This window comes from Odocoileus virginianus, chromosome 4 (genome assembly GCF_023699985.2).
Source record: "Odocoileus virginianus isolate 20LAN1187 ecotype Illinois chromosome 4, Ovbor_1.2, whole genome shotgun sequence".
NCBI lineage: Eukaryota > Metazoa > Chordata > Mammalia > Artiodactyla > Cervidae > Odocoileus > Odocoileus virginianus.
Genome location: NC_069677.1, coordinates 8582785 through 8726963, shown reverse-complemented (window position 1 = coordinate 8726963; position 144179 = coordinate 8582785). Strand labels below are relative to the sequence as shown.

Below are 144179 nucleotides of genomic sequence, written 5' to 3'. Positions count from 1 at the left end.
GAGAAACCTGTATGCAGGTCAGGATGAATGGAACAACAGACTGGCTCCAAATAGGAAAAGGAGTACATCAAGGCTGTATATCGTAACACTGCTTATTTAACTTATATGCAGAGTACATCATGAGAACTGCTGGGCTGGATGAAGCACAAGCTGGAATCAAGATTGCTGGGAAAAAACATCTATAACCTCAGATATGCAGATGACACCACCCTTATGGCAGAAAGTGAAAAGGAACTAAAGAGCCTCTTGATGAAAGTGAAAGAGGAGAGTGAAAAAGTTGGCTTAGAGCTCAGCATTCAGAAAACTAAGATCATGGCATCTGGTCTCATCATTTCATGGCAAATATATGGGGAAACAGTGGAAATAGTGTCTGACTTTATTTTGGGGGGCTCCAAAATCACTGCAGATGGTAATTGCAGCCATGAAATCAAAAGATGCTTGCCCCTCAGAAGGAAAGTTATGACCAACCTAGGTAGCATATTTAAAAGCTGAGACATTACTTTGCCAACAAAGGTCCATCTAGGCAAGGCTATGGTTTTTCCAGTAGTCATGTATGGATGTGAAAGTTGGACTATAAAGAAAGTTGAGGGCCGAAGAATTGATGGTTTTCAACTGTGGTGTTGGAGAAGACTCTTGAGAGTCCCTTGGACTGCAAGGAGATCCAACCAGTCCATCCTAAAGGAGATCAGTCCTGGCTGTTCATTGGAAGGACTGATGCTGAAGCTGAAACTCCAGTACTCTGGCCACCTGATGCAAAGAGCATTGGAAAGACACTGGGAAAGACTGAGGGCAGGAGGAGAAGGGGACAACAGAGGATGAGATGGTTGGATGGCATCACCAACTCAATGGACATGAGTTTGGGTAAACTCTGGGAGTTGGTGATGGACAGTGAGGCCTGGGGTGCTGCAGACCATGGGGTCATAAAGAGTTGGACACGATTGAGCAACTGAACTGAACAGTGAACAATATTGTAACAAAAATTTGGGGGCTCAGCAGACTCAAAGGTTGTAGTTGTCTATTGACAGTCTTGTGATAAATGATTGCAGAGTTTTGCTAGAGAAGACCCTAAATGAGAGTCTGTCTGGATGACAGTATTTCTCTAATGTGAATTCTGTTGTGCCTCTGGAGTTCCAATTGCAGTGATACTATGCATTATCTCTGTAACCCAGTCACTTTGCTCCCAAACCTCAGTTTTCCTCATCTTTTAAACTAGATGATAATAAAGCCAACATGTATTAATACAGTGTGCCCAGCTCAATACTATCACACAGTCAGTTCAGTCAGTTCAGTTGCTCAGTCGTGTCCGACTCTTTGCGACCCCATGAATCTCAGCATGCCAGGCCTCCCTGTCCATCACTAACTCCTGGAGTTAACTCACGCCCATCGAGTTGGTGATGCCATCCAGCCATCTCATCCTCTGTTGTCCCCTTCTCCTTCTGCCCCCAGTCCCTCCCAGCATCAGGGTCTTTTCCAATGGGCCAACTCTTCGCATGAGGTGGCCAAAGTATTGGAGTTTCAGCTTCAGCATCAGTCCTTCCAATGAACAGCCAGGACTGATCTCCTTTAGGATGGACTGGTTGGATCTCCTTGCAGTCCAAGGGACTCTCAAGAGTCTTCTCCAACACCACAGTTCAAAAGCATCAATTTTTTGGCACTCAGCTTTCCTCACAGTCCGACTTTCACATCCATACATGACCACGGGAAAAACCATAGCCTTGCCTAGATGGACCTTTGTTGGCAAAGTAATGTCTCTGCTTTTTAATATGCTATCTAGGTTGGTCATAACTTTCCTTCCAAGGAGTAAGCGTCTTTTAATTTCATGGCTGCAATCACCATCTGCAGTGATTTTGTAGCCCAAAAAAATAAAGTCTGACACTGTTTCCACTGTCTCCCCATCTATGTCACATGAGGTAATGGGACCAGATGCCATGATGTTAGTTTTCTGAATGTTAAGCTTTAAGCCAACTTTTTCATTCTCCTCTTTCACTTTCATCAAGACACGCACACAGTAGGGACTGAAGAAATGAAGTGTTACTACTACTACTGTTTTCCGGAGGGAATTTCCAGGCTGAATAGTAAGATGCTATTTAAATGAGGGTTCAAAGCACATCTCCAGTGATCAGACAGACCTTTACTGTTGATTCCGGTAGATTGAGTTTTAAAGCAAGTTCTCTCTGGAGGTTTTTATCTGGAAACATGTTGCAGCTAAACAGAGCCTCCAACTCCTTATACTGTGTGTGTGTGAATGAGGTGCGCTCATGACTCTTCTTCCATTTTGCTGTGGAGTAAGAGATAGAGAGGAGGTGGTCACACAACACAATTGCCTTCTAACTCAAATCCCCCGGAACACCACCGCTGTAAATTTCCTATGACTTCTCTCCCCCTCAACCAGGCTTGGAATCCAGATTAAGTAAGTTCCCGGGTCTTGATTCTAGGAGGCTGAGTCCTGTGAAATTTAGTTTGTTCCTGTTGGAAAATGTTACCTCTTTAATTTTCTGTGTACTCAGTTCTGCCTATCCTGCCTAACCTCAGGGCAGTGAACAGTGATCTCCCTTGCCTTCTTTCCCACACTTTGATTCTTTTAGAAACTGAGAAGGAACCTCATGTTCCCTGCCCCTGAATATATAACACATTCTTCAAAGTGGTTTCCTCTTTTTATTTATCTAGCAGAAACCCAATCTATCTCATCTGGAAAATGGGATTTTTCTTCTCCAGGCTTTATGAAGCTCTATTCACTCCTCTGGGAAGAGGTTCATAGAAATGAGACATAACTAAAGATGTGGAGACAATTGAAAAACTATATAATATTTTTTTAAATGGCAATGGAGAGAAGGAAATTTTCTAAGAAACCAGGATTTAAAAAAATTTGCTGAAAAAGAGAAAAAGTGTTGCAGACACTGAATAGACTAATAACAACCGCCCCGAAACATAGGTAAGTTATAGAATTCAAGCCAATGCTGTGCTAATTTTCCTGTTATATGCCTGTTTCAGTACAAGGAGGAAACCTTCACTTGGGTCTCACTTCTGTATTTGAAGTTCCTAACATCAATACTAAAATCAGACAAGAATAAACACTATCAATAAAACTATAAAACTAATACCACTTATGAACATACATGGAAATACCTTTTATAAACATATATTTAATATAATCACATATTTGTTGTTTTGTTGTTTAGTCACTAAGTCGTGTCTGACTCTTCTGTGATCCCATGGATTGTAGCCCACCAGGCTCCTCTGTCCATGGGATTTCCCAGGCAAGAATATTGGAGGGGGTTGCCATTTCCTTTCCCAGGGGATCTTCAATCTTTCTGACCCAGAGTCTCCTGCATTGGCAGGCAGATTTTTTACCATTGAGCCACCAAGGAAGCACAATCACATATATAAATGTACATATGCCTAAACTTACAGTATCTAATTTAATTTTAAAGTTCATATACAAGTATTTTAAATCAAATATATAAAATATTGGGCTTCCTAGTTGACACTAGTAGTAAAGAGTCCACCTTCCAATGCAGGAGATGCAGGAGAACTGGGTTTGGTCCCTGGGGTGGAAAGATTATCTGGAATGGGAAATGGCAACCCTCTCCAGTATTCTCTTGGAAAATTCCATAGACAGAGGAGCCTGGCAGGCCACAGTCCATGGACCTGCAAAGAGTCAAACATGACTGAGCATAGCACATCACAGCATATAAAATATTTATAAATATTTATTTTTCTACTCACAATTTACAAAACTATTCAAACTGTTTGCATTTACCTTAAATAGCCATATCTTCATTGACACTCTGATCCTATTAATTAAAATAGTGTAGTTTTACCAGGCACATAGTCTTTACTTTGAAATAAATTTTTTGTGATACAGCACTTTTGTAATGTGTTTATGAAATGCTATTACTAGAAATTTCATTTTAAGTTACAAGAAACTTATATTAAAAGAACTGTTTTGCCCCCACATTCATCCGGTAGGGTATATCTGACCTCTACAACTTACTAGTTACCATATTCTTTAAAACAAGAAAATGTTTTGTTCATGTATTTGGGTAAGTCATGTATGGAAATAGTACAAGATTGAAACCATCTTTGTTCCCCAGCCACTTAATTACTCTCTAGAGCTGTTCTGTATACTGCTGTAGCCACCACTCAACACAGCTATCAAACACATAAACGTACCTAGCTCAACCAAGGTACTGAATTTTTAATTTTATTGAATTTTAGTTTAACTTTATTTTTTTTTCTTTTGAATTTTAGTTTAACTTTAAATGCTGATATTTAATCCAGTTATTGGGAAACATTGTAGTATGCTTAGAACAGCTTGCATATATGAATATACTCTTTCAACTGTGAATTTTATGAACTCAATGCAGAGTAAGTATTTCTGATGAAAATATAGTGTTTAGATTGTGATATGCCAGTAAGTACAAATTATTCCCTGGATTTCAAAGTTTTGATATGAACAAAAGAATGTAACTATCTCATTGGACTACATTTTGTCCATTTAGCAAAAAGATGTTATGGGTTAAGATGTGACATCTTATATATATAATATCAGAGTTTTAATTATGTATTAAAAATAAAAGTAAAGGCTTTAAATTTATTATCTCTTTGTATATTAAACACATATAAAAGTAAATTAAAAGCTCAGGTGATAAAATGGAAAAGATTAACCTTTGTGTATATGTTTAACTTTTTACATACTCTTAAATTATTATCAGCTTGCTCTGTGTTTTTTGTAATGTTATCCCTTTCAGTAAGGCTATAACATTTTTTTTGCCTGAAAGATTTATGCCTATATCTTGGTGTAATAATCAAATTCTTCTGAAAACTCCTTTCTGGTATTTATCAAATGGATCTTGGAGCTGTTGATTGTGGCTTCCCAATTATCTGTGCACAAAGATTCAGAAGGAAGATAGCAGGTAATTATCAGGGCTTAAGACAAGGAAGAAACCACCACCCCCTCCCCAAACATAAATAAGGATACACTGTAAAGTTCAGCAGAACATTCTGAGAAAAGCCACCTGGGAAAAAATGCTTTTAGACCTACAAAAGTTGAAATAACCCATGACCAGCCAATCTGTACTATAGGATATATTATAGGTCATCCTTCAGACAGAAGGAAAATGTCATCAATCTGAAAGGACTTGTATCTGGAATATACATCTCAAAATAAGACAACAAATATTCCGATTAAAAATCCTATTATTCTAGTTAATAGATTTGAATAAGCTTTTCAGTGAAGAAGATGTATAAATGGACATGCGGAAGAATGTAGAGAAATTGGAATGTTTGTACAACGGAAACTGCAGGTTGGACTGTGAAATGATAGAGTCACTTTGAAAAACTGTCTGGTAATTTCTTCCTAGGAATCTATCCAAGGGAATAAGAACATTTATCTATGCAAAGATGTATACCCAACTCTTCATAGCAGCATTGTTCATAACTGCCATGTTGGTAACAATCCAAATCTCCTTACTGAATGAATACACTACACAAACTGTGTATTAATCCAATGGAATGCCATTCAGCAATAAAAGTAATGGATCACTGATGCATTTTACAATTTGAATGAACCTCAAAATCACTAGGCTAAAGAGATACATATTTGCTGAGACTGAATGATAGACTCACGAAATTATACTATTCTGTCCTTATTTTATTTTTTTGGCCACACTACACAACTTGTAGGCTCTTGGTTCCCCAACCAGGGATTGAAACCAGGCCGCAGCAGTGAAAGCACCAAAACCTAACCCCTAGACCACCAGGGAACTCCTCTCTGCTTTTGTTTACATTCAAAATTTTCTATTTAGTAAAATGTTAAATAAATAAGCAAAAAGTAATATTCAGTGATTATTTTTTCCAAAAGGAAATGGATTCATCCTGAGATGGAACCATTATGAGCAGGAACTATGCTTGTTAAGGTAAGTGCTGCAAGTGAAGTGGAGTTTGTTGTTCATTCGCTCAGTTGTGTTCAACTCTTTGTGACCCCATGCACAGCAGTACACCAGTCCCTGTCCTTCTGTCCTTCACTATCTCCTGGAGTTTGTGCAAACTCATGTCGATTGATTTGGTGATGCCATCCAACCATCTTATCCTCTGTCGCCCCCTTCTCCTCCTGCCCTCAATCTTTCCCCAGTGTCAGGGTCTTCTCCAATGAGTCAGCTCTTCGCATCATGTGGCCAAAGTATTGGAGCTTCAGCTTCAGCATCAGTCCTTTCAATGAATATTCAGGGATGATTTCCTTTAGGATTGACTGGCTTGATCTCCTTGCAGTTCAAGGGACTTTCAAACATCTTCTCCACATCACAGTTTGAAAGTATTGATTCTTTGGTGTTCAGCCTTTCTTATGGTCCAGCTCTCATATCCATACATGACCACTGGAAAAACTATAGCTTTGACTATATAGACCTTTGTCAGCAAAGCAGTGTCTCTGCTTTTTAATATGCTGGTTAGGTTTGTCATAGCTTTTCTTCCAAGGAGCAAGCATCTTTTAATTTCATGGCTGCAATCACCATCCACACTGATTTTGGAGCCCAAGAAAATAAAGTCTGTCACTGTTTCCATTTTTTATCCATCTATTTGCCATGAAGTGATGGGACCAAATGCCATGATCTTAATTTTCTGAATGTTAAGTTTTAAGCCAGCTTTTAAACTCTCCTCTCACTTTCATCAAGAGGCTCTTTAGTTCCTCTTCACTTTCTGCCATAAGGGTGGTGTCATCTGCATATCTGAGGTTGTTGATATTTCTCCTGGCAATCTTGATCCCAGCTTGTGCTTCACCCAGCCCTGCATTTCACATGATGTACTCTGTGTAGAAGTTAAATAAGCAGGGTGACAATATACAGCTTTGATGCACTCCTTTCCCAATTTGGAACCAGTCCATTGTTCCATGTTCGGTTCTAACTGTTGCTTCTTGACCTGCATACAGATTTCTCAGAAGGCAGGGAAGGTGATCTGGTCTTCCCATCTCTTGAAGAATTTTCCAGTTTGTTGTGATCTACACAATCAAAGGCTTTAGCATAGACAATAAAGCAGAAGTAGATGTTTTTCTGGAGCTCTCTTGCTTTTTCTATGATCCAACAGATATTGGAAATTTTATCTCTGGTTCTTCTGCCTTTTCTAAATCCAGCTTTTACATCTGTAAGTTCTTGGTTCACATACTGTTGAAGCCTAACTTGAAGGATTTTGAGCATTACCTTGCTGGCATGTAAAATGGGAGCAACTGTGTGGTAGTTTGAACATTCTTTGGCATTGCCCTTCTTTGGGATTGAAATGAAAATGGACCTTTTCCAGTTTGTGGCCACTGTCCTTTTCCGAATTTGCTGTTACATTGAGTACAGTACTTTAATAGTAGACATTTTGTTACAAAGTGTAGTTTTCTAGGAATGTGATCACAGACTAGTTCAACTCTTCACCTTAGTTTCATCAATAAATGGAATGCGCTGAATGTCTATTTATAATAAGAATTGTAATGTATTATATGAATGTATTAATTTAAGTCATTACTACACATGAAACAATAATCCATACCACATCACGTGTACCACAGTAATGTTTTATTAATTTTGTTATTGTAGAATATTTGTCAGTAAAAATGACGTCTTTGCTTGAAGTTCAAACTACATTTAACATGGACTATGTAACTTCATCACATTTCTGATAATTAGTTCATTGCCCATGACTCTACTGATCTTTTATAACAATCAACCTACTCAGCATATCAAGCATAAATTAGGGAAGTATTGCCAGTTAATTAGCTAAATGATTTTATAGAAAACAATTCTTCTATAAGATTTACTGCATGTGGCATGAGTGCACACACAAACACACACACACTGATATATATAAGACAGATGACTGATAGAGACCTACTGTACAGCACAGGGAACCCTATCATATATTCTTTGATAACCTATATGAGAAAAGACTCTAAAAAAGAATGAATATATGTATAACTAAATCATTTTTCTGTACACCTGAAACTAATCCAATAAAATTAAAATATTTTAAAAAATCTAATATGTTGAGGGAAAAGGGTTGCATATCAAGTTTCTTTCTTCAAACAAATATTTGGTGGATTCCCACATGTCTACTGAAATAAAAACTAATTAATACTAAAAACAAAACCAAAAAACCGTATTGCTCACTCCTATTTCCCAATATAATATGAAGAGGAGGTATACTTTCTCTAAAACTAACAAATTTATACCTTTCACTTTTGAGGGCCCGGGTTTGATCCCTGGTCGGGGAGTTAAGATTCCACACGTCGTAGGCCGTGATGAAAAAAGTCCTATGTACAATAACAAAAAATACATGTTATAAAATGCCTAAGAATACATTTTAATGAAATGTGTAAGGACTAGATGAAATAAGCTATAAAATTGTTTCAAAGAGCATAAATGATTTGAATAGTGACTAAACATTAAAAATGTCAACTTCCCCTTCCAAATAACCATATAATTTCATTTTAATCTTAATCAACATCTCAGCAGAAATTTTTACTGAGCTTGACAAGCTGATCCTGAAATTGAGAAGAGAGGGCAAACCTTGCCCAGAGTCAGGCTTCTAAACAAACCAGCCCTGGCAGCTGCAGCAACAGGTCAGACTTGGTGGCAGAAGCCTCGACGCAGAGGGAGCTCAAGGCTCTTGGTTGCAGGGCCCCGGGGACGCTGTGTGAGGTACTAGCTCTTACAAGTTTGCACTATGTGTGAGTATAAACAAGCAGTTCTTGGTTCAGGAGACATCGGAAAATTGACTCTCACTGTACACTTTATTCAAGGAATTTTTGTTGAAAATGTAATCCTGCAATAGAAAATTATTATAAAAAGCAAGATACAGTAGATGCAAAACAGTATACACTTGAAATCTTGGATAATATAGAAATAAGCCCTTTACAGTAATGATAGATTTGTTCATGAAACATGGACAAGGCTTTGCTTTATTTTATTCCTATACAGCATAGTTCACATTTAATGATACTTAAGATCTGAGAGAACAGATTCTTTAAGTTAAAGACACTGATGATGTTCCAAAACTCTTGTTGGTAATAAGTATGACTTGGAAGATGCTGGAGTTGTAAGAAAGGAACAAATTGAAGTCTAGCAAGAAAATGGAACAACTGTGTGTTGTTAGACTCCTCTGCAAAATAGAAAATAACTGTTAATGAGATATTTTATAACCTAGTGTGGCAAATTAGCAGGAAAACTCCACTGTCTGGGAAGGCCTGCAAAAAGTCTCCATGTTGTCAGCTTTAATATGCTAAATGCATTGTAACTCTGAGCCAACTTGGAAGAAATGTTGTTCAATACAACAGTGCTACCAGTTATAGACTTCTTTGAGTGGTATTGACATTTTTAAAAATATTGTCTTCCAGTCAAGCACACAGAATGTCTTTCTGTGTATTTCTGTACTCTTTATTCTCTAACCTGGGAAAATATCAAGATTCAAAACTGAAGTATGGTTTCTACTGAATGCATATTGCTTTTCACCATCATAAAACATTAAAGTAGAAAAATCATCAGTAGAACCATTATAAGTCAGGGACTGTCTGTACATATTTCAGAATTTATCAAGATACAACTTTGACTAGGAAAACTTTAAAGTTGTTTACTTTGCTGCCTGAATAAAATGAGAGTTCTGTTACTAAGATACAATTTATAAAATCTGTGTATGTACACAACTACTCTCTCTCTGTAAAATGATTTTTCCCACTTACCCACAATATTGGACCACAATATTCTTGTGTGATATTGTGATGGATAACACTATATATTTTAGTCTTTGTCCATGACTCCTGGCTCACAACTCCCCAAGTTCTTAGAATTTCCTAATCCATAAGAGCAATGGGAGCATCTTTTGTTATAATACTTTTGTCTTTTTTCCCCAGTTTTTGAAATTTCCCCAGAGCCATAAAGGTGAAATGGGTGTCTTGATATTTACATTAAGCTCCTTTCAACCACAACTGGCTTCATGTTAATGAAGTGGCCTTAACTGATTTTGTTAATGAGGTGACTTTTGGAAATCTTCTAAAGATGGGGGACTAGTTGCCCAGGGAACCAACCCTGATTAGAGGACTGGAACTTTCAACCCTATTGATTTTTAGGGAGGGGAGAGGGGCTGGAGTTTGAATCAATTACCAATGGGCAGTGATTCAATCAGTTAAGATTATGTGAGGAAGCTTCCATTAAAAAACCAAAGAGGATGGGGAGGGTTCAGAGAGCCTCTAGGTTGATGAATTAGATCACATTCATAGGCTGCCTAGCCATATCTAAACTCGTGAGCACAGAAGCTCTTTTGTTTGAGTCCTATGTATGTCTTCATCCAGCTGTTGATTCCTATTCTTTAATATCCTTTGTAATAAAATGGTACTCAGGTAAGTAAACAGATTTCCTGAGTTCTCTGAGCCACTTTCAAATTAATGAAACCCAAGGAAGGTGTCATGGGAACCTCTGATTTATAGCCAGTTGGTTAGAAGCACAGACAACCTAGTCTTGTGACTGAAGTAAGGGTAGTCTTATGGGACTAATCTCTTCACCTATGGAATCTAATGCTTTCTCTGGGTAGATAGTGTCAGAGTTGAGTTGAATTGTAGGATACCCAGCTGGTGTCAGGAGAAACGTGAGAGAAAAAAACCTCTATAACACATTATCAGGAGTGTCAGGATTGTATTCTGCCTTGGAAAAGAAGCTTTCTGTATTTTTATTTCTCTTTGCTTCAGTCTTTCTCTTCTAGAAAAACATTCTCATTTGCTCTATATCTTGTGTTCTCAGTTTATCTATCATAATTTGATTAGACATGGGCCAAAGGCACTTGATCTTGATGTGAAGTTTATAACTTCCCCCTTTATGATGGGGAATAGTTTTTGAATATATTTTTGAAAAGATATATAAGAGATATAACAGGGAATTCCCTGGCTTCCCAGTGCTTAGGACTCTGCACTTCCACTGCAGGGTTCCCGGTTGGGGCCAAACAAACAAATGAACAAAACCCCAAAACCAAGAACACCAAAATCACAATTAGTTGTTGAACAACCATAGACAGAAAGACACTGGAACCCACCAAGAAAAGATACCCCACATCCAAGGACAATGGGGAAACTCCAACAAGATGGTAAAAAGGGCACAATCACGATAAAATCAAATCCTATACTTGTCAGGTGACCCACAAACTGGAGAACAATAATACCAAAGAAGTTCTTGCACTGTTGTGAAGGTTCTAAGCCACACATCAGACTCCCCAGCTTGGGGATTAGCAAAAGTACTGAGAATTCCTAGGGAATCTGACTTTGAAGGCCAGTGAAATTTGATTACAGGACCTCCATAGGACTGGGGGAAACAAAGACTCCACTCTTGGGAGGCGCAAACAAACCTTGTGTGCACCAGGACCCAGAGGAAAGGAACAGTGACCCCATAGAACAGTGAGTCAGACCTACCTGTGAGTGTCTGAGGATTGCTGTGGGTCAGCAATTGCCCACCATGTGGACAGGGGCTCTGGCAGCAGCAGTCAGGTGTAAATCCTCTTGGAGGTTGCCAATAGCCATACCACAGAGCCTGTAGACTCCAGGACTGGGTTACCTCAGGCAAAACAACTAACAGGCAGGGAGTGCAACCCACCCATCAGCAGACAATTGACTTAAAATTTTACTGAGCATGACCCTGGCCACCAGAGTAAGACCCAGTTATCCCCACAACCAGTCCCTCCCATCAGGAGGCTTGCACAAGCCTTTTATCCTCATCCACCAGAGGGCACAAGGACTACAGTCCCATAGCTTCCAGACCTAGTACCACAATCACAGAAAGCTAACCAAAATAAGAAATAGGATTATGTCCCAGATGAAGGAACAAGATAAATCCTGGGTAAATGGAATGGATAGATGATCTGGAAGGTGAAATGGTGGAAATCACTGTTGTAAAACAGAATATAGAAGAATGAAAAGAAAGAAAGACAGCCTAAGAGAACTCTGAGACAACATTAGATGCGCCAATATTCCCATTATAGATGTCTCAGAAGAGAGAGAGAACAACCCTGAAAAAATATTTGAAGAGATAATAGCTGAAAACTTCCCCAACATGGGAAATGAAATAGTCAGCCAAGTCCAGGAAGCTCAGAGGGACCAGGCAGGCTAAACCCAAGGAGGAACACACCAAGACACATACTAATCAAACTGACAAAAATTAAAGATAAGATGTTAAAAGCAACAAGGGAAAAAAGACAAATAACATACAAGGGAAATGCCATAATGTTATCAACTGATTTCTCAACAGAAACTCTACAAACCAGAAGGGAATGGCACGATATATTCCAAGTGATGAAAGGGAAGACCCTACAACCAAGAGTACTTTCCCCAGCAAGACTCTCCTTCAGATCTGATGGCAAAATCAAAAACTTTCCAGACAAAGTTAAGAGAATTCAGCACCACTAAACCAGTTTTACAACAAATGCTAAAGGAACTTCTCCAGGCAGGAAACACAAGAGGAGGAAAAGATCTACAAAAAAATAAACCCCATACAATTAACAAAATGATAATAGGATCACACATATAGATAATTACCTTAAATGTAACTGGATTAAAGGGTTTCCCTGGTGGCTCAGCTGGTAAAGAATCTGCCAGCAGTGCAGGGAAACCTGGGATCGATCCCTAGATTGGGAAGATCCCCTGAAGAAGGGAATGGCTACCCACTGCAGTATTCTGGCTTAGAGATTCCATGGACTATAGAGACTATGGGGTCGCAAAGGGCTGGACATGACTGAATGACTCTCACTTTCACTTTCTTTCAAGTGGATTAAATGCACCAATCAAAAGACATAGACTGGCTGGGAGGATACAAAAACAATACGTATACATATGTTGTCCATGAGAGACACACCTCAGACCTACAGACACTTACAGACTGAAAGGGGATGGGAGGAGGTATTTCATGCAAGTGGAAATCATAATAAAGCTGGCATAGCAATACTCATATGAGACAAAATAGAATTTAAAATGAAGACTGTTATAAGAAACAAAGATACTACATAATCATGAAGGGTTCAATCCAAGAAGAAGATATGACAATTACATATATATATATATTCAACATAGGGGCACCTCAATATGTAAGGCAAATGCTAACAAACATAAAGGGAGAAATTGACAGTAACACAACAATAGTAGGGGACTTTAATATCCCACTTTCATCAATGAACAGATCAGACAGAAAATCAATAAGGAAACATAGACCTTAAGGAGAAATATCATATGAAATTCTTTATATTTGGAATCTAAAAAGAAATGATACAAATGAACTGACAAAACAGAACGAGACTCACAGACTTAGAAAACAAACTTACATTGCCAGGGAGTGGAAGGAATAGTTAGGGCCCTACTTTCACGTCACTTGGGAAGATCACGTGGAAAAAAAGAAGTGAAAATTGCTAAGTTGTGTCCTACTCTTTGCGACCCCATGGACTATACAGTCCATGGAATTTTCCAGGTCAGAATACTGGAGGGGGTAGCTGTTCCCTTCTCCAGGAGATCTCCCCAACCCGGATCTCCTGCACTGCAGATTCTTTACCAGCTGAGCCATAAGGAAAGCCCAAGAATACTGGAGTGGGTAGCCTATCCCTTTTCCAGAGGATCTTCCTGACCCAAGAATTGAACTGGGATCTCTGGCATTGTGGGTGGATTCTTTACAAACTGAGCTATCAGGGAAGCCCTATTGGGAAGATCAGGTACACACTGTAATGGATACATGTATGGCTGAGTCCCTTTGCTGTTCACCTGAAACTACCATAACATTGTTAATCGGCTATACCTCAATGTAAAATAAAGAGTTGAAAGTGAAAAACAAAAATAAGAAAAGATAAATAGCTATTTTAAAACAAATCCAAAATACAATTAGAGGGTCCCATGTAAAGAGGGCAACAGTGTAGGAGAGTTACACTCACTGGCACCAGCTGGTATTTGTGAATCACCCTGGAAGTTCATGCTAGAATCATCCATGTAGACAAAAGGGTCTGGCTGGGGATTCTCTTGGACTATTTTGCTCATCAGGGGTGCTGACATCTGGCAAGGGAAGTCTTTATGAGAAAGAAGACACTGATGAAGTCATTCATTCACTATAAAGCAATGTTTTCAAGAGGACTAGGTTTGCTATAGCAATCTCAGACAAATAAGGTTAACCCCTGGGGTCTCCACCTCTGATATAAATGATTCACATTTTATACCATAGAAAAATACTCCAGATGTATTAATCAAAAATGAAACTTTGGAAGTATTAAAAGAAAATGTGTGCCAAACCCTCAGAATGGGAGAAAATAATAGTAAATGAAACAACTGACAAAGGATTAATCTTCAAAATAAACAAGTAGCTCATTCAACTCAATACCAGAAAAATGAACAACCCAATCAAAAAGTGGTCAGAATACCTAAATGGACATTTCTCTAAAGACATACAGATAGCTAATCAACACATGAAAAGACTCTCAACACCACTCATTATTAGAGAAATTCAAATCAAAACTACAATGAGGTATCACCTCACACCAGTCAGAATGGCCATCATCAAACAATAAATGCTGGAGAGGGTGTGCACAAAAGGAAACTTTCTTGCATTGTTGGTGGGAATGCAAATTGATACAACCACTACAGAAAACAGAATGGAGAATCCTTAAAAAACTAGGAGTAAAACTACCTAACATATGACCGAAAAGTCCCACCACTGGGCATATACCCTGAGGAAACCATAACTGAGAAAGACAGATGCACCCCAATGTTCATTGCAGCACTATTTATAATAGCTAGGACAAGGAAGCAACCTAGATGTCGATCGATAGATGAATAGATAAAGAAGTTGTGGTACATATATACACTGGAATATTACTTAGCTGTAAAAGGGAATGCATTTGAGTCAGTTCAATGAGGTAGATGAACCAAGAGCCTATTTATACAGAGTGAAGTAAGTCAGAAAAAGACAAATAACATATATTAATGCATATATATGAAATCTAGAAAGATGGTACTGATGAACCTATCTGCAGGGCAGCAGTGGAGATGCGGACATAGAGAATAGACTTGTGGACTCATGGTCGGGGAAGGAGAGGGTGGGACGAACACTGAAACATATGCATTACCATATGTAAAATTATATAGCCAGTGGAAATTTACTGTATGATGCAGGAAGCTCAAATTCAGTGCTCTGTGATATCCTGGAGGGGTAGGATGGAGTGGGAGATAGGACAGAGGTTCAAGAAGGAGGAGACATACGTATACCTATGGCTGATTCATGTTGATATATGGCAGAAACCAACACAATATTATAAAACAATTATCCTCCAATTAAAAATAAACTTAGAAGACAGACAGTAGAACAGAATCTCTAAAGTACTGAGGTAAAAGAATTGCCAACTCATAATTGTATATCCAGAAAAATATCTTCCAGTGAAGGACTTTCCTGGCAGTCGAGTGGTTAAGACTTAGCCTTCCAATGCACAGGGTGCAGGTTTGATCCCTGGTAGGGTAGCTAAGATTCCACGTGACTCATAGCCAAAGAACCAAAGTGTAAAACAGAAACAATATTGTAACAAATTCAATAAAGACAAAAAAAAATGAAGGTGCAATGATGACATTCTCAGATTAAGAGAAACTGTCAGGTCTGCGGCAGTTAGTCCTGATCTTTAGAAACATTAAAGCAAGTTCTTCAGGCTAAAGGGAAAATTAGAACTTTAGGAGTGAAGAGCCACAGAAATAGTAAATATCTGATTAATATAATAATATTTGGAGATGTTTTCCATGTCACACATTTAAATGCTTCATATACGTGATTCATTTAAACTCAACAAACACATGGGGAGAAGTACAGTTGTTAGTATCCTCTTATAAATGAAGGAAAATTAAGATCTTAAAGTCTGTGCAGCTAGACAAACTGGAAAAGAAGGTTTTATTAATTCCTGTGTGTAGAATATAAATGCCCACACACTTCCCCAGGAAGAGCATCTTGAGAGTCTACACCTTGCGCATTCTAAGTTGCCTCAGTCATGTCTGACTCTTTGCAACCCCATGGACGGTTGCTTTCCAGACTCCTCTGTCCATGGGATTCTCTAGGTAAGAATACTGGGGTGGGTTGCCATTTCCTTCTCCAAGGGATGGTCCTGACTCAGGGATCGAACCCACATCTCTTGAGTCTCCTGCATTGGCAAGCGGGTTCTTTACTACTAGCGCCACATGGGAAGCCCAAGTCTACAGCTTAAACTGGCATATTAAACAAAGAAGCATAGGTTTCATCAGGGCTTCCCCTGGTGGCTCAGTGATAAAGAATCTGCCTGCCAATGAGGGAGATATGGGTTTGATTCTTGGGTCGGGAAGATCCCCTGGAGAAGAAAATGGCAACACACTCCAGTATTCTTGCCTGAACAAGGACATGGACAGCACTTACTCAGCAAATATTTATTGCCTGCCTTCTACAGCCTGTTCTTATCAGACTGGTAATTCTGCAGTGAACAAAACATACAAAAACTGCTTCTATGATGGAGCTTCTTATGATGAACAGTCTAATGAGGACTTTTCAAAGTCCAAGCTAGCACAAACTGGGAAAGTATGCGAGCCCTGTGAAGCAGACACCAACCTTCATAACAAGGAGTCTCACATTTACTCCCTGAGTTTCAGAAAGCAATCAGATTACCTGATCTTCCCTCTGTCCTCAATTTACAATGCTCTATCAGTCTCCTCTAATGGGGATGGAGCTGAGTGATTTGCATCTTTTTTTAAAAAATAATTTTATTTTTATTTTTGGCTGCACTGGTCTTCATTGCTGCCCGCAGGCTTTCTCTAGTTGCGGTGAGTGGGAGCTACTGTCTAGCTCCAATGCTTGGGCTTCTCATTGCTGTGGCTTTAGGCACAGGCTTTAGGCACGTGGGCTTCAGTAGTTATGGTTCCCTGGACTCTAGAGCGAGGGTTCAGCACTTGTGGTGCTTGGGTTTTGCTGCTCCACTGTATGTGAGACTGAACCCGAATTCCTTGCACTGGAAGGCCAATTCCCATCCACTGTGCTACCAGGGAAGTTCCCGATTTGCATCGTTAATTTTGCTCCTTTGGTCTTTTAAATCCTTTTTGACCACTTAAACCCCACATTTTGTAGCCCTCCCCTCCACCCCTTCCCGTGCTCACCTGTCATGAATTCCCTTGGAGTGCCCATTTTCAAGCTGATTTATGTGCCTCTTTATGCAGCTCCTTAAGTGTGTCCTTAGGTGAAATACCCTGTATTTAAATATAACCTGATACCATCAGACCCTTGCACCACCCAGACACATCCCTATTGTCCCACCCTTCGTTCATTCAATCATTTATTTATTCAATAAAAGTCTGCTTAGAGACTAACTAACTGTTGCTGTAAATAGTCATTATTCTCTTTATACTCAGACACCCTACCTTTGACTAACCCTTTAAGCTGGCTCCTGTGTCCTTTGATACCACCATTTCCTTACTTTTACACTTGCATTATTTAACGTTAAGGTCTGTCTCTTTAAAACAGCAATTCAACTGGAGACTTTTAACTTGGATTAAGTCCATTAATGTTTGATAGGATAATGACTAGTAATGTATGTGGACAGGTTTCTACTTCCTTATCTTTGTTGTTTTTTGTTTTCTTTCTATTTTTTTTTTTTTTTACTTTTCCTGCCTTCTATTGGATTGGTTACATGTATTCCCCAACCCCTTCCACAATGGTGTATAAGTTATATACAGGGCTTAAAATTATCATTCATTTTTTCACATAAATATTTAAAATATTTTGACTTAAAAATTCAAACACTAATCTGTTTCTATATATTTCTTCCAAACAATAAAATGTTCTTTGAATTTTTAACAGTGAATTCCCCATCTTCAGTCTTTTGTATTATTTTTGTCTACTATTTTACCTCCTTTTAAAAAATTTTGTTGAAATATAGTTGATTTACATTGTTGCATTAATTTCTTCTGTACAGCAAAGTGACCAAGTTACCAAACTTGCTTTTATACCCTTAAAAGTCATCATTATTATTTTTGTCATAAATATTTAACCATAGATTTAACCATAGATTTATCAGGTTCTTTGGTCATTATCATTTTTTTCATCCTCCTTTTTCCTCTTGGGCACAGTTTTATTCTTTCTGGAGTAGCATCTGGAAAGCATCTGGAGTAGCATCTGGAGTAGCATCTGGAAAGCATCTGGAGTAGCTTTTTTGTGATGGTCTATTAATTGTAAACATTTTAAAACTTCCTTTGCCTGAAAATATATTTACTACATTGCCAATCTTGCATAATAAGTTAGGTGACTATATAACTCTGCTGAGATGTCTGCTTGAGATGTCTGCTGAAAGGCAAACTTTTATTCTTTTATAGGTATTTTTTCTCTACTCTCTAGTTGCTTTTAAAAGAATTACGCTTTGTCCATAGTTCATATTTTTTACCTCACAGTGTCTAGGTTGGATTTATATTTATCCTGTCCATATCTCATTACGTCTTCAATCTAAACAGTCTTGAGTTTCGTCAATTATGGAAATTTCCGAGTGATTAATTCTTTGAATATTAGCTTTTTTCTGTTATCTCTACTAGCTTCTTCTGGGATTGCCATTAAATTTATACTAGACCTTCTTTTCTTAATATTTTTTAACTGCTGAGCTCTAGTTTAGCCATAATGCTTTATATTTTATCACTCTGGCTGATGCTTGCTGTTGACCTTTAATTTTGATTTCTCTGTGGTGCTTTGCCACCCACCCCTGCCACCATTTTCCTCAAAATGATTGAAGGCGTACTCGTTCTTTCATTAGTTTTTTCATTCATCCACTCGTCACTTATTTTTCTCTCAAATTTATTAATTTATAATTGACATAATAACATATTAGTTTCAGGTATAGACATAATGATTCAGTATTCGTAAATATTTTGAAATGACCACCACAAATCTAGTTAATATCCTTCACCACACATAGTTACAAAACTTTTTTTTCTTGGGATGAGAATTTTTAGATTTACTCCCTTGAAAAATGAAAGTGAAATTTAGTCACTCAGTCGTGTCTGACTCTTTGTGACCCCATGGACTCTGTGACCCCACCAGGCTCTTCAGTCCGTGGAATTCTCCAGGCAAGAATGCTGGAGTGGGTTGCCATTTCCTTCTCCAGGGGATCTTCCTGACCCAGGGATTGAACCCAGTTCTCCCACATTGCAGGCAGACTCTACCGACTGAGCCACCAATAGCTTAGCAAGTTGTAATAATGAATAATGTATATTCTGTACATTATTCATCACTTGTTATAGAATGCCTACTAGGTGACAGACACTATTCTGGCATTGGGTGGGGGAAGTTACCTAGGATTCTAATAGACTCGACTTCTACTTCAAATCATAGTGGCAATCACTGGTTTGTTAGTCTATGCTTCTTTAGACTGGGGAGGAATTCTGACCATGGCCCTTCCCACTCCTCCCATCAACTAGCCCAGAAGGCATAGGTTTTAGATTAAGCCACTGATCTAGAAACAAAAGACTAGATTCATATCTTGCATTGTGCCAGAAATAGAAGACAAGAAATTCACCATGTGACAAAAGAAATGTACCCAATGTAAAGCAAGACAAAATAGGAAAGAAAAGATTTAGACATTAAAGAGACAACCCAGGAAATGGGATAAAAGTTGACAGGTGCTCCAGAAAGAGAATATAGTACAGAGAAATCTCACAATTTATGCCAGCATCTTCCTCAAAATCTCTTATACCCTCTCAGTACCTCATTCTTACTTTCAGTATCTCTCAGTTATCTATATTTACCAATTTCTGTTTTTCTTCTCATTCTCTTGTACTCCTTACCTTATATCCATTCAGTACCTAAGAACTGAGCTCAACTACAATTTGCTTAACATTTATTTCTGTACATTATTTATCATGCTCCATGTTATGTGCAGTGTGCTGAGTGACAAGCAAGAATTAAAATGTTTCTGCCCAGAAAGAATTTGTTATCTGGTGATTTGATTGGCTAATAAGAATATAAAAAAATAATTAAAAGGAAATGCCATTTAATACAGGAATTAAACTTTTTCCTTTTCCTCCCCCCATTCTGTTATAATATGAATAAAACTCAGGAGTCACAGTGCAAGGTTAAGCACTAGCACTTTCATTAACTTGTAGAGAATGTTAATTTCTTTAATCTTTTGGAAACTATTATAGGTTACTGTCATTAAAATTATAAATATTTTAAAATATTTATATGACATACAAAATGTCATATAAGCTTTTAACCCGTTTTTTATATTTGAGTTTATAAAAATATGTAAAAGATGTTGTGAAAAAGAGAATATACAACGATACTTATTATGTTTTACTGTCAAAATTTTAGAGTGAATCTGTTAGTAGAATAGATAAATTGTGATACATTTACTATATGTATCACAGCAATAAAAAGTGAATTTGGAAAACCTACCTTAAAGTATAAGAAATTAACATATCTAAGTTTCTTTACCTCCTTCAAGTGAATGCAACCTTTTTTTCCTTTCTTTCATGCTTGTGGGATCTTAGGTCTCCGACCAGGAATTGAACCCATGCCCCCTGCATTGGAAGCACACCACTGGTCAGCCAGGGACGGCCCTGCAAGCCTCTTGTATGTAGTATTTTGTTTACTGCTATATCCCCAGAGTCAAGCCCTTGATTTGGAACAAAGTTAAAAAAACAGTTGTTTAATGAGTGAATACATGGATGGATGATAGATGGATGGCTTAATAGGTACTGATTGGGAAGATTCTATCAGAGCTTTTATTTTTAACATTATACTTAAGCAAATTGTTAATAGGGATTATTTTAAAAGAATGGGATTGAACATTCACTTTCCTCAAGTGGATCCAGAGCAGAGCCTATCCCAGCCGTCCCTCAGGCAGCTCCTCCCTCCTTTTCTCCACCCGTCTTCTTGGCTGGATGAGAAATGCAGATGCCTCCTTTGCAGACAGAAGCCTGTCTATGAAGAGGCAAGGCTGCAACTGAGAGAAAAAGAATGTGCTGGGTGATGATGCCATCCAGGACATTAACAAGGATTTCTAGCCTCAGAAGTGAGCAAGGAGAAAATTGTTGGCAGGGATAGAAACACATGGCATGTGCTGAAAGGGTGGAAAATGGTCTGGAAGGAGCAGTGTTGCTTGTTCTCCACTCTCATCCTGGAAAGAACCTGTGCAAGTTCTGTGGCATTGTTGTTTTCAGTCACTAAGTTGCATCCAACTCTTTGCAACCCCATGGACTGCAGTGCACCAGGCTCCCCTCTTTTCCACTGTCTCCCAGAGTTTACTCAGTTTCATGTCCACTGGGTCTGTGATGCTATCTAACCATCTCATCCTCTGCTGTCCCCTTCTCCTTTTGCCTTCCATTTTTCCCAGCTTCTGGGTTTTTCCCAATGAGTAGGTTCTTTGCATCAGGTGGCCAAAGTATTGGAGCTTCAGCTTCAGCATCAGTCCTTCCAATGAATATTCAGGGTTGATTTTGTTTGGGATTGACTGGTTTGATCTCCCTGCAGTCCAAGGAACTCTCAAGAGTCTTTTCCAGCACCAGAATTGAAAAGCATCAATTCTTAGGGCCTAGCCTTCTCTATGGTCCAACCCTTACATCTGTACGTGACTACTAGAAAAACCATAACTTTAACTATGGGACCTTTGTTGACAATGGTCTCTGTTTGTGTGGCATGGTTGTTGAGGACCTTATGCCTTCATTCCACTTAATCCATTTGTTTATTCTAGGTGGCTGGTTCTCCAGGGACACACCCTTATCCTCTGGGCAAGTCCTGTTTTTGAAGGTCTGTTTGGCTCATTCTTCCTCTTTAATCCCAGGGTGGCTCTCTTCCATCTTTCTTCTTAGCTGGGCAGGAGTCTAAGACTCCTCCTAAATGTTGCCTGTTGTTGCTGTTGCTAAGTCAAGTCCAAATCTTTCGGGAACTCACTGACTGTATGCAACCCTCCAGACTCCTCTCTGACGGGGTCCTGTTTCAAATATGAGAAAAGAGAAGGCAAAGATATAACACAGGAACTCAGTCACGTCTGACTCTTTACAACCCCATGAAGCCTGCCAGACTCCTCTGTCCATTGGATTTCCCAGGCAAGAATACTGGAGTGGGTTGCCATACCCTTCTCCAGGGAATCTTCCTGACCCAGGGATCAAACCCAGATCTCCTGCATTGCAGATTCTTTACCATCTGAGCCACCAGGGAAGCCCATATATCTCTGACCTTGGGCAAGTTACAAGGTCTCAGGGTGGTTATGATGTTAAAGCAATTCATATCACTAAAACAACTAAATGATTGTTTTTATTGTTTATTTATTGCTGCATTCTCCCTTGGTGAATGAAATCCTCTTTATCTTTAAAGTTCTTATTGCTATTCCTGCTCTCATCCCAGGAGGAAGAAAAAAATCAGTCTGAGGAGATCAGGGCCCGAATATGAAACTCTAGGAGATTTAAAGTTCAGGAACCCTTCTCAAATGCTCACAGTTGATGTCCCTGGTATAAGGAGTTAATATTTGCATCTCAGAGAACATAGTACACTCAATAAAGACTTCCTTAGACTAGTTTCCAGACCAAATAGCAAAACTGAAAAATTTCAGAAAAGGAGGACAATTGGGTTGAAATTCAGATACACAGGAGAGGATAGGTGTTTCTTTCCTTCATCATTGTGTTCCTGGCCCCAACAAAATGCCTGATGCATAGTTATTTTACCCATCTCACAAATATTTGAGTGTCTGCTATGTGTCACACATTGTACTAAGTTCTGAAGATAAAACAAGAAAATACACCTGCCCTCATGGATTTACATTCTGATGAGAAAGTCAGTCTATAAACATATGAACAAATAATACATTTCAGAAAGTTATAAGTATTATGAAGGAAATAGAGCCAAGGAAGGGAAAAGAGAGTGCTGAGCTGGTGGATGATATTTAGAAAGAAAAATTTCTCGGAGCAGGTCACTGTTAAAGCAGATTTGTTCAATAATTGTATGGATTGATACAATCTTTTGATTCCCTTTCATTTAATGAAAGAGATGGGTGAGCCTCTATCAACCAGATTTTGGGGATGACAAAATATTTTAGGAAAACCCTAAATCAGTGTTTAAAGATGATCTTACATAACTGAATGAGTCAAAAAAATTCCAAGTTCAAACAGTTCCCTGAAGATCTGTCTTAAAAGAAACAAGTTAGTCTACGGGAAGAGGAAATTTCAAAATCTTTTGGTGCCATCTCAGCTGCTGGGCTTTTTCCAGTGAGGGATGGAGGGAAGGACTAAGAGACAGGGATAATAGAGTGGGAAAGTCTAACATACTTCTAACCAAAGATCTGGAAGAGAGAGACAGACAGAATATAGTTGAGCAATATTTTAAATATACATACATACATATACATATATATATATATATGTATATATATATATATATGAATTTTCCAGAGTGGATTAATCCAATATTTAGATTCTAGGAGACTGTTTAATCTCAAAAGATTAATAAAAAATCCTCATCTAGGCACACCATGAACACTAAAATGCTCACAAATTTGAATTCAAGGAAGGAAAAGAAATATAAGCTGTATGGAAGATTAAAAATGGCTACTTTTTTTTTTTTTTGCTACTTTTTCAACTGAGAGGAGGAGACAATGAGATGAGAGCAGTTTCTCATTTGTAGTTGTGGACTCCCAATTTGTTTTGGCAGGTTCCAGTTTGTTCTGATGCTTCCCTGTTTCACATCCCGGCTTTCTTCCCAAACACTGGCCCTGCTGACTTGTCGGGACTGCTGATCTTGGCCTCCAGAAGCAGAAGTAAAGCAGTTTTAACCACATCTCAGTTTTTAAAGGTATAATCTCTGCAATAAGTCTCTTATTCTATATCATTCATACAGTTAAGCCTTCCTGATCAAACCCTCACAGATATTCCATGTTTTGGATGATCATTGGCCCAGGTAAAATTTTGGTTTTCTGTTATTATGCTAGAAGATGTGAACAGTTGCTACTCGGGGTCAACTATTGGTGGGTTTTGCCACATACAATGTCCAAGGAAGAAAACGATAGAGAGTTTTTCACAGTCCCCATTCATTTCACTTTACTCATTTGTGTTACTTTTTTTTGGCCTCTGTGGGCATGGAAATGTTTAAATGTAAAGAAATTAATGTAAAATGCTAACAGCTATGGAGACATGGTAAGACTGAAATGCTACGGTCAGCTGAATTACGCCAAAGGGGCTTTTTTTGGTCGTCCCTGATCTCTCTTTCCTTTGCACCCTACGTTGACTCCATAAGCAATCTACTTTCAGTATAAATGCACAATCTGATAATTTTCACCATTTCCACTGTTACTAAAAAGGCACCAATATTTATTTAATGGAGAAGCGCACCAGTCTTATAATTCATTTCCTTCGTTCCGCTTTTGCTCCTGTACATTTTTCTTCTTTTCTCTTTTTATCTTTTTCATGTAAGACCCATGTCATCTTTTAACATAAATTGTTGTTGTTCAATCTTTAAGTCCTGTCTGACTGTGCAAATTCCATTGACTGCACTACACCAGGCTCCCCTGTCCTCCACAATCTCCCAGAGTTTGCTCACATTCAGGCCTATTGAGTTGGTGATGCCATCTAGCCATCTCATTCTCTGCTGCCTGCTTCTCCTTTTGCCTTCAATCTTTCCCAGCATCAAGGTCTTTCCCAGTGAATCTGCTCTTTGCATTAGGTGGCCAAAATATTGGAGCTTCAGTTTCAGTATCAATCCTTCCAATGAATATTAAGGGTTAATTTCCTTTAGGATTGACTGGTTTGATTTCCTTGCAGTCCAAGGGATTCTCAAGAGTCGTCTTTAGCACCACAGTTTGAAAGTAGCAATTCAGCTAAGCAATTCAGCGCTTAGCCTTCTTTGTGGTCCAGGTCTCACATACATGGTTACTGGAAAAATCATAGTTTTGACTGTACAGACCTTTATCAGCAAAGTGATGCCTCTGCTTTTTAATACACTGTCTAGGTTTGTCATAGCTTTTCTTTCAAGGAACAAGTGTCTTTTAATTTCATGGCTGCAGCCACCATCCACAGTGACTTTTGAACCCCCCAAAATAAAGTCTGTCACTGTTTTCATTTTTTATCCATCTATTTGCCATGAAGTGATGGGACTGTATGCCATGATTTTAGTTTTCTTAATGCTGAGTTTTAAGCCAGCTTTTTCACTCTCCACTCTCACACTCATCAAAACACCCTTTAGTTCCTCTTTGCTTTCTGCCATAAGGGTGGTGTCATCTGAGTATCTGAGGTTATTGATATTTCTCCCAGCAATCTTGATTCCAGCTTGGCCTCATCCTGCCTGGCATTTTACAAGATGTACTCTGCGTGTAAGTTAAATAAGCAAGGTGACATATACAGCCTTGACATACTCTTTTCTCAATTTTGAACTAGTCATTTTTCCATGTCCGGTTCTAACTGTTGCTTCTTGACCTGCATACAGGTTTCTCAGGAGGCAGGGAAGGTGGTCTGGTATTCCCAACTGTTGAAGAATTTTCTAGTTTATTGTGATCTACATAATCAAAGGCTTCTATGATCCAATAAATTGATGCATGTTTTTTCCTAGTTCTTCAATTGTATATATGTGTGTATTTTTCTCAGCTTGCAGGATCTTAGTTCCCTAACCAGGGAATGAACCCCTGACTCCTGCAGTGGAAACACTGAGTCCTAACCACTGGACCACCAGGGAATTCCCTTTTAAAATTTTTATTTCTTTGAATTAAAAAAAAATTAAAATATATGAATTTTTTGGAAGGGGAAATTTTTTTTTTTTAATTTTCCATTTCTTGCACTGCAGCCAGAGAATGAGATCAGTATATATTTACTTTGGTGTTTGTTGACCTTCCTCCTTGGCTTAATTTATAGTTAATTTTTATAAATATTACATTGTTACATGCATGTTTGAAATGAGAGTGTTTTGTTATTTGGGTACAGAATTACGTATAAAAGCTACATATATATGGCTCATTCACTCACTGTATTACTCAAAATTTTATATCATAATTATTTTGCCTGCTTGCTCTATCAGTTTCTTAGTTGTATTAAACTCTATTATGTTGGTAGATGTTTTTCTTTCTCCTTTTAATCCTATTTTTGTTTTATATATTTTGAGTCTTTGTTTAAAGCTTATACTTTTCTAGAAATTAATAAAAATAGCTCTCAGCCTCCCTCTCTTTCCAAGTCTTCCAGGCTGCCTGTGTGTCAAGATATTCCACAAGAGAGATTTTCATTATTTCACTGCATGTGCTGCTCAATCCTCTCTCCAGTTTCTAATTCATACCTGGTCTGAGAATGTGCTCTTGCCTAAGAATATCTGAGCATTTTTCCATAGGAGACCAGGACAGAGGCAGAGACTCTGATGCAAAAGGAACCCCAAGAAAGGTGGCCAAGAAAGGTGAAGGAGAGACACAAAGATGGTAGTAGAAAGTAGTGAGATGCACTCTGAACTGAGACAGACCAAGAGCAGAGGAGTGAGACAAGATGAAAGGGCTTGAGGGACCAATGGAGGGTTGGCAATTCTTGGCTGTGCTAGGAATAGTATTTGGACAGAGAAAGTAATATATAATTTTAAAAACCTGAAACATAAAATAGAGGTGGAGGATAGGTAACACACAAGATCCTGGGACAACTGAATTATAGATTAAAAAAAAAAAACAACTTGCTCCTATTGATTGCTTCTCATTACGTTTTAAACCCTGTGCCAGTGTGTATATGTGCATATTTTTATGGAACCCCTCTGCTAATTATGTGAGATTATCCCCACTTTGCTGATTATTCACTGAATCTCAAAGAACTGAAGTGAGTTGAGACTAGCTCTCTTTTCTTTGACATTACAGAAACAAATTTAGAGAAATGGAAGGGTAAGATGGAAAGCAGGGAATTAAGTCATAAGTCCCACTCCAGTGTTCTTGCCTGGAGAATCCCAGGGACGGCGGAGCCTGGTGGGCTGCCGTCTATGGGGTTGCACAGAGTCAGACATGACTAAAGTGACTTAGCAGCAGCAGCAGCATAAGTTCCAATACCTTGCGCACCTGATGAGAAAAGCCAATTCACTGGAAAAGATCCTGATACTGGGAAAGATTGAGGATGGGAGGAGAAGGGGAGGACAGAGGATAAGATGGTTAGATAGCATCACCAGCTCAATGAACTTGAGTTTGAACAAACTCTGGGAGATAGTGAAGGACAGGGAAACCTGGTATGCTACAGTCCAAGAGGTCACAAAGAATCAGACTTAGTGACTGAACAACAACAACACCATGAAAAGATTATCACAATAAGTTTAGTAAACATCCATCATCTCATGTAAATGCAAACTTAAAGAAATAGAAAAAGTTGTATCTTCTTGTAATGAGAACTCTTAAGATTTACTCATGTAACAACTTTTGGGTATAATATACAGTGATATTCATTAGATTTATTATGTTGTATGCTACATCCCTGAGAAGCACAGAATTTATTCAGTCTAGAAGATTCTGTTTTAGTTAATTCACCAGTTTGTGTAAATTTCATTATTTTTCACATAAACATGGCAATTTCAATAGATAAATTACTCATCATTATTTGTGCAAACTTGTTAAAATAATCAGATGACATCTTTAAAAATATACCAATTATTATCGAGTTTCCCTTATTTCTGTGTTTAGCAGTATCAGTCCAAACCACTGTAGGACAGCATAGTTTCCTTAAAATTCTGGATATTTTTATAAAATATAAAAAAACATCTTTTAAAATTAGAGACTAAACTAGTAAAATCAGAGAATTCCTTATCAGACAGAAATATCAAATAATCAAAGAACTAAGTAGAGAAGTAAGTGAAGCATTAGAATCAAAACTTTCCATAGTGATGTCTGCTGACCCCTGGTGGTCTGGAGTGTGGATTTCAACAGATTATGTGTTCTGGGAGATAGGAATCTGGGGTTCCTAGCAGGTCCTGGGGTAAGATCTAAAATCCCCCATGTAGAGCCAAACCCCAAAAAGGATAGCCCCCTCAGAAAGGAGAGCTGAGAAATATCTGTCCTGAAGACTGAGATGGTGAGTGTGGAAGCTGTGCAAATTTGGCTCTGGATGTCAAACATTATGCTAATGCTAGTGCTTAGTTGATCACTTATGTCCTACTCTTTGTGAATTTTTGGACTGTAGCCCACCAGGCTCCTCTGTCCATGGAATCTTCAAGGGATCTTCCCTACCCAGGGGATTAAACCATTGTCTCCTGTCCTGTACAAAACATAGTGAAAGTGAGGTCACTCAGTCATGTCCAACTCTTCGTGGCCCCATGGACTGTAGCCTACCAGGCTCCTCTGTCCATGGGATTTTCCAGGCAATAATACTGGAGTGGATTGCCATTTCCTTCTCCAGGGGATCTTCTCAACCCAGGGATTGAACCCAGGTCTCCAGCATTATAGACAGGCGCTTTACCATCTGAGCTACCAGGGAAGTCAAAACATAATAAAGGTTCAAAGATTAAGGTCTTCCCTCAGGCAAGGTTGAAGACTTTCCTCTCTGGTATTTGGAATTTAGGCCGCAGTTCTTGTTTTTGGATGGATCACTGGATGTGTGACACAGTCCAATTTTTAAACCAGATTCGAACAGGAGAATGGCCACTTGGCTCAGGTAGAAGTAGATGAAGTGTTTGGTTTCACGTGTCACATGACTTCCACCATGTGGTGCCAGCTGGGATTGTCAAACTCCTTCTTGATATGGACTGCAACGTATTTCTCTATATTTAAAATGGGCTGTAACTGTTTATAATAGCCAGGACATGGAAGCAACCTAGATGCCCATCAGCAGACGAATGGATAAGGAAGCTGTGGTACATATACACCATGGAATATTACTCAGCCATTAAAAAGAATTCATTTGAATCAGTTCTAATGAGATGGATGAAACTGGAGCCCATTATACAGAGTGAAGTAAGCCAGAAAGATAAAGACCATTACAATATACTAACACATATATATGGAATTTAGTAAGATGGTAATGATAACCCTATATGCAAAACAGAAAAATAGACACAGATGTACAGAACAGAATTTTGGACTCTGTGGGAGAAGGCGAGGGTGGGATGTTCCGAGAGAACAGCACCGAAACATGTCTATTATCTAAGGTGAAACAGATCACCAGCCCAGGTTGGATGCATGAGACAAGTGCTCGGGCCTGGTGCACTGGGAAGACCCAGAGGGACTGGGTGGAGAGGGAGGTGGGAGGGGGGGATCAGGATGGGGAATACATGTAAATCCATGGCTGATTCATGTCAATGTATGACAAAAACCACTACAATATTGTAAAGTAATTAGCCTCCAACTAATAAAAATAAATGAAAAATAAAATAAAATAAAATAAAATGGGCTGTAATCGATATGTCTCCTAGGTATCTGGCAGAAATACATGCAAAAAACTTTTCAAGTGCTTTAATGCAGACCTTGAAGATTTACCACAGATAAAATTCAAGGAATCCAAGCTCAGATACAGTTAAAAGACAGGGGGGAAATACTTCAGGTCTATTAATTAGCATTAATTATTATGGTAACAGCACACAAAATATTTAACATTTTTGAGAAGTAAACTTCTCTTTTCTAATTTCTAAGAGCTTTAAAAATATTTACTTTTAATTGATTGATGATTGCTTTACAATATTGGTTTGATTTCTGTCATACAACATGAATTAACCATAGGTGTACATATGTCCCCTCTGTTTTGAATTTTCTAAGAGTTTTTTAAATTAGAAATTTATGTTGAATGTTTGAAATAAACTATAAACTTTAAAATATTCTCTAGGCTTTTCAGAAAGATGACACAAATCATGCCTTTCAATTTCTTCCAAGTTATTTTTCTCAGTTGATCACAGTTCACCTAATAAGAATAGAATAACTTTATGGCAGATTTCTTTTGTTTATTCTTTTTACATCAAGGTGCTGGATTTATATTAGGAGCAATATTAGAACATTTATATAGCATTTTCTCTGAACAGTACTTGTATGTGGTGAGGACTATTCTAAGCACTTTATACCTATTAACTTCAGTTCAGTTCAGTTCAGTCGCTCAGTCGTGTCCAACTCTTTGCGACCCCATGAATCGCAGCATGCCAGGCCTCCCTGTCCATCACCAACTCCCAGAATTTACTCAAACTCATGTCCATCGAGTTGGTGATGCCATTCAGCCATCTCATCCTCTGTCTTCCCCTTCTCCTCCTGCCCCCAATCCCTCCTAGCATCAGGGTCTTTTCCAATGAGTCAATTCTTCGCATGAGGTGGCCAAAGTATAGGAGTTTCAGCTTCAGCATCATTCCTTCCAATGAACACCCAGGACTGATTTCCTTTAGGATGGACTGGTTGGATCTCCTTGCAGTCCAAGGGACTCTCAAGAGTCTTCTCCAACACCACAGTTCAAAAGCATCAATTTTTTGGCGCTCAGCTTTCCTCACAGTCCAACTCTCACATCCATACATGACCACGGGAAAAACCATAGCCTTGCCAGATAGACCTTTGTTGGCAAAGTAGTCCGTCTGCTTTTTAATATGCTATCTAGGTTGGTTATAACTTTCCTTCCAAGGAGTAAGTGCCTTTTAATTTCATGGCTGCATTCACCATCTGCAGTGATTTTGGAGCCCAAAAAAATAAAGTCTGACACTGTTTCCACTGTCTCCTCATCTATTTCCCATGAAGTGATGGGACCAGATGCCATGATGTTAGTTTTCTGAATGTTGAGCTTTAAGCCAAATTTTTCACTCTCCTCTTTCACTTTCATCAAGAGGCTTTTTAGTTCATCTTTACTTTCTGCCGTAAGACCTATTAACTTAGTGCTCATAATGTCTGCTTTCTAATATGCTATCTAGGTTGGTCATAACTTTCCTTCCAAGGAGTAAGTGTCTTTTAATTTCATGGCTGCAATCACCATCTGCAGTGAATTTGGAGCCCCCCAAAATAAAGTCTGACACTGTTTCCACTGTTTCCCCATCTATTTCCCATGAAATGGGACCAGATGCCATGATCTTAGTTTTCTGAATGTTGAGCTTTAAGCCACTTTTTCACTCTCCTCTTTCACTTTCATCAAGAGGCTTTTTAGTTAATCTTTACTTTCTGCCATAAGACCTATTAACTTAGTGCTCATAATAACCAAATATTAATAGTTATTCTCATTATCTCCATCATAAAGAAAGAAGGTGAAGAAAGAAGTCTCTCAGTCGTGTCCGACTCTTTGTGACCCCACAGACTGTAGCCTACCAGGCTCCTCTATCCATGGGATTTTCCAGGCAAGAGTACTAGGATGGGTTGCCATTCCCTTCTCCAGGGGATCTTCCTGACCCAGGGATCAAACCTGGGTCTCCCACACTGCAGGCAGATGCTTTACCTTCTGAGCCACCAGGGAAGCCCCATCTTCATCATATAGAGGAGGAAAAGGAAGCTCAAGGAGTTAAGCAAGGATCACACAGCTACTAAGTTTTCAAACACAGACTGACTGACTTCAGAGTTACACTCTGCACCCCTATGCTACACTGCATCTCAGAAAGATCTTCCATGACTACATCTAAATTCAGTTCAGTTCAGTCGCTCAGTTCTGTCCAACTTTTTGTGACCCCATGGACTGCAGTACACCAGGCTTCCCTGTCCATCACCAACTCCCGGAGCTTATTCAAACTCATGTCCATCAAGTCGGTGATGCCATCCAACCATCTCATCCTCTGTTGTCCCCTTCTCCTCCCACTTTCAATCTTTCACAGCAGAATTACATCTAAATTAGGATCCTTTTTATTTGATAGTACTCTTTTTTTTCCTCCTGAGTGTTAGTACAATTTAAAGTTATCAATTAATTTTTCAATTAGTTTTTTTTATCCCAATTATTTTTATTAGTTGGAGGCTAATTACTTTACAATATTGTAGTGGTTTTTGCCATACATTGACATGAATCAGCCATGGATTTACATGTGTTCCCTATCCTGAACCCCCCTCACACCTCCCTCCCCATCCCATCCCTCTGGGTCATCCCAGTGCACCAGCCCTGAGCACTTGTCTCATGCATCCAACCTGGACTGGCGATCTATTAGTTTAATATCTGTCTCCTTTAGTCTCTTTCTCTTTGAGAGCAGGAACCATTTATTGCCATTTCCCTGTATATACCCAGTGCCTAGCACAGTAGACTCAATAGTAGATGCTCAATAACTAGTTGAGTAAATGAATGAAAGCATAAAAGGTAACTAAGAAAAATGTTTCCTTCATGGAGTAATGACTCCATCGTGTGGAATTTTAGAATATTGTCTAAAAAAATTTTTTTTAACAAGATAGGTTTCATAGAACTGATTCTCCTATTTCCCAGGCTTGTATTAGAGGCTTTGCTGTTGTTTAACTGGTCCTTTTGGGATTTTTAGAGCTATAGGAAAGCATCGTCTCTTCAGGGCAGGCCTAACTAGATTTGCTTGGTGAAACGAATTGTGCAATTAGGTGAATAGCAGGTATCAGCTTAAGTCCAGAACTCACTTGATTCTACTTTACCAAAAGGTAAAGCATCGATCCACTAATAAGCTCTTGGTTCCGAATGATCACTCTGGCACATCCAGAGCCCCTTCCATGCAGCGTTCTACTATCTAAGAAGCCTACCCGTGGCAGTACCGAACTCGCCATCATATATTCCTTACAGTGTATAATGACTAAAGTAGAAATTGTGTACAGAAATAGCCTCTGCCCTACAATCATACACCAGGAGAGAGTAAATTGCACTCCATTCTAAATCCTAAAATTTACTGGTATAATGTTTTGCACATATTGTTGTTCAGTGGCCAAATCGTGTCCCACTCCTTGCCACCCCATGAACTACAGCATGCCAGGCTTCCCTGTCCTTCACTATCCCCTGGAGTTTGCTCAAATTAGTCGATGATGCCATCTAATCATCTCATCTTTTGTTGACTCCTTATCCTGCATCAGGGTGTTTTCCAATGAGTCAGCCCTTCGCACATACAACCTGTAATAATTATTTTTAAAATACCAATATGTTAAATAGAACTACGTCTCTAATCTACCTATTATGGGCAGTTCATTTTATGAAGTTAGCGTAACCTTGCTATTTAAACTAGAAATGGACAAAAAGAAAAGTAAAAATTTTAAGCCAGTATGATTATAGTTGGAGATTATATATACTGAGCCTGTTTTTTTCCCGGTTTAATCTAGGTCCAACTCTGTTTCTATTACACGAACCATTAACAAGAGAGACGCAGGAGGTCTAAACCTAGCGAGAGCCGCTCCTTCCCCAAGAGTTTATGGTCTTCGGGTTACTCTCGCCACTGGAAACTCTATGGTCCCGGGGCGGGCTGGGAGGCGTGCGTTTTAAAAACGTGGCGGGAAGATGGCGGCCGCATTTGTCGCCAGGGTCAGTTTTTCCCGAGCGGGAGGACGCTGGGACTCTGCGTTTCCCTGAATGGTGGAGACGATTTCGCGATGAATATAACGCGCTGGAGTGGGAAACAGCGACGTTCAGCATCAGGCTTAGACTCCTCTTCGGGAAGCGGCGTTGACGGCAGTGACAGCCCCTTGCTCCTTTCCGGGCCGGTGCTGAGTCCACCTCCGGGCCTGGGACGCTGCTTGAAGGACCGCGGGCGCCGGCCGGCCGGAGCTACAGGTACTCCCAGACACTCCGTGGGCAGCTCAGCCGGGCTGCTAGTCGCGAGGTGTCCTTTCGGCGCGGAGCTCGCTCGTTTGCAGGGCCCGCTCGGCTCCCACTCCCTTTCTCAGTTTGTGACCCTGGCCCTGAGCGGCATGTCACTTTCTGTTGACTAGAAGAGCTGTTAGTCCGTGTTCAGAGACCTGGTATTAGTCTTCAAGCGGTTTCTGGGTTTTTATTCTTTCGACATGTATTTAGAGAAACAACTAGTTGGCCAAATCTCATCACCTGTAAGGGATTCACGCCTAATAGTGCCCCTACTCCTTACAGATACTTACATTGGATGTGTTTTATGGCAGGCTATATATAACACATAAGGAATTCCAAAACTCAGTGGAAGGCTAATTACTGAAGTCTTGCGTTAAAACTAACTACGTCCTTCCCCCCTTTTTTTCTTTTTGTTTGTTTTTTGTTGTTTTCCGCAAAAGGGGAATGCAAGCAGACGTTACCTGATGATCAAATAGACAAGCTGCTGTTGGCAAATTGGGGACTTCCTACAGCGGTTCTGGAGAAATATCACAGTTTTGGTGTAAAAAAGATGTTTGAATGGCAGGCAGAGTGCCTTTTGCTTGGACAAGTCCTGGAAGGAAAGAATTTAGTGTATTCAGGTATTCAAGTTTGTGCAAATTAATTTCTGTACCATTTTTAAGACATTATGAATGTAAAGAATGCTCTACTGAGGTAAGGCAGATGAAATTTATAAGTAGAGAAAGTCTTAAAATACATGAGAAGCAGAGTTTCATCATATACATACCTAAGTTATGAAAATCCCATTATATGGTGGGGTGGGGAAAGGCAAAACCCCTGCAGTTTAAAGAGAGTTATCTGCTTGCCTTTCCTCTCAACAAACATTCATCCCAGTGTGAGCATGCAGTTTGAGATGTAAGTGTGTTCTTCCCACAGTTGATCTCAGTTGCCTTTCAGTGTGTGAACATTTTATGATACATATCTGTTTATAAGTTGACCTGCTCATACTGGAGTATATACATAAAACCCTATGTAATAATATACTTTATGAAAGGTTATGTGGGCTTTCAAGAGTAATTTTGACTTATAAAACTTTTAACCATCTGTCTTTAGAATAGTGACTTTAGAATCTAATCACTTGGTAAGATGTACTTGGTTTGTATCAGTTTTCTCTGAAGTTGTGAGTTGTCCAGGTTTTTCATTATGGCTGCCAAAAATAGCTAGGAAATTTACTATCAATAGATATAAATTCTCAATGGATATGATGAGTTTGAATAAACTCCAGGAAATAGTGAAGGACAGGGAAGCCTGGTGTGTTGCAGTTCATGAGATCCCGAAAAGTGTGACACGACTTGGTGACTGAACAAGATACAAGTTCAGGCTGTTTACTGGCTGTGTAACCTTGCAGATTACTTGAGAGAGAGGAGGAGGAGAAAGAGAGGGAGTGAGAGTGCATAGAAAAGCATGAGTGCCTGGTTGTGGACTTAGAAAATTTTTTGGCACATAGGAAGTACTCGTAACTGCTGGTGGCAGTTAGTGATAGTTGTAGAATGCCCTGACAATTTCAATTGCTTAAATACTTGGGTGTCATTCATAACTCTGGTCACCAACTAGCATAAATTTATCACCAGGTCCAGTGTCTATTACCTAAAATATCTTGATTCTGACCAATACTGTTTGTTCTTGGGTGCATTACCTAGTTTACTATAACCTTCTAGATTATGCAATATCTTTGTAACTAGTTAATCTTTTCTTTCTGCTCTTCCTTTGCTTCTGCAGCCAAAGTGAGCTCTGTAAAGTACAATTATGAATTTGTCACTCCTTTTCACGTTCACCTAACTCACTAATCACTCTCCATTGCTTTCAGGATAAATTTCTTATGTGGTAGGATTATAAAACTTTTTTCTTGTGGCACTTTCATGTCTCTTTTGGTCTCCTACTTGTGGCAACCTACTCCAGTATTCTTGCCTGGGAAATCCCATGGACACAGGAGCCTGGCAGGGCTCCAGTCCATGGGGTCACAAGAGTCAGACACGTCTGACTGACTAAACCTACCTACCTACTTGTACTTTTTGTTTCAGACATTCAACTACCATTTTCTGAATATACCTGACTTTCCTTTAGACCTTTACACATGCTGTTTTTTCTGCTTGAGATTTCTTTCTTTTTCCCTTTTTTGCTCCTTTGAAGTTCTGTTTCCTTTCCATAAATCCTTATAGTTCTTCTCCTTCAACATCTATCATAGCTTCTATCACAATATATTTAAAGTGTTTATTTCTTCACAGCAGGGTTTTTAACTATTCAGTACTTAAAGGAAAGGATCTTTAGGTATAAGCTAGGTACTCAGTAATATTCATCATTTATTGCTAACATAAAGATTTCTTTGTCTCTATTTTCACTGGGATAGTATTTAGAAAGCTGGTTTAAAGTTAGGCATTTCAGAGTTATAAAGGTTTCAAATGATAGGTGGTGATGATTTAGTTGCTAAAGTTGTGTTCTACTCTTGCGACCCCATGGACTCATCCTCCAGTCTCCTCTCTCCATGGGATTTCCCAGGTAAAATACTGGAGTGGGTTGCCATTCCCTCCTCCAGGGGATCTTCCCAACCCAGGGATCAAATCCACATCTGCATTGGCAGGCAGGTCCTTTACCACTGAGCCACCAGGGAAGCCCTAATGATAGTTTGTTGTTGTTGTCCAGTTAACCTTGGGCTGTTTAGTCACTGGGTATGATTTAAAGCATTTATTAATGCACTGTATCAAATATTACTTATTTTTGTGATGATCTTGTGGAATCTTTTAGCTCCTACAAGTGCTGGGAAGACTCTGGTTGCTGAGCTACTTATTTTGAAACGGGTATTGGAAATGCGGAAGAAAGCTCTTTTTATTCTGCCCTTTGTCTCTGTGGCTAAAGAGAAGAAATACTATCTCCAGGTAATTTTTATTTTATTTTTTTTATGAAGTTTGAAATTGTGAAAGGCCTATTATTGGCAGCTTTGGCTTTATTCATTTGAAATAGAATTATAAAAGCAATTGGAAAATAAAATTTCTTTTATTACATCTCAATCCATGGGGTTACAGGAGAGTGGTACATGACTTAGCAACTCAACACCACCAATGTAGCTGTAAAAGTTGACCATTTATGAGAGGAAACTTTAAAATTACTGCATAAAAGAGAAAGGACAGTTCAACCAAGAGTAATTGGTGAAAACTATATGAAAACTTACAAATGTTCCTTAGAAAATAGAGTGCTTTAATTAGCATATAAATGTGCAGATTAAGAATCAACATCTTAAGTGAAGAGTAGGACTAAGCTGAAGCATGAAAAGGAAGTATGTTTGAGGAAGCATATCCCTACCTAATTGGGAACATTTGGGAACATTAGAGGATGAAGAACAACATCCACTGATGCGTATGTGCAGCTCCAGTTGTGTGTTCTGTTCTGCTATTCTGCAAAAATGAATAGTAGCAGTATACATTTGTGTGATACATGGTCTTTAAGGCATTTTACAAGTATAATACTTAATTAAATAGAATAAAGTTTATGCAGTGAAAAAATGTGCTTTTGGAATGGCAAGATTATTGTACTGGTAATCCAAAAAATCTGAGTTCTAGTCCCAGTTTTGCCACTAACTGTGTCTTCAGGCCAGACACGTTGTAATCTGCTGGATTCAATTTTTCATTGGTAAAATGAAACTATGGGTTAACTCAGTAAATACTCAGAAACATTTTACTGAATGACTAGCTCTAAAATTCAATGGTTCTGTAAATTTTTTTAACGTTATTTCAGAGACCAAATAGCCAACAAAGCTGGTTCTACATGGTAACATCTTTTCAACTTAGACCAAAGTAGGAAAATGATGTAAGGATCCTTTTTATTGAGAAGTTATGTTAGTTAAAAGTTAAACTAAAACAAAACAAAACAAAAAAACCACCCACTGCATTTGAGTTTTGAAATCCTTTCTTTTGTTATATAAAAAAAATAGTTTTTAGAGAGATAATGAAAATATTTTCCTCATGAAGTATACATTTGTTTCTGAACATATTATTACATTAGTGTTAAAGAACTAGTTTCTGGCTTGTTGATTAGATAAAAAATGTTAGTGCTTAAGGTAATTTTTGTTTTTTCTGTAAGGCTCTTTCTTCTATAAGGAGCTCATAGAACTCATTAAGTATGCCATTTTATTCAACTCTGCTTTAATAGAAAATCTCTCCTGAGTTTTGTCAATTCTAAATCTTATTTTTAGTGTTTGATTCTAAAAAGAACCAATGTGCCTTGACCAGGAATAAGCAACAGTTGTCTGATAAATGTCTTTTGGTATTTATGTCTATGCCTGGGGAAAGAACCAATTCAATATCCATAAATTTTCAACTCTTATTTTTCCGTTTTACTCAAATCAGAGTCTATTTCAGGAAGTAGGAATAAAAGTAGATGGTTATATGGGCAGTACCTCTCCAACAAGGCATTTCTCTTCTTTGGATATTGCTGTCTGCACAATTGAGAGAGCCAATGGTCTGATCAATCGCCTCATAGAAGAAAATAAGATGGATCTTTTAGGTAAGTAAATAAGGAAATAAGTGTATACTTTCTCTAATTTTGATAGAATGGAGTGGAGCTATAATGATATCTGTATATTTTATGTTTTATTCTAATGTATGTCATCTTCTGGAGGTAAGAAGTGGCATCTATAATGTCAGGAACTCTGTTAAAAATTTTAAGTTTTGCATCCTGCTGATGTTACTCTACTTACTTGTATTTTTGCACTTTACAAAACATAAAGATTATCTTTGAGTCCTCAAGACATTTCTCATTGCTTCTTTCCTGATAAAGTTTACCAGGAATAGAAGGGAATAATCTTCTATCTCTGCAATTAGTGTATATGTATTCATTATCATATTCTGGTACTAGGATATCTAGATCAGATATCCTAGACCCAGAGACTACCATTTAGCAGGCTAGGGAGCTATAGAAATTAGCACTGTATTTGAGCTTGGGACTGTTCTGTCTTAATCCTTTTTTTTTTTTTTAAACCACTTGGGAAAGTTCATCATGTAGAGGTAGCAATAGGAAGAGAATGGTTTTAACAGCAGTGGAAACTGCAAGAATATCAGTTATTCATGTTATCTTGGTGAACTTAAATGGTAAAATTAGGGTAGGATAGAGGTGGGGAGTGAAATAAAAAACTAATTAGACATGGGCTTTGCTCTATCAGGCTTAGAGAGAGGAATCACATTCATCAGTTTGTATCAGAATTGTCAGATTGTGTTTTATCAGGTTAAGTGTTATATCCAGTACACTTAGCACAGTGCCTGGCACACTAGATAGAATAAATATTTTTTGGATGAATGAATGAATTCTGAAATAACTTATCATACAATATGATTTTGAAATAGCTTACTGATGAGGAAGAAGAACATCATGTATCATTAGGAAATAGTCTGAAAGATCTGTATTTTCGTAGGGGTATTTGGGCTGGATCAGAGGACACCAGTGCACATGTAAATTAAAATGTTTAACTAAATGAGGCATTGGTTGATAACTAGATTTTTGGTAATTCTTGAGCATTATTCTGAGTACATAGATTAGTTTCTCCAAGTAGAGGAGAAGAGAATTATTATGTTTTATAGTAGGGTGAGTCACTAGTCTACCATATCAAACAAAAACACCCCCTTAAAATCATATATTGCTTCTTGATCTGATTCTGTTTTCCTGTGCACTTGCTAACATCAGCATGGTTGCCCTGGTTGTTTTCCCCGTAGAAAAGTCAATCCACTGAACAATTTTCAAGGATGTCTTTGATTTTCTTTGTACATGTATTTTACAGGGTTGCCAGCTAACAAGCATCTGAAATTTGTATTACCTACAATGTACTGTAATAACAATTATTTATAGTACAAGATTATGATACTCAGTCCTTCAAAATTCTTAGAATTGTGAGATTCTATAAAACCTAGTATCTGGAAAATCTCTTTAGGAATGGTGGTTGTGGATGAATTACATATGCTGGGAGACTCTCACCGAGGGTATCTGCTGGAGCTTTTGCTGACCAAGATTTGCTATATTACTCAGAAATCAGCATCTTGGTAAGTATCTGAAATAGTTAAGTTCTTGAGATTCCAAACAATGTTGAGGAAGTGCAAAAGTGTTTAATAAATAGTTGTTAAATACATTAAAGGAGGGTAATACTTATTTAGAACAAACTCATGTACAGCAGTTTATTTTTTTTCCAAAAGAAGTACTTAAGTCTAGGAGTGATTTTAGATTATTTTGGTAGAATAATTTGAATATTTTCTAGAATGAAAACATTCTTTAATTTTTGCTCACCACATTTATGATAGAATTTTAAAAATCCAGCTTTTGTATTTGTTAACTATATACACACGTAAGTAGTCAATGCTAATTACAAAAAATAGCATTTCTTTGTCCCCTGCTTTCCAAAGGTAACTATTTTCAAGTCTTACAGCTTTTTAAAAATTTGACTTACAGTGATATCTCTAAATACAGTTACTTAAGTTTTTAGTTTTATACATTATATATTGACTTTATTATGGAAAATAAAGATCTAGCTCTTTTTTATATTCTTTACTCACTCTACCCAATTTCTTCCTCTACCCTCCTTAGTGTTTCTTTATCCTCTGATTATATTCCATTCTCCAGATATGTTTATGTCCTAATTTTGCTTAATTCAGTACTCAGTGTTACCCTATTATGATGTATAAGGGCCATTATCAATGAGCCATGTGGTATAATTATTTTTACTTTCTAAGTAACTTTTTGTTTTCTCTGAAATTAATAAATGTCTTTTCTTTGATGGCTTGATTTTCTATGAACTTATCACTGATTTATCTCCAGCTTCTTCCCACTTCTTTAAATTTCCATCCAGTATGTTTCAACACATTTGCTGTTCTGCCAAATTCATTTTCTTGAAGTTTCTCCTCAAGTCTCCTGGGTTATTCCAACTTAGTCTATCTATGCTGGCAACTGTTATCTTAAAATCTCTTTTTATTAGTATCATTCATTCCCATTGCTGTGTGCTTGCATCAGAGCCCCCTTTTTTGTGATCACATGTATTTCTCTTGATTTACTTTCCAGTTTCAGTGGGGATATCTTCCAGGAAGTTCTACTTTATTTAAGCATATAGGCTATAATGGGTATAAATTTTTCAAAAATTAGCATCTCTGAAAATGCCTTACAATTATTTCATAGATTTTCCAGGTACAAAAGTCAAGAAAATCTAAATCTAAATACTATTCTAATGCTAACAAAATCTAAATACTTTTAGAGTTTTTAAGATAGTACTTTATTTTTCCCATTACTACTGAGAAATCCAGTACCATGCTTATCCTTCATTCTTTATATAAATTTTAAAAATTTTTTCTGAGAGGTTTTAAGACTTCCTTTTCTTCCTGAGTATTGTGAACTATCACTGATGTATCTTTGTGTTGGGTTTGTTTTGTGACATTGGGCCGGATACTCAGTAGATGCTTTTAATCTAGGAGCTTTTGTCTTTCAGTTTGTGAGACTTTAACACGTCTTGTACAGTATGTGGGAAAACATACAGATTATCATCTATATCCCAAATTAGTAGTGATATAGAAGATATGACTAATAACAATTAGCAAATTTGACCTAATGGATATGTGTAGAATAATTACCAAAGATAAGCAGGATATATATTCTTTTTAGTTACATGTGAAACATTTATTAAAAAAATCTGTATGCTGAAATAAAATATCTTAAAGGATTGAAGTTATTTAAAATATAATCTATGACAGCAGTCCGATTAAGCCAGAAATAAGTATAAGAAAAACATAACTAAAAGATGCCCACATGTCTAGACATTAGTAGATATATTTTGACCCATTTTGGAATGAAAAAAATAATCACAAAAGAAACAGGAAAGTAGTTTGGAATTGAAGTATAATAAAAATATCTCCTAATAAAACATGTGAAATGCAGCTAGAATTGTTTTTAAAGGGAAATTGATAGCATACAGTGTGTATATGATTAAAGAAGAGAGACTGGAAAATTAATGACTTATCTATCTCTAAAACTTAAAAAAAGAATAGTAAAATAATGTCACAGAGAGTGGAAGGAAAGGAATAATAAAGACCAGAGCAAAAATGAATGAAAGAGGAAAGTCATCCTGAACATTAAAAAAACTCTGCAAGTCAATGAGAAAAAGTATAATCTAATATATCAATGGGTAAGGAACTTGAACAGACATTTTTAAGAGGGTATCCAAATGGTTTCTGAACATGAAATGGTGCTTAATTTCATTAGTAATCAAAGAAATGTAAATTACCTCCTCAAAGAGAGATTACCACACATTGTCCAGAATGTCCAACATACTGACAGTGCTAAGTGGTAACAATGCTAAGTGGAAAAGTAAGGAAGTTCTAGCGATAGCAGTCAGACAAAAAGAAATAAAAGGAATCCAAATTGGAAAGGATGAAGTAAAACTGCTGCTGTTTGCCTATGACGTGATACTATAAGCAGAAAATCCTAAAGTGATACTATAAGCAGAAAATCCTAAAGATACCTCCAAAAAGCTACTAGAACTCATCCATGGATTATATAAAATTGCAGGATATAAAAGTAATGTACAAAACTGGAGCCCATTATACAGAGTGAAGTAAGCCAGAAAGATAAAGAACATTACAGCATACTAACACATATATATGGAATTTAGAAAGATGGTAATGATAACCCTATATGCAAAACAGAAAGACACAGATGTACAGAACAGACTTTTGGTCTCTGTGGGAGAAGGCGAGGGTGGGATATTTCAAAAGAACAGCATGTATATTATCTATAGTGAAACAGATCACCAGCCCAGGTGGGATGCATGAGACAAGTGCTCGGGCCTGGTGCACTGGGAAGACCCAGAGGAATCGGGTGGAGAGGGAGGTGGGAGGGGGGATCGGGACGGGGAATACATGTAACTCCATGGCTGATTCATGTCAATGTATGACAAAACCCACTGAAATGTTGTGAAGTGGTTAGCCTCCAACTAATGAAAATAAATGAAAAAAAAAAATCATAAAAAAAAAGGGAATGAGAAAAAAAAAGTAATGTACAGAAGTCTGTTACATTTCTGTACACTAACAGTGAATTATCAGGGAAATTTAAAAAACAACCCCATTTATAATTACATCAAAAAGAATAAAATCCTAGGAATAAGTCTAAGGAGGTAGAAGGCCAATACAATCCTTATCAATTACCAATGGCATTTTTTGCATACATAGAACAAAAAGTCTTAAAATTTCGTGGAACCACAAAAGACCCCAAATAGCCAAACCAATGTTGAGAAGGGAAAATGGAGCTGGAGGACTCAGGCTCCCTGACTTTGTACTGTACTATAATGCTTTAGTAATGAAGACAGTATGGTACTGGCACAAAGACAAACCTGTAGATCAGTGGAGCAGTATAGAAAACCCAGAAATAAACCCATATACCTGTGTGTGGTCAATTATTCTATGTCAAAGGTGGGGAGACTGAACAATGGAGAGAAGACAGTTTAATTGGTTCTGGGAAGACTGAACAGCTGCATGTAAAATGATGAAATGAGAGCATTCTCTAATATCATATATACAAATAAACTCACAATGGATTAAAGACCTAAATGTAAGACTAGATACTATAAAACTTGTAGAGGAAAACATAGGCAGAACACTCTTTGACATAAAATGCAGCAAGATCTTTTTTTCACCCACCTCCTAGAATAATGAAAAAACAAAAATAAGCAAGTGGGACCTAATTAAACTCAAAAGCTTTGAACAGCAAAGAAAACCATAGACAAAATGAAAACTCACAGAATGGAAGAAAATATTTTGAGAACAAATTGACTGACATGGGTTTAATCTCCAAAATAGATAGCTATGCAGCTCAATATCATAAAAACAACAACCCACTCAAAAAATGAGCAAAAGATCTAAATAGACATTTCTACAAAGATCAGTGGAACAGATTAGAAAGCCTAGAACTGAGCCCTTGCTGTTTTGTTTTGTGTTTTTAGTTATCAGTTTTAATTTATTCATTGATTTATTTTTGTTCTGGGTCTTTGTTGTGGCATATGGGCTGTTTGTTGCTGCATGTAGACTTCTCATTATGGTGGCTTCTCCTATTGCAGAGCATGGGCTCTACAGCATGGGCAATGAGCTCATATTTATATGGGAAATTAACCTATGACATAGGCAAGAATATACAATGGAGAAAAGACAGCCTTTTCAGTAAATGGTGTTGGTAAAACTGGACTACTCTCACACCATGCACAAAAATAAATTTAAAATAGATTAAAGACTTAAGACCTGAAACTGTAAAACTTCCAGAAGAGAACATAGGCAGCATGCTCTTTGTGTCCGTGAATGTCCAGAAGTCTCTGGCGGAGGCGTGGGTTGGTGGTGGCCAGCTGCAGGATTGGGGCACTGAGTGTAACAGTGCCTGCATGGGACCTTTTGAAGGAGGTCTCCATCATCTTCATTACCTACACCATAGTTTGTCCTCAGTTCAAATAATAGAGAGGGAACAAAGCCCTGCCCTCCAACAGAAAATTGGATTAAAGATTTACTGAGCATGGCCCCACCTATCAGAACAAGACCCAGTTTACCCCTCAGTCAGTCTCTCCCATCTGGAAGCTTCCATAAGCCTCTTATCCTTCTCCATCAGAGGGCAGACAAACTGAAAACCACAATCACAGAAAACTAACCAATCTGATCACATGGACCACACACAGCCTTGTCTAACTCAATGAAACTGTGAGCCATGCCATGTATGGCCACCCAAGACGGACGGGTCATGGTGGAGAGTTCTGACAAAATCTGGTCCACTGGAGAAAGGAATGGCAGACCACTTCAGTATTCTTGCCTTGAGAACCACATGAACAGTATGAAAAGGCAAAAAGATAGGACATTGGAAGATGAACTCCCCAGGTCAGTAGGTGCCCAATATGCTACTGGAGATTAGTGGGGAACGTGCTGCAATTCATGGGGTCGCAAAGAGTCGGACACAGCTGAGTGACTGAACTGAACTGAACTGAACTTCAGAAAGAATGAAGAGATAGAGTCAAAGCAAAAACAACACCCAGTTGTGGATGTGACTGGGATGGAAGTAAGGTCTGATGCTATAAAGAGCAATATTGCATACTAACCTGGAAAGTTAGGTCCATGAATCAAGGCAAATTGGAAGTGGCCAAACAGGAGATGGTGAGAGTGAAAGTCGACATTTTAGGAATCAGCGAACTAAAATGGACTGGAATGGGTGAATTTAACTCAGGTGACCATTATATGTACTAGTATGGACTGCAAGGAGATCAGTCTTGGGTGTTCATTGGAAGGACTGATGCTGAAGCTGAAGCTCCAATACTTTGGGCACCTCATGCGAAGAGTTGACTCATTGGAAAAGACCCTGATGCTGGGAGTGATTGGGGGCAGGAGGAGAAGGGGACGACAGAGGATGAGATGGCTGGATGGCATTACCGATTCGATGGACATGGGTTTGAGTAAACTCTGAGAGTTGGTGATGGACAGGGAGGCCTGGCGTGCTGCGATTCATGGGGTCGCAAAGAGCCGGACACAACTGAGCGACTGAACTGAACTGATGGGCAAGAGTCCCTTAGAAGAAATGGAGTAGCCATCATAGTCAACAAGAGTCTGAAATGCAGTACTTGGATGCAGTCTCAAAAATGACAGAATGATCTCTTCATTTCGAAGGGAAACCATTCAGTATCATAGTAATACAAGTCTATGCCCCGACCAATAATGCTGAAGAAGCTGAAGTTGAACGGTTCTATGAAGACCTACAAGACCTTCTAGAACTAACACCCACAAGAGATGTCCTTTTCATTATAGGGGATGGAATGCAAAAGTACGAAGTCAAGAAATACCCAGAGTAATGGGCAAATTTGGCCTTGGAGTACAGAATGAAGCAGGTCAAAGGCTAACAGAGTTTGGCCAAGAGAACTCACTGGTCATAGCAAACACCTTCTTCCAACAACACAAGACAAGACTACACATGGACATCACCAGATGGTCAATACCAAAATCAGACTGATTATATTCTTTGCAGCCAAAGATGGAGAAGCTCTATACAGTCAGCAAAACAAGACCGGGAGCTGACTGTGGCTCAGAACATGAACTCCTTATTGCCAAAGACTTAAATTGAAGAAAGTAGGGAAAACCACTAGACCATTCAGGTGTGACCTAAATCAAATCACTTAACGAATATACAGTGGAAATGACAAATAGGTTCAAGGGATTATATCTGATAGAGTGCCTGAAGAACTACGGATGAAGGTTCGTGACATTGTACAGGAGGCAGTAATCAGGACCATCCCCAAGAAAAGAAATGCAAAAACACAAAATGGTTGTCTGAGGAGGCCTTACAGACAGCTACGAAAAGAAGAGAAGTGAAAGGCAAAGGAGAAAAGGAAAGATATGCCCATTTGAATGCAGAGTTCCAAAGAATAGCAAGGAGAGATGAGAAAGCTTTCCTTAGTGATCAATGCAAAGAAATAGAGGAAAACAATAGAATGGGAAAGACGAGATCTCTTCAAGAAAGTTAGAGATACCAAGGGAACTTTTCATGCAAAGATGGACACAATGAAGGACAGAAATGGTGTGGACCTAACAGAAGCAGAAGATATTAAGAAGAGGTGACAAGAATACACAGAAGAACAAAAAAGATCTTCATGACTCAGATAATCACGATGGTGTGATCACTCACCTAGAGCCAGGCAACCTGGAATGCAAAGTCAAGTGGGCCTTAGGAAGCATCATTACAAACAAAGCTAGTGGAGGTTAAGGAATTTCAGTAGAGCTATTTCAAATCCTAAAAGATGATGTGAAAGTGCTGCACTTAAACATGCCAGCAAGTTTGGAAAACTCAGCAGTGGCCACAGGACTGGAAAAGGTCAGTTTTCATTCCAATCTGAAAGAAAGGCAATGCCAAAGAATGCTCAAACTACTGCACAATTGCAATCATCTCACACACTATCAAATTAATTGTCAAAATTCTCCAAGCCAGGCTTCAACAGTATGTGAACTGTGAACTTCCAGATGTTCAAGCTGGATTTAGAAAAGGCAGAGAAACCAGAGATAAAACTGCCAACATCTGTTGGATCATTGGAAAAGCAAGAGAGCTCCAGAAAAATATCTGCTTTATATGCCAAAGCCTTTGATTGTGTGGATCACCACACACTGTGTAAAGTTCTTAAAGAGGTGGGAATACCAGACCACCTGACCTGCCTCCTGAGATATCTGTATGCAGGTCAAGAAGCAACAGTTAGAACTGGACATGGAACAACAGACTGGATCCAAATTGGGAAAGGAGTACATCAAGGCTGTATATTGTCACCCTGCTTATTTAACCTATTTGCATTGTACATCATGAGAAATGTTGGGCTGGATGAAGCACAAGCTGGAATGAAGATTGCTGGGAGAAACATCAATAACCTCAGATATGCAGATGACATCACCATTATGACAGAAAGTGAAGAAGACCTAAAGACCCTTTGATGAAAGTGAAAGAGGAGAGTGAAAAAGGTGGCTTACAACTCAGCGTTCAGGAAACTAAGATCATGGCATCTGGTCCCATCACTTCATGGCAAATAGATGGGGAAACAGTGGAAACAGTGGCAGACTTTATTTTTTTGGTCTCCAGAATTACTGCAGATGGTGACTACAGCCATTAAATTAAAAGACACTTGCTCCTTGGAAGAAAAGCTGTGACTAACCTAGACAGCTTATTAAAAAGCAGAGACATTACTTTGCCAACAAAGGTCTGTCTGGTCAAAGCTATGGTTTTTCAAGTAGTCATGTATGGATGTGAGAGCTGGGCTATAAAGAAAGCTGAGCTCTGAAGAATTGATGCTTTAGAACTCTGGTGTTGGAGAAGACTCTTGAGAGTCCCTTGGACAGCAAGGAGATCCAACCAGTCCATCCTAAAGGAAATCAGTCCTGAATATTGATTGGAAGGACCGATGCTGAAGCTGAAACTCCAATACTTCGGCCACCTGATGTGAAGTACTGACTCATTGGAAAAGACCCTGATGCTGGGAAAGATTGAAAGTGGGAGGAGAAGGGGATGACAGAGGATGAGATGATTGTATGGCATCAGTGCCTCAATGGACATGAGTTTGAGTCAACTCTGGGAATTGGTGATGGACAGGGAGGCCTTATTGTGCTGCCATTCATGGGGTCACAAAGAGTTGGACACAGCTGAGCGAGTGAACTGACTGAACTGATGCTCTTTGATGTTGATTTTTATCAACATAATATTTTTAGGATATGTCTCCCCAGGCAAGGGAAACAAAAGTAAAAATAAACAAGTGGGATTATGTCAAATTTTTGCACAGTGAAGGAAACTTTCAGCAAAACAAAAGGGCTGCATACTGAATGGGTGATCTTTGCAAATGATGTATCCCATAAGGCATTAATACCCAAGATATATGAAGAACTCATATAGTTAAACATAGTAAAAATCTGGTTAAGAAATGGGCAAAGGGTGTGAATAGACACTTTTCCAAAGACGACATATAAATGATCAACAGGCAAATGAAAAGTTGCTCACCGTCACTAATCCTTAAAATTTGAATTTTAAGTCAAAACCCTGGATACCACCACACATCTGTCAGGATGACTTATCAAAATAGATATCAAATAACAGATGTGTCAAGGATGTGGAGAAAAGGAAAACCTTGTGCACTTTTGATGGGAATATAAATTGGTACAGCCACTATGGGGAAGCAGTATGGCAAACAGTATGGCAGTTCTTAAAAAAATTAAAAACAGTATGATCCAGCAATTCTACCCTTGGGTATTTATCTGAAGAAAACAAAAACACTAATTTGAAAAAGATATGTGCACACCTAGGTTTAATGCAGGATTATTTACAATAGCTAAGATATGGAAGCAACCTAAGTGCCCATCAGTAGATGAATGGTGTATTTATATACAGTGAAATATTATTCAGCCATAAGAAAGAAGGAAATTCTGCCATTTGTTACAACATGGATACACCTGGAGTTTAAGACAGAGAAAGACAAATACAGTATGATTTCATTTATATATGTAATCTAAAAAAAGAACAAACAGTAGTTTGACATTAATAAAATTGAATATAATATATGACCCAATAATTTTATTCCTAGATATATACCCTATAGAAATTTATGCACATTTGTACCAAAAGACATGCCAAGAATATTGTTAGCAGTATTTGAAATTAATAGTTAATGTCTTTTAACATCATTTTCATTTGTTTTTCGCAGCCAGGCAGATTTAGCCATTCCTTTGTCTAATGCCGTGCAGATTGTTGGCATGAGTGCTACTCTTCCAAATTTGGAGCTTGTGGCTTCCTGGTTGAATGCTGAACTCTACCACACTGACTTTCGCCCTGTACCACTGCTGGAATCCGTAAAAATTGGAAATTCAATTTATGACTCTTCAATGAAGCTTGTGAGGGAATTTCAACCCATGCTGCAAGTGAAGGTAAGTCATTTGTTGTTGTTCAGCTGCTAAGTTGTGTCCAGCTCTTTGCGACCCCATGGACTGCAACATGCCAGGCTTCCCTGTCCTTCACTGTCTCCGATAGTTAGCTCAAACTCATGTCCATTCAGTTGGTGATGCCATCCAACCATCTCATTCTCTGTTGCCCCTTTCTCCTGCCCTCCATGTATCCCATCATCAGGGTCTTTTCCAATGGGTCAGCTTTTGCCTCAGGTGGCCAATGTATTGGAGCTTCAGCATCAATCCTTCCAATGAATATGCAGAGTTGATTTCTTTTAGAATTGACTGGTTTGATCTCCTTGCTGTCCAAGGTTCTTCTCCAGCACCACAAATCAAAAGCATCAATTCTTCGGTGCTCAGTCTTCTTTATGGTCTCTCACATGTGTACATGACTACTGGAAAAACCATAGCTTTGACTAGACGGGACTTTGTCGGCAAAGTGATGTCTCTGCTTTTTTGTTTTGTTTAATTTTTTTAATTGAAGAATAATTGCTTTACAGAATTTTGTTGTTTTCTGTCAAACCTCAACATGAATCAGCCATTGGTATACATATATCCCCTCCCTTTTGAACTTCCCTCCCATCTCCTTCCCCATCCCACCCCTCTAGGTTGATACATTGTCTAGGTTTGTCATAGCTTTTCTCCCAAGGAACAAGCATCTTTTAATTTCATGTCTGTGGTCACTGTCTGCAGTAATTTTTTACCATCTGTACTGTTGTGTTTGATTGCATTTTCTAGCAAGTTGTTAACAATTTTTGAGTTAAGCTGGGGGTTGCAAAGTAGCGGATGTGCATTACATATCCATTAGAAGGATTCCTGTTGTTAACCTAGTTGGTTTCATGAAAGAATTGGTGGTGTTGGTGAGAGAGGAAATGTAGTTGTCTTCAATTTAAATATAATCATTTCCTAAAAGTGTAAGTTATAAAATTTTATAGATTTTTCTTTTTAACTGGGAAAGATTTTCTTATGGCTTTGTTTACATTAATGTGGAAAATTGACCTTTTATTAAGTGATATATGTACAATATGTGCTCTTCTTGGTTGCTTCAGTCATCTTTGGCTCTTTGTGACCCCATGTATATGATAGTAGAAAAAACATTTTTGGGGGTCAGAAAGACTTATTTCTGATACCTTATATAGGGATACTTGATATGGCTGTGATAATAGTTGAATCACATAACTTCTCCATAGTATCTTCATCTATAAAATGGATATAATATTTGTCTTTAGTGTTTTAAGGATGAAATTTGATTCAAAAAAATTGCCTAGCATCTAGAAAGTGGTTGATAAATACACTTTAAAACATTTAGTTCACAGTATTTTTCTAGGGATGATTCTTCAGTCCTGAAGTTAAAGGGCTGAATCTGGTATGAGGCATCTATTTTTTTTTTTTTTTTTTAATTTTTATTTATTTATTTATTTATTTTAAAGTTTTTTTTTTTTCCATTTACTTTTATTGGAGGCTAATTACTTTACAATATTGTAGTGGTTTTTGTCATACATTGACATGAATCAGCCATGGATTTACATGTATTCCACATCCCAGTCCCCCCTCCCACCTCTCTCTCCACCCAGTCCCTCTGGGTCTTCTCAGTGCACCAGGCCCGAGCACTTGTCTCATGCATCCCACCTGGGCTGGTGATCTGTTTCACCCTAGATAATATACATGTTTCAATGCTGTTCTCTCGAAACATCCCACCCTCGCCTTCTCTCACAGAGTCCAAAAGTCTGTTCTGTACATCTGTGTCTCTTTTTCTGTTTTGCTTATAGGGTTATCGTTACCATCTTTCTAAATTCCATATATATGTGTTAGTATACTGTAATGGTCTTTATCTTTCTGGCTTACTTCATTCTGTATAATGGGCTCCAGTTTCATCCATCTCATTAGAACTGATTCAAATGAATTCTTTTTAATGGCTGAGTAATATTCCATGGTGTATATGTACCACAGCTTCCTTATCCATTCGTCTGCTGATGGGCATCTAGGTTGCTTCCATGTCCTGGCTGTTATAAACAGTGCTGTGATGAATATTGGGGTGCACATGTCTCTTTCAGATCTGGTTTCCTCGGTGTGTAGAGGCATCTATTTTTAATGTAGATCTGTGCCTCTGAATACTGAAATAGTTTAAGTATTAATAGATAAGTTTAGAACTGGAAATAGAACTAAATTCATGTGTTTTAGTACACTTATAGGTGTATTTGTAGCTTCAGCATGCCTGGTATGGAATCTTATTTAGTTGCTTTGCTCTGTACTCCCAAAGTTCGTTTGACTGTGCCTTGGTTACCTCAATAAATGTATCAGTAAACAAAGTCATTTACTCTCCTGTTAATCTTCTTCTATTACCATGTCTCTGTCTCCATCCTATTTAAATCAGTGTCAACTCTTACTTGGATCTATGCTTAAATCAAAAGCTAATCATCTATTTAAAACGAACATCAGATCATGTAACCATTCTTCTCAAAAATTTGTGATGGAATTTCATGTGGAATGAAAGCCAACATCTTTAAAGTAGCCTACAAGCCATATATGATCTGTCCCACTCCTTTACCCTGACTTCAGTTTCTATGTTCCTTACTTCCTCCATAGCCTCTTTGCTATTCTGTATAATATGCCAAGAAATCTCCCACCTCAGATTCTCTTTGTGTGGAATACTTTCCCCTCTAGGCATCAGTAGGGTTTACTCTTTGACCTTTGGACCTTTACTCAAATGTCACTTTTTCAGACGTTCCCTGGCCACTTTATTGAAATTACAGTGTTCTCTCATTCCTGGTTTCTATTTTTCCTGTTTTATTTCTCTCCTTTGCACTTTGAGTATATTTTGTGTTTTACTTATTTTTATCTGTTTCTTCCTTGTAGAGTAGAAACGTTTTGAGGGCAGAGCTTTTTTTCTGCTTTATTCTCCATCCCCAGGCCTTGAATAATATATGTATGTGCTAAGTTGCTTCAGTATTCTCTGACTCTCTTGTGACCCCATGGACTGTAACCCACCAGGCTCCCCTGTCATGGGATTCTCCAGGCAAGAATAGTGGAGTGGGTTGTCATTCCCGTCTCCAGGTGATCTTCCTGACCCTGGGGTCTAACTGTGCCTCTTACGTCTCCTGCATTGGCAGGCTGGTTCTTTACCACTAGTGTCACCTGGAAAGCCCATGATAATATGTGGCACCCAGTAAATAATTGCTTAATGAGTGAATGTATTGATGCATTAATCTAGTTACACACACTGACCTTCCAGTTTTGGTCACCACTGGAGTGTTTACAAATGCTGTTTGTTCTGCTTGAAATGTGTTCCCTGTTCCTCAGTTACCTTTTATTAAGATAATGTTTCTCCTTCTTCACATCTCATCAGTTTTTCAGGGAAACTTTTTTTTTCTTCCAGATCTCTCAGATTTATGTCAAATGTAAGGCTTCAAAACACCACAAAATTCTCTTTAATAGTACATATTATGATTGTATTTTACTTTTGTTTGTTTAGTACTTTATTGTTTCCCCACTGAGACCCAAATCCTTTAAAGATAGTACCTTGGCTATCTTTTAGTTACCATTATATCCTTATTACCTTTGGGTTGGAGGTCAGTAAATGTTAGTTGAATGACTATAAAAGATTACTCACCTTGCATCATAAGGAGGTTTATTTTCTTTTCTCTTTTCTGTCTTTTCTTTGTTTTATTATTGAATTTGTAACTGATTTTTATCATGCTTTTGAGTAGAAAAACCTTGCCATTCAGGCAAAATGAATGACTTTAAACTGATATGAAAATGTTTGAAAGTATCACTAGAATGGTTACTTCTTTTTCTTTTTTAGGGAGATGAGGATCATGTTGTTAGTTTATGTTATGAGACCATTCGTGATAACCATTCAGTTTTACTTTTCTGTCCATCGAAGAAATGGTGTGAAAAGCTGGCAGATACCATTGCCCGTGAGTTTTACAATCTGCACCATCAAGCTGAGGGTAAGTTAGTGATGGAAAGGAAAGGAAGTGATGATGAAAGGAATTCTTAGAACATTTGCTTGAAAGTAATGTTACTAATTATATTAGCAAAGCATGGTTCTTTTTCATTGTCACCACCTGGATGGATCCTTTGTAAAAGTATGTTTTTGTAACTAATCTTCTCCTTATCCTCGTTATAGATAATATGTATACACATTCAGACTAACTAATCTTCAGAGTTTCAGTATATTGGATTTATACAGGTATATACTAAGGTCCTTCATTTAGGATCCGTGGGCTTTGAGAAGTTGACTTCAAAGCCCCTAAATTGTATGAGAAACTTCATATACACACATTTTTTCTGGGGAAAGTAGTCATATTTTTTTTTATATTTCCAAGCTCTTACTCTAAAGAGAGGCATGCACACACACACACACACTATATACACATGTAGTTTAAAATCAACTTTATTGAGGTATAATTTGTCTAGAATAAAATGTACGCACTTGAAGTGGAACTTAATGAATTTTAACAAATGTGTTCACCTGTTGAACTCCTCACTGTGATCAGTGTATAGAACATTTCTATCACTCCAAAATGTTCTCTTTTACTTTCTATCTCCTCCCTCTATCCCCAGCTTCAGGCAACCAATCATATATTTTCTGTCACTCTAGATTAGTTGTGCCTTTTCTAAGAATTTCATGTAGTAAATGAAGTCATATTATGTGCATGTGTCTTTTGTGTCTGGCTTCTTTCACTCATCATGATATTTTTAAGATTCATCCAGATTGTTACTTTTGTCAACTCCTTTCTTTTTTATTGCTGAGTATTGATTTATGCATATTGCTATAACTACTCACTTTGGGGTGAATAGTGTTCCCTCACCACACTAGATTGTGGGCCCTTGGGCTCAAAGATAAGTGCAGGGAAAACAGGGACAGTTCTGGTTACAGAACATTAGGATATTTTATGACTTTGTTATGTTGGTGGCATCTTGAGGATAGGTAATGGATATCTCAAGTCTAGCTTCAATTAGTAAACTTTGCCTGAAGTTTATATTAGTAGACTTTGGTCCAATATTATAATATCTCTTCTAGTTCTCTCTTAATCAATGCTTTCTTAGTATGCCAGCTTAAATTTTTTTGTGGCAACTATGGTAACTTGCATTCCTTAATTACCAGAAACATTATTTATATTTTCTTTGCATGAGCTTCTTATGATTTATAGCAGTGGTTTCCAAATCCTAGGACTTGAACTGGAGTCCGGGCTATGATGAACTTTTCACCAGAAAAGTAAAGACAAGGTAGCACATTTTTCTTAAAGATGACATTTAAATTTTGAAATTATCCCTACTAATTTTTTTATGTTAAAATTACTTTTCTCTTTAAATAAGGGAACAGATAATTTTTTAAAAATTTAAATTGCTTTTAGAGAAGTAAAAATTTGGCAACCCTCTGTGGTCCTCAGAATTTTTGAAGTTTACCTAAAAGATTTAAAAATATATAAAATTTAAGATATATTCTATGAGAAATTTTACTAGTTCAGAAATCCAAAGTCTTAAGTTATTTTTTTAAAGAAAATATAGTTCTTGCATCTAAGAAAATCTTCTGGGGAAGTTATACATAGAGGCAAAAAACAGAGGGTAATGTATGATTAATTACCACATTGGTGCCAAAAAGGCTAGAAGAATTGTCACACAGAACTAAGCTCCTGTGTGATTCTGACACTACTGGTTTGGTGGGGGCACATGTTGAGCAAGGAGTTATTTTAGGTTCTGATTGATGGTATTTGTAATCTTCTTCTTTCAGCTGGTTCTTTTGATTTCCTCCTGTGGGCTTGATCTCTACCTAACAGAGTATTTCCTAAACTTTGGTGCACATTAGAATTGCCTAGGGAGATTTAAAAATCATTATGTCCAGGTTGCATCACATCACGGAATCCAGGGTGAGAGCCAGACATCAATATTTTAAAATATACCCAGGTGATTATTGAGCAGTGTCAGAACCACTGCCTTCTGTCCTGACTCGGGCAGGTAGCAGTGAAAGAGGTCCAAAGGGAGGTGGACAGTGTTGACAGTCTTCTTGTGACAGGACTGGTGAGGTCGTCTGAGCTTCCACCAGTGACGCTGGAGCCAGAGGGCCTCCTGGAAGTGATGGATCAGTTAAAACGTTCGCCTTCAGGACTGGACTCTGTGTTACAGAAAACTGTGCCATGGGGAGTAGCATTTCATCATGCAGGTATCCATGTATTTAATGTTACTATGAAGCCTCCTCCAAAAATACTTATAGTTTCTTTATTTTTATGTTTGATTTGCATTTGATTTCTCATTAACCACACTTAATACTCTTAAATTTCCTATTAAGACATTGTGTGATTAAGATTAAACAGGAATAAAACACATGCAGGTTTATTTACTTATCTGTATGGTATATAAGTACTAGATACAAGCGGTAGCTCTGATGGTAAAGCGTCTGTCTACAATGCAAGAGACCTGGGTTCGATCCCTGGGTCAGGAAGATTCCCTGGAGAAGGAAATGGCAACCCACTCCAGTACTCTTGCCTAGAGAATCCCATGGACAGAGGAGCCTCGTGTCCATGGGGTTGCAAAGAGTCAGACACAACTGAGCAACTTCACTTTCACTTTCACTTTACAAGCTTTTTTGGTACCTGGGGATGTGAATTCTAAGTGATTATATTTCTATACTTTGTTTCCTTAAAACTTAGGTTGAAGTGGTACTTGCTATCCTAACTTTATGCCACTCTGAATATTTCCTTTTATCTCTAGGGGTATTTGTAATATTCTTACAGATACATCAAAATCGAATTAATTTTAGAATTTGTCATATTGTATTTTGAAATGGTTATAGATGTTTAAAACCTCATATCTAGGTTGTCAAAATTGCAAGGCTTATGACAGTCAGTGAATTAAATAACTTCTTTCACGGAGTGATCTGTCCATGTTGATATGTGCTAAGGATATGTTTAAGAATATATAGTTTCCAATGTATGACAAAAACTACTGTAATGATGTAAAGTAATTAGTCTCCAACTAATAAAAATAAATGGAAAAAAAAAATTAAAAAAAATGCATAACCTTAATAAAACAGAGATTGAAATAATTAAAAAAAAAAGAATATATAGTTTCTACAATTAGGAACTTAACCTTTTTAGTTTATTTAAAAATTTTATCATGCTATGCTGGGGTCCAGCCCCAGCAGGATCCAGGGGTACTCTCAGGATGAACGGCATCGGTGAGTGAGAGAGAGAGAGAGAGAGAAAGAGACCAGACCGGGGTGTGCAGCAGAGTCTGGTGTCTGGCATCTTTTATTTTTTACCGTAGCTTTTATACCCTAAGTAGTACATTTCTAAGGGGAGGTGAAAGATAAGCATACAAAGTTTAGTTTAACATTACATCAGTTTTGTTTTTCACGAAACCAGGGTGTTTCTGCATACTTCTTTATTCATGAGAGTTTTCTTTCGTAGTGGATCTTTGTACATTATCTTCTGGCCTTGGGGCCTATTAACATTTTATGATCTAGGTGAAGGCAAAACTGTTTTTTGTAGTCTATTCTTTATTGTTCTATTTTGCCTTGAGTTTAGCAGAAAACGGAAAAGTTGCAGTCTCATGGTGCAGCAGGTTGCAACATAGTAGAAATACAATCCTGTTAATACCAATGTCAGCCTTTTTGCAAAAGTTCTCAGCTAAATTTATCTAAAAAGTTTAGCACACAAAGACTCTGTGGCTCTGATGAGGCAGCCTCTGTTCTAGCACTCTTGATTGAAATTAACAATTATCTTATTGTTTCCACACTAGGGCTAAACTCTTATTTTTTTAAATCCTTAACTATATTAACAATAGTTTTTACTATACAACCTCAGCACAATAACAGCAATCAAATGTTGATCCAATAACCACTTTTAGAATAATAATTTTTGTATTCTCTAATAGGGCTTTCTCACCCCCCCAAAGGGTTCTGTGCCCATCAAGGCCTTTTGTGATCAGGTTCTCTATACTATTTATGATTAAGGTGTTGTGAGCAGTCATGTGCGTTAGTACTCATCTGCCAAACAAGCCAGAGTGCCATCAAAAGGGTTTTTACTTGAAACATTTCCTTCATTCCTGGCCCCTTCATAGGGAACCAGCGTCCAGGAGACTTATTAATTAGGGTTCTATGTTGGTCTTTATTCAGTGAAGGAGGAGCAGGAGAACTCTCGGCAGGCAGCACAAGAATCTGCAGCAGGGCGAACAAGAACAACAGCAGAAAAGGGGGGAGGATACAGGGTGGGGTAGAGGTCAAGGCCAACCTGGAGGGTCCCTTGTATCCTGAATGGCCTTCCGTGTCAGGTTTTTTCCTCATGACCTTGTCATGGATGGGATCCTGAACAGCCTTGCATGTCAGGTATTTTCTTCATGACCTTGTCATGGGTGGAATCTCACACAACGGCTCCAGGCAATGCTATATAAAAATAAATTTAAAAATATATATCTACACACAAACACATGAGAATATTTTCATTGTATATAAACTAAAATGCATGCTAATAAAGTGAATATTGGTGGATCCACCACTTAATTTACAAACTAAGAACCCCAATTCTCTTGACTTTTTTAAAAAATGAAAACAAAAAATAAGTATATTATGTTTGCTGTTTTTCATTTACTCATGTATTTGTCCTTCAGACATTTATTTATGTGCCTGACCACTGTGTTGGACACACCATCAGATATTGTCTTGAGTAAAGCATGTCTGTACCTTCAGGGTGTTCTTTTCTAGAGCAGGTTTCAGCAAACTACAGTCTGCTGGTCAAATCCAGCTATTTTTGTAAATAAAGTTTTACTGGAATACAGTCTTGCCCATTTGTTTTATGGCTGTTCCATGTGAAATGGTGGAGTTGATTAGTTGCAACAGAGATCATCTCTCCTGCAGAATCTAAAATGTTTACAGATAAAGTTTGACAGCTCCTGGTCTAGGAGATAGAACTGTACTAGGGTTGGCAGATTATACTCTTAAATTGGTAGACTGTGATTACTTCTTTGTTTACAGTCATAACAGTAGCTTAAAAAAATCTTTACAAGGTTGTATCAGATTCTCAGATCCATTTGTAAGTGATCAAGTGTAATGTTTTCCTCAGATGTTTATACATATATGCGATTACAATTTTTTTTTTTAGGTCTTACTTTTGAGGAGAGAGATATCATTGAAGGAGCCTTCCGTCAAGGTCAGATTCGAGTCTTGGCAGCAACTTCTACCCTTTCATCTGGTGTAAATTTACCTGCACGTCGTGTAATCATTCGAACTCCTATTTTCAGCGGTAGACTCCTAGATATTCTTACTTATAAGCAGATGGCTGGTCGTGCTGGCAGGAAAGGAGTAGACACAGTAGGTAAGTGAGTTTGAATTTTATGATAGTGTTGCTGAAGGATAGTGTGAGTCTGCTTGAAATCGAATAGCAACCTGTTTCTCATCATGTTATATTTCTTTGTTATCCAAAACTAATGTCATCCTTTTGGATTTACTTAATATTTATATAGAGTATAACTTAAAATCTTCATATATCAACTATTGGTTTTCTAGTAATATAAAAAAATCTTCATTAGAAGATTTTCTTTTGTGTTATATACAGTGAAATGATTCAGTATTATGGTTATCAGATGGCATCACATTAGCTGGAAGATGACCTTTAATTTCCAGTACCATCTGCTATTTTGTGCTAATGAAGGGGTAGATTTTTATGGTTATTAATTCTTTTTAGGTCTCTGGTGTTAGTTTAGCTAGGGATTCTGAGAGCTGGGAAGTACTCTCTCACACTTTTGAAATAGGAACTTCATGTACCCTCTTTCTCTTTCTAAATTGGTGCTGACTCTGAAAACACATTTTCAATTTTTAGTATGAGTAAGTAGTGATAATATTGCCAGCAGTGTAAACAAAACTTTTTTTCTTGAGTAGTAGGGAAAAGACTTGTTTAAATTAAATATCAAGATGGCAAATATTCTTGCATGCTATATTATTCTGGGTATGACTAAATTGTCGAGTCTTCTAATATTTTAGAACTTTGAGAGGAATGTTCTCTGTCACACTTTCTTTTAGTTTGTTTTTTCATGTTCAAGCATTAGCATTTCTATCTTGTGGTATAAGATGGCTACTGTAGTCTCTGTTGTCACACCTGCATTTCAGCCATCAGGATGGAGAGATGAGGAAATAAAGGGGCACATCCTGCCCTTTAAGGGCACTTCCCAGAAGTTACACATAGTATTTGTTCTTATATACAATTGGCCATAACGTAGTCACATGTTTATATTCCCCAGCTACAGGGAAGCTGATGAATATAATCTAGCTGAGTGGTCATCAGTTCTGCTAACATTTAGGGGTTTTATTAATGGAAGAATAAAGAAGTGAAGTGAAGTCGCTCAGTCGTGTTCGACTCTTTGCGACCCCATTGACTGTAGCTTACAAGGCTCCTCTGTCCATGGAATTTTCCAGGCAGGAGTACTGGAGTGGGTTGCCATATCCTTCTCCAGGGGATCTTCCTGACCCAGGGATCGAACCTGTGTCTCCTGCATTGCAGGCAGACGGTTTACCATCTGAGCCACCAGGGAAGCCAAAAGGAAGAATGAGAGAACGGCTATTAGGGTCAACTATCAGTCTCAGTCCTAGTAGCAAATGGTTCATCTGTCTATAATCCCTGAGGGCCACTGGTCTTTTAATCAAAGCTTGTTGATTAAAAAAGCCTTGTAACTCATCAGATTTCTGTTACTATAGTCATCAAAGAAGTTTATCCTGCTTCTGTCTCTTACTTTAGCTACAAAATATGCACATTTGATCTAAATCAAATCTCTTACGTTATACAGTAGAAGTGACAAATAGATTCAGGGGATTAAATCTGATAGAGTGCCTGAAGAACTGTGGATGGAGGTTTGTGACATCGTACAGGAGGCAGTGATCAGGACCATCCCCAAGAAAAAGAAATGCAAAAAGGCAAAATGGTTGTCTGAGGAGGCCTTACAAATAGCTGAGAAAAGAAGAGAAGCAAAAGGCAAAGGAGAAAAGGAAAGATATATCCATTTGAATGCAGAGTTCCAAAAAATAGCAAGGAGAGATAAGAAAGCCTTCCTTAGCGATCAATGCAAAGAAATAGAGGAAAACAATAGAATGGGAAAGACTAGATATCTCTTCAAGAAAGTTAGAGATACCAAGGGAACATTTCATGCAAAGATGGGCTCAATAAAGGACAGAAATGGTGTGGACCTAACAGAAGCAGAAGAGTTTAAGAAGAGGTGGCAAGAATACACAGAAAAACTATACAATAAAGATCTTCGCGACCCAGATAATCATGATGGTGTGATCACTCACCTAGAGCCAGACATCCTAGAATGCAAAGAAAAGTGGGCCTTAGGAGCATCACTACGAACAAAGCTAGTGAAGGTGCTGGAATTCCAGTTTCAAATCCTCAAAGATGATGCTGTGAAGGTGCTGCACGCAATATGCCAGCAAATTTGGAAAACTCAGCAGTGGCCACAGGACTGGAAAAGGTCAGTTTTCATTCCAATCTGAAAGAAAGGCAATGCCAAAGAATGCTCAAACTGTTGCACAATTGCAGGCATCTCACACGCTATCAAATTAATGCTCAAAATTCTCTAGCCAGGCTTTAACAGTACGTAAACTGTGAACTTTCAGATGTTCATGCTGGATTTAGAAAAGGCAGAGAAACCAGAGATCAAATTGCCAACATCAAAAAAGCAAGAGAGCTCCAGAAAAATATCTGCTTTATATGCCAAAGCCTTTGACTGTGTGGATCATCACAAACTGTGTAAAGTTCTTAAAGAGGTGGGAATACCAGACCACCTGACCTGCCTCCTGAGATATCTGTATGCAGGTCAAGAAGCTACAGTTAGAATTGGACATGGAACAACAGACTGGATCCAAATTGGGAAAGGAGTACATCAAGGCTGTATATTGTCACCCTACTTATTAACTTATTTACAGAGTACATCATGAGAAACACTGGGCTGGATGAAGCACAAGCTGGAATCAAGATTACTGGGAGAAATATCAGTAACCTCAAATATGCAGATGACACCACCCTTATGGCAGAAAGCGAAGGAGAACTAAAGAGCCTCTTGATTAAAGTGAAAGAAGAGAGTGAAAAAGTTGGCTTACAACTCAGCATTCAGGAAACTAAGATCACGGCATCCAGTCCCATCACTTCATGGCAGATAGATGGGGAAACAGTGTCAGACTTTATTTTGGGGGGCTCCAAAATCACTGCAGATTGTGACTACAGCCATGAAATTAAAAGACGCTTGCTCCTTGGAAGAAACGCTATGACCAACCTAGATAGCCTATTAAAAAGCAGAGGTCCGTCTAGTCAAAGCTATGGTTTTTCCAATAGTCATGTATGGATGTGAGAGTTGGACTGTAAAGAAAGCTGAGCCCCAAAGAATTGATGCTTTTGAACTGTGGTGTTGGAGAAGACTCTTGAGAGTCCCTTAGACAGCAAGGAGATCCAACCAGTCCATCCTAAAGGAAATCAGTCCTGAATATTGATTGGAAGGACTGATGCTGAAGCTGAAACTCCAATACTTTGGCCACCTGATGCAAAGAACTGACTCATTTGAAAACACCCTGATGCTGGGAAAGATTGAAGGCGGGAGGAGAAGGTAACGGCAGAGGGTGAGATGGTTGGATTGCATCACTGACTCTATGGACATGAGTTTGAGTAAGCTCCAAGAGTTGGTGATGGACATGGAAGTTTGCCGTGCTGTAGTCCATGGGGTCGCAAAGAGTCAGACACAGCTGAGCAACTGAACTGAACTGATCTGATGCAGATTACATTTATATGTTTAAAATGGATGGGAGGAAGAGACTAAGACATTCCAGTCTAATTTTTAACTCCCTCCTTCTACTCTTGATTTCTCAGTTAGACTCAACTCTGGAGAGTGTTGTGTCAGTTTTTTTTTTTAATACAGATACTCTTCTCTCAAGCCCAGAGGGTCTTTAAGATAATGTAGAAGATAAAGAAGTTTTATTTGCCTTGCTACATTCTTAGATTGTGCTTATCTTTCTCATGAAGAAGAATAATTGGAATGTTGGCAGCCTGGATTAATATCAAGCAGTAAATCAGATAACATTCAAACAAAGCTGAAATATACCACAACAACTTTGTTTTTGAGGTCTTGGAAACTTCTGAGATTTTGACTTTGCGTAGTGCTTCATTCAGGGTTTCCAATGGTAAAGAATCCACCTGTCAATGTAGGAGACTAAGGTTTGATCCCTTGGTTGGGAAGATCCCCTGGAGAAGGAGATGGAAACCCAATCCAATATTCTTGTCTGGGAAATCCTGTAGATAGAGGAGCCTGGTGGGCTACAGTCCATGGTGTCACAAAAGAATTGGATGCAACTTAGGCTTCCCTGGTGGCTCACAGGTTAAAGCATCTGCCTCCAATGCGGGAGGCCTGGGTTCAATCCCTGGGTTCGATCCCTGGTTTGGGAAGATCGCCTGGAAAGGAAATGGCAATCCACTCCAGTATTCTTGCCTGGAGAATCCTGTGGACTGAGGAGCCTGGTAGTTTACAGTCCACGGGGTCGCAAAGAGTTGGACACAAATGAGCGACTTCATTTTCACTTTCACTTTAGCACCTAAACAGGAACAATGACAATGCTTCATTTCAGGATGACATATGGCTTGCTCAGAATTTCTTAAGTGTGCAAATAAAGAGTTTCATGGCAACCGTGAAGATTTAAATACCTGGTCATGCTCTTTGGACTATGTAGCATCTTTGTAACTTCTGTGCATTTTATAAATGATATTAATACTTCCTGGTGTTTTATTTAGATGACTGTTAATCTTTCTGTGGATTTCTTGGAACCTTTCAATGTAGGATGATGGTGCTTTGTGCCAAAACAGTGATTTACAAGTTAAGTGGTTTGTGGATCAATTATATCAAGTCTATGCATGATTTGATTCAAATTGACTTCTCTATTATGAAGTGGATACAGCATCTCTAGGCAAGTGTGAACAGGACCTAGAAATATATATTGGCATTATTTTTGGCATTTTCATAAATCTTGGTTTTCCTGAAAACTGGTTATCTATTTTGTTGAAGAGTAAAAGCCTAGAAGAGCTGTACACAGATCAAAGTGGTTTTTAACCTATTGCTGATGCTAGTTGATCCATTTTCTAGATAGTCTTCTTTTGTTTTAAGCTAGGTTATAATTATTGTAAGTGTCAGGTGGTATATTCACTTCTCTTTGTTTTGATGGTACCTAATGTTTTTTGTAATTATATTTGGGATAAATAACCAACGGTTATCAAGTTTATAGTTCCTTACATTTTTCCTATCTTGATTCTCAATTTGGCAGTCAGTGTTGGGAAAGCATCATCTATATTTTCTCTCTGCCTAGGTGGTTACAGTAGTCCTCCACAATCTACTTTTATTTTTATTGTTCTGAAATGCAAGTGGCCTTCATTTTACCTCTTTTTTTTTTAATTTAATTTTATTTTTTATTAGTTGGAGGCTAATTACTTTACAATATTGTAGTAGTCTTTGTCATACATTGACATGAATCAGCCATGGATATACATGCATTACCCATCCCGATCCCCCCTCCCACCTCCCTCTCCACCCGATCCCTCTGGGTCTTCCCAGTGCACCAGGCCCGAGCACTTGTCTCATACATCCAGCCTGGGCTGGTGATCTGTTTCACCCTAGATAATATACATGTTTCGATGCTGTTCTCTCGAAACATCCCACCCTTGCCTTCTCCCACAGAGTCCAAAAGTCTGTTCTGTACATCTGTGTCTCTTTTTCTGTTTTGCATATAGGGTTATCGTTACCATCTTTCTAAATTCCATATATATGTGTTAGTATACTGTAATGGTCTTTATCTTTCTGGCTTACTTCATTCTGTATAATGGGCTCCAGTTTCATCCATCTCATTAGAACTGATTCAAATGAATTCTTTTTAATGGCTGAGTAATATTCCATGGTGTATATGTACCACAGCTTCCTCATCCATTCGTCTGCTGATGGGCATCTAGGTTGCTTCCTTGTCCTGGCTATGATAAACAGTGCTTCGATGAACATTGGGGTACACGTGTCTCTTTCAGATCTGGTTTCCTCAGTGTGTATGCCCAGAAGTGGGATTGCTGGGTCATATGGCAGTTCTATTTCCAGCTTTTTAAGAAATCTCCACGCTGTTCTCCATAGCAGCTGTACTAGTTTGCATTCCCACCAACAGTGTAAGAGGGTTCCCTTTTCTCCACACCCTCTCCAGCATTTATTGCTTGTAGACTTTTGGATAGCAGCCATCCTGACTGGTGTGTAATGGTACCTCATTGTGGTTTTGATTTGCATTTCTCTGATAATGAGTGATGTTGAGCATCTTTTCATGTGTTTGTTAGCCATCTGTATGTCTTCTTTGGAGAAATGTCTGTTTAGTTCTTTGGCCCATTTTTTGATTGGGTCATTTATTTTTCTGGAGTTAAGCTGGAGGAGTTGCTTGTATATTTTTGAGATTAATCCTTTGTCTGTTGCTTCGTTTGCTATTATTTTCTCCCAATCTGAGGGCTGTCTTTTCACCTTGCTTATCGTTTCCTTTGTTGTGCAAAAGCTTTTAAATTTAATTAGGTCCCATTTGTTTATTTTTGCTTTTGTTTCTAATATTCTGGGATGTGGGTCATAGAGGATCCTGCTGTGATTTATGTCGGAGAGTGTTTTGCCTATGTTCTCCTCTAGGAGTTTTATAGTTTCTGGTCTTACATTTAGATCTTTAATCCATTTTGAGTTTATTTTTGTGTATGGTGTTAGAAAGTGTTCTAGTTTCATTCTTTTACAAGTGGTTACCAGTTTTCCCAACACCACTTGTTAAAGAGGTTGTCTTTTTTCCATTGTATATCCTTGCCTCCTTTCATTTTACCTCTTGAACATCTTATTTACTGCTTTCTTTCCCCTACTATTGAATTCATTTGCAAAAAAAAGGGTTTTCTCTAGTCTTAATTGTTATAGTGTGTATGTTTTTATAAATTGTATATTTGTATATGTTTTTAATTGAGTGCTTTCACATATTTTTGTTCATTTGATTGTCTCAGTAGCCTAAAGCATTTAAATTAGTGAGTTTTATATTGTGATTTTTAGGTATCCAATAATATTTTTTATTTTGTTTTATCATGTATAATTGTTAATGGAACTCAGATTTGGCTACTCACTGCACGATAAGCCAGTAAGTTAAGTGACAAGGTGTTGAGTCAAGGAAAGTGACCTTATTTGAAACCAGCTAACTGTGAAGAAGAATGTGAACTAGTGACCTTAAAAACGATTTTAATATCTTGGTACAGGCAAAGGGCTTTTTAAAGTCAGTGTGAGGAAAGGGGCTTCAGGGTGAATGAGCAGATTGTGCACAGTTCTCAGATTGGTTGGCATCAAGGTGAAGTTTGAAGCATCACCAATTTTCTAGGTTCAGCTGGTTGGGGTCTATGTACTTGTAGTCAGCAGTTTCTATCTGGGAGTCTGCTTCTTATGAAACAGCTTATGAATATGTGTCAGACCTTTTATCTATACTTTTCAAGGAACTGAGAGTTCAGTGCCTCTGCTTTGTAGCTGGTTTATACTCTAAATTGTTAGCAATTTCCCAGGCCAGCAGTTATTCTTTGTTTCTACATCTTCACGTTTACTAATCATTAACTCTTTAGCCAGCCTTTTGAGACTCAGGGGAGGCCTGGGAGACTAAAGACCTGTGTACTCAGTTGTGTCCAGCTCTTTGTGGCCCCATGGACTCTAGCCTGCCAGGTTCCTCTGTCATGGAATTTTCAGGCAAGAATACTGTAGAGGGGTGCCATTCCCTTCTCCACGGGATCTTCCTGACCCAGGGATTGAACCTGTGTCTCTTTTGCTCCTGCGTTGGCAGGCAGATTCTTTACCACTAGCAGCACCTGGGAAGACTGAAGCAAAAGCTTTTTACTTCAAAGGACAGGGACACAGCAGTTGGTATGCAGTTTCATAACTAGTAATAATTTGTATATACATTTTCCTTTATAGTTTTCAAGAATATCTATTACTATTACATACTTATTCAATGATAATAGTACTGTATGGAAGGAAAAAAAAAACTTTTACCCTCTTAGGTTCTGTGCCTTATGCTTGCAAATTAAACTGACAAATTACAGAGTAACAGGAAAAAAAACCATACATATTTGAGTCGATGTTTAATTTTTTACATACATGTTGTCCTTAATTGAAATAAGAATCCAAAGAAGCAGTTAGATGCTGGGGGTTTATGTATCCTTTTAACAGAGTGATAAATTGTAGAGAAGTGACAAAACAAAGGAAAGGGGGTTGGTCATAATTGAAAAAGACATGTGTACCCCAGTGTTCATTGCAGCATTATTTATAATAGCTAGGGCATGTAAGCAACCTAGATGTTTATCAAGAGATGAATGGATAAAGTTGTGGTATTTGTATACAATGAAATATTACTCAGACATAAAAGGAATGCATTTGAGTCAGTTCTAATGAGGTGACTGAACCTAGAGCCTTCAATACAGAGTGAAGTTAAGTCACAGAAAAAATATTGTGTATTAATATGTATATATGGAATTTAGAAAAATGGTCTAGATTTTGGTCTAAATTGATGAACCTATTTGCAGGGCAGCCATAGAAATGCAGAAATAGAAAACAAACCTGTGGACACAGTAGGGGAAGGAGAGAGTGGGATGAATTGAGAGAGTAGCAATGAAACATACACATTACCATATGTAAAATAGATAGCCTGGGGGAATTTGCTATATGACTCTAGGAGCTCAAACCTGGTTCTCTGTGACAACCTAGAGGGATGAGATGGTGTTGAAGGTGGAAGTGGGATTCAAGAGGGAGGAGACATATGTATCTATGGCTGATTCATGTTGATGTATGGCAGAAACCAACACAGCACTGTAAAGCAATTATCTTCCAATTAAAAATAAATTAAAAAAAGAAAAGGGGTTTGGGCTTCTAGGTGGTGGTAGATTGTGAAAGGTAGGCATGTGCTGGAAATTAATGCAAGTTAAGCTTTATATAGTAAGGTCTGTGCACACCTATGTCAGTGCTGAATTTTTGTCTCCAGTGATAAGAATTTTTCTCCTGGTATGAGAGGCAGGAAGGGGAACACATTCACAGAGATTTTTATGTCCTGCTTCTAAGAAATAGGGAGAGGGCAGAGAGCTCTATGTTTGCTGCTTCTCAGTTGCCTTCAGGTCAAAATAATCCTTATGCTAAAGTGGCACATTTTGGTATAGCATATTGTGATCCCCTTTAATCCAAAATTCAGAAAATAAAAACACTTGTGGTAATTGTATAACAGCCACTGTCATCTATTGTTTCCTTTTAAACAAGTAAGACAATTTAAAATGTCTTTAGCAGATATCTTATGGAGATGTGTTGGGATTTTGCAAATGTATTTTTTTTTTCCATTATAGGTGAGAGTATCTTAGTTTGTAAAAACTCTGAGAAATCAAAAGGCATAACTCTACTTCAGGGATCTCTGAAACCTGTTCGTAGCTGTTTGCAAAGACAAGAAGGAGAAGAAGTAACCTCAAGCATGATAAGAGCTATTCTAGAGGTAAGAGGGAGTTCACTAAATTACCATTCACTTTTTTGTTCATATAGTACAATGGTAGAGCTTTAGTGTGTTAAAAATCTTAGCTTTCTGTTTCTTTATGAGATTATTTATAACCTTCTCAAGTCTGAATCTCTTTCATTTTGTATAGATTAATACAGATTAATACAGCTAGTACCATATAAATCTACTTCAGAATAGTGGTTTGAAACCCAAATGCCAGATGGTTCTGTTTATTTTTTAGGTGTTCTTTATTATTTCCTGAATTTTTTTAAAAAGATGACAGCGATGGACCTTAGTTCCTCCATCCAGATAATGTGTGTGTGCTCAGTTGTTCAGTTGTGTCTGACTCTTTGTGACCCCATGGAATATGGCCTGCCAGGCTCCTCTCTCCATGAAATTTTCCAGGCAAGAATACTGGAGTGGATTGCCATTTCCTTCTCCAGGGGATCTTCCTAACCCAGGAATCAAACCTGTGACTCTTGTGCCTCCTGCATTGACAAGCAGATTCTTCACCACTAGCGCCACCTATTTTTATAGTATATATATGTGTGTGTGTGTGTATTATTTAATTATATTAGTTCTTGCATCTTAGATAGTTCTTGATATTTTCATTTCTGAGAACATGTTGGATCTACTTAAAAAATATATATGTATATATTTGATATATTTGTTTGGGTCTTAGTAGCAGCACATGGGATCTTTTGTTGAGGCACACTGACTCTCTAGATGTGGGCTTAGTTGCTTCACAGCATGTGGGATCTAGTCCCCTGACCAGGGATCAAACCCATGTTCCTTGCATTACAAGGTGAATTCTTAACCACTGGACCACCAAGGAAGTCCCTGGATCTACTTTTAAGGAAAACTTTCCATGTTGTCAATAGGTGTTATCCATTTTTGTAATGAATGATGGTGGAAGAGTTAATAAAAAGTCTCTGCATTAAGGTGCTGATAACATTTTAAGAGAAAAAATAATTTATTTTATGAGGGCCTGTGTTTCATTAAAAAGTTACAGAAGATTTCGAACTTCTTTTCTCAGATAATAGTTGGTGGAGTGGCAAGTACATCACAAGATATACAGACTTATGCTTCTTGTACATTTTTGGCTGCAAGTATGAAAGAAGGGAAGCAGGGAATTCAGAAAAATAAAGATTGTGTTCAACTTGGAGCAATTGAGGCCTGTGTAATGTGGCTACTAGAAAATGAATTCATCCAGATTAGTGAAGCTAGTGATGGAGCAGAAGGTAAATATGACTTCTGAATTGCAACTTACTTTTTTTTTTATCTTTAGTGATTTAGAGTATCTAAGACTGTTTTAGTAAAAGAAAATTGACTTATCAACTCATTTTAAGTAAATCAGTGCTGTGTTCAGCCACATCAGACAAGTAGCATAGAGCCTGCTGATAAATATCCATGCATTGGATTCTGTTTGTAAAATTGATCAGAGTCTGAAAGATTAATTACAGAATGCCAAAAGACAATATTTTGTTTTATTTTTAACATTTGATCCATTATTTCCCCACCCCCACTCCCAAACCAGGAAATATATATCATCCAACACACCTTGGTTCGGCAACTCTTTCTTCTTCACTTTCTCCAGTTGATACTTTAGATATTTTTGCTGACCTACAAAGAGCAATGAAGGGCTTTGTTTTAGAGAATGATCTGCATATTGTTTATCTGGTAAGTTCTGTGTTTTCTTCATTATTATCTTTGTGAAAATGGGGAGAAAATACCTATAAAGAATCCTGAACATCAAAAATACACTAAGGGAATATATTGTCTGTTTTCCTTGACTAGGATAGTACTGGTGGGAATAGAGATGAAATGGGACAAATTGTAATAAGTGAGACGAATTGTAATAAGTAAGACGAAGTAAGATGAAAAGTAATAAGCTAAATGTTCTAGTGACCTTTTAAATCTGCTTGCCTACTTGTGTATTTTTTCCAGCTTTCTTTCAAAAGGATTTGAGGTGATTTATTAAAAACATGTATTATACAGTTTGTAAGAACACAGCAAAGGGTAATGAGATATCTGGAAATTAAGGATAAGATCATAATGTAAAACTCAAGCAAAGATTGGTACATAAACAAGAACACCAGTAAGTCATGTACAATTGTTGTGCCCAACATTGATTCTGGGCTGTCCAGCAACTGTAGCAAAGAGTAAAGCTGGTTAGTCTTAATATTAATAAGATAAAAAACAAAAAAAATTAGAAGTATTGCATTTTATTGCCTAAGAGAAATGTAGTCCTGAAAATCACACTATGGGACTTACATTTTTGATAAAGTATTTATAATAAATGCAATGAAGAATTTTAAGAGCTTGTTTACAGTAGATAATCTTTTATAAATATTATTTCTTAGGGCAAGGATTTTTTATAATAATTGGATAAAATACAGTTTGAGGTCATATTCTCTGGCAAGAACCTGACTGGAAAGACTTAATTTTGCAGTTAAGAGTAGATGTGGGGAGTGTTGTAGGCAAGATGATTGTAAAAGAGATCTCTGACTCTAGTCCTCATCAAAGATATGAATTAGCAACTATTCACAGTCAAGAACACTTTCTAAAAATCCTAGAACCTGGTGGTGAGGTGAAAACACTCTCTTAGAGTGCTAAAACTGAGAGAAGCCACAGTAGAATGCTAAGAGCAGTGGTTTCACTTTGACTGTGTTGCCCCTCCTTCAAGTAAGCACAATGCCTCACTAAAGAATCCATGGTTTCTCTAGTGGGAAAAAGAGAGTCAAGGTTGGCATCTAGTTTCCTCAGCATTCTGGAACATTCCTTGGGAAGGTCACTTCTGTCTTGCCTCACAGAGAAACCTAGGGGAATTGGCAAGGTTAGCTAGACCACCAGCGGTCAGCTAGGAACAAAGAAACGGAGCTCACAGTGACTGGTATTTGGATCATGGCAGTGGTACATCTCTCTCTTAATCAGAAAGACCATCAAATGATTCTATTCTCTGTGGCATCAGAATGATGTCCCCATTTGACTGGGAAGCAGGGCAAGCAGTTCTGCCCAGCTGGCATCCCTAGCCTGTGCATAATTCTAAATGTATATATTTATAAATTTTTATTTTTTTAAGAATAAAAAAATTTTATTCTTCTTTTATAAGAATAAAAAAATATCTGGGGGGAATTCATAGAGGGAAAATGTAGTAACAGAGTCAGATTAAGAATGTGATTTATAAGCTCTTAATAAAAAGTTATAATAAAAACTTTAATTAAAAAAAAAAGAGAGGGAGCCAAGCCAGCAGCCCTGCCAGCTGCAGAGCTTGCCTGCAGCCTTGCCTGACCAGGGAGCCTGACTCTGGAATATAGCCTGGAATCCTGCATGAATACAGAGTTCATCCTTTGGGCCCACCCAACTGTGGAGCACAGTCTCTGCCTGTACCTGAACACGGAATCAGCTATTGGCACCAAATAGCCAGGGAGTACACTTCGTTCCTGCTTGAGCAGAGAACCCAGGAGCATCCCTGCCCAACCTCAGAGCTCAGCCAACCTGCCTAACTGTGTGAGCACAGTCATGGGTCATGCCTGTCCATGTAACCAGGCTAGCAGTTTCACCTGACCAGGCAGCTCAGAGGCCCTGCCTGTTCCCTTATGAATTCTACCAGCTGACTCTTTCCCCAGACTAGTCTGACTAGTGAAAATCTTCCGCTGGCATAGCAAACATGAAGATCGGAAGAAGTGACCACTTCCTCAAATGCACAGACACCAACACCAACATGCAAGCATAATGAAGAATAAGGGAAACATGACACCACCACCATCACCAAAGAAATTAATAAATTAATAAGAACTTCAGTAACCAAACTTAAAAGATCTATGAACTGACTGACCAAGAATTCAGAATAATCCTTTTAATGAAATTCAGTTAACTTCATTAAAGAAAACACAAATAGGCAACTGAACAAAATTAAGAAATTAATACATGAACAGAATGAAAAGTTCAACAAAGAAATAAAACTGTTTTACAAAAGCCCCCATCCCACCAAGCCCCCCAAACCCAGAAATCCCAGAGCTGAAGAATACAATGAGTGATCTGTAAAATTCAATAGAGAACTTCAAAAGCAGACTTGATAAAGCAGAAGAAAGAATCATTGAATTCAGATAGGTCATTTGAAATTATACATCCTGAGGAAGGGGTGTTGCGCGGGCTTGGCTAGAAAGAATAGAGTGAAAAAACCTCACAAGACTTATCAGACACCATCATATATATTATTGAAGTCCAAGATGGAAGAGGGAGCGAAAATGACAGAAAGTCTATTTAAAGAAATAATGGCTAAAAATATCCCAAATATGGAGATAGATATGGACATGAAGCTAAGAGGACCTCAAACAGATACAACCCCAAAAGGACTTCATCTCGATACATCAAACTGTCAAAAGTCAAAGATGAGAATTTTGAAAGTGACAGGAGAAAAGACTGTTGTCAAGTACAAGCAAACCTCATAAGGCTATCAGATTTCTCAGCAGAAACTTTGCAGAGAGATTGTTAGGATGTATCAAAATATTGAAAGAAGAAAACTGCCAACTAAGAGTACTATACCTAGCATGCTGTCTTTCCGAAATGAAGGTAAGATAAAGATTTTCTCAGACAGACAGAAGCTGAAGAAATTCATCATCCCTGACATGCATTTATAAGAAATGCTAAAGGAAGTTCTTTATGCTGAAATGAAAGGATGCTGTTTAACAACATAAAACATGAATGTATAAAACTCACTGGTAAAGGTAAATTTATAATCAGATTCAGAATTCAGAATATAATGGTAATTTGCAAATGACTTATATAAAAGTTAGACAAACATTGAAAACAATTATAATTTGCTAATGGATACATAAAATGTAAATCATAATATAACCTCCATTAAATGAGAGGGGATGGAGAAGTAAAAATACAGAGTTTTTGTATAGAATCAAAGTTATCAGCTTAAAATAGAAAGTTAAAGCTGTGTATACAATGGAACATCATTTATCTATTTAAAAAAAGGAAACTTTTCCATTTGTGACAACGTGGATTAACCTTTTGGGCCTTGTGCTAAATGTAATAAAGCAGACAGAGGAAGATAACTTTGTATGGTTTCACCCATGTGGAATGTGAAAAAGTTGAACTCAGAAACAAAGTAGAATGGTACTTGCCAGGGGCTGGGGTATGGGCAGTATGGGGAGATGTTGGTCAAAAGGTATAGTCTTTCAGTTATAGGCATACTTCCTTATTTTATTGTGTGTTGCTTTGTTTTATTGTGCTTTATAGATACTGGATTTCTTTTTTAGAAATGGAAGGTTTGTGGTAACCTTACATTGAATAGGTCTCTTGGTGCCATTTTTCTAAGAGCATTGTTTTTATTTTTTAATTAAAAAAATTATATTTATTTATTTTTGGCCATACGTTTTTGGCTTGTCTTCAACCAGGGACCAAACACCTGTCCTCAGCAATGAGAGCATGGCATCCAAGTCACTTCACTGGACTATGAGAGAATTCCCTAACAGCATTATTATTTTGAAAAAATATTTACTTGGCCTTGCTGGGTCTTAGTTGTGGCACATGGAATCTAGTTCCCTGACCAGGGATTGAACCTGGGCCCCCTGCATTGATGCAGAGTTTTAACCACTGGAACACCAGGGAAGTCCCAGCATTATTTTTGTTTTTTAAAATTAAAAAAAATTTTTTAAAAAATAATTTATTTATTTTAGTTGCATTGGGTCTTTGTCGCTGCGTGTGGGCTTTCTCTAGTTGTGGAGAGTGGGGACTACTCTCTAGTTGTGTGCATGGGTTTCTCATTGCAGTGGCTTCTCTTGTGGAGCACAGGTTCTAGGCACACAGGCTTCAGTAGTTGCAGCACATGGTCTTAGTAGTTGTGACGCATGGGCTTTGCTGCTCTGTGGCATGTTGAATCTTCCTGGACTGGGGATTGAACCTTTGTTCCCTAAATTGGCAAGGTGGATTCCCATCCACTATACCACAAGGAAAGTCCCCAGAATTACTTCTAAATTAAAGTGTGTGCTTGGATTTTATTAGACATAGTCCTGTTACATACTTAAGAGACTACTCTTTTTTTTTTTTTTTTTTTAAAGAGACTACTCTTATATGCACTGGGAAACCAAAAAACTTGTGTGGCTCACTTGATTGTGATAATTGTTTTATCACGATGTTTTAGGATGAACTTACAGGATCCCTAAGGTATGCCTGTGTAAGATGAATAAGTTCTGGTAATTTAATATACAGCATAGTGATTATAGCTAGCATAGTGATTATAGCTAGTCATACTGTATTGTATACTTGGATTTGCTTACAGAGAGAATCTCACCATATACACACACAGTGGTAACTATGTGAGGTAATAGATGTGCTAATCACCTGATTGTGGTAGTCATTTCACTCTGAATACATATATCTAATCATATTATTGTACCCTTTAAATAAATATATTTGATTTCATTTATCAATTACCTCAATAAAGCTGGGAGGAGGAGGGAAGGAGCAAATATGTGTGTTTTGATAGGCAAGTGAGTGGGGGTAAATCTGAAATTATTGTTAAGAATTAGGAAGGCTTATCAAGAAATTATTTCAATAAAAACACTGTATAGGGGTGAGCACTAGGAGAAATATCTGGCCAGGGCCATTTTTCCCCCTTCTAGTGAACGTGTGTACTTCTACTTCACATGTGTACTTCGTATGATCAAAGTTCTGTGCCTGAGAATGTGGCTAAGAAGAATCTCAAAGCTGGTCTTACCAGTTATCTGGCATGGCCTTAAAAATAAGTCTCACTTACTGTACAGTGGTTATGATTATGAGCTCTAGGGTCAGACTTCCAGTTTACTTCCATGAAAATTAGATTTAATGCAAGAGGCTTGCCAGGAGGCACAGTGGTAAAGAATCTGCCTGACAGTGTGGAAGATGCAAAAGACTTGAATTTGATCCCTGGGTCGGGAAGATCCCTTGGAGTAGAAAATGACAACCCACTCCAGTGTTCTTGCCTAGAAAATTCCGTGGACAGGGGCACCTGGTGGGTTACAGTCCATGTAGTCGCAGAGTTGGACACGACTCAGTGACTGAGCACACACACATGCTAAATACATTACTTTCTACCTGTTTTTCCCCTTTTAACAGTATATCTTGGAAAGCACTCTTTATCAGTTCATGAAGACTTTTATTCTTTTTACATCTGTATAACTCCATTGTGTATGTGGATATACCCTTGTTTATTCAGTCAGTTCCTCTGATGAATATTTGAATTGTTCCCAGTATTCTGGTATGGCAAATGATGCTGCAGTGAATAACTTTGGGGCATAATTTTGTAGTTTTGATGGAGGTGTATCTTTAGGAAAGAATCCAAGAAGTATGATTGCTGAATTAAGTGTAAAGACATGTGATTTTGGTTTTGCAAAATTGCAATTCCAATTTTACCAGTGCTATGTGAGGTGGTGGTTTTTCTGCAACCTCATAAAAAAGGTATGTTGTCAAGCTTTTATATTTTTTTAAGCTTTTCTGTTTTGCATATACTTTTTGCATTCTTATTGTGGATAAATTTGAACATTTTTTTTCTGTATATTTAAGGCAGTATGGTTTTATTTTCTATGAATTGTCTGTGTCTTTTGCACATTTTTCTATTGTGTTTTTGGTCTTTTTCTTAAGTTTTAACAGTTCTTTTATAGATACTAAGAGGGTAGTTCTTTGTGATATAAGTACTTTTCTTCTAGCTTTCCACTCAGCTTTTGATTTTGTTTATTGTGTATTTTGTATAACATTTTAAAATATATAGTTGAATTTTGAACCTTAGAATCAGTGAGAAATTATTTGCTTGCTCTGGGATTATGAAGGTATCCTCTCACATTTTCTTCAAATAATTATATGATTCTAGTCTCTCTCTTTTGAGCTATGTTCCATTTAAAGTTTATTCTAATATATGGTTCTTCAATTTTATCTTTTTTATAATGGCTATCTGTAGTCACATCTTAATTTATTAAAAAGGTTTGATTTATACACAATGACTGAAAAATTTTCTTCTGCTTTCATTTAACTTTTTCCCCCCCGTTTTTATGTTCTAGTATGCATTTGTATTTAGATACATTTCTAATTTCCATTTGTTGTTGGGTGTATTTTTATTTCATTTGTTGACCTGACAATAGACCAATTTTACTAATATGTACACTACTACCTTTGTTTTAATTAAAAGCTTTTATTGTATTATCTAGTAGGGTTAGTTTCACTGTTCTTTTCTGATGTTCATACCTATTCTTGCTTGCTTACCTTTAGTATAATGCTTAGAATTAACTTGGTATTTTCATTGACATTGTTAAATTTATACGTTAACGTGGAGGAGAACTGATTGACATCCTTCTTTTTTATTTGATTGGTCTTACTCGTGAAAAGAGATGTTTCTTTGAGTCTATGTTGGGGCTTTCAAGAGTGTTCTGAAAATTTTCTCATAGAGAATTTGAGTTTTTTTGAAAATAGCTTTGTTGCAATACAGTTCACATAGTATATCATTTAATGTGTACAGGTCAATAATTTTTAGTATGTTCACAGAGTTGTTCAATCATTAGCATCTAATTGCATAATATTTTCATCACCCCAGAAAGAAACCCTGTACTTACTAGCAGTCACTCCACATTTTCTTTCAACCTTCTCATTCTCCCCTACCCCTGAGCAACCATTAGTGTACATTCTGTTTTTCTGTAGGCTTTCTATTCTGTTCTTATTCAGTAAGTAGAATTATATAATATGTTATCCTTTACAGCTGGTTTCTTTCACTTAGCACAATGTTTTCAAGATTCTTCCATGTTTTATCATGTATCAGTACTTAAGTTCTTTAATGCAGAGTAGTATTCATTGTATGGGTGGTGGTATTCAGTCTCTCAGTGATGTCCAACTCTGACCCCATGGACTGCAGCGTGTCTGACTTCCCTGACGTTTATCATCTCCTGGAGGTTGCTCAAACTCATGTCCAGAGAGTTGATGATGCCGTCTAGCCATCTCATCCTCTGTCACCCCCTTCTCCTCTTGCCTTCAGTCTTTCTCAGCATTAGATACTTTTACAATGAGTCGGCTCTTGGAATTCAGGTAGTTAAAGTATTGGAACTTCTGCTTTAGTATCAGTCCTTCCAATGAACATTAAGGGTTGGTTTCCTTTAGGATTGACTGGTTTGATCTCCTTGACTCCCAGAGACTCTGAAGAGTATTCTCCAGCACCACATTTCAAAAACATCAATTCTTTGGCACTCAGCCTTCTTTATGGTCCAGCTATCACATCCATACATGACTTTTGACCTATTTGTATTTTAGAATCTGTAATGTGTCTCTTACAGACAGCATATAGTTGGATTCTGTGTTGTTTTCTTTAATCCAGTCTGTCAGTCTCTATCTTTGATAGGTTATTTAGCCCATTCATATTTAATGTTACTGTTGTTGTAGTTGGATTTACATCTTCCACATTTTGTCTCTTTATTTTCTGTGTCTCATGTCTTCTTTTGTTCTCTTGTCTTTTTACTGGTTTCTTTTGAGTTTAGCAGACACTTTTGTGTATAACATTTAAGCTTCTTTAATTAATTTTTCTCTATATTTTTTGAAGTTATTTTCCTAGTAATTCTCAAGTGGTTAGCATATACAGTTTAAAAATTTATACTAACTTAATTCCATGACACAGAGAAACATTATTCTTGTATATCTATATTCTTATTCCTTTTTTGGGTGGCTGCTATTAGTGTTTTTCTCATCTGTGAGTTGCTTGTGATTAAATGAAATGAGATATTAAGTTTATAATTATAAGATTATAAGTTTAATGAGATATTATATTTAGAAATCTAAATATTGAGGCTTTTGTTTTTAATATGAAGTTCACATCCACAATTTTGTCCCTTTTGTAATGCAGTAATTTTAAGTAATGAATGATGTTTCTTTCCTTTAGGTTACACCTGTGTTTGAGGATTGGACTACTATTGATTGGTATCGATTTTTCTGTTTATGGGAGAAGTTGCCAGCTTCTATGAAACGGGTGGCAGAGCTAGTAGGAGTTGAAGAAGGGTTCTTGGCTCGCTGTGTGAAAGGAAATTTAGTAGCCAGAACTGAGAGACAGCACCGACAAGTGGCCATCCATAAAAGGTAAATATCAAGGAGCCTGGACTATTCTGTTTTTAACACAGTATTGGATATACAGCAGATGTCCAGTTTTGACTGAATATAGTAAAACTTTCAACTTCTTGTGTTTACTAAATTTATTGATATTTTAGTTTCTTCTTTGTAGCTTATAAGAAGCTACTGTATATTGAGACTTTTTAAAGTAGAACATTTAATTACATCTTCCCATAAAGAAGATGTGAATCAAAACTGCCAACTTAGTGTGGCTTCATTTAAGGATATGGTTTGTATTATCCTTAGAAGTGATTCATTACCAGTAGAGAAGAGCCATTTGAAAGATTTCAGGTGGAGAAATTACATAGGCTTTAGCTTTTTTGAAATACAATAAAATTGCTTCTCTTAAAGCAGTAGTTTCATATTATTTACGTCATGCTGCTGCTGCTGCTCAGTCACTTCAGTCGTGTCCGACTCTGTGCGACCCCATCCCTGGGATTCTCCAGGCATTGCCATTTCCTTCTCCAATACATGAAAGTGAAAAGTGAACATGAAGTTGCTCAGTCGTGTCCGACTCTTAATGACCCCATGGACTGCAGCCTACCAGGCTCCTCTGTCCATGGGATTTTCTAGGCAAGAGTTCTGGAGTGGGGTGCCATTGCCTTCTCCTATTTACGTCATACTCAAGTGTAAGTTTTGTAAGGATTATATACAAATACATATAATCCAAATATACTTGGATGATTTGTGGCACAATTGCTTTTCACATCAAAAGGCAATTGATTTGGTTTTTTATAACCAAATTTTGGTTGAAACATGATTCAGTGATATAATTGTGTATCAAGCGTTCTTTAAAAAAGTATTTGTGCCATCATCTTTCTTGAACTAAGAGTCATTTCTTAAAATTAGTTAGTAGTATTGAAATATGGAAGAAATGTTTTTGTTATACAGATAGTTTTTTGCTATAGTGCCAACATTTGTTAGAATTTACTTTTACAGCCATTGAGCTCTTTGTCCACTAATGCTATATCCTATTAAGAATCTTCTTTCTTTCTCAGAGGTGTAAACCCTTTCTTAACTTTTTTTGGTTCTTTCTTATTTCTTAGCATCTATATTGTGCTTTCATAGTAAACATAAGTGACCTCTTACTGTACTTCTGGTAATTTACTTTCCAGGTTTTTTACCAGTCTTGTGCTATTAGATTTAATCAGTGAAGTTCCCTTAAAGGAAATTAATCAGAAATATGGATGCAATCGTGGACAGATTCAGTCATTACAACAGTCAGCTGCTGTTTATGCAGGTCAGTTAAATAAGCGTTCCCTCATTTATTTAAGACTCTTTGGTTTGAGGTCAAGTTAAGATCACTTTTTTCAAATTCCATTTTACTGTAGGCTTCTCTAAAAGTGATGCGATCATGTCAGACCATAATTTTGTATAGTCCCTGTCGTCATCAGAACACCTACAGCAGTGACTCCTCTGGGCTCAGTGACCCTGCTACAGAAGACTGGCAGCTAGCTGAGTGTCTGTATCTTGGTCCCTTTCTATCTGTTAGCAACCTGCTGACCATCTTTCTTCTTTCTGTTTTCTTTTTCTTTTTCTGGGGTAGGGATCTTGAAAGAAGAAGTAGACATAATTCTCACTTGTCTTGCTTTTTTCAAGTTACTGATTAATACTTGTTATTGCCGAGGAATGCAAATGAAGAGGGATTTCTGGATTTCTGTCTCACTGTTCTAAATATTATCTCTTCTCTAAGGAAATACTGGTCTTCATTAATAAAATTAAGTTCATTTTTTCTAAGGTAGGCAAACAAGGGAAGTTCTAGATCTGATTTTACTACCAAATCCTTAAGCCATTAGGAAGGCAATCCGGGGCTACTGGAGACTTATTTACAAGTTTCATTGTGAAGGTGTGTGCATATGTGAGGGAGTACTGAGGGAAAGATGCTGAGAGAGGGGAGTGAGAAGGGAGAGGCTTATCTTTAACTCACTGGCATCAAAGATATAAGATTACCTCTAGAATTAATGTTCTCATAGGGAAGTGATTTTCTTAATGATTTGACACTTGGCTGCTCTGGCCTCTTTATTTTAAGAGAGTATAGCTATCAAGCTGGGCAACTTTTTTATTTTTTAAGAAAATATCAATGGGACCCTTACTCTTTGGAAATAGTCCTCTTAGCACTTGACAATTTAAATTAGTTCTCTTGTTTTCTCTAGGTGGAAACCAGAGTACTTTCTTCCTTAAAATAAGAAAGAGTGAGAGAGAGAAAGAGAGGAATGAACTAGTGAGAGCTTTTGTTTGCTTTGTTTTTATGTGCTCTGCCTCAATATTTTTGGATATAAATTTGTGATTAAGAATAAACGAGATAATAGTTAATGTGTCTAGCCAACTAGCTAGGCTCTTGATATCGGTCTACTCTACTATTAATTTACACTTTGGGCCTGTTAAACTTTATAGTTCTATAGGGGAAAAAAAGAGTGAAACAAAACTACCTCTCAAGAAATGGAGAATTGGTCTAGAAAGAATTTTTAATTCAATAATTATTCCATGAATATTCTAGGGATGATTACAGTGTTTTCCAACCGCCTGGGCTGGCACAACATGGAACTACTACTTTCCCAATTTCAGAAGCGTCTTACATTTGGCATCCAAAGGGAGCTGTGTGACCTGGTCAGGGTATCATTACTTAATGCACAGCGGGCCAGATTCCTCTATGCATCTGGTTTTCTTACTGTGGCTGATCTTGCTAGAGCAGATGTTGCTGAGGTGGAAAGTGTTCTGAAGAATGCTGCACCTTTTAAAAGGTAAGAAAATCCCCTCGTCTACATAGGTTATTAAATGAAACAGGATAATTTGTAAGTAGTAGGTAATTTGTTGGACTTCCCTGGTGGCTCAGATGGTAAAGCATATTTTTCTCTTAGATAATATCATGCCATGTTTGGTATAAGTGGAAGAAAATCTGGCTACTTTTCCCCCCTCGAGGATTACTTTTTTGTGTATATGTATTTAAAATATATTTTATGACTTTAAAGGCACTGTTAAAAGTATCATAACTTTCTCCTAGAAAGACTGAGTAAAGTTAAGTTACCAACGCTTTCTGCTTTGATGGATTTTAGTTCTCAGTCTATATCCAGGACTCATTTTAGATTTTCCTTCAGTCAAGAACACTTTAATATTTACTCTTCTTGAATATTCTTTGGAACCCTAGTCCCTCAAAACCAGTTTATGAGAAGAGGACTCTTTGACTTATATGTGTGTGTATGTGTGTGTTTAAAACTAATTCATTGAATGGGGTGGCCTCAGGATATTATCAAGGAATAGGTTATTTTCTCAACCACTGTTCTTTGAACTCTTTGTTATATGGAATCTCAGCCAGATTCTATAGCTATTTAGGCACTTTCAAGTGTTTACAGTTTTATTTTCAGGTTTTAAAAATTTGTTCTAAATTAGAGCATTAATCTCATTTCCAGTTCAATGCTTCTTTCCTCCCACTCATTTTAAGTGCAGATGCTCTTATTTAAGAACCTTGACACAGGCTCTGAAACTTGTAACATGTGGGAAGGGATGGGGGGGCATAATCAAAGGAAAGGTCTCACTGCCCAGTGCCACCTCACATCATGGGCTTTATTCTGTGTATCCGGTGGCAATGCAGGTTTGGTTCTTGCAAGCTGGCCCTGGTGCAACATGCACTGCAGTCAGCTATAATGGTATAGCTGCCTCTATCTAGATTTTGAAGGATGAAATGGCCCGGAGTCTTGAGCACGTGCAACCCGAGGAGAGGACTGCTGCAGTGGGAGGCCCACCATGGAGTCTCCACTAGGACAGTGCCTAGTGGGGGCAGGGCCATTCCCTGTGACCCCCAGATTGGAATATACACTGGTGTGCCATTTTGTCACTATGTGTGTGCCTCTGGCTAAAACCTACATAGAGTATGCTTTAAAACCTACTTATAAAGGTGTTGATCTCCTCTGGAGCCTGTGATTTTCACAGAATCTTTGAATACATTCATACTTGGTTAGAAATATGTAATAAAAGACCTGAGGTGAAAAAATTTTTCTGTGGGTGTATCTCTGTGGTAACAACATACCAAATATCGCGCTTAACCCTTTCAGGAAGTCATCTGAGAGCAGTACACATTTTTAAAAATTTAATCAGAAAGAAGTTGTAAACACATTTTGAAATCTCTTCATTATGTTAAGGCTGTTATTGCCATGACTGTGCCTCTTTTGAAAGCCCAGAATCATCATTGATCAAAATTAGTGACATGTAGTAATAGGACACATCAGTATTATCTTCCTCCTCATGGGACACACTGGAAAAGACACAACATTATTCCTGGAATATTCTTATCAGAAATGTCTTCCTTGAATTTAACTGTAGGGAAACATCAGGCAAACCTTAATTGGGAGACATTCTACAAACTATTTGGCCTGGACTTTTCAAAAACATCAAGTTATAAAAACAAAGACTGAGGAGCTGATTCTAATTAAAGCAGGCTAAAGAGGCATGACAACCAAATGTACCACCTTACTCTAGATTGAATTAGAAAAGGAACATAATTGGAACAATTGGTAAAATTTAAATAAGGTGTGTAGATTAGATACAGTGTTGTACTAATGTTAATTTTCTGAATAGAAACTAATGTATCTGGAGATTGGCCTCCCTTTCAGTGCTTGGAAAACCCACCCAGCATTCAGATTGTCTCAGATAGTTTACCATTACCAGCAATCTGCAGTGAATTACCTTGTGCATGTATATTTTCATATTGTTGATGACATTTCTTCAGAGTAAATTCCTAGACATGAGATTTCAGAAGGTAAGTACATATACATAGCTCTATTAGATTCCAGATTGCTCTTCAGAAGGGTCCAGCCAAGTTGCAATCTCACTAGTCTGCTACCCCTCAGCCTCACCAACAGAGAAAGTTGTTAAAAACTAAATTCAGTTTAAAACAAAATTTAAAATTCATTTAAAACTTTTGAGAGGATCTAATGCATTGGTATTTATGATAACTATAAATAGGATAATTCCCAGTGTTTGGAGTGTGCGTCAGAGCCATAGTCCCCAATACCCAAACCAAAGACCCATTGAATGAGTTGCTGCCAAGTGACTTAGTGATCTCACATAATTAAGTTTCAACTTGACCAGAAGTGTCAATCCAGGTACAGTGTTAGTGTTGGTCATAGCATAGACCCTTCCGTGTTCAGCTAAAAGTTTATTAAGAGCTGTCTTATTATCAAGAGCCAGAGAGTCCAAGTATTTTTGTTAGATAGCTAGTGCTTTTGCAATGGAATCTGCAGTGTTCCCTAAGAGTTGAGGAAATGTTCCTGATGATATTCTTCTTTGTTTTAACTTTTAATCAGGGAAGTAGGGCCCTGCCAAAGGAAGCAGTTTTTGAATTGTGAATTCCTCCTGTTAAGCCTTTTTTAGAACACTTATGGGTCACAGTTAGATAACCTAAGAGGCATATTCCATAGGAGCCATGTAGACTCACATAGGAGCCATATAGGCATTCATAGACCCAAGAAGAATGATAACCACCACAGACAAAGACCTGTCAAGGCACAACCTTTCCTATTAAGCAAGTACTGATAATAGATTCATTCACAGGATTGTTGCATTTACCTGTTCAAGCCAGAGACCAGTCAGGTTTTTAGTGCATGTGGGAAGAGAATCTTCTATCCTGAAACAGAGTTATCCTGAATACTAAAGGTTATCTCTTCTTAGTAATGGCTTGGGAGATACAGATGAGGATGTTATCTTTCCAGGCCAATGTCAGAGTGAAATTAGGAAAGAAAAGGAGAAAGGGTTTCATGTTTTGCTAAAAGCAAGACTTGAATCTGGTGTCTGGGTGAAAGCAGTAGACATTGATGTCAACCACTTTCCTTATTCATTGCTTTGTTTCCTGTGTTGTACAGGACCAGATGTCAGGTGGTCTTCCTTAGCTGTGAGACTTAAAGAGTCAATACTTTGTATAGTTTTGCCACAATGTCAATGATCAGGAGCACTTGGTAACATCCCTTCTCACAGGGCTCAAGGGTGCCTTTGTTTTTAGTGATAGCTTCAAAGGTGCGAGGACTTCCCTGGTGGCTCGGACAGTAAAGAATCTGCCTGAAATGTGAGAGACCTGGGTTCAGTCCCTGGGTTGGGAAGATCCCCTGGAAGAGGGCATGGCAACCCACTCCAGTATTCTTGCCTGGAGAGTGCCCATGGACAGAGGAGCCTGGAGGACTATAGTCCATAGGGTCACAAACAGTTGGATATGACTGAGTGGCTAAGCGTAGCATAGGACAGCAGAAAGGTGCAAATGCAATTTTCCTCTCTTTAATTATCCTCTTTTTTTTTTAAACCAAAGATAATGACAGTATCACAGTAAAACTAATTTGTTTGCGTTAAACTTGATCTGATTATTTAAGTGCAGCAAGAATAGTTATTAACCATGCAGGTCCTTTTTTAATACTGCTTTGCTGGAACGTTGTAAACAAGGTACCAGGTTGAGAAGTAGAGTGAACTTCATCTGTACTTGCCATAGTCTTTATAGATTCTGCTGCCTTTGTTTGAAAGTCACATAGGTCATTTCTCTGCTACTCAGGTTCAATATCTTTAATGTGAGCCTCAATTTTGATGACAGAGGTTTTAGAAAGTAAGTGAACAGCAGTAAGAAAATTGTTTACTTGTTACCTATTTCTTATTGGGATCCCAGAGGATTGTCATACACAATTTTAAGATAATGACTAGAATTATCAGTTAGGATTATATCAGGTTATACCAAGTTTTCAGGAACTTCACACAGTTTCTGGAACACTTAAATACTTATACAAAAACAACATAAAGAAGGCTTACTCTTACTTCTTATTTGATAATGTTTCCCATGTGATGTACTATCAAACAAACCTAACATCTTTGTTCCAGAGGCCCTCTGGAAAATTTCAAAGTTAGTTTGTGGTCAAAAGACTTCATTTAAAATTTGATTTGGGGAAGTTTTGTTGAAGACATCAAATTGTTTGGACACTTGCCTAAATAGGATCACAGGTCAGTATGAAACAATACTTGTCTATTTAGCAGATGAAGAAAAACTAAGTGTTAGTTTTATATAAGTACACTATTGATAGTAAAACTTGATTTTTAAAACCCTTATAATTATTCAGTTTTAGCCAGCTTGATTACACGTGGTAAAATCTTATCTCTCTTCAGCTTTTTGTATAACTTTAGTTTATCCTTCATAACCAGAAGCTCTAATACAGACAAAATTACTCTCATTTCCCTTAACAAAATGCATCTTTATTACCCATGCCTTTTCTTAGCCAAGAACACATCCTGCTTTCCTTGTGTAGGGAGATGTTTCCTTTGTTGTTTCTTGTAACTTTAGTTACTTGTATTAGAATTGTAACCTCTGAAAACCTTAAGTTCTGGTGAAAATTTAGAAACTAAACAATTGTGGACTGCCTCTTATACTAGGATTCTGCAGCTTGGCAAATCATAAAGAGTTTATAACTTCTAGAAACATATGCTTTCTCATAGAAAAATTTCTCAGCATGGCACTGTTGACTGAAAAAAAAAAAGCACTATATGAGAGTTGTGAGACAATATTTGAGACAAAATGAGAAGTATAGCCCAGAAGACAGTATTTCAGATAGCTGAGAAACTGCTTGAATGAGGTAGAGGGGAAGGTCAGTGTTACATATGATTTTAGTGAAGAGGGTACCTGCAGTCAAGCACACATTTTGGCAGAGGCTTGCTGCTAGTCATGAGGAGCAAGTGTAACTGTTAATGATTTTAGTGCTTTTCTAGGTAGGAGGAGTTGTAAGAATTGGGCCCATAAACTCTTCTAACTATCTGAAGATGTGTTCTGCCTGTTTTTCCCAGAGCACTGCATGCCTGGGAAATTCCTGATTTCTCCACCCTGAACTCCTTTCAGGGGGTGTTGAAGGTCACATCTATAGCAGCTCAGGATTTAATCCTTGTGGGGGTAGATGGAAAGTGCCTATATTTGGCATCATCAAACACGCTTATTAATAATCCCAAGTTTTATCGCTAGTTTTTCAATAATAGGAAGCCAAAACTAGATAAACTTACATAAAGTAATCTTTTACCTATTGTGTCTTACTTGGAATGATCTAAATGTTCAATAAATTTCCATTACTTAACCTAGTCTTGGCAAAACTTTAGAGTTTTACACTAAAAATTCAGGAAGCTTGTTTGAAAAGTTTACCTAGAAAACTTTTAATTGTCCTTTTGTTTATTTAATTTACTTGTTTTAAACCAGCGGTCCTCAACTGTTTTAGCACCAGGGACTGGTTTTGTGGAAGACAATTTTTTTATAGACCAACGTGGGTGATGGGGGAGGTTTGGGGATGATTTAGGTGCATTACATTTATTGTACACTTTATTATTATTACTCGGCTTCACCGCAGATCATCAAGCATTAGATCTTAGAGTTTGGGAACCCCTGCTCTAAACAGTTATATTTAGATTATACTAAACATTTTACCATGCCAAATTATTTTTCTTATTGACAAATTTGTCAGCTTAAGTAGAATAAAAGTATTATAATAATACTGATAATTCTTAAGACAGCTCTGTTTTAATTAAATCAGTAAGCTTAAATTGGCTTTTATTTATTATAGATTACGTTAGATAACATAATCTTGAAAGCATCTAAGTTAGTTACATTCTTTAGAACTTTGGAATAGTGAATCCTTAAAACTTGTCTTTAGACCAAAAAATTAGAGCTCTTATTGTAGTCAATACTATACTTCCAAAAAATTTTAAAAAAGGATTACGCTTCTGAAGAAGATTTTTAACTCTATTTAGGTTATGTGTTTAATCTGGACATGGTATCATGAGTTTAGCACAAGTGATGCCATTTGGAGCCTCTGGTTTTTCTTTTTGAAAAACAGATTTTCACTTTTACTAGCCAGACAGATGAAAAATTATGTCTTGGTATGGTTTTAATATGCATTTTTATAAATGTGCAAGATGGTAAAAATTTTTTTTTCCAATTTTGAGGATTATTTAAAGAAATATATCTGAATTATCTGGTTATGTCTTTTCCTTATGTTTCTACAAAGTTTTAGTCTTTCTCCTCTTTTTTAAAGCATCTTAGAATCTTATCTTTTTAAAACTGATTAGGGTTCCAGCCATTCGTTTGACATGTATATTTCATAAGTTTTCTCAAAACTTACCAATTGTATTTTAACTTTATTGCATTATTTTTGCCATGCAGAATTTTCTTTTTATTTATTTTTTTTAGCAGTCTGTTTTTAATTTTTGCTTCTCAGTTGTCATAGTTAGAAAGTTTTTCATACAGTGAGATTAAAGAGGTATTCACATATTTTCTTCTAATATTCATCAGTTTGCATTTAGATTCCTGATGCGTTTAGAATTTAGTTTTGTGTATCGTGTTAAGCCTGGATCCAGTTTTATTTCTCAGTGGCTCTGATTTATAAAAGAGTTTATCTTTGTCCCAGTGATTTGAGATGCCACCATCATATATTAAATATCTGTATGTAATTAAGTCTATTTCTGGACTTTCTATTTTATTTACTATTCTTTCTATCAATTAATGAGCCAGCACCATGCTTTTATTTATAAAGGCTTTATAGTGTCTTTTAATGTCTGGTAGGGTAACTTCTGTCTTACAGTTTTTCAGTATTTTCCTGGCTATTCTTGCATGCTTGCCTATATGAAACTTAAAGTGCTTTTTGATATTTTATTGGAGTTGGGTTGAAATTTAATAGGACTGATTTGTCAGGAATTTTAAAATATTTTCCTCATACAGATTCTTAGGAGTTTTAGTTTTCTTCCTATAAATTTTCTACATTTTTTGTTAAATTTATTTTTATTATATTTAATCATTATTCTGTTTTAAATTGATGGTTGTCTTCTGTCTTTTCTACATAGTTATTATTTGAGTATGTAAAGGTTATTGAGCTTTATGTATTTTTTATCCATACTTTTTTTGTTAAAATTACTTATCATTTACCGTTGAATCAATTATTGATTCTCAAGGATTTTCCAGGTATTGTCATATCATTTGCAAATAGAGATATTTTACTTTTTCCCTAACAATTCTTGTGTTTCTGACAGATTTCTTTTGTCTAATTGAATTAGCTATTAATAATAGCACTATAGGTAACTGTAGTAGATAGTGGTAACAGAGATAGTGGACATTTTTGCTTTATGATCCTAGTGGAAATGCATCTGCTACTGTAATAAGATACTGGCTTTAGGGTTATGACATGTGTTTGTGTGAAAAGTGAAAGTCACTCAGTTATGTCCGACTCTTTGCGACCCCATGGGCTATACAATCCATGGAATTCTCCAGGCCAGAATACTGAAGCGGGTAGTCATTCCCTTCTCCAGGGGATCTTCTCAACCCAAGGTTTGAACGCAGGTCTCCCTCATTGCAGGCAGATTCTTTACCATTTGAACTGCCAGGGAAGCCCCATGTGTGTGTATGTACAATCATTTTAGGAAAATGTCCATTAATTGCAATTTTCTCAAATACTGTGTATCAGGAATGGGTATTAAATTTTGTTAAAGGGTTTTTCAGCATTAATGGAGATAGTCTTAGGTTTTTTTTTTTCCCCTTGTTACATCTGTTAGCATGTTATATTAAGATTTCCTACTACTCAATCAGTTTTACATTCCAGAATAAATTTCAGTTGGTTGTGGTATATTATTTTTTACATGATGCTGGATTCTATCTGCTAATATTTAATATGGTATACTTTTACATTGTTACCCATAAATAATACTAGTCGGTAGTTTTCATGCATGTGTTCGTGTGTGTGTTTGCACTATCTTTACTCAAGTTTTGATATCATTGTTTGGTATCCGATTTGCTTCATGAAAAACAGGAATATTTTTCCTTATTTTCAGTACTTTGGAACTGGTTAAAGTTTTGATATGATTACCTTATGAAACAATCCTGGATTGTGCCTTTTAGTGGGATTAGTTTTTTGACCAGCTTCTCTTTTATTTTTTCAAAAATCAGTCTCTTTAAACTTTCTACATCTAGTGGGGTCAGTTTTGGTAACCTTTCCGAACGAAATTATTTGTTTCATCTGGAGTTTCAAATATATTTTCATAGAGATCTGTAAATAAGTCTGTTAGGAATTTAAAATATTTCTTCCATTTTTCTTTTTGGATTTGTTACTTTGTAAATTTCTACTTTCTTTTTTTTCCTTGATCAGATCAACTTGTGGTCTATTTTGTAAATTTAAAAAATCATATATTTTGTTTTACTGATGAGGTCTACTAAAAAAAAATCTACCTCATTCATTCCTTTTTTTTTTTCATTTCTTATTTTTGAATTTTATTACTTCCCACTGCTTTCTTTTGTTTTACTTTGTCATACTTTTTCTAGTTACTTTGTTGAACTAGAAATTTAATTTGTTGACATTTATGTTTTTATTGATAAATAAAATGCCGCATTTTTAATTTTGATACTATAAATTTAGTACTGTGAATTTTCCTATGGTCGCTTATTTTAAATGTAGCCAGAGATCTGATATTTAAGGCTTTCATTATTTTCTTTATAGGAATTATGGAATTTGCATATTTTCCCTTTTTGGCTGGGTGGAAGTTCTTTTTTTGTTGTTAGTAATTTCTAGTTTTATTGCATTGTAATCTAAGTGTGTTTTATAACATTTCTCCATTATGAAATTCACTAACAGTTTGTTTCCTAATATAGAATATGATAAATACAAACTGGATAGATACACTCTCTATAATAAAAATAAAATGAGATATTTTCACAAAATCTACCTTATTATGTTAATTATGTCTTATTCATTCCCCAGTGCCAGTACTTCATCTTTCTTTGAATTATTTATTAAAGTCTACGAGTTGTTGGTGTACTTCTCTCTTTGTCTCCTTGTGTCTCTTCCAGTGTTTGCTGATTGGTTCTTATTTAGAGTGTAACTATTCATAGTAAATATGACTGATAGATAATTATCTTTATTGTGCTTTTGGTTTTGAGCATTAAATTATACCCTTCTTGGAGTGCCCCTCACTGCTTTCTTCTTGTTTCCCTTTGCCTGGAAATTCCTTTTCCCATCCCTTTATTTTTAGCCTTCTTGAATCGCTTTGTTTTAAATGTGCTTTTTGTGTACCACATTGAGTCGTAGTAGTGTTTTGCTTTCTGATACAAATTAAAAATCTTTTTCTGTGTGTGTGTGCTTTGAAAATTTATAATGTAATTCCTCATTTTAATTTTTTAATAATTAAAAATAACACATGAACATCTGAAGATCTTTTAAGTAGATAATGTAATTCTGCTCACATTGATATGAATGTCTGGTGTAAATTCTCTCAAATTATTTTATGATTATGTATTATGTAATGTTTGCTGTTTCTTTATCTAAGGGTACTCTTTGGTGCTTTATTTTTAAATTTAGAAAGGTGTATATTTTTGTTTTATTGGGTACCTTTTATTATCTGGTTTGTTAAGATTTTAATTGTATTCCATAATTCCTATCTATTGCTTTAACAGCAGTCACTGACATTGAACTTACTTTAGCTTTCTTTTACCCTCTACCTTTTCCTTCCATTTTCAAAGTGCATTATTTCTACCTTATCTCAATATGTAAATTTTGTACATTAATTTTTCACCTTTGTCTCCTTGTAGGGGTAGGAATGGAAGATAAATATAACCTACATTTTTAGTTATTCAGATTTTTACCATCGTTCTTACTGCTGAGGTGTTCCTTCCTCTCTTTGAACAGATGAAACTTATCCTCTAGTAGATTTAGATTTCATGAGGAGGGCTTATATAATATAGAATTCTCCAAGTTCTTGTATGTTTAAAATCGTTTTTCCATAACCTTAATATTTGAAGCACATCTTGGTTGGACGGCCTATACTTTCTTTTATTGGGTTTTTTGAAAATGTTATCTCTTTGCTTTGTATGCTGTTTTTGAGATTTCTGATGGAAGTATGATTCTTTTGCCCTTCCAGATATGTAGGCCTTGAGGTTTATTTTTCATATCTTTGAAGTTTGATAGTTTTACTAGGTGTTTTAACTATTTCTTTGGAACAAAGTACTTAAGTTAGTGTCTTAAAAGCAACTAGTATTATATATTATCTCAGAGTTTCTCCAAGTCATGAACTGGGGAGTAACTTTCCTCATAGCTCTGGTTTGAGTTTCTCATAGAGTTGTAGTCATCTGAAGGATTGACTTAGATCTGCTTTTAAGATAACTCACACACATGCTGGCAATTTGGTGTTCAGTTCTACACATGAGCTTCTCCATAGAGCTTCATGACACCCTTATGCCTTGATGCTTGGCTTCCCTTAGAGTGATTGACCCAAGAGAGAGCAAAATGGAAGCTGCAGTGTCTTTTATGGCCTAGCCTCAGTTTTTTAATTGTGGATGAGATGCTAAATTGGTCCCTGTTCTTCTTTCTTCACTAGAAATAGAAATTTCTTTGCTTCCATAATTTTTATGGAAAATTAAGTTTTCCTCATCCTGTTCATCTTCTTTTGATGATATTGCAGTTACATATATGTTTGACTATTCAGGGTGTAGAATCTATTATTTTACTATGAAGAGCACTGATATTTTATCAGTCAGTTAGCTTGGTTGAGCTCAAACTTTTCTAGGCAATAGTTCAAATCTCTGTTTAGTTGTGTAGACTTTTACCTAGCTGCTTGGAGTCTGCATCCACTTGCATAGTTTTGATGTCAGCTAAATATTTGGGCAGAATTTATAGGAAAAATTTTTGGTTCTCCTCTGTATCTCTCAGTTCTGAATTCTCTCGCTTCATTTTGTATCTCTTGTAGTTACTCTGAACTCTGTTTCACATTCTATCGATAAACTCTAGTTTTCCATTTAAGGATTCTGTCTTAGTGAGGCCTTCCCTGATGATGCTATTTAAAAATTGCAGAGCCACTCATACATTTCTGGTGCTTCATTTTTTTTTTAACACAACTGTTACCTATCAACAGTTAACACAGTATGTGTTTTAACGTTTTTTTAAATTTTCTGATTTCCCCAATTAGAATGTAAGTTCTTTGAGAGTCGATATACTTTCTTCTTGTTCAGTGCTATTTCTTCAGTTCCTAGAAAAGCTCAGATTGATGCTTAATAAATACTTTATTAATGAATGAATCAATGCATTAATTAATTTCGTTCCTATCTCTTGTATAGTACTCGAAAGGCAGTGGATGAGGAAGAGGAAGCAGTTGAAGAGCGTCGAAATATGCGAACTATTTGGGTGACAGGCAGAAAAGGTTTAAGTGAAAGGGAAGCAGCAACCCTTATAGTAGAAGAAGCCAGAATGATTCTGCAGCAGGACTTAGTTGAAATGGGACTGCAATGGAATCTACATTCCTTTTTGAATTCTGATACACACTTATTGACCAGCAGTGAGTCAGAAGTAAAAGAACACAAACTTATATCTCAAACTAAGAGTTCTTATAAAAGATTAACATCAAAGAAAAAAAGTGACACAATATTTAGTGATTCTGTTAATCACTTACCAGATACCATGCAAGATTTAGATAAAAGTAGAGAGTTTACAGATTCCTTTTATTGTAAATTTCAGGATGGGCATCAAGAGTGTCATCATTCCATTTCCAGAGCCAAAAAACAGGCTTCTTTGAGTATTAAGAAAGGAAAGCTAGGAACATCTCTGAATAAGGGGAAAGCAAGCACTTCGAAAGTTGTTCAGACTCTCTCATCAAGGAAAACAAAAAAAGAAGCTTTAAATTTTAGTTCAGAAAAGATGAGTACAACCTCTCAATCTTGGAAACATGGTAAGCATCGAAAACGATCCAGAGACAGTAGCCCTGTGAAAGACAAAAAGATACTTAGAATCAATTTACAAGAACGGACTATGTCTAATTCTATTCATTGTGAAGACTCTTTTACTCTAGATGAGATGAGTATGGAATTTAGAAGTCCAGAGCCATTTGCTAAAAACATATCTTTCTGTGCTGACAGAAGATATAACATAATACCATTTGCATCACAAACAGAACAAAGTTGTTCAAAGAACAATAAAATACCTAATGATATTCTTGGGGAACACTTTATTACAGGATCTCAGAGTAAACATGTGATTCAAGTCACTAGTGTGGTCAGTGAAAATGGAAGAGGATTAGCTGTTGAATCAGAAAAAAAAAATAAAGTGGTGACACAAAGTGATTCAAAAATCCAGAATGTTTATGTGAAACACCATGACACCCATCCAGTTCACCAGTGCCTGGAAAAGCAATTTAATAAAGAGACAAACACTCACACCAAACTGAATAAAACAATAGCAAAACAAATACCCTATGAGACACACAGCAATTATATGAATAGAGACTCAAATGTTGTTATGAAATGTGAAAGTACAGAGTTAAATGCTGAGGAAAATAGATCAAGTAATCTTAAGGCATCAGGAGATATCATAAGCAGCACTGAGATACCCAGTGAAGTACATCTACCAAGTAGAGCTTTTGGTAAATTAGGAGGCCAGCCTGAGAATATTCTAAATACTCTTGGAGTACAAGGAAAAACAGATGCTTATACAGCAGACAGAACTAAAAATAATCATGTTTCTGACTTAGGTTTAGATCTCTGTGATCTTGAAGATAGTTTCTACCTGGATACTCAGTCAGAGAAAATAATTCAGCAGATAGCAACTGAAAATGCCAACCAAGAAGGACCCAAGGACACCAACCTGGCAACAGGGATGATTCAGAAGAACCTAGACAAACAGAGCTCAATGAGCTCCTTTCAGAAAGAGACTCATGTTGCTTTTCCAAGTGAACAGCGTTCACTAGGAATGACAGATCATTTGAAACATAAGACTCTAGATGTTGTGAAGCAAAGCAGTGGTTCACGTGAGGTCGATAACGTGACTCCAGAAAGCCCAATTTTTTATTCTCCAATACTAGTAGGGGAAAATGGCCCATGTTTTAAAGGCAATGAACTTTCTGTTACTGACTCCCAATTAAATAGTTTTCTTCAAGGTTATCAAACACAAGAAGCTATGAAGCCAGTTATACCTGTGGTTCTTCAAAAGAGAACTACTGATACAGAAGTAGAGTGTCTGCCAGTTCCTGAAACAAGTTTGAATTTGAGTGGTAGTTTACTGTTTGACAGTTTCAGTGAAGACTACCTTATAAAAGAACAACGACCTGATGGGCAAGAAAAAGAACACCTTCCTTCTGAAATAACATCAGTCCATTTTGATGATTCTCTGTGTCTACAACCAGAGGGCATAATTAAAAAACCGGATATGAATGAGAATCAAGATAATCAGCAGCCATTATCTTGTTTCAGTGATGAGTCTATTGTATTTTCAGAAATCGATTCTGTCCATATGGTTGCAGCTTTGGACAATGTAGACATATTTCCTGTCCAAGAGAAACATAATACTGCAGAATCTCTAAAATTACTGAAATTGAGTGATCCAGTGACTGTAGGTAATGATTATTTCCAAAGAGAAGTAATTGGAGGAGATAAAAGGTCTCAAAAATCCAAGTTAACTGGCACAAGACAAGATAATTCATTTCTGTGGTCAGGAGCATCATTTGATTTAAGTCCAGGACTGCAAAGGATTTTAGACCAAGTGTCTAGTCCTCTAGAAAATGAAAAGCTAAAATTAACTGCTACAGACTTGCCCAGTTTGAATGGAGAAAATGCAGAGGTAAATGACAGACATGAAATGATTTCAAATATGGAGCCAAATCAAGTACAAGGAATTCCATTTTCCCCTAAAATTGTAGTAAGAGGCGGTATTGAGGCACCACAGAATGATGTTATTCATGGTGAAACCTCCCTCTTGCTTTGTAAAGAAAACTGTATAGTTCAGGATAATGGACTCATTCCTCCTACACCTATTCCTTCTGATTCTAAGTTGGCATTTCCAGATATTCTTGGAACATCTGTGAAACTTAAGAAAATTAGTAATGGTTTTAAACTTGGTGAAAGTTCTTTGTTTGGCTCACCTTCCAATAATAAAAACCATGATTTACATCCAGGGAGTAGAAATGGTTTTAAAGATAACAGTTCTACTAGAGACACAAGTTTTTCACCGGAGTTACCGCAGAATGGGTCACAGTTAACTCTAGCCTCATGCAGTCCTGAAAGTTTGGCCATAATTGATGTAGCAAGTGACCAAACTCTCTTTCAAACATTCATGAAGGAATGGCAAAGCAAAACTCGTTTCTCCATCTCACTGGCTTGTGAAAAGATCAGTAATTTGACATCTTCTAAAAGTGCTACTATTGGTGGTATGTTTAAGCAAGGTAAGATTTTTAAAAAAAATCTTTTACATTTGTATGTAAAATAGTGTGACTGAGACTTTGCAGAATTGGATATTAAATGTAATAAATTTGTTCAAAGTTTAATAAGTTTCTCCTGTATAGGTTTACATGTAGAACAGCCTTACTGTTCAGCGCAACTAGGTTAATAATAATAGCCCTCTGGTATAAGAGATGGGGGACATCTGGACACGTGGGTAGGAGAGCTGAGCAGTGAGGCCAAGAGCTCAAAGCTGGTAGACTGAAAAAGTGCAGACCACTAGGACACTGTTTGTTCCTCTGGCTCTGATCTGTTGTTGTGCCTGGGGTCTATCAGTCCTGTGTCTGCCTCCTTCCAAGTGGGCCAGAGAGCCCATCTGAACAGCCTTGCTATCGCAGCTCCACATAGGAGTTCCATACCAGTATTGTCTCCCAAGACACTGACCCAACAGCCGAGCTTATTGCTACTGGAGACACCACAGCTGGTGTGTCTGGTTCAGAGGCCAGAATTAGAGCAGTGTTTGACAGCTTAATGCTTGGCTGTGCCAGGAACCTGTCTCTCAAATAGCAGCTCGCTCTTCTGTGCCATTCTGGGCTTTGCCCTGGCTGAGGCCATAGGGCTTTTCTGTTTGGTTGTCTTGCTCATCTCTGTTTTGTGAGGCTCTGTGGAAGTTTCTCATACATATTTGCTGCTTTCGCTCTTGGTCATGCCTGGCATTAGTGTGAAGTGTGCTGAGCTTTACCATTAAACACATTTCTCTTAAGAAATCATATATATACACATATATATGTATATATATAATATATTAGTTTGAGTATGTTTGTAAAGTTTAAGATGTATATTTTGAATATGGTTCAGCTTTTTTATGGCACCATAATGATATGGTTTTAATTAATTAAAATATAACTGATTTACAATATTGAATTAGTTTTGGGTATACAGTGATTTGGGTATATAGTGACTCAGTTTTTTATAGATTATACTCATTTAATGTAAAATAATGGTTCTATTTCCCTTTGCTGTATAGTATATTCTTAGAGCTGACTTATACATTGTAGTTTGTACTAATTAATCTTCCACTGCTATCTTGCCCCTCAAACCTCCTTTTCCTCAATCACTGATTTATTCTCTTTATCTGTGAGTCTGTTTATCTTTAGTTATATTCATTTGTTTAATTCTTTAGGTTCCACATATAAATGATAATATACAGTATTTGTTTTTCTGTCTGACTTATTTTACTCAGGTCCATTCATGTTGTTGCAAATGGCAGACATGATGCTCATGAATTATTTTCTCTTAAACTGTAATATCCTTATTCACTTATGTCATAACAGGAGTACATAACAAATAGGCATTATATTTTCACAGTGTGTATTAGCTATGTTTTCCAAGACTTATCTCAAGTAGAATTTATACCTCCACTGATAGTCATGGAATTCATGAATTTCATACTGCAGTGTTGACCACAAAACCTCACAGGACTCTTCCAGGTTTTCAGAGAATTAAAACTTTTGGTCAAATAATACCATGTATCCCTGTCTTATTTCATGACAGTAATGATTCAGTATTATGGGGGATAGCTGTAGTCAGCTTGACAGCATGTTGTGGAAATCAAAGATTTGATGAAATTTCTTAAATCTCTGTATTTATGAATAAGTTTGTTCATAAAGTTCTAGAAAGATCTTATAAACATCTAAAAATGACTATTCATATAATGCAAATTGTAGGGGATCTGAAAAATTTGATTATCAAATGGTTTTTATTATCATATTTAATGTTCAATTTAATGACTTTTAGAGATTTTAAACTATTTCACTTTGAATTTACATAGTTAGTTTCCCTCAAGAAGCCTCTATTAGAGATGATGGATTTCCTGTTAAAGACTGTGATGACATGTTGGTGGTTGGGCTTGCAGTATGCTGGGGTGGAAAAGATGCTTACTATTTTTCACTGCAGAAGGAACAAAAGCATTCTGGTGAGTAATCACTATTTCTCTAAGTTATTATATAATTTTAATGCAACCTTTATGAGGATAGTCACATTTTTGTTGAAATAGTCTCCTGATACTTACCTAGACTTTATTTTTAGTAATAAGAAAAACTTTTTCATTTTTAAAAAAATCCTGGCTATTGTGTACATTATTTCACATATTAACTGGAATAATGTTTTAAGAAGCACCCACCAATACCCCCTTTCTCCCTTCTGCTTGTCACATGGAGCTATTAATACTACGTCTTCTTTCGGGGGGGTAGTGGAGCCTTAATGACTTGCTGGCCACCAGGAAAATTTGTTTCTGAAGACTGGATCAAAGCAGTTTCTTTACAGGCTTTTTTCCTCCTGTTTAGTATATCTGGAACTCATTTAGAAGCAGTGATGAGCTAGACATCTACAGTAGTTGAATCACACAGCCTTTGGAGAAGCCTTATAGTTAAAAGGATATGATCTAGAAATAATTTGTGAGCTGATTATGGTGGTTGGATACCTAGTTGGTTATTAGGTTTTAGGAGCAGAATTAATAAGGAAACATTTTAAAAGATGCTGTATAATGTCTATTCCTGAGTAAGCATGAAATATTTTCAGTTGTTTTGTAGGAAAACATCTTATGGTGAGTAGTTACTTGAACTTCTTTTATTTTAGATGTAGTTTTACACATTCATACTAAACTTCTCTGTAAAATTAGTTCCTTTTTAAAAAATTTACTTCCAAATAACTTTTTTGTCATTTCAATTCACTTTCTGAGAAATGTAGATTTATTTTTAGAATCTTAATGTTTAGAATTTTCTCCCATCTAATTAGAGCTCATTCCTGTTGAGCTATTTCAAATCCTAAAAGATGATGCTGTGAAAGTGTGGCACTCAATATGCCAGCAAATTTGGAAAATTCAGCAGTGGCCACAGGACTGGAAAAGGTCAGTGTTCATTCCAATCCCAAAGAAAGGAAATGCCAAAGAATGCTCAGACTACCGCACAATTGCACTCATTTCACATGCTAGTAAAGTAATGCTCAAAATTCTCCAAGCCAGACATCAGCAATACGTGAACTGTGAACTTCCAGATGTTCAAGTTAGTTTTAGAAAAGGCAGAGGAACGAGAGATCAAATTGCTAGCATCCTCTGGATCATCAAAAAAGCAAGAGAGTTCCAGACAAAACATCTATTTCTGCTTTATTAACTATGCCAAAGCCTTTGACTGTGTGGATCACAATAAACTGTGGAAAATTCTGAAAGAGATGGGAATACCAGACCACCTGACCTGCCTCTTGAGAAACCTGTATGCAGGTCAGGAAGCAACAGCTAGAACTGGACATGGAACAACAGACTGGTTTCAGAAAGGAAAAGGAGTACATCAAGGCTGCATATGGAGAAAGAAATGGAAGCCCACTCCAGTATTCTTGCCTAGAGAATCCTGTGGACAGAGGAGCCTGGTGGGCTGCTGTCCATAGGGTCACATAGAGTCAGACATGACTGAAGCAACTTAGCATGCATGCATGCAAGACTGTGTATAAGTTAAATATACAGCTTATTTAACTTATATGCAGAGTACATCATGAGAAACGCTGGGCTGGATGAAGCACAAGCTGGAATCAAGATTGCCGGGAGAAATATCAATAGCCTCAGATATGCAGATAACACCATCATTACAGAAAGTGGAGAAGAACTAAAGAGCCTCTTGATGAAAGTGAAAGAGGAGAATGAAAAAGTTGGCTTAAAGCTCAACATTCAGGAAACTAAGATCATGGCATCCAGTCCTGTCACTTCATAGCAATAGATGGGGAAACAATGGCTGACTATTTTTCTGGACTCCAAAATCACTGCAGATGGTGATTGCAGCCATGAAATTAAAAGACGCTTACTCCTTGGAAGGAAAGTTATGACCAACCTAGACAGCGTATTAAAAAGCAGAGACATTACTTTGCCAACAAAGGTCTGTCTGGTCAAGGCTATGGTTTTTCCAGTAGTCATGTATGGATGTGAGAGTTGGATAATAAAGAAAGCTGAGCGCCAAAGAATTGATGCTTTTGAACTGTGGTGTTGGAGAAGACTCTTGAGAGTCTCTTGGACTGCAAGGAGATTCAATCAGTCCATTCTGAAGGAGATCAGTTTTGGGTGTTCACTGGGAAGACTGATGTTGAAGCTGAAACTCCAGTACTTTGGCCACCTGATGCAAAGAGCTGACTCATTTGAAAAGACCCTGGTGCTGGGAATGATTGAGGGCAGGAGGAGAAGGGGACGACAAGAGGATGAGATGGTTGGATGGCATCACTGACTCAATGGACATGAGTTTTGGTAGGCTCCAGGAGTTGGTGAGGGCCACGGAGGCCTTGGCGTGCTGCAGTTCATGGGGTCGCAAAGAGTCAGACATGACTAAGCGACTGAACTGAACTGGACTGAATTAGAGCATTATAAATCACCTAGTCCAAACCTTAATTTTTAGATTATAAAACACTGCATCCAGGCCAACATGACCTGGATAATAAGGTCATGCCGAACTAAATTCTGAGGCTTTTGAGTTTTTTTCAATCTTAGCACTAAAGATTGCTACTTCAAATGAATGTGTTTACTTTTTGCCTTAATTTTTTTTTTTTTTTTTTTTAAGAAATTAGTGCCAGTTTGATCCCACCTTCTCTGGATCCAGGCCTGACTGTGAAGGATAGATTGTGGCACCTTCAATCTTGCTTTCACAAGAAATCTGATAAAGAACGTTCTGTTATTGTCTATGACTTCATCCGGAGTTATAAAATTCTTCTTCTGTCTTGTGGCATCTCCCTGGAACAAAGTTATGAAGATCCTAAGGTTTCTTGTCTTATTTAAACAATTTTTGTATACTTCAAAAAATATTATAATGTTTAGGGTTAATTCTTAAATGACTTGGTACTTATGTAGCTTCAAACACTGTAGGTTAAGTAGTTTAGGGTAGTCACTCCTTTGTCCAGTAATCGCATTCATCCAGAACAGATTATTATTAGCACCAGATGCCTCTATGTAGATAAAAACAGAGATGTTATAAATTCTAAGAACTAGTTCATACCTTTTTCAGAGACTTAAAAAGTTTCCATTTTGTTCATATGTTCTAAATTTTCTATCTCATAGTAAGTTCGAAATGAAAGGAGAACTGTCAGATTTAGATGCATAATAGCAGGATATTTTAAATATCCGTGAGGATAGAGGCAGAAAATAGTAAAAGCGTATACAGATATAAGAGATCACAAAGGATAGTTAGAGGCCATTTAGCATAGGGATAAATGGCCTTATTAATCCATGAGAACTTTTCCATATAATAGCAAACTGATACACTGTTTATTATAAAAATGACTGAATTATTAAGGAAAGAGTAACTAATGTTATTGTAATATACACTTATATGATTATACATAAACATATAATGCACTTTCAGAAGACATTTATCTATTGGATCATAGCCCTGAAAGGGATATCATTTTTTTCCCCTTTTTGAGACTAGAATACATGAGGTGTGTGGAATATTAATTGAATTGAGATATGATATTAATTGGTTGTTACCAATATAATCAATGATAATAAGATAATTTTTTAGCTTCTTTAGCTTTTTTGGCAGAGATTTTTGAGGGCATTGGGGCTTCCCTGGTAGCTCAGCTGGTAAAGAATCCGCCTGCCATGCAGGAGACCCCAGTTTGATTCCTGCATTGGGAAGATCCACTGGAGAAGGGATAGGCTACCCTCTCCAGTATTCTTGGGCTTCCCTGGTGACTCCGCTGGTAAAGAATCTGCCTGCAGTGCAGGAGACCTGGCTTTGATCCATGGGTTGGGAAGATCCCCTGGAGAAGGGAACAGCTACCAACTCCAGTATTCTGGCCTGGAGAATTCCATGGACTATGTAGTCCACGGGGTTGCAAAGCGTTGGACACAACTGAGTGACTTTCACTTCACTTTGAAGGCATTATCAGGTAAACTAATGACACTGTCTTTTCTAAATTTCAAACCAGACTTTGTTTATGTGATACATTTCATATAGTTTCTAAACTGACTTTTTACTGGATATAAAAGGTTATCATTTAATTTTGATGTTTCAGAGTCCAAAATGAGAATATGGGTAATATGAGCTTCTTAAAGCTACAGTAGCATCCCAGATTTACAAAGCAACTTTGGTGTAAACCATTTGAAATATTCCATACTTGGTTTTACTAATCACAGCATTTTTGACGTAAGAGAAACTATTAATTTATAAAATTTCACTTTTATAAGATACATTTGCCAACTTTTACATCAGACTCTCTTATTCAGTACCTCTAAAAGGGTTATGATCACTAGTTTCTAATGGTGGGGGCCTGTTTCTGTACCACTAGCAGTTCTCTGGGTACCAGCTGGAGGTCCAACAGTTCAGTTCAATTTGGTCACTGTCTACCTGGAAATAGCATCAAATCCCATAGGCTAAGGGCTCAGTCCCACAAGCCCCCAACTTCAGGCACTAGTTGCAAGCCCAGCTTATTAACTGTGCTTCTGGTCAACCAGCTGTAAATAAATTAGATTCCTATAACCCCCTCCTTGAGTTTGGTTAATTTGTTAGAGGAGCTAACAGAACTTAGAAAATGGTTTACTCACTAGATTACTGACTTATTACAGAGGATATTAAAGGACACAGATCAACAGCCAGATGAAGAGATGTATAAGGCGAGGTTTGAAAGAAGAGGTGTGGAGCTTCTGTCCTTTGTAGGCTTGCCACTCTCCCCCAGTCTTCTTGTAATTACCAACCCAGAAGCTCTGTGAACCCTTCCTTTTGGGTTCCTGTGGAGGTTTCATTATATAGGCACAATTGATCAAATCATTGGCCATTGGTTATCAGTTACTCTTTAGCCTCTTCCTCTAACCAGGAATTCGGGGAGGTGGAACTGAAAGTTCCAGCTCTCCTGTCACAGGATTGATTACCCCTGGCAACTAGCCTGCGTTCTTAGATGACTTCAGGGTACTCCAAGACACTGTATTAGCATAACTAAAGATAACCTTTCTCTCTCCTGCGAGAGCTCAGTGTGTCCAGCTCTCTGTGATCCTTTGGACTGTAGTCCACCAGACTCCTGTCCATGGGATTTTTCAGGCAAGAATTCTGGAGTGGGTTGCCGTTTCCTCCTCCAAGGGGTCTTCCTGACCCTGGAATCCAGCCTGCATCTGCTGCATCACAGGCATGTTCTTCACCTGCTGAGCCATCTGGGAAGCCCGCCTTATCTCTGTTGGGAAGACCCAATTTATATTTCTTATTATAATATACAAGATTGTGCCCCCCTGTAAAACTGAATTCTTAGCCTATAATAGAAGTAACCAAGTCATTTAGAAATGCTTAAGATTATGAACAAGGTTTAGATTCCTTATTTTAAATCCAATTTCAAACTGCTTGAATCTAGTATTAGAAAATGCAAGTCTTCTAGTCTCATAGGGAAGCTAAGAATAGCAGTCCAATCACAGCTTGAATGGTCATGGTGACAGGTCCTCATCTTTAAGAGAAAGCCTTATGCATTCTAAAATACTGTATGTGAACTTGTAATGGTTAAATGTTTATGTCTCACTTCTTCCTATGTTGAAAATTAAATAAACCTAAAACTATATTGGCCCATCTTTATTGTAATATTAGGTAAGCCAAAGTCAGCCTCAATGGAAAAGAAACCCAGCTGCATTTTCAGAAATCTGATTTTTGTTAGCCCAAAGGCATTTGATTTTCAAGGTGACTTCTGAAGTAAATCAGCAGGTACATTGCCATAATGGAAAAGTATAACTTTTTCTTCTTTGAAGGTCACTGCTCTTATTGGTTTAAAAAAAAAAAAGTAACCAATTATCCTTTCCTTATCCTGGTGCAGTTGTCCTTTCCTTCTCTCCTGGGAAGACCACTGAATAAGTATTAAGTGTATTAAGTAAAAATGAATGAGATTAAAAATGAGCTTTCTTTTTTTTTTTTTCAGAAGTAACAAGGAGTTTTATTTTTTATAACAGCTTTATAAGAGTATAATTGATATACAATAAGCTGTACATATTTATTATACACAAATGGTGAGTTTTGATGTATGTTTACACAAGTAAAGTCATTACCACAATTGAAATAATTAACATATTTATCATCTCCAAAAGTTTTCTTTTGATCCTTTGTAATCCCTAATGCCCATCTTTCTTTTCACTGTCCCTCCACCACCCATTTCCAGGAACTGCTGATGAGCTTAATGTGACTATAAATATTAAAGATTTTATATAAATCACATCATATAGTATATACTCATAAAAATGAGCTTTCTTTTTTCCCCTTTTAATTTAAGGATACAGAAATGTCTTTGGAAAATCAAGAAAATATTCTGATTGTTATCCCATTCAGGTGGCGTGCTGGTTACTAGATCCAGATTCCAAGGAGCCGACTCTTCACAGCATAGTTTCCCGTTTTCTTCCTCATGAGCTTCCACTCCTGGAAGAGATAGAGACTGGCCAAGGAATTCAAAGCCTAGGGCTGAATGTCAGCACTGAGCATTCTGGACGATACAGAGCATCTGTAGAGTCCATTCTCATCTTCAACTCTATGAATCAACTTAATTCTTTGTTGAACAAGGAAAACCTTCAAGGTAAAAAAACAGTTACTGGCATTTTTATGATGTTGTAAGATTGGGGATAGTTCTGTATTTAGTCACTCTGTCACAGGTGGATAAATTACACTTTTTTTTTTTTAATATAAGGTATACTTTTTATGCAAACCCTTTCTTTTGATTGTCTAGTGCAGGAGTCAACATAATTTTTTCTGTAAAAAGCCAGATAGTGACTAGTTTTGATTTAATCAGGAATATTCAGCTCTACCATCATAGCATGAAAGCAGCTATAGACAGCATGAAAATGAGTGTTCCAATAAATCTTTATTTACAAAAACAGACATCTGGCCCCAGATTGGCCATAGTTTGCTGACCTCTGGCTTTACTATAGTGAAGTAAGTTAGAGCATTTTATTCATTTATTCCTAATTTTATATTTGAATGTTATCAAATGGTTTTAGAAATACACTTAGTATGTATCTTGTATGGATTTAAAACAGTGAACTATTTTCTTTGTAGAATTCTTTAACAATTATTTTTTTCAGCAAAGTGTATTCATGTGAATCTTTTTTTTCCCCCCTTGTGAGAAATAGTGTGGATTTATTGTGCAGGCTGCTGGCCCAGATTGTCTATCTTGACTTCAGAGAGCATAATATATACTTAAGGTGAAAATGATGAAGTGAAACAAGGTCGGCTTCATTGTGAGGAGATGTAAACCATGGATTTATTGGCTGATTAATTAACATTACAAACAGGAGACTGATGAATTCACGAAGAGTAGGGCTTGAATCTGCATTATTTATTTATAAGGGACCATGGGCAAGCTACTTTAACTCTCTAAGTCTGGTTCTTATTTTGAAAGTGTTAAATGAGACAGAGAACTTAGTACTTGTCACACATTAGGCACTTGTTGCTATTGTTCTTCAGTCGCTAAGTCATGTCCGACTTTTTGTGACCCTATGGACTCCTGTGCACCAGGCTTCTCTGTCCTTCACCATCTCCTGGAGTTTGCTCAGACTTGTTCAGTCGGTGATGCTATCCAGCCGTCTTGTCCTCTGTCACCCCCTTCTCCTCCTGCCCTCAATCTTTCCCAGCATCAGGGTCTTTTCCAATGAGTTGATTCTTCACATCAGGTGTCAAAGTATTGGAGCTTCAGCTTCAGCTTCAGTCCTTCCAGTGAATATTCAGGATTGTATTAGTTGATGATTATTTTTACTTCTAGCACAAACCCTCTGTGCTGGTTATAAAGTTCTCCATGATATTACTGGGATAAAATAATACAAAAGCTTATTTGCTTGCAGGAGACTTGATTAAGTGATGTTAATTAACAGCTTTTCAGCAGGCACTGAGTATTTCAAACTCAGCCTTTCTACGCCAATGTAGGCAGATAAAGAAGTTGGAGTACACAGTACGCCTTCCTCAGGACTCCTTCTATGTTCATGGACAATAATGCTGCATGAACAGAGCTAATTCCCTTAGTCTCACTAGTCTGCCTCTAGAATAGGCATCCTGGGTAGTCTATAATTTCTAAACACTGACATTTGATGATGGTGATTAGTCTGTAATTAGTCTGTAATTTTTTAGACATTTATTGCCCATTAACCAGATTTGTAAGTTTTTCAGTCTAATCGGGAGGGTACTGTTCCGTTACTTAAAAGATAATTTTTCACCTGTAAAAAAAAAAAAAAGACTGATATTCCTTTTCAGAAAAGTGTAAGAAACCCTCCAGATTTAGAATTTTTAGCTTTCACAGTATGTTTTCTTTGTGCCTTCACAGCTTTTTTCCCATGCAGATTTTCAGAGGTGGGTGACCTGTAGGTGTTAAATGCATTCTTGTACAGTGTTAAATATTTCTTATTCAAAGAATACATAGAATTGAAGTACATTGAAATAAGGGAAGTTTTGGGAGAGAATGTGAACAGCCATTACATTTTATTTGGAAATGATTATTTCAGGTTGCGCTTGTTAGTTTTAGTAGGCCTCCAGAATCTTCATCTTTTTCTCTTCTCATTGTCTTGCCTGTTGGAAAGGTATGTTCTAGCTGACTCTCTCCCAGTAGAGAGCTGATTTTTGTTTGATTATGAATAAATATTAATAACAGAATGTGTCTTTCCTTAATTTGACCCCAGAACAAAGTATCCTGTTCTTTTCACATTGATCAATTAGCTCCTTTTTAAAGTAGTTTGAACATAGATGAGATGATTTTTTTAGGTGTGGAGTGAGTTGATCTCTCTCTTTTTCAACTGACCTCAGCCACACAGATTTATATTAGTCATAATCTTATTTTTCATTAACACTTCATCATTGATCCATCTAGGTCCTCTTTTTATTTACTGTTATTTTAATAATATAATGAGTAACTGTTAACTCACATTAACAACTTAGACATTTGTCTACCTGGGTCCTCCTCTTTCCTTATGCATCGTAAGTTTTATGTTTATCAATCCCTTATTTTCTTAGTATGTATAAGTCCAAAAATATATTATTTGGTTTTGTTTGTTTTTGAACTTTATAAAACATTTGTCACACTATGTTTTACTTGCTCAACATCATGTTAGGAAGATTCATGCATATTAGTGCAAATATCTATAGTTTGCTTATTTTCACTGCTGTGTAATGTATCACTGTGTGTGTGTGCATGTGTGTGCGCACATGCATGCACACTAAAATATATTTATCCATTTTCCCATTGATGAATGCTTAGATTGTCTCTAGTTTTGTTTTATTTTTTGTTCTGCTATACCAAATAGTTCTATATATTCTTGTAAATTTACATGTCTCCTGCTACATTGGGTAAGAATTTCTTTTGGCTATAGAGTTGCTCCATCTTGGAAATAGGAGTATTCAACTTTTCAAGATTATGGTAGGCTGTTTTTCAGAATGGTTGTACAAAATTTGTCCTTTCAATGGCAATGTGAAAGAAATCTTGCTGATTACATTGTCTCTACTTTGCAAATTCGTTGGTTATAAAATGATTGTAATTTTTCTTTCAGCTATTACTTTGACTTCTTTAGTAACTGTTAGATTATTCAGTTATATCTTTTTGATGTTTTAGTAGCCTATATATTTTTAAAGCATTTATCTAAAGGTATTGCTGATTTTTTTCTTTTTTATATCTCTGGTTTGTTATGTCCTTTTCTTTCATAATATTATTGTTTAATCACACTAGAAGTTTATCCAATTTTTCAGTGTTTTCAAAAAAACTAATTTTTACCTTTGATCTTTCCTGTTTGTTTTCTGTTTCATTGGTTTTTGTGAACTTTTATATAATCTCTTTTCTTCTAAGTCCCCTGACTTTATATGCAGTCCTTTTTCTAAATTCTTAAGTTTGGTATTATGCTCACTACTTTTCAAATCATATTTTTCTTTTCTAATTTAAGTATTTAAGGCTATAATTTCCTCAAAGTTCTACTTTCATTATATCTTACAAGTTTTGACATGTAATGTTTTTGTTGTTTTATCCTAAATATTTAAAATTTTCTGGTGTGACTTTTTTAGATGAATAAATTATAAGATTATTTTTAATTCTCAAATAGTTGAAAACTTATTTTATACTTTTATTATTACATTCAATGTCTATTGTGTTGTAGAGAATATCTTTGTATAATACCCATTCTTTGAAGTTCTTTGAGAATTGTTTTGTAACCTAAAACCTGAATTATTGTGTAAATGTTCTGTGTGCACATAAGAATATAGGTATACTAATTCTGAATGCAGACTTTTATAAATATCTGTTAATTCAGTGTTGTTTAAATCATCAGAAAATTATATCTAATTTTCCCTATAGTTCAGGCAATGTTAATTTTATAGCACATCTGAGACTACTTTATTAGGTGCATACAGGTTTAAATTGGTGTATTTTCCTGGTACATTAAATCTGTCATTATGTTTGACTAGCTCTACCACTAGTAGGATTTTTATTCTTAATCATCTGTTTTTTTGGAATGACTGTGGCAGCATCAACTTTCTTTTGATTATTTGCTTGCCTCATACCTCTTTTTTCTGTCCTTTTAAATCTTCTAGATCCTTATGCTTTAGATGTGTCTTACAAACAAAGTATAGCTTATTTCTTTTTCAAACTATCAGTTTTTTCCCACAAATTTGGCAATTTATAATTATTGATGTGTTTCTGTTCATTGTGATTATTGACATATCACACTTTCCTGCTGTTTTGTTTGTATTCATCTTGTTTGATATTGTATATAGTTTTTAAAAATTTATTTAATTTTTAATTGAAGGATAATTGCTTTACAGAATTTTGTTGTTTTTTGTCAAACTTCTGATTTTGTATATAGTTTATTAATAGCTGTGCTCTGAGTCTAATGATTCTATAGCTGCAAGTCTTATAGAATCAGTGGAGCGCTCCAGGGTTTGCTGGGTGGGGGATGCCTTCCTCTGGAAAGACTTTGCTCTGGCTTCAGCTTGTTACTAAACTACACTGCATTCACGGCCTGCATTAGCTTTTCTTGGGAGTTTTGGTTCAGAACAGGAGCCTGAGAATCGGCTTCTCCTTCTCTTGATACTCCAAAGATATGTTATCCCCTCCACCTTTTTGGGGTAAGACTTCATTCACATTGCAGCCCTATTTCTTCCTACTGTCTGTGAATCCAGGCTGGCTTCCTATCATTCTTGACTCCTCTTTTTCTGACCCTAGTTCCTTGTTTCTCTAGTTGCATATTCCATGAATTTCTGTTCTGACTCCAGGCCTGTGAAGCCAGGCTCTGACTGCCCATATCTTCTGACTGTCAGAGGCTAGTAGCTCTCACTTGTTTGTTTGCTTTTGGTGGTAGTTACAGGTATCATTTGGGATTTCTCCTACTTATTGAGACCAGGAGTGCCTTAACGAATGTGTGTGTGTGTGGAACTGGAGAAGACAGGCCAGGGTTACACAGAATCCTAGTGACCCATAACACTGGAAGTAGAAATCTTTGCTGTGGATTTTTGTTCTTAATAAATTTAGGATAGCATTTCCCATAGAGTGTTCTATGAACACTCACTTTACATGATGCTAATAAATATTAAACATATAAAGGGCTTTATAGTCAAATGATTTCAGTCTTTTGATGAAAACAAACATTAAAATAGCTGTCTGTTCAGTTCTCCTCAGAGCCTTTCATATATTAACAGGCATCATGAACATGTAAGAGTAGTATATAAATGCTGAAATTCGTAGTATACAGTGTCTTTCAATCCCAACCTTTCTTAGAGTATTTTTGAGACTAATATGCTAATGAACATACTAGGGAAACTGACTTAGAATGAATATTTTGTTGAGAAGTGTCAGCAGATGGAAAAATACTCTGATTTCTTACTTTAGGAATCTTACTTACCCTTTCCTCTTAGAACACTGGAAAATATAAAACCTTTATATTTAGCTTTGTGCAGGCCTGCATACCATGGGACCAGGAGTGTTGGAAATCATTTTGGGGAATTAACCTTTTATAGTCAGCTTAGCAAATAAAATTGGCTACCTTGTTTTTTACTAAGAGTAGAAACAGAAACATCTTGGGAGAAATGAAGTCACTTACAATTCACACTGTTCATAAGGTTGCCTGTTTTACTCTCTGAATAGACACAGATAGTAGTCCAAAGCTTAAATGGAAAAGTGGAAAGTACTTTAATACCTTTCACTGATGGTTTGAGAATGTGGCTCAGGAGACTGGATCTTGAAGGATAGCTTAGTAGCATCTCTGATTTTCCCAGAAAAATGCTATGTATATAGGTAATGATGTTGAACTAGTCACTTAGCTGGTGAATTAATGTTTTTTGCTTTGTTTTTTTTCTTCCAGATGTTTTCTGTAAAGTGGAAATGCCCTCCCAGTACTGCCTAGCCTTGCTAGAACTAAATGGAATTGGCTTTAGTACTGCAGAATGTGAAAGTCAGAAACACATAATGCAAGCCAAACTGGATGCAATTGAGATGCAGGCCTATCAACTAGCTGGCCATAGTTTTTCCTTCACCAGCTCAGATGACATTGCTGAGGTTGTATAATGGGAATGGAGAATTTAGAAAGTCATTTTCAGAGCAAAAAAATGGTTTGTGTGTATATATTTCATAAATGTGTTTCCCTAAACACCAAAGGTCAATAAAATAACAATTGGTTAACCAGAATACTTTGGAGATGTATTCCAATATCTCCTTTGTATGTTTTTATTTGTGAATAGGAAGGTAGTGAAGAGGTATCCTAGAAAGTGTGTTTCACAAGGAGATTTGCCTGGTACAGAAGAAGTACTCAGTAAATGTTATGCAGATGAGATCTGTATTAGTAGTTGTATAACAGTGTAGATGTTTCTCCATGAAGTTAGTCATTTCATGAACTGTCACTCCTTCCTCACTGCAAAATTAGATACTTTTCTTAGATGTTAGTGAAAAAGGGATTTGGGGACTCTCTGCTTTTTTAACCTACAATATTTTTATCACCTTATGTAAGTTTTTACATAGTTTGCCCTTTTCTCCCCCAATAGTTTGTATTGTGTTGTTTCCCCATACTCCACAAGGGATGGTTGAGTTGTTTTGGGAGAGTTACTGATAGATGGGTGCTTATAGATAGCTTTGAAGTTTTGTTGTTTTCTAGATGTGATTCAGTTTTATAGCATGTTGGTAAATATTTTAGAGACTCTTCTATTTATTCCTTAACTCCTTGACTTTGGGCCATTTTATCAACCCTTTCAGTTCAGTTCAGTTCAGTGGTATGGACCTAACAGAAGCAGAAGATATTAAGAAGAGGTGGCAAAAAGATCAGCCCTTTTATCTCAGTAAAATACTTCATAGTAGAAATACCTCATAGAGTTGTGAGAAATAAAAAATAAGTGTAAAATACTTATAACAATACCTGTCTGAAAGTAAATATTAAATAAATATGTAAAGGGCATAAAAATGACTCCCCTTTTAAGCCACAGAGTTATGTGTTTTTAAAAAATGAGAAACTAGCTAATCTTGTTCAGTTGCCAAGTCATGTCTGACTCTGTGACCTCATGGACTGTAGCACACCAGGCTTCTCTGTCTTCCACTGTCTTCTCGAGTTTGCTCAAATTTGTGTTCATTGAGTCGGTGATGCTGTCTAACATATCTTAATGAAAGAATATAAATGATTGAGTTGAGAGAGGAGATGGTGTTCTGAATTGCCTATGTTGGAACCCCTCTAGTATGAACTAGTGAGTTTTATGTATCCATGTTTTAGGGAACTTCCTCTGCCTTAGAGCATAGATCTCTATGTTCCTTGTAAGCCTTCTTTCTTTAGTGGGTGCTTACTGGCCACCTTCTAGCTTTTGTTATTGCTACATTGGACCCTCTCCTGGCCTTTTGTTGAGGGATTCTCAGGATGTAGCTTTGTGGTGGTGGAATTATATGGCTTTTTGGATCCCTTCCTACTTCAGTGTTCTCTGATTTTTGTGATGACACAATAGCCACAAAGGCTCCCATGCCTGTCCTCTATGGGGCTTAAATGATCAAGCAGCCACATTGGTTACCATATCAAGAAGTATTTGGGTGAAATTACAATCCTCGGAGCAACTGAAGTCTTATTGTCAATAGTTTATTTGTTAGTTGTTCAGCACAAAATATATGTTCTTGTGTTTGATTATTAAGAGCCTGGTGTTAGAATTAACCTGCCATTGACTAAATTAGGGTATGGACAGTCTACCTAAGATTTTTATTGCCATTACTTACTAAATGTGTTAATTCCAAATTGTCCAAAAAAAATTCTTTCAACTCATGTTGAACTATATAGACTCTTTTCTTGAATACTTCTAAAAATATTTTCTGGATGATAATACTTGTGATTTGATTCTTGACTAAAAGGGCATATATTTCTTGCAGGTTTTATTTTTGGAACTAAAGTTGCCACCAAATGGAGAGGAAAAAAACCAAGGCACCAAGAAAACTTTGGGTTCTACCAGAAGAGGAAATGAGAATGGACGGAAGCTAAGGCTGGGAAAACAGTTCAGCACTAGTAAGGTGCTCTTTGGGGCAGTCACAGGGCGGAATCTGAACTTCTGTTAGCATTCGGTGTCTTGAAAGAATGCTGATGCGATCAAAATCCAACATAGTCCACCATTTGAACTTATCTAGACAAACAAATTGATTTCTGGTTCAGCTGCCCACACACACTGTGGAGACATTCCAGAATGGAAAATCTGGATCATAATCTGACTTAAGAGTATGTCCTTCCTATCATTAAAAGAGTATATAAAAGTTTGTAAATTCAGGCCTATATAGACATATTTAATTAATGATATGCACTACTCTTGGACCGAGATGCCCTACTCTCAGACTGCAGAATATAGTTTTTGTAGTTAATTGAACATGAACAAAGGTATGGAAGAATTTAAAAAATAAAGTTAATATAAATTTTTTTTTTAATTCCAGAGCAAAATAGTAAGTTTTCCATGAATTTATTTTGAGAATATAATCTGTTAATTTCAAAGTAAAATTTAATCACAACTCACGGAAACTGTATGCATGGGCCAAAAGAGAGAAAAGGCTTAATTTTACATTTTTACTAAATGACTTATCAGTGGAAAATAAGAATTGAAAGTACAGCCACATGGAGAGACCAGTCCAAGTTGCCATCCTATATAGATTCCTCCCCCAACCTTGCATTTCTCATGGGGTCTTAGTTCCCTGGAAACCAGGGATCGAACCTGTGACCCCTGCATTGAAAGTGTAGAGTCTTAACTATTGGATTGCTAGGAAAGTCACATTCTGTAGAATTTTGACCATAATATTATTAACTATGACTTGCCTCCCCCGGGGAAGTTTCCATAGCTTCATTCTGTAGCAAAACTTATTTGATTGCATTACCCTTTTATCTCACAAGTTTTTTTTGTTAATGGTTCATTGAAACTCTGTAGCATAGAAAATTCAAAGTTTTAAAAATAGATTTCCTTGATACAAAATCCATGAAAGTATTATGGCAAAAAAAAAAAAAAAGCAGCTAGGAAACTTATAATCACATGAGCAATGGAGGAGGAAAATGTAAAGAAAAAAGATGAGGTAAACACTTGGGTAGGGGGTGGGAAGCAGCTACTTTGCTAAGTTTTAAATTGATATCACTCAACATTAACATATTTACATTTAATAATCTATAGTTATTGTGGATTTATCATTATGGTGATTTCTAAAAAAAAAGTAATTTTATAATAGTAAAGTTGAGTTAGATACAGGAGTTACCAAATTTAATTTTGAGACTGTAATTTTTGCTTAAAAGAGATTCTAGTTTGCTATGGAATTTGGACAAGAGTCTGATCTTACTTTATTATAATTTTTTTGGCAGGATGTTTTAAATAAATTAAGGGCATTACATCCTTTACCAGACTTGATCTTAGAGTGGAGAAGAATCACTAATGCTATTACCAAAGTGGTTTTTCCCCTGCAGCGGGAAAAACGTCTGAATCCTTTTCTTGGAATGGAAAGAATCTATCCTGTATCACAATCACACACTGCTACAGGTAATGAGAAATCTTAATGTGGATAATATCCAGGTTTGCAAAAAATATTCTTATGTAATATTTGTTTATGATGACCAAAGAATTCAAGTGTTCATCATTGGATTCGGTGAAGTTTTATAAACATGAAAGACATGTGATTGCTAAGTTGCTTTAGTCGTGTCTGACTCCTTGTGATTCTGTGGCCTGCGGCCTGCCAGGCTCCTCTGTTCATTGAATTTTCCAGGCAAGAATGATGGAGTGGGTTGCCATTTCTTCCTCCAGGGGCTCTTCCCAACCCAGGGTTGGCACCCATGTCTCCTGCATTGGCAGGCGGGTCCTTTACCACTTGTGCCACCTAGGAAGCCCAGTACTGCATCCAAAGCATGGATGGATATTACCTAGATAAAGAGATGAAATTTAGCCTAAAGATATAGTTCCTTCTTTCAAGTACTCTATAGAATAACTTGGATGTCTGAGATTGGATGTGAGTATACCCAGGAATTAAATCTTTATTTGAATTAATGATCTTATCTGACTTTAGTCCCAGCCCTCTCCTGAATCACCTAGGAATCTCTCCAGGTTGAATCTATGTAGGGCTGTGTGGCATTTGTATAAGAAGGAGTGTCTTATTTTATTTAATCAAGAGAAGAAAGCGGTAGAGTCCATTGTGTGTCTCTCTTGGGATAAGTATGCATGTAATCTCATGAAGCAAAAAAACTTTCTTTTTCTAGGTAGTGTACAACTCTACATATTTGCCAAAATGCAGTGTGCAGTCGAAGAAAGGGCAGCATTATCTCCTTCATAGAGGAGGCATTTTAGTTTGGTGGTGTGGAATGTGGACTTTGATACCACATTTTCACAAGGTTTGAATCTTGGTGCTTTGAATCTTTAGTCAAGGTACTTAACCTCTCAGTGCCTAAGTTTCCACATGTATGAAACAAAATAATGAGAGTCCTACCTCACTGGGTGATCCTGGGGATTAAATAGGCCAGTATATGTAAAGTATTTAGAATAGTGCAGGGTATATTATCAGTTGTTGTTATTGAGACTAAGGGCACCATCAGGAGCTGCTTTTCTCTCTGCTTGCTTAGTCTCTGTTCTAAACAATTTCTCTTTCTCTTCTTCCCTATTTAGCTAACTTCTTGGTGCTTCTGCCTGTTTCTTGCACTGTTTTAAATTTCATTTTGAAACATATGCTAATGCTATAAACTTATGTAAAATAAATCCTTGTTGGTAAAGAAACAAAGTTAACCGAGAGTTTTCAAAGCAAATTTATTTGTTGCTTATAAAGCAGAAAATCAATTCCTTGTTTTTCTGATTGGTTTTCATTATACTGTGCCTGCACTTAAAGAATATTTTAGAAATAGAAGCTTATGTTAGTAAAGTCTATCATTATAGAATTCATCTCCGTGAAACTGTTCATGTCTTGTAATTTATTTTTGCCATTTTATTTGTCTACCAGTTCTACCTCATTAATTAAAACACTAGACCTGAATATTAAGTATTATCATAGAAAAGAAGACAGTGTACTTAAAAAGAATATTATCATAGAAAAGAAGGTAGAAAGAGACTTGGATTCTTTCCTGTGCTACTTATTGCTGCTGCTGCTAGGACACTTCAGTCATGTCTGACTCTGTGCGACCCCATAGACGGCTGCCCACCAGGCTCCCCTGTCCCTGGGATTCTCCAGGCAAGAACACTGGAGTGGGTTGCCATTTCCTTTGCCAGTGCATGAAAGGGAAAAGGAAAGTGAAAGTGAAGTCGTGTCTGACTTGTAGCAACCCCATGGACTGCAGCCTACCAGGCTCTTCCATCCATGGGATTTTCCAGGCAAGAGTACTGGAGTGGGCTGGTACTACTTGTTAGCTTTGTAAAATTGAATAGGCCATTTAATGCTAATAAGTATGTTAATATCTACCATTAATTGAGCACTAATTTTTGCTAAAATTAAATAACAAGGGCATAATATTAAGAGTTTATTCAGTAAAACTGTATCTGAGATACTTAAAATGTCTGATTCATCAAAAGAAGATGCAATTATATACAGAAACTGGTAGAGAGCCTGTTACAATGAAGAGTATCATAAAACAGAATTTTTATCTCACTATATGTGTATTATAAAAACAGTGGTAACAATTACCCAAATTTTTTGAACAACACTTGTGTTTTTGGAAAATTCATCCAATAAGTAGATAAATAAAATGTAAAATATTTAGGGGAAAATAAAGCCACAAGCATTAAATCAAATTGGTTTCTGTTTCCTAGAAAATTTATTAGCCACCTGATTCTGGTTTCTAGCCATGTCAGTGCTATCTGCCATTGATTCTTGTGATAGGTGAGAAGGAGGAGCAGGAGAACTGGCCAGGTGGTGTCTAGAATGTCGGGCTGTGCTCACCGTCCCTCACGGCTGCCCTGTCTCCTGCCTCAGTTAGCTCCTGGGGCCCCAGCCGTCCCTGCTCAGGACTCAGCTGCCCTTCTGCTTCAGACCCATTTGATTTGTCTTTTACTCATGAGTGTAACTGCTAGTGTTTTATAGTGCTAACTTCTGGTACTTGTTTTAGTGTGGGAATAGTATGATTTATCATATTACTTCTTATCATGGGATTGTTTCTGTAGAAGTTAATACAAAACACTGTATTATAGATGATTCATATATTCACTTACATTGAGATTGTTCTTTAGTTTTAAAATAATAGAGCATGGATTTTAGGATAATTCAGAAATAGTATTTTTGTTAAAATAAATGTCAGATTTCCCCTCCTCCCTTACCCCTCTAAGTTTTTTTTTTTTTTTTTAACCTCTCTAATTTTATGTCTTCATTCTGCTTGATTTTAGGACGAATAACCTTTATAGAGCCAAATATTCAGAATGTACCAAGAGATTTTGAGATAAAAATGCCAACAGTAGTAGAGGAAAGCCCACCTTCCCAAGCTCTAGGCAAAGGCCTACTTCCTATGGGCAGGTAGACTCTTATTTGTCTTCATTTGTGATAATATACTTTTGGGAATATGAATGGCTCAAATGTCTTTATTTGTTTTAATATACTTTTGGGAATATGAATGGCTCAAAAACAGCCTATTGGGTAAAATAATGAAATAGTTTAATTTTCTGTTCTAGGCATACACATTTCTATTCAGAGCACTACCCATTCAAATCCTGAGTCTGTCTATAAAGAAACTAGTTGGCAGTAAAAAGCTGAAATCCTGGGTGCCTAGTTAAATCAACCAGCACTGTATGCTTCTTTGTTAGATATTAAAGGGACAAGTTTAGCAATGTCTGAAATATATCCCTTCCTGACATCTCCATCTGCTCAGATGAATGTGCTCAGAAAAAGCACAGATCATTTCTATTAGACACGATCTATGGGATTTATTGAGTTGAGTGAAGCAGTTTGTAGGAAAGGTTATTACAGAAATACCTTACGTCTTGTTCAATTGAATGTTTCCTGAACAAGGTGTAGTATCTTTATTAAGCTTTAAAGTGGGTTTCAAATAAGGCTTTTACATTTCTTAGATGGAAATAATGACTTACTGAAAAGCTCAGACCCTTTTCATATATTTGAGACTACCTCATGTCTGACTGATGGATGTTTTTTGCACCAACAGAGGAGGAAAAAAGAAGGGCTGTGGCATGAATGCCAGGCACCAGGCAAAGATGGAAGAGAGAGCCTCAGACAGAGGAATGCCCATCTCAGTTAGCATGCGACATGCCTTTGTGCCTTTCACAGGTAAGGAGACTGATGATGGTTTTGAGCTTCTTATTGCTGTGGGAATGGTTTTCAAAGCACTGATAAAACAAATTATGAATAAGACTCAGAAGAATGCATTGTTTCCTCCTTGTTTCCTCTCTTTGGTGGAGCCTTTTGTATTGCCAGATTTGTAACAGTCACTCGTAATTGTCTTCATGATCTGCTCTGTGGGAAACTTCTGGGGCGTTTGCTCAGCATCCTGCTGAAATCATGTTATCCTCAGTCTCTGTCAACCTTTTTATAGAATCCAATGAATTTTGTTAGTCCTCATCCTCTTCGACTTCTCTACAGCATTTGTCATTCTGTGAACCCTCTGTTTCCTCAGTTTTTCTCCTCCCTTGACTTCTAAAGGCACTTTTTTTTTTTTTTTTTGGTCTCTTTTTAACTTGTTTTGCTCTTTTGTTTCTTCTGCAGTTCTCCCCACTGCTGCTTCCTGTTGCATGGGGTAGCCTTCAAGGCTGTCTTATCTCTGTCTGACCTCTCCTCAGCACTCATCATCGAAACCTTTTTAAGTCATGATCTAACTCCCAAAGCATCAGCCCTGTTAGTACACATATTTGCTCTTTTATCTTTTGCCATCTGGCAGGTCTGGGTGAGTGCAGTTAACCAGCTGAATTTATTTAGTTCTGTCAGAAGTTTATATTCTAAGGGTAAAATCATGTCTATGATAGTGTTATTGCCATTGGACAGTTTTCAGTTTTGCTTTTTAAGTACAGATTACCATCATTTTACCATTGTAACTGTGTTAAAGTTTTCAGTTCTGTGGTATTAAGAACATTCATGTTGTGGTGCAACCATTACCACCATTCATCTCCAGCACTTTTCATTTTCCCCAACTGAAACTCTGTACCCATTAAATATAACTCTGCCCCCTAACTACCATAGCCCAGGGCAACCACCATTCTATCTAGACTTTGATCATTCTCTATACTTCATATAAATGAAATCATATAATATTTGTACTTTTGTGCCAGGCTTATTTCACTTAGCATGTTTTCAAGGTGTATTCATGTTATAGCATTTGTGTCAGAATTTTCTTTTTTAAGGCTGAATAATATTTCATAGTATGTATTTATTCTTACTTAGGTGATAAGATTGTGTTTAACACAGCAATACTTTATACTGCTTTTGTTTAAAATTTAAAAATTAAGGTTATTTAAATGTATATGGATTTAACCTGAAAAATCTCTGCCAGTTGAATACAGTGTTTAGTTAACTATCTAGAGTAAGTATTGATATATGGTTGGATTTAAGTCTATTGTCATTTGTATTTTGTTCTATCTGTTCTTTATTCTTTTTTAAAAACTATAAATGACTTTTTATTATTGTTTTATTTCTATCTTTTAAATTCTGTATCTTAGATACTTTGGAGTTTACAATATGCATCACATCACAGACTAGCTTCAAATAATTTTATACTGCTTCATCCATAATTTACATTATGAGTATTGTTTCCATTTCCCTTTTCTAGTAATAGGTTTAGCTCCTATGACTGTTATAAACTTGCTGTGTAGTTATTTTGAGGGGGCATATGAATGTTTCTTTCTCCACAGCCTTGCCACAGAATGTGCTGTCCAATCTCTGGATTTTTGCAATATAAGTAGAAAAAGATTGCTTCTTATTACAGATTTAATTTGCATTTCTTTTATTGTCAATGAAGTTAAGCATTCTTTAATATGTTTAAGGTTCTTTTGTTTTTATTTATGTGAACTGCTCATTTATATTTTGTTCTTGATTGCACCTCTTTTTTGTACTATAGCAATGAGTCTTTTGTGGTATCAGTTGCAAATATTTTTCTAATTTTTCTTTAACCTGGCTTTTATTTAATTTGTTTTTTCCATAGATAAATTTCTAGTCCATACATAAATTATTTGAATCCCCTTAATAACTCTTCTGAACATACAGACCGCCTGACTTTTTTGTTGAACGACTATTTTTAAAGCAAAGTACACATTTCTTTCCTGCTCCCTTAAGATGCACACACATTAGGAACTAGTTTCTTTATTCACTCATTCATTCATTCAGTTAACATCCATTTGTTCTGACCTGTTAGGTACCAGGAACTGTGTATTTCTATAGAATGCAAAGGAAGATTAAGTATCCTGTCCCTAGTGGCTAAGTGTTATGTGGAAGAGGCATGAAAGAACCTCTCTGACATTTATATTATGTCAGTGTTATAGGAACACTGAGGAAAGCACTACCACAGTGGTTGAGGGGCAGAGGTCAAAGGTGGCTTTATATATATTACATACCTTTGAAAGCTAAGCAGAAAAAATTTTTACATGTTACAGAACTGAACTGAGTCAAGTTAAGAGTAAGATTTTAGCTTTTGGATGCATGATCTCAAGGTTCTTTGTTGGAACTGAATTTCTGTCATCCTGCTCAGTACTTGGTTTTGTCTTTGTGCCAACTTTCCTAAAATCATTTGTTTCAGGTGGTTTAATATTAGCTGCTGATTACTCTCAACTTGAGCTGAGGATCTTGGCTCATTTATCCCACGATCATCGTCTCATTCAAGTGCTAAACACTGGAGCTGATGTTTTCAAGAGTATTGCAGCTGAATGGAAGATGATTGAGCTGGACTCTGTTGGGGATAATCTGAGGCAACAAGCAAAGCAGGTAATCTTTAGTGAACATACTTAACATAAATGGAGAGAATTTTACTGATGCAGAAAATTTTTTTAACTGCCTCAGTCATTTGCATTTGAGAAGTGATTTCTCCCTGTTTGGATTTTTCATGACATTCATCTGAACCTGTCTCACGATATTCATATATTCCTTTGTAGAGTCAATGTAAAGAATCCAATAGACTTAGTCTGAAGCTACTTAGTATTGGGAAAGCCATATGCATTAGTGATATTATGGTGATGGTGATGGTAGATACTGTGTGTGTGTGTGTGTGTGTGTGTGTATGTATGTTTCAAATCTCTTGCCTGTAAGCATACATATATTTGTCTTTCTGCATTCACACACTTTGAGCCATGGTGCCTTTTATAGAAAGGTGCTCTCTGAATGTTTTTTGAAAAATATATATTACTGAACTGTGGATTATAGGCAATAACTATTAGCTTTTTAGTATTTTGAGACCATTGGTGGTTGGCTGATCTGCTTGTGAAATTTCATACTGCCCTTAGACCTTTCAAATAAGCCCATATTAGTTCCTGCTCCTGTTTGACTGTCAGGCACAGGGAAATGAAAGGCCACATTCACACCATTTTCTAGCCTGAATTAACACTGATACTTCCTTACCATGTGACCTGTGGGAACTCTGATGGCCTTTTCAAGAGAGCAGAGTTGTTGGCTGGGTAAAGGCATACCACTTTCACCTCTAAGATCCTGCTTTACTAGTTTGACATTTACTCTTCTCATTATTCACAGCTGTGATTCTTGACGGGTTCTTCAGGTATGAAACACTTCTCACCACTGCCTGTTTAACACCAAACTTGTTTATTCCACTATTTAGAAAGCCAGCTTTGTTCTCTCTAATCTTTTCGAGGGTTCTGCATTTAGCAAGAATCAAACTGGGTTAAATAGGTAACATTCCAACATTTAATGCTCATAATAAATTCATGAAACAGGTATTATAATTATTCCCACTTTACATTGGAGGAAATCAAGGCATTGAAAGCTATTAATAGTATAGAAAAGAGAAGGGGAGGAGTTGAAGTAAAGACCATTATCTTGCAAATATCCCCTGGAATAGCCAACCTCAAGGAGTTCAGTTCAGTCTCTCAGTCATGTCCAACTCTTTGCGACTCCATGGACCGCAGCACTCCAGGTTTCCCTGTCCACCACCAACTCCCGGAGCTAACTCAAACTCATGTCCATTGAGTTAGTGATGCCATCCAACTGTCTCATCCTCTGTCATCCCCTTTCCCTCCCGCCTTCAATCTTTCCCAGCATCAGGGTCTTTTCCAATGAGTCAGTTCTTCGCATAAGGTGGCCAAAGTATTGGAGTTTCAGCTTCAGCATCTGTCCTTCCAATGAATATTTAGGATTGATTTCCTTTAGGATTGACTGGTTGGATCTCCTTGCAGTCCAAGGGACTCTCAGGAGTCTTCTCCAACACCACAGGTCGTGAAGATCTTTTTTGTATAGTTCTTCTGTGTATTCTTGCCACCTCTTCTTAATATCTTCTGCTTCTGTTAGGAGAATACTACTTCTGTCCTTCATTTTGTCCATTTTTGCATGAAAAGTTCCCTTGGTATCTCTAATTTCTTGAAGATCTCTAGTCTTTCCCATTCTATTGTTTTCCTCTGTTTCTTTGCACTGATCACTGAGGAGGGCTTTCTTATCTCTCCTTGTTATTCTTTGGAACTCTGCATTCAAATGAGTATATCTTTCCTTTTCTCCTTTGCCTTTCACGTCTCTTCTTTTCATAGCTATTTGTAAGGCCTCCTCAGACAACCATTTTGCCTTTTTGCATTTCTTTTTCTTAGGGATGATCCTGATGCCTCCTGTACAGTGTCATGAACCTCCGTCCATAGTTCTTCAGGCACCCTATGAGGTCTAATCCCTTGAATCTATCTGTCACTTCCACTGTATAGTCATAAGGGATTTGATTTAGGTCATACCTGAATGGTCTAGTGGTTTTCCATACTTTCTTCAATGTAAGCCTGAATTTGGCAATAAGGAGTTTATGATCTGAGCCACCGTTAGCTTTCAGTCTTGTTTTTGCCAACTGTATAGAGCTTCTCCATCTTTGGCTGCAAAGAATATAATCAGTCTGATGGTATTGACCATCTGGTGATGTCCATGTGTAGAGTCTTCTCTTGTGTTGTTGGAAGAGGGTGTTTGCTATGACCAGTGAGTTCTCTTCTCAAACCTCTGTTAGTCTTTGACCTGCTTCATTCTGTACTCCAAGGCCAAATTTGCCCATTACTCCAGGTATTTCTTGACTTCCTACTTTTGCATTCCAGTCCCCTATAATGAAAAGGACATCTTTTTTGGGTGTTAGTTCTAGAAGGTCTTGTAGGTCTTCATAGAACTGTTCAACATCAGCTTCTTCAGCATTACTGGTCAGGGCATAGACTTGGATAACTGTGATATTGAATGGTTTACCTTGGAAACAAACAGGTCATTCTCTTGTTTTTGAGATTTCATCCACATACTGCATTTCAGACTCTTTTGTTGACTGTGATGGCTACTCCATTTCTTCTAAGGGATTCTTGCCCACAGTAGTAGATATAATGGTCATCTGAGTTAAGGTCACCCATACAAGTCCATTTTAGTTCACTGATTCCTAAAATGTCAACGTTCACTCTTTCCATCTCCCGTTTGATCACTTCCAATTTACCTTGATTCATGGACCTGACATTTCAGGTTCCTATGCAGTATTGCTCTTTACAACATCAGACTTTACTTCCATCACCAGTCACATCCACAATTGGAAGTTGTTTTTGCTTTGGCTCCGTCACTTCATTCTTTCTGGCGTTATGCTATTAATAGTAGTTTGCTTAACATCATAGCTATCAGTGGTAGAGCTAGGATAAGTTCAGAAAACCAGAACTTAGACATTCTGACTCCACTATCTAAACATGCATACACTGATGCTAAATAGCTGCCTCTATTTAGTAAGTTCTTGCATGATTTAATAGTTATTTATCCTATATCACTTTTTTTTCTTGAATCACTACACACTCAACCATCTCAGCATTGCCAAGGTTGTAAGCGATATCTGAGTTACAATGTGTGTAAAAAGACTAAAAAGAAAACAGGAGGGAATAAAACCATTCTAAATGTGATGTTTAAAAAAAAAAGTAGTTTGAAATTTTGATAATCCTTTTTTTTTTGCAATTTTTCTTTTTAAATTTTATTTACCAGTATTTATTTAGAATTTGCTTTGTGTCAGATGGTGTCCTAAACATATGTATGTAATAACTCATCTCATCTTAACACCCTGGAGGAGGGCACAGCAACCCACTCCAGTATTTTTCCCTGGAGAGTCCCACGGACAGAGGGACCTGGTGGGCTGTAGGCTGTAGCATCGCAGAGTCGGACACAACTGAAGCTACTTAGCACAGTCCTAACAATCTCCTGGTGTAGGTATTACTATTGTCAACTAAAAACAGATGCACAACTTGGAGAGTTGTGAGTTAAGTATTATTTGGGGCAAAATGAGGACTGTCACCCAGGAGGCAGCACCTCAGATAGCTCTGAGAGACTGCTTCAAATAGGTAGTGGGAGGAATGTCAGTATGTAAGTTTTTGGTGAAGGTGGAGTTCAATACCATTAAGCACTCATTTTACAAAAGGTTTTCTGCTAATTACTAGGATATGATTCACCATGAAGGGATTTAGTCCTTTTCTAGATATGAGGACATGTAAGGATTGAGATCATAAAATCTGTTCCTAAAAACATCTAACTATCTAAATACCTGTCCTACCAGATTTGCTGGAACACAGAATGCCTCTCTCCACCTTGAACTCTCTCAAGGGATGTTGACAGCTGTAGTAACACAGGCTTTAATTTCCGTAGGGGCAGGTGGCAAACACCCTTGTTTAGTTGTTGGTAATGCGCTTGGCAAGTACCAATTTGTAGCTGACACTATCCTCATTCTATAGTTGAAATGGAGATACAAGGTAGCTTGTGCAAGGCCTCTTTTAAATAGTGGAAGCTAGGATTTGAACCCAGGCAATACTTATTATTAAATTAGTTTGCTTTTTGACCTATTTAGACCATTTTCCTACACTATTCAAAATTTTCTCGAGTTTGTGTTTAACCCAAATGAATTCTGCAATTGTGGGATTTCAGGTGGCTGTGAGATGAAGAGGATATTTATTTCCAAAGACATTCTCACTGTTATGAACCCTTGTAACCTATTCTTTCTGCTCTTAGTCCTATTCAAAGGTGAGGAGAGCAATGTTTATAATACTTCTCTTTTCTGACTCCTAGGCATTTCTTTAAGCAGAAGGTTTTTGTTTTTTTGTTTTTTTGAGGCAAGGATATGCTTTTATTCAGAAAGCTGGTTGACCTAGAAAATGGCAGACTAATGTCTCAAAATAACCATTTTGTGGGGGTCCTGATCCCAGGTTCTTTTATAGAACATAGAAAGAGAGGAGTTGAAGTAAAGACCATTATTTTGCAAATATCCCCTGGAATGGCCAGCCTTAAGGAGGGAATGTATTAATACCTTCAGGCAAAGCAACAAGGTTCCCTGAGGCAGGCCTTTAGGGAGGGGATGTATTAATCTCTTCTGGCAGAGGGACAGGTCCCTGGCAAGTCATTATGTGATTATAATAACAAAAGTAATGAAAAACAAAGGGTAAAGTCAAATAAACAGATCCATCATGGAATTAGAATTGTCTCTTTCCTCCAACAGTGCCTGTCTTCTTCCCCATTGTATTGGTGTCAGAAAAAGCCTTGAGGGAAGCCAGTAGTAGTAGTAGTAGTAGTGTTAGTTGACCCCATGGACTGTAGCCCACTAGGCTCCTGTGTCCATGAAATTCTCCAGGAAAGAATACCGAAGTGGGTTGCCAGTCCCTTCTCCATAAGCAGCAGTTAATGAAGTATTATGAGGATTTGGAAGCTGCCCTGAAGACTTCTGGATAAATGACAGCCAAAAATAAATCTTCCCTTTTAAATCACTAACAATTGTTTTTTTAACACACACACACACACACACACACTCATACTCATTCTTTTCTTCCTCTACCACCTCAAAAAGTATTGCTAAAAGGCAGAAGAGGCGTTCACTTTATATCAGCTTCTGTGTATCTAACCCATCAAAGCAAATCTAGTCATTCCTTTGACTTAATATGAAAATTTTAGCAAATTTCTATCCTAATGAACTTATTAGGTTTGCATTTTATGTGGTCTTGAACTGTAATTTACATACTAAGTATGATGAGTTCCTTTCAGATTTGCTATGGAATCATTTATGGAATGGGAGCTAAGTCTTTGGGAGAGCAGATGGGTATTAAAGAAAACGATGCTGCTTGCTACATTGACTCCTTCAAATCCAGATACACCGGTAAGGAAGTACTGAGTGTTAATTATCTTCTAGATACTATTCTTCTCAACTCTGTTTCCATATTATATTTTTAAAAACGTGTGTTACAGAATTTTCTATTGACAGAACTTTTCATCAAACATTATTAATTAAATATCAGTAACTTTATCCTTATTTACAATATGTACTTTTTTCATAAAAATAGAGACAGAAATGGAATAGTAAAATGAAGTTGATATATATACTACTGTGTCACTGTGGAAATCTTTTAAGTCCTATGCTTTAGGATCTTCCCTGTAGCTCAGACGGTAAAGAATCTGCCTGTAATGCAAGAGACCTGGGTTTGAGCCCTGGGTCGGGAAGATCCTCTGGAGAAGGGAATGGCAGTCCACTCCAGTATTCTTACCTGGATAATCCCATGGACAGAGGAGCTTGGCTGGCCACAGTCCATGGGGTTGCAAAGAGTCAGACACAACTGAGTGACTGACACTACTACTACTACTGAAATAGTAAACCATTGATTAAATATACCATAAACTAAGACAGAACAATTGCTTTTATAGAGCAGTTTGAATATCATCATTTTAAACTCTCTCTTCTTTTAGCAGTATATTGAGGTAATTTGTATACAGTAAAATTCACCTTTGAATTTTGAGTTCTATGAATTTTGATAGATGCTCACAGTCATATAATCTATGCTACAACTAAGATACAGAGTCATTCCCCCATCATCTCAAAAAGCTCTTTTATGTCCCTTTGTAATCAACTCTGTCCCCAATCCCCAAAAAGAAGCCTTATTCACTTGACATTATCTTGTACATAGAAAATCATGTGAATTTTACAAAAGCAACTACTAGAACAAATAACTAAGTTTAGCACAGATTCCCCCCATATAGGTCAGTTTGTAAAAGTCAGTTATTTTTATATACTATCAATAAACAGTGAATGAAGTAAAAATAAAACCATTTACAGTAACATCAAAAACATGAAATACTTAGGATAAACTTAATAGAGTATGTGCAAGACTTTATTGAGAACCCAAAAGCAATCCTTTGGGGTTTGTGAGAAATTGAAGAATACTTAAGTAAATGTGCGGTTCACCATGTTACTTTACTAGAAGGTACCATATTGTTATGATGACAGTTCTCTGTAAATTCTTGTATAGATTCAGTGCATTTCCAGTCAAAATATCATTAGACTTTTGTGTCGAATTTGACAAGCTGATTCTAAACTTATGTGGAAATCCAGAGGGTCTGGAATAACTAGAATAATTTTGGCAGGGAAAGGTACAGTGTTGAGTACTTACTCTTCTTGGTTTCAAAATTTATTTAAAACTATAGTAATCAAGAATAGGCATAAGGGTAGTTTTAGGGAACAATGAAACACAAGCGTATCCAGAAATGTGTCTGTATGTACATGGTGAATTGATTTTCAGCAGAGTTGCTGTGGTAATTCAATGGAGGAAAGATGGTCTTCTCAACCAAATGCTAGAACAGCTGGATATCAGTATGGAAAAAAGATGAACTTCTGCTTTTATCTCATAATGAATTAAAAAATTAACTTGGTATGAAACATTAACTTGAAAGTAAAAACTAGAACTATCAATCTTCCAGAAGAAAAGGGAGAGGAGCTTTGTGGACATTGAGGTACACCAGTTTTTTAGCTAATGATAATACTGAATTAACCATAAAAAATAAATAACTGATAAAAGGTACCATTAAGAAAATACAAGGCAAGTGATGGACTGAGAGGAAATGTTTACAGTTCCTATTATCTATCAAAGGACTTGTGTCCGGAATATATAAAGAAATCTGACAACTCAGTACTAAGAAGGTAAATACTGCAATAAAATAAAGTTTGAAAGATTTGAACATACACTTCACAAAAGAAAATATCTGAATAACTACAGCAAGTGTTATCATCATTAGTCCTCAGGTAAAAGCAAATTAAAACCACAAAGAGGTACCATTACAGAAACATTAGAATGCTAACATTTTTTAAAATTGTGTCTCTTTTACATTGCTGACTGGTTGTAAAATGGTACAACCACTTTGGAAAACAGTAAGGCTCTTTCATTTGAAGTTAAACATACCTTTAACTGTATGATTCTGCAGTTCTACTATTGGATATTTTCCCAAGAAAAATGAAAACATATGTCCAAGGAAAGACTTGTATGTGAATGTTATAGCAGTTTTATTTACAACAGCCAAAGACTGGAAATGTTAAACAACAAAAATCCAAGTGAACAAATTTAAAAAAATTTTCTCAGTTTTATTGAGCTGTAATTGACACAAAGCACTTTATAAATTTAAGGTGTACAGCATAATCATTTGATTTAAATACATCCTGAAATGATTACCACATAGATTTAGTGAGCAGCTGTCTTTTCATTTTGATACGACATTAAAGAAATACAAAAAAAGATTTTTTCCTTGTGGTGACAATTCTCAGAATTTGCTCTCAACAGTTTTCATATATAACATTCTGCAGTATTAATTAGCTTTATTGTATTGTATATTTCATTCCAACTATTTCTCTTATAACTGGAAGTTTGCATCTTTTGACCACCTTCACCTGTTCCTTCTCCTACTCCCCACCTCTGATAGCCACAAATCTAAATCTCTTTTTCTGTGAGTTTGTTTTTGAAATATAATTGACCTACAAACCATGTTAGTTCCTGGTGTACAGCAGTGATTTGATAGTTCTACACATTTTGAATGGTCACCATGATAATTCTAGTTGCCATCTGTCACCATGCAAAGATATTACATAGTTATTGACTGTATTCCTCACACTGTACATTTCATACTTGCGACACATGTGTCTTGTAATTGAAAGTTTGTGCCTCTTAATCTCCTACACCTGTTTCTCTCGTCCCTATTCTCCTTGCCTTGGGCAACAACCTATTTGTTCTCTGTATCTATTACACCATTTCTCTTTATCAACTGAGCAAATTTAAAGATCAGATTGGTTTTATTCTATGATTCATAAATTGAGCAACATCCCATCTAGCAATAGAAAGGAACTGAGCTGTAAAAAAGTTTTTTCAAGGTAGAAATGGGGTAGGCAGATGAAGGAAATTATTAGCAAAGAATGTAGTATTGTTTCAGGCAAGGTCACCCTCCTAAGGCCCTGTTGGGCAGATAACTTCACTAAAGCTGACCATGTAATTCCAGATTGAATGGTTAAAGGTTTTACTCCTGGGGGTACTGAGACTGCAGTCAGGTTAGGTATTAAGTCTTGGTTTGCTGACATAGGGTTTAGCCTAAGTGACTTCATTTTGGGCCTGCTGTCTCCATTTTAACAGGACCAAATTATCTGTCAGCAGGATTATGGATAAACAAATTTTGGTATGTCTCTGTAGTGGAATGCTACTTAGCAAAAGAAGGCAGAACATAAGTGAGAAATTCAAGAACATGAAAAAGATAAGATGTATTAAAGTAGGTCCATGAGTGTTTGAGGCTGATAATGGTGAGCTGGCTGTGAAGTTGTATGTTTTGTATCTTGTAGTGGTTTTTACCAAGGTATATACATTTATTAAAGTGCTTATTGTATATACCTCAGCATTGATTGTTTTTTAAAGTACTTTCAGTCTGAGTATTTGAAGGCCTCCTGCAGGAGTCAGGTAAAAGAATTCGTAGAGGTGCAGTCTTTTAAATCTCATCCTTTTCTTTGCTCTTTCAGCTGTATCACAGTCATTCTTCTAGAGAAGAAGATGAGAGCCTGATTGCTTTCTGAAATTTCTGTGCTAGTGGTCAGATATCATGAACAGCTTCACTTGCTGGGTTTTCTCACCTTCCTATCAGCCACAGTCTGTGCCACCTACACAACAGAAATCTTTCAAAGTGGGGTTTTAATTGGGAGGCATTAGTGTTTATTACTTAGGATGAGCAGAGCTGAGAGAAAGCAGAAATAACATATGAGAATTAAGATAGATTGGCATTCTCTATACCTGAATGTGTTTTAAAGAGCATAGAAATAGAATATTTCAGAAGAGAAGACCTTTTCTAGCTCAGAGATGGGAGTGAGCAAAGAGGAGATTGGCCACCTGGAGCAAAGAATTTGAAGACCTAAAAATGGACTTATATAGCAAAGGATGAATTCTGGCATAGGGAATAGTCTTTTAATTTTAAGGAGTTGTATATGTTTCTAATGAAATGTTATCTCATGCATTAGTTTCAGTTAGGTCCTATTTGAATCGTAGCATAGATGCTAACAAGGAGCTGTTGGAACTTATTAAGTCTGTAAAGTGAAGTGTAAGTTGCTCAGTTGTGTTCAGCTCTTTGCAACCCTGCTCTTTGTAGCCCGCCAGGCTTCTTTGTCCATGGAATTGTCCAGGAATACTGGAGTGGGTAGCCATTCCCTTCTTCAAGGGCTCTTCCCATCCCAGGAATTGAACTTGGGTTTCCACATTGCTGGCAGATTCTTTACTGTCTGAGCCACCAGGGAAACCCAGGCCTGGAAATTGTTAAGATCAAAGAGTGAAAGAGGATTAATGTGATCAAAGAACAGAACCCTGTGAAAAGTAGCATGGAATAGTCTTAAGGTCCTATAACAAAACCACCTAGGTTTTAGTACGTGCACTGTCATTCTAGAGTTTAGTTTTTTATTTCTTGGTGGTGGTGGTGGTTAAAAGACAAAGAGATTTATGTCAATTCTAAAGTCCTTTCAGTTTCTAAGTTTAATGGCTGTATGAGACAATGACTGTTAATTAAACCTATTGTGGTAATCATTTCACAGTATATGTATACATGCCGTCTAAGCAAGCAAGCACTTTTTCAAATACATGTAAAGCAAGCTGTCATGCTGCACAATGATGTATGTCAGTTAATTCTCAGTAGAACTGAGAGAAAAAGTGAATGAAGGTTTACGTGCAAAATTTTGATGCTGTGATGTTAGTGTTAATCATCGGCAGGTTTTGGTATGTTTCACTGTATTGAAACTAGTGAGTGAGATAAAGGATGGATGTTGATTGTAATTATTTCTTTATTTTCTTTGTAGGGATTAGTCATTTCATGAGAGAGACCGTGAAGAACTGTAAAAGGGATGGATTTGTTCAGACCATTTTGGGAAGGCGTAGATATTTACCAGGAATCAAAGACAACAACCCTTATCATAAAGCTCATGTATGTTGAAATTTCTGTGGATTTTTAACTTAATATTTTAATGACATACTTTTGAGCAAAGACTGAACCCTGCTAATGTCTCTTTTAGAGATGACTAGCATATGAATTGGATCTTCTGTTTCATTAAGGACTTCTGAAGTGATGGTATATGCCAGTATTTGCTGACCACTGTCTTTAGGAGACTAATGTAAATATGGGTTCACTTAATTATACTCCAGTTTAAGGTGTTCTGTTTTAGTAAGGCAGTTATTTATTAGCTTTGGTAATAAGTTATATTTACACTTAATTCTTACATTTGCTAATTGGTTTTTTTTCCATTTATTTTTATTAGTTGGAGGCTAATTACTTTACAATATTGTAGTGGTTTTTGTCATACATTGACATGAATCAGCCATGGATTTACATGTATTCCCCATCCCGATCCCCCCTCCCACCTCCCTCTCCGCCCGATCCCTCTGGGTCTTCCCAGTGCACCAGGCCCGAGCACTTGTCTCATGCATCCAACCTGGGCTGGTGATCTGTTTCACCCTAGATAATATACATGTTTCGATGCTGTTCTCTCGAAACATCCCACCCTCGCCTTCTCTCACAGAGTCCAAAATTCTGTTCTATACATCTGTGTCTCTTTTTCTGTTTTGCATATAGGGTTATTGTTACCATCTTTCTAAATTCCATATATATGTGTTAGTATACTGTATTGGTCTTTATCTTTCTGGCTTACTTCACTCTGTATAATGGGCTCCAGTTTCATCCATCTCATGAGAACTGATTCAAATGAATTCTTTTTAATGGCTGAGTAATATTCCATGGTGTATATGTACCACATCTTCCTTATCCATTCGTCTGCTGATGGGCATCTAGGTTGCTTCCATGTCCTGGCTATTATAAACAGTGCTGCGATGAACATTGGGGTACATGTGTCTCTTTCAGATCTGGTTTCCTCGGTGTGTATGCCCAGCAGTGGGATTGCTGGGTCATATGGCAGTTCTATTTCCAGCTTTTTAAGAAATCTCCACACTGTTCTCCATAGCGGCTGTACTAGTTTGCATTCCCACCAACAGTGTAAGAGGGTTCCCTTTTCTCCACACCCTCTCCAGCATTTATTGCTTGTAGACTTTTGGATAGCAGCCATCCTGACTGGCATGTAATGGTACCTCATTGTGGTTTTGATTTGCATTTCTCTGATAATGAGTGATGTTGAGCGCCTTTTCATGTGTTTGTAAGCTATCTGTATGTCTTCTTTGGAGAAATGTCTGTTTAGTTCTTTGGCCCATTTTTTTTTTGGGTCATTTATTTTTCTGGAATTGAACTGCAGGAGTTGCTTGTATATTTTTGAGATTAATCCTTTGTTGCTTCGTTTGCTATTATTTTCTCCCAATCTAGGGCTGTCTTTTCACCTTGCTTATCGTTTCCTTTGTTGTGCAAAAGCTTGTAAGTTTCATTAGGTCCCATTTGTTTATTTTTGCTTTTATTTCCAATATTCTTGGAGGTGGGTCGTAGAGGATCCTGCTGTGATTTATGTCGGAGAGTGTTTTGCCTATGTTCTTCTCTAGGAGTTTTATAGTTTCTGTTCTTACATTTAGATCTTTAATCCATTTTGAGTTTATTTTTGTGTATGGTGTTAGAAAGTGTTCTAGTTTCATTCTTTTACAAGTGGTTGACCAGTTTTCCCAGCACCACTTGGTAAAGAGGTTGTCTTTTTTCCATTGTATATTCTTGCCTCCTTTGTCGAAGATAAGGTGTCCATAGGTTCGTGGATTTATCTCTGGGCTTTCTATTCTGTTCCATTGATCTGTATTTCTGTCTTTGTGCCAGTACCATACTGTCTTGATGACTGTGGCTTTATAGTATAGTCTGAAGTCAGGCAGGTCGATTCCTCCAGTTCCATTCTTCTTTCTCAAGATTGCTTTGACTATTCGAGGTTTTTTGTATTTCCATACAAATTGTGAAGTTATTTGTTCTAGTTCTGTGAAAAATACCGCTGGTAGCTTGATAGGGATTGCATTGCATCTATAGATTGCTTTGGGTAATATAGTCATTTTGACAATATTGATTCTTCCAATCCATGAACATGGTATGTTTCTCCATCTGTTTGTGTCCTCTTTGATTTCTTTCATCAGTGTTTTATAGTTGTCTATGTATAGGTCTTTTGTTTCTTTAGGTAGATACACTCCTAAGTATTTTATTCTTTTTGTTGCAATAGTGAATGGTATAGTTTCCTTAATTTCTCTTTCTGTTTTCTCTTTGGTAGTGTATAGGAATGCAAGGGATTTCTGTGTGTTAATTTTATATCCTGCAACTTTACTATATTCGTGATTAGCTCTAGTAATTTTCTGGTAGAGTCTTTAGGGTTTTCTATATAGAGGATCATGTCATCTTGTTCTTTGTTTCAGATACCATATACTAATTTGTCATATCACACCAGATTGCCAGTGTCTTCAGAGATTAGCCAGTCCTTGAATTGTGGTATTTTTTTGTTCAATCCTTTTGTTTATTTATTTTAAAAACACTGGCTCATCAGAGGTTATTGGGATACCCAAAATATTTTAAAATGCTATTTTTAATATCATTTAAAACATTTATTGATGATACATACTCTAATTATGACCAAAATCTCTTTGTGAAATCATTGGGATCCATAAAAGTATTCCATGTATTTTAGCATTTAAGTTTCTGTTAGAGTCCAGACCTTCCTATTTTAACTGGTTGTATTTTGCCCTTACCCCATACTTTCATGTGTCATTGACCACTACACATTGTATGTAATGAAAATATCCAACCCCCAAATTACTAAACTTCTGTCTTGAGCTACAACCTCTCAGAGCACTAATGCTCTTAGGAACTATGGAGGAATAGTTGGGTTTTTGTTACTTCTTCACTGTCTCGCTTCCCATATATCCACATACTAGACCTTGGATATTTACCAGACTTTTACCGTATTTACAACTATCTGCACTGTAGTTGATCCACTAGGGAAAGTAAGTCTTAAAATGTATTGAAAGAGATAAAGCAAACACGTACACATATAGTCAATGATTTAGGCTTCTGGAGGAGGTAGGACTTGAACAGATACCTGAAGACTAAAGGTTAGATTGCTGGGCATGAAAAAAAAAAGATAATCACAAATGAATAAAAGTTTGGGTGAGGGTTGGCTAAAAGCCAATATGATGAAAGTGGAGAATTTGAATTGTCACTTAGGCATAGGTAATTTTCTACTGGTCACATAAAATCAGCTATTGGAACATTTTCAAAGGCAGGCTATTACTTGAAATCATTGGTCTTTTTGATTTTGGCCATTCTGGTATCTGAATCTTGGTACCTCATTGTGCTTTTTTTTTTCTTTTTTCATTTATTTTTATTAGTTGGAGGCTAATTACCTCACAACATTGCAGTGGGTTTTGTCATACATTGACATGAATCAGGCATGGAGTTACATGTGTTCCCCATCCCGATCCCCCCTCCCACCTCCCTCTCCACCCGATTCCTCTGGGTCTTCCCAGTGCACCAGGCCCGAGCACTTGTCTCATGCATCCCACCTGGGCTGGTGATCTGTTTCACCCTAGATAATATACATGCTGTTCTTTCGAAACATCCCACCCTCGCCTTCTCCCACAGAGTCCAAAAGTCTGTTCTGTACATCTGTGTCTCTTTTAATTTGCTTTTTCCCTGATGAGTAGTGATGTTGAACTTCATTTTTTATATGTTTATTGACCACTTGGATATCTTTTTGTGAAGCATCTGTGTAAGTCTTTTTGTTTTTGAGTTGGCTGTCCTTTAATTGATTTATGAGAGTCCTTACATTTATATTACAGATATGAGTCCTTTGCTTACATAGATTTATCAGTCTTTTGTATTATTGTAGTGCTTTCTATGATCTATTTAAGAAAGGTTTCTCTACCCCAGTGTCAATTCTGTAGAAGTTTTTGGTTCTGACTTTTAAATTTATATCTACAATCAACTAGGAATTGATTGTTATACATTTAGCGAAATTGAGGGTCAAGATTTCTCCCTGCCTGTATGGATATACAATTGAACAAGCTGTTGAAAAGACTGTTTCCTCACCCACCTCACCCCCACTCTGCAGAGTCATCTTTGCCAAAAATTAAACCTACAAATATTGATGTGTTGGTTTCTGGACACATTGTTTTGGTATTTTCTATTTACTCATCTTTTAAGCAGTGCCATTTTGTCTTCCCGGGTGGCACAGTGGTAAAGAATCTGCCTGCCAGTGCAGAAGATGCAAGAGAAATGGGTTTAGTCCCTGGGTTGGTAAGATCTCCTGGAGTAGGAAGTGGCAACCCACTCCACTCTTCTTGCATGGAGAATCCCATGGACAGAGGAGCCTGACAGGTTTCAGTCCATGGGGCCACAGAGAGTCAGACATGACTGAGCAATTAAGCCTCCATGCTGCCTTAGTTATACAGCTACTTTATAAGATGTTTTGATATATGGTAAAGTAGGTTTTCCCAACTTGCTTTTTTCCCCCTGCCTTCCCCCCTGAGAATATTTGCCTATTCTTGGATTCTCTGCATTTTCATATAAATTGTAGAAGCAGCTTGTGAATTTCCATACAAACACAAAACCCTGTTGGGATTTTTTAATTACAGTTGCTTTGAGTTCATAGATGAAGATGGGATTAAGGGACATATTTATAAATTTGAGTTTTCCAGTTGATAAACATGTTATATGTGGCCATTTATTTAGGTCTTTTAAAATTCTCTCAGCGTGATGTATAGTTTTGGGGAAGAGATCTTACAAGGTTTTTATTAAGTTTATAGCTAGATATTTGCAAAATTTAATACTCTTGTGAATGGTATCTTTTAAAATTCTTTTCCTTCCCTTTTTACATTTTTTAACCCTTTGCTGCTAGTACAGAAAGATAATTGTCTTTATTGTTTTTTTGTCGAGAAACCTTGTGAATATTACTTGTTAATTCCAAAATGTTATCTGTAGATACTTTCAGGTATTCTGTCTGCACAGTCATTATCTGCCCCTCACCAAAATAAGACCTTTCCAAGTCTTATTCTTTTTTTAACTTTTTCTTGACTTACTAGCTTGTGCAGTGTTGAATAGAATTCATGATAGGGAACACCTTTGCCACTTTTCAGATCTCAGAGGGAAATTTTAAACGTTTTACCAGTAAGTAGAACTTCCCTTTAGGTTTTTAATAGTGCTGTGTCAGAAAAAGTTAGCTCTCTTATATATGTACTTGTAGGCCATAGAGTCTCCATCACAACTACTCACCTCTACTTTACTAGTGCAGATGCAGTCATAGACACAGTGTTGCAGGAAAACTTCATTTACAGAAACAAGTGATAGGCCACACTTGACCTATAACTGGCCCACCCTGGTCTGTTTCTTCTTTAAATGTAATCTGCCTTTTTTTCTCTAGGTTGCTTTCAATACAGTATTTTTCTTCTCTTGTGGTTTCCAGCAGGTATTCTGTGATGTACTTAAGTTTGTGGGTTTTTTTTCTTGTCACCTCACATGCCTTTGTGTGTGGATATGTGTTAATTGATCCTTTCTGGTGTGCATTAGGACTTCTTGAATCTGTACCTTGAGATCTTTTGTTGATTTTGGAAAATTCTTAGACATTTCTTCTTCAGTCATTGTTTCATTGAAATCTCTTCTCTCTTTCTGGAACTTTTAATACAAAATTTTATTTTATTTTTTATTTATTTATTTATTTTTAAGATAATGGGCACAATGACAAAAATTGTTACATTTATTTATTTTCTTATTTTAATTAAAAATTTATTTTATATTGGTGAATAGTTGATTAACAATATTGTGTTTGTTTCAGGTGTATAGCAAAGTGATTCAGTTATCCATATACATTTATCTATTCTTTTCAAAATTCTTTTCCTATTTAGATTTTTATTGAATATTGAGCAGAGTTCCCTGTGCTATAATATAGGTCCTTATATAATGGCTACATCTTCTGATGACCTACTATGTGCCAGTTGCTTTGCAAGCATTATTCAGTTCAATTTTCATAACCCTACAGACGAGGCACAATCATTTTTAGTTAATCAGAATCAGAGAATGAAAGCTGTCACCCAGTTTGCCTCAATGTTGCTTTTAGTAAATTGTGGAATGAGGAATTGCATTTGCACCTTTTTTTTTCTGAGTCCATAGCTCAGTCTCTTTTCACCGCGCCTCCCTCTCTTTGACTCTCCTTCAGCTGATATGTAAATATTAGTTCCATGAGGGCAGAGTCCATCTGCCCTTGTCTCTACTCTGTCTCAAATGCCCCAAACAGTGCCTCGCAAGCTGTAGGGTAGTAGTCTAATTTTACTTAATGAGTAATTGAAGGAAAGAAAGAAAGGAGGGCGGAGAGGAAAGAGAAAGAATGAACACAGGAAATTTACACACCCACACACACACAGAACACAAGAAATCCACGTGCTGGTGTGGGAAATGGACAGGCCAGTTGGTCAGTAGGACAGTCTTGGGCGTGCACTTGGTGTGGTGGACGCACGAAGATGGTGGGGTCATCTTGGTGTAGGCTGAAGCAGGAGAGTGCTCCTAAATGGGCAAGATGGAAAGTCCATTTCTATCAAGGAAGCTGGCGTTTATTCAGGGTTTTTGCACAACAGGAGAGGGAGGGGATTAAGAGGCAGGAAATTGGGGCTGACCAGAGTCTGGAGAAGGAAATGGCAACCCACTCCAATGTTGTTGCCTGGAGAATCCCAGGGACGGGGGAGCCTGGTGGACTGCCGTCTATGGGGTCGCACAGAGTCGGACACGACTGAAGTGACTCAGCAGCGGTAGTGGCAGAGTCTGGGGTCTGGGCTCATATGCATCTACATGGGAGCTGCATGCCTTTTTTTTTTTTTCTCTTCCATTTATTTTTATTTGTTGGAGGCTAATTACTTTACAACATTGCAGTGGTTTTTGTCATACATTGAAATGAATTAGCCATGGACTTACATGTATTCCCCATCCCGGTCCCCCCTCCCACCTCCCTCTCCACCCCATCCCTCTGGGTCTTCCCAGTGCACCAGGCCTGAGCACTTGTCTCATGCATCCAACCTGGGCTGGTGATCTGTTTCACCCTAGATATACATGTTTCGATGCTGTTCTCTTGAAACATCCCGCCCTCGCCTTCTCCCACAGAGTCCACAAGTCTGTTCTATACATCTGAGTCTCTTTTTCTTTTTTTGTATATAAGGTTATCGTTACCATCTTTCTAAATTCCATATATATGTGTTAGTATACTGTATTGGTCTTTATCTTTCTGGCTTACTTCACTCTGTATAATGGGCTCCAGTTTCACCCATCTCATTAGAACTGATTCAAATGAATTCTTTTTAATTGCTGAGTAATATTCCATGGTGTATATAATACAAAATTTTAAAACTTGTCTTTAATTCCTCCTTTTCATATCCTCTGGTTGGTATTTTCCATGTTTATATTTCATCATGATTAATTATGGATATTTTCTTCTAACTTATCTTTAAGTTGCCTAATTTGTAACTGTTGAGCTTTTAAGTTTGGAATGATCTAGAACTTTTCCAGCACCCCAGAAGGCCTTTTTATGCTCTTTCCAAGTCAGTACTATCTTTCCACTGCACACATACACCAGACTACAGAGAAAGCACTGTTTAAGTGCTTTAAGTTAGTTAATATTTTTGGTGATAGAGTTATTTTGCTCTTATGGGTGTTTGATTCTGTGCTGAAATATTCAGTTTTGTCTTTTATTTTCTTAATAGCATGATCATTTTATAGTCTAATAAGTCTGATAATAGCATGTAGTTAATACATCTCTTACTTGTGTCCCTGTAGTCTGTTCCTATTGACTTTTGTTTTTCTTAGTTTTCTATAAAAACAATTGTATTGTCTCTTTACCAGGCTTCCTCCTACTTGTTGGGCTGTGAACCCAAATGTTTGTTATCACTCCTCAAAACCATCAAGTTCTGCTCAGCTTTTTATCCTCTCAGCTGCCTCTTCTGGAATCTGTTGATTTCCCTGGAAAAAGGGTGACCTCCATAGCTAGAGTCACCTCCTTGGTTTCATTTCTCTCCTAGTTTTTTAGGTTCTGTAATTCTCCACTTCCTTTTTCCTGTCTGATTCTTTCAAAGAGGCATTTTCTTGCCAGCTTTTCTGGTTATCATCGGTGGGAGGGTTGGTCCTAATGACATAATCTCCCATTACCAGGAAGCTATGTATTTGTCCATATGTGAAAATGCCCTAGTGATGAGAAGGGACTGAGGCTGAGGGACACAAAGCTGAGGCTGCCAGGTTTTCTTATTTTGGAATAGTCTCAGGGAAATACAATGTCACGAGAATGAGGTGTGTATATTGGTTTTATTTGGTTATGTCACAGTTACAAACCAGCCCTGAATTTCAGTGACTTAGAATAAGAAGCTTTATTTTTAATTCATGTTACAGTTTGACTCTGGGTTGACTGTGGCTGTGTTCTGCATTTTCTTCATTTTAAAATTCAAAATGAAGATAAGTCCCTATCTGGAATAAACCCTTTTTTCTGGTGGTGTTAAATAGCTTCCAAAACTCCTTACATGTGCTTTATGTAAGTTTTGCTAACATTTTATTGGCCAAAACAAGTTAAGTCCATGAGAGTGAAAAACACTTTGAATCACATGGCAATGGGTGGAGGCTCAGGACTTCACAGAGAAAGGTAGCAAGTTATAACAATAGTAACAATCCACTACACAAAGGCATATGGTTTTAAGAAAGGGAGCAATCAGTAGAACTTTGAAATTCAGTCACTCTTAAAACAGTGACAGCAGAGTGAGTTTAGGATGGATTCATCAGCATTTGACAAAACAAGTTATTAATATATTTTTTTAAGTGTATCTCTTTAACCAGTGTTTAATGTACTCAGAGTTGGATGTAGCCCAGGTGATAGGGAACTAGAGAACACCTCTCAAGTTACCTAGATCCCTCCAGTGAGTAGACCCCATCTTCTGAGCCCTTTGGGGACAATAGGAGTGATAATCATAAATCAGTTACACCTTGAATATTGACCTTGATTCCAGTTCCTATAGCCCCAGGATGATCACTTTTAGCAGCTGTGGTTGCCTGCCAAGAAGCTCATGGCAGCAGTAGTTTCAGGGAAGTTCTAACTTAACACCTTGGGATTTAGGATCTGCATTTTCACCAGCAGCTAATGACTGGCCCCAGCAGCCCATAAAAAGCTCTGATTCATACCAGAGGGCTGCAGGCTTGCTGTGGCCAAACTCTGTGTGGGACTGAGAGGCCACTGATGTGGGGGATGTACTTGAAACATTCCAACTCACATCACAAAGAATGGTATTCCATTATATCTATTTAGGATTAAGAGGAATTGTATTTTGAGGAATAGATTCTTTAAAGTGAAGTTAAGAACATTGATAAAATATTTTTTAAAATAATTTTGAACTTATATTTTAAGTGTAATGTAGTTTTTGCTTCCTAACTGAGTGTTGAAGCCTAAACTGAAGCAATCTGACCTCCTTCTGTTTAGTCTGTCCTCATGTGAATGACAGCCCAGAATCTACGGCCCTGGATCATTCTAGTTATTAATCTTGGAATGAAGCTTATAGTTGATGTCCTGGGTTACATCTGTTCCAGATTTCCATTCTTGTTGCACATATGAGCACTAATCTGTGGACACTAAAAGTAGTTATGAAAGTATGTTGGTGTATCTGATGGAGTACCTGTTAATTGTTGTTTTTCATAGGCTGAGCGTCAGGCTATCAACACAAGAGTCCAAGGTTCGGCGGCTGATATTGTCAAAATAGCTACAGTTAATATTCAGAAGCAGTTAGAGACCTTCCACTCAACCTTTAAATCCCATGGTCATCGAGAGGGTTTGCTCCAAAGTGACAGAACAGGTTTGTTCATAAATGTGGCCCCTGTTATAACATGGTGAGACTAATTACATCAGAAAAGAAAAGGGATTACTTATATTAATTTCTCAACAATTCTCAAACATTTTGGTCCCTTGATGTCTTTATACTCTTAGAATTATTAAGAATATCAAAAAGTTTTTGTTTATGTTCATTATATCTACTATTATATACCATATTAGAAAATAAAACTGATAATTTAAAAATATTTATTAACATTTACAGATAACAATAAACCTACCATGTGTTAACATCAGTAACATAGTTTTTATGAAAATAATGACATTTTTTTCAGAACAAAAAAATTCATAATGAGTGGCTTTATTTTACTTTTCTGAAAATCTCTTTAGTGTCTGGCTTAAGAGAAGACAGATTCTGTTATATATTTTTGCATTCAATTTGTAGCAGTATTTCCTGTTCTGAAACCTCTGGAATGGAAAACCCTCTGTAGAGTCTAGGATGATAAATGTCCCAGTTCGTGGGAGACCAGTGGTTTCCCATGATGTGGGACTTCCAGTGCTGAAACCAGGATAATTGGTCACCTTACCTTACTGTACACTTAGGAGAGAAGGAGATCATAAAAGGAAAATACTCCTTGGAGTTCCCTGGAAACACTTTTTTAATTTAAGGTGTGGTCTGTGGACCAAAGATGATCCCTGAAACCCTTTCAAAGCATCTGCAAAGTCAGATTATTCTCTTAATAACACTCAGAGGTTATTTTCCTTTTTTAGACTCCTTCTCTCCTAAGTGTACAGTAAGGGTGACTAATTATCCTGGCTTTAGCACTGTAAATCCCTACATAGAAACCTTAAAAAAATATATGTGTATGTATGTATGCATATGTGTGTATATTTATATATATAAGTATGTGTGTATATAAAACAAAGTAGTGAAACTGTCCAGAAATAAACTATAAATTTATGGTCAGTTGATACTCAAAAAAAGGAACGTGTTTCCTGTTCGTGACCTTCCTTGAACACATGTACACATTCACACTTTTGTATTTGTAGAAAGAGGATATATGGTCAGAACTTATTTGGGGGAATAACATTGTACAGTGTGCTTAGGAGGAAAGTTACCAACCTGTGTTTGAATTTTAAATCTGTTAAGGCATGGAAGATAGGATACGTGACTGTAAAATAGTTACATGACTTTTCACAGCAGAACGATGCAGTGTCCAAATGAAGGTATAGGTAGTATCAAGCTTTAGAATGAGTGGAAGACAATGTGGATATGTCATTAAGGATGACTTCATTGTGTAATGCTGAATTAAAGGCAGTAGTAGGTCAGGGAGATCAAAGGAAGCTGAGCCCGAGGAAGCTGACCACACAGGGAACAGAAGGATCATGGCATTCTGGGTCAGAAGCCGAAGTAACCAAGGGAAATCAAAAAGGACAAAGGTAGAGTGATCAGAAAGCAGAAAAACTAACCCATCCAGACAGCCAATGATGCAAGAAAAGTGGAGTCCAATGGGGCAGATCAGATTTAAGCAAAACTGGCAAACATATGCACAGCCTTTGCAGCCCTGGTATGGAAGCAGCTTGCCATGCATCATCTGCCTTTGCTGTCTTACCCTGTGAGAGCCACCTCTGAGAAAATTTGGGCTGCAGGTAGTGGGAGTTAAAGAGCTCTCTGAGGGAAGTACCAGATATTGAAGGAGATGGTTTCTGTGCTCTCCTGATGGATAAGGAAATTTGAGTGGCAGAAAGGAAGGACTGCTCTGAGAAGTGGGCAAATGATGAAAGGATGTTATTCCAAAAGTATTAATGTTTAAGCTTATTTTGGTGATCAAGGGGCATAATCTAAACCACTTGGCCCACTGATTAGGAAATAGTGACTAAATCTAGATTTTTAACCATTTTTGGATTGATGAGTTCTTTCGAGAACCTGCTGAAAATGTATAGATCGTCTCTACAGGAATTTGTATGTTCTCTGAAGTCCACAACTGGACCCTGGCTTTAGAATTCCTAGTCTAGAGTGTGTGGTCCACTTGGGGACCAGTTTTACCACGATGACACTCTGGCCAGAAAAAGACGTCATCAGGGAGTGTCAGTCAACTCCGTTTATTGACGTCTTTGTTAGAGTTCTCATTTCTGGGAGGAAGTCTGTGGAGATTTGAATTTACCTGATAGGCTGGCTAGGTGGCAACCAGCAAGTATTTGTTTTCTTGATAGTTCCAAATTTTATGTGTTTTACTCTCCTAATTATAATTTCTCAAGATTTCTTAAATCGCTCTTTTAAAAAAAACTTTCCCAAAGCCCAGTGACCTACTGATCAGTTTTGCTGCTTTTCTCATGGATTAGGATTGTTGCCAAAGAAAAAACTGCAAGGGATGTTCTGCCCCATCAGAGGAGGCTTCTTTATCCTTCAGCTCCATGATGAACTCTTATATGAAGTGGCAGAAGAAGATGTTGTTCAGGTATTTTTGCAGTGTTTTTGTGCATTCTATAGAAAGCTAAGATGCTAGGTCAGGCTAAGATACATGAAATTTCTGGAACCATTCTCTAGCCCCAGGATGGCTATACCTTAAGGGCAGAGAAAGAGCTCAGAGTGCTCAGCTTTAAACCCATTTTAAAAGAAATTCCTGATGCAGGAATATTTTTGTCTGTGAAAAGTTAGATGAGAATTTGGAGTCTTTCCCTGAGGATTTCAAAGCTCTGAGCATTCTAGTAAACCTGGCAGAGCTCCAGTTCCTCAGTGCAGACTAGTGTGGGATGCTGGCTCTTTTCTGGCTTAGAGTGAGGAGCTCCTGTCTGGCTTATCACCTCAGTGGGTGGGCTGGCAAAGATTCTTTGCACAGTTTGTTAACCTCTTTTTTTTTCCATCTTTTTTTAGTTTTGTTTTCTTTGTTAACCTCTATTTATTTTTTTTTTTTTGTAGGTAGCTCAGATTGTCAAGAATGAAATGGAAAGTGCCATAAAACTGTCTGTGAAACTGAAAGTGAAAGTGAAGATAGGTGCCAGCTGGGGGGAGCTGAAGGACTTTGACGTGTGATTGTAGGGAAGCCTGGTATAGGTAAAATCACAAGGAAAGAACAAAGATTGCCCTTTCACCTACTTTATGAAAACAGAAACCCCCTCAAGTCTTGATGAATTTAGGATTGTAATTTTATAGTGAGAGTTTCAAAATGTATATCAGAGTTTAATCCTCTATAATGTAAAAAACTATTTTTGAGGCAGAATATCGAGTTTAATGTTTATATTCACTCTCAAAAAGAGTATCTGTGAAATTGCCTTTTATAGTTTACTGTGGCTCTAAACAGTTTCAGAACATATGCTTGAAATATGTACTTAGCACTTTGGTCTAATCTGCCTGGTTGAGCATGAAGAAACATTTCTGCCTCAGGGGCATTTTCATCCCAGCCAGGATTCAGACACTTGTGATACAGCAGGAGCTAGAGGCAGATAAGGATTTGGTTTAACATAAACCACCAGGGTTAGGTGTTGTGTGTGATTTTCATCCAGTATGAGTATAAGACTACTGACGAAGTATTTTAAAACAGCATTCACAAGTAAATTAAGAATTCTATGAAGTGGTAAGACTTGATATGGATGTAGTCTAGGTATGGATTTTCATGAACTGCCATTTCTTCTTCCTTTTCCTCTTCCAATTCATACAATGAATGTATTTCTAATACTTAGGTATTATAAAACAAGCTACAAGCTACACCTCTCCAAGAAGTGTTCTGATCTGTAAGATCATATGTTTATATTGCATTATAAGATAACACTGCCAGAGAAAGAAAACACTTTCTCTAATCAGTCCCTTAGTGCCTCTTTCTCTGTGGCATGGTGAGAATACTCATGATAAAAGATTGTACTTTATAATCCCAGTCAGAGCTGAATAACCAACTTTTTTTTTTTGCTGTCAATAAAATTATTTCAGACTTTATACCAGCAGTTCCGTTTTTATTTTTATTTTTTTCATTTATTTTTATTAGTTGGAGGCTAATTACTTTACAATATTGTAGTGATTTTTGCCAATGGAACTTGAGGAATCAACCTGCCTGACTTCAGGCTCTACTACAAAGCCACAGTCATCAAGACAGTATGGTACTGGCACAAAGCAGTTCAGTTTTTAAAATTGTGTTTGGTCTAAGTTTCAGAAGCTTCTGTATCCTCTTATTTTATAATTTGCTTAACAATGTCTGTGTAATAGGAAGTGTTTACTATGTTCTCAATCAGTTATCAAAGGGCTCTTTTATGTTTATTAATCACAATTTTAAAACACAGTTGCTATATAAACAAAATGTAATACACTATTAGTAGGTGGATATTAGTGCCCAGGATCCTCAGACATTTTGATGGTTGGGGGAAGTGGGCAGAAGATGACAGAAGTAAGAGGAAAGTTACATCATTATTTCTTGAGTTTTTTCCATATTTACCTGTACCATGTTTTTTAGAAAAGCTGTAGTGCTGTTGGTAGTCTGGTGGCGTTGGAAATCCAGCACAAGAGAAACCTCAGTCTATTTACATGAGTGTTCTTTGAATATGAATGGAGGTGTATGGGTCATGTCCACCTCATTTTCTTCAGTCATGGCTCTGCATTTGTGGTTACATGCATTTTCTTCATCCTTTTTGACCTATCAGCGGGACTT

At 37.1% G+C, this 144179-nt stretch overlaps 2 protein-coding genes and 1 pseudogene across 5 annotated transcripts in view; 2 read left to right on the top strand and 1 right to left on the bottom strand.

Moving 5' to 3' along the window:
- Positions 1-17168, bottom strand: part of ARGFX (arginine-fifty homeobox) — an 18709-nt gene extending 1541 nt beyond the window's left edge. Inside the window, exons 1-4 of the mRNA XM_070465885.1 lie at positions 17141-17168; positions 13924-14055; positions 8207-8287; positions 2130-2278 (exon numbers count right to left, since the gene is read on the bottom strand). Of these exons, the coding sequence (XP_070321986.1) occupies positions 2130-2278; positions 8207-8287; positions 13924-14055; positions 17141-17168 (390 nt within the window). The remainder of the gene's footprint in view (positions 1-2129; positions 2279-8206; positions 8288-13923; positions 14056-17140) is intronic.
- LOC110137641 (ras-related protein Rap-1b-like) lies at positions 8666-9251 on the top strand (annotated as a pseudogene).
- Positions 17169-33314: 16146 nt separating the features above from the next.
- POLQ (DNA polymerase theta) lies at positions 33315-143473 on the top strand. Of its 4 annotated transcripts, XM_020894162.2 has the most exons (30): positions 33315-33598; positions 34069-34248; positions 36410-36540; positions 38008-38164; positions 39582-39690; positions 48876-49095; positions 52916-53063; positions 55133-55279; positions 58215-58427; positions 67494-67636; positions 68673-68877; positions 69174-69316; positions 77544-77737; positions 78883-79007; positions 80265-80508; positions 91860-94951; positions 96778-96921; positions 99542-99738; positions 103274-103514; positions 109264-109457; positions 111294-111431; positions 112750-112924; positions 115739-115865; positions 116509-116630; positions 119086-119270; positions 124512-124623; positions 129604-129728; positions 139414-139567; positions 141886-142001; positions 142463-143473. In XM_020894162.2, the coding sequence occupies exons 1-30, from the start codon at positions 33418-33420 to the stop codon at positions 142574-142576; spliced, it is 7776 nt and encodes a 2591-aa protein (XP_020749821.2). In that variant the 5' UTR covers positions 33315-33417; the 3' UTR covers positions 142577-143473. The 4 variants fall into 4 exon arrangements, with proteins under 4 accessions (XP_020749821.2, XP_070322130.1, XP_020749823.2 ...); XM_070466029.1 differs by lacking the exon at positions 55133-55279 and having other exon boundaries at positions 33329-33598; XM_020894164.2 differs by lacking the exons at positions 115739-115865; positions 116509-116630; positions 119086-119270; ... (3 more) ...; positions 141886-142001; positions 142463-143473 and having other exon boundaries at positions 33329-33598; positions 111294-111426; positions 112750-112851.
- The last annotated feature ends 706 nt before the right edge of the window (positions 143474-144179 follow it).

Bases quoted from the DNA above. Each gene is read 5' to 3' on its own strand.
- POLQ (XM_020894162.2), top strand. From the start codon at position 33,418: ATGAATATAACGCGCTGGAGTGGGAAACAGCGACGTTCAGCATCAGGC. The intron at 68,878-69,173 runs GTAAATATGACT...CTCCCAAACCAG, and splicing joins AGCTAGTGATGGAGCAGAAG to GAAATATATATCATCCAACA. The intron at 96,922-99,541 runs GTGAGTAATCAC...TTTTTTTTTAAG, and splicing joins GAAGGAACAAAAGCATTCTG to AAATTAGTGCCAGTTTGATC.